Genomic DNA, 133,277 nt, shown 5'->3' with positions numbered 1-133,277 from the left:
AAGCAAAATAAAGATTGAGTGAGAATTTCTGCTTTCTCTTCACTTTCATTATCTCATCCAACCCAGCAATGATCCTAACTCTTATTTTCTTCTTGTCTCATCACAACCTTTAGAAAGGAATTTTTGTCTTCTTCTACACTTCTGTATCTGTCCTTAGTCAGCTGTTCTTGTTTTTATTTTTTGCAGATAGCCTTTAAATATCTAAATTGATCAATGAATTCCCTTTCTCCTGAGCATCATTCCTTTAGGCTAATGTATGGTCTCCTGTTAAAATGTAAATACTTTTGGGATAGTAAACATTTTAAGCTGTTTATTAACCTCTAAGTGTAAAATGAGATCATCAGATCCTTTTTAGTTTGATTTGTGTTGGGAAAGTTCTGGTAGAACAGGGGATAAGGAGAAAGGAGATAAAGAGAGATTCATATCCTAGGTCACTGGGCTTAGAAAAGGCCAGACTAGGTGAGAGCTTCTAGGCAATCAGAGGGTAAGCTCATAAAGAGATCCTGTTATCCTACTGGCTATCTGCTATCTATTTCTTCCCCTTCTCAGTAAAACTGGAGGCTGTTACCCTTGATGTCTATTTCTCTCATTTCTAAACCACTGTAATTTGGTTTCTCACTTTAATATTAACTAAATCATCCTCTCCAAAATTACCAACACTAATAAAGCTTTTTCTCAATCTTCATTCTTCTTGTCTTCTCTACAGTATGATACTGTTGTTGATTATGTCTTAGATACCATCTTCTTACAAGTGTTTGTGACATTCTTCTTTTCTGATTCTATTTGTCTTACTGCTTTTTTTCAGTCTCCTTTTCTGGTTCTTCACATCATACCCACTAACCCTGACTATCCCCTAAGGTTCTACTCTGAATCCCTCTTCTCTTTTTTGCTCTATAAATCATCTATTTTATTTGGTGATCTGTTCCCATGGGTTTAATTGTTTCTTTATAGATAATTTCCTAGCCATCGTTGCTCATCACTATCTGCCTCTTGATGTTTTCAGATTGGACACCCCATAAGTAACAAGTCCAAAACAACTCATTTCCCCAAAGCATCTCCTCTTCCCAATTTCCCTATTATAATTTTTGAGAAAGACAATTGGGAGCCTTTCCCAGACTCACATAGCTGGTAAGTGTCTGGGGTCAGATTTGCACTCAGGTGCCCCTGGCTCCAGAATCAGTGCCTTTCCCTGGTATTATTGGTAGCCTTGTCATTCTCCCAGTCATCCAAGTTCACAATGTCAGCATCATCCTGGACCCCTCCCTTACATTCACTTTACATATCTACTCTTTTCATTTTTATCTTCACTTCATCTCTTTGATATGTCCTTTTTCTACACTCAGTCATAATTCTAGTCCATTCCCTCTGGACCTTGACCCTTTACCTCCATTCAGCTCTTAATCATTTATCTTCATAACATCTCCTGACTATGTCTTTTCTATCTATCTAATGTCTCAAATCTCTCCTTACTCTAACCAGCCCAGTCAGCTGCCACTTTTCTAAAGTATTGGTCTGCCCATGTTAACCTTTCCCTGTCTTATCTCCCCCATTCATTGAGCCCCAGTGGCTCCTTTTTACCTCCAGGACAGTATAAACATCTCCAATTGGTATTTAAAGCAAATCATAACCTAGCTTTGTCCTACTTTTCCATTATTCTTACACTTTTCTTTTCTCTATGTAGTCACTTTATGATCCAGCTATACTGACCTCCTGAGAAACCAAAGTTTCTCAAAGGTGACATCATCTTTCTCAAGTTATTGAATTGAAATGAATTGAATTGAACAGTAAAGGAGATTGTTTCAGACTCTTACCCTGCCTCCCCAGTCTCATATTTCCTTCCATGTACTATATATAATTTGTACATGCCTAACTATTTACCTCTTATCTCCTCTAATTCTTGAAGGCAGGACATGTTTTTTGCCTTTGTATTTCCAGCACTTAGTATGGCAACTAATTGGCACCTTGGATGAAGCTTAGGACAAAGTCAGGAACACCTGAGTTTTCAAAGACTCTCAGACAATAACTTTCACACACTTCTTGTGTGATCCTTGCTGCTATGTCTATAGCACAAAGCAAATCACTTAACTTCTCTGTCTCAATTTTCCCATCTGTAAAATGGGAATAAAATAGCACCTATCTCACAAAGTTATTGCTGAAAACAAATGAGTTAAGATATAAAATTCTTTGTATACCTTCAAGCACTATATAAACGCTTGCTATTATTATCATAGGTGTTAATGAATATTTGCTGAATTGCTAACCAAATTTATGAAAATGGAGGGTCGACATTTCTCAAAGTGGGAGTGGGACTATGACCGTAAAATATTGCATATGATAACAGATGGGATTACTTCGTAAACCAATTTTGTTTGACTTTTTCTTAGGCAGATTCATTTGGAGATGGGGTATAACAGGAAATCATTGTAACATTTTTAGAAGAGCATCAATAAAATATATATTTTTAATGAATGAAAATCATTTATGTCCACTGCTTCACAATTGTTTCAACTTTCATATGTGTCTAAGCCACTTTCAGGAAATTCTTCTGTTTCCGGCTCCTTTGTTTTATAGTTGCTATCATTTATCACTTCCCACTCGTTCTGTCCTCTTGTTTTTAAAGTATATTTATTTTTTAATATTTTGTAAGTTTATTCTTTTTACCACTTTTGGTTCTTCCCATTTAAGCTTGCACACCTTCATATTGGAAACAAAGCTCTATTCTGGGTAACAGCAGCAGCTAAGATGTTCTTCAAATGATTCATTCTTTGAGCTATTCACGATTTCTCTTCAGTGAGTGGGATTAACTTGCAGTGACAGCGGTGTGGGCAACACTGAAAAGGCATTGAAAGGAAAGTGTAGGCATTCCTCTCCGTGGACTAAAGCCATAATTGAAAAAGCAGTTCTGGTATCCTTTTTTTTTTTTTTTTTTTTTTTTTTTTTTAATAGGTGTGGGAAGGAAGGACTAGCAAATGGTCCGATGGCTTGTGTTTAAGGCCTAGTTCTGCTGTTTACAAGCTATGTGACCTTGGCCAAGTGACTTAGCTACTTTGAGTTACTTCATAGGATCATTGTGAGCAATAAATGAGATAAAGTGAAAGTCATTTGCAAATCCTAAAGTGTTATATAAATCTAAGTTGTTGTTATTATCATAGGGCAAGGAAGACAGAGGAGAGTCCAAGGTCTTGAAATCTGAGGATTTTTAAAAAATTTCTACTTTTATAAGTTCTGGCAAAAATGTTACAACCTCAGGGAAAGAAAATTATTCTTTTTTTCTGGGAATAAAATCATGATGTTTAAAAGATTTTAATGGCTATTATGTGTCATCTTCACCTCCTCTCTCCTTCATATCTTAAATAGACAGAATTCTCCCTTGCTTATAACTGGTTTATCATTTGTTTCCCTTCAACTCATTCCATTAGCTCCTCATTCAATATAACCAAATTACCATATTTTTCTGTCTCTCTCAGACTGTGAAGAAAGATGAACAGATCAGTGTGGTTTAAAGTGAGAGGAGCTGGTAGTGATTGGAGGGATGGATTTGAAATTAGGAAACCACAGTTAATAGCTTTTTGAACACAGACAGATCACTTCCCTTCTCAGTCTCATTTTCTTCATCTGTACAATAAGTATAGTACTACCTGTAGTATTCACCTTACAGGATTACTGTGAGTGTTAAAAGAATGCTGAAGAGACTGCAGCTCAGTAGTACTGGTTGACTTCTTTGGGACTTGAGGGACTAATGATCACGGCCCATCCTGATTGATTCTGGGCTAGCCATTGTACTGCAAACTTTGTGAATAATCCTCTCCTCCATTCTTGCTTCATGACAAGCCTACCTGTTCTTCTAGCTATACATGTATTTGATGTCCTATTAGGCAGCCTCTTTAATGTAGATCATCTAAGTGACTCAATGGATAGAATGCTGAACCTGGAATCAGGAAGACCTGAATTCAAATCCAGCTTCATATACTTATTAAATATGTGATCCTGGTCAAGTCATTTTACCTCACCCTGCCTTAGTTTCCTCATCTGTAAATGGGGATAACAATAGCTCCCAAGATTGTTCCAAGGATAAAATGAGACAGTATCTATAACTATGTAAATGCTTCTTATTAGCAACATCTTTATCTTTGGCAATGTATGTGACCAAAACATAATTATAAATGCAGAATCTTTCACCTTCAAGCTGTTTTTCTTTTAAGAGTGACATATGAAATTGTTGGCTATGTTACAAAGAGATTCAAAAAGATTGATAATTTTTGATGGACTTTATTTTTTTTAATATTCAGAGCACCATTGTTTAGAAATCTCTATCAAATACAATTTTTTGGCAATGCATTTGTGCAACCATTGGTGTCAGCCAATGGGCCTGTTTCAGGTCAGTCAAATCCACTAGTAAAACATGATCTAAAAAATATATTATCCTAAGAAACAGTTATCTATAATGATATGAAAAAGTCCTCTCAATCACAATTGATTAGAAAAATGAAAATTAAAACAACTCTGAGGTACCACCTCACATCTATAATAAATGCTTATTCTTTTCCACTCCTCTAACCCTACTTATTCCCCATAATTCCATAACCCTTCCAACAGTGACTTCTCATTTTTACTAATTTGCATAGCATAAGAGGAAGGCTTAGAGATGTTTTGATTTTCATTTCTTTTATTATTAGTGATTTGAAGCATTGTTTTATATGGTTAATAGTTTTCAATTCTTTTAAGTACTATTTGTTCATCTATTTTAACTACTTATCTATTGGGGAATGGCTTTTGGTTCTACACCCATACCTTCTCTCCCTCCCTCTTTAGTGCCTCCCCTTCTTCCCATCCATAAAGTGGCCATTCTAAGTTTTAATAGCATATACAAATAAATATAAAATTATAAATAAATACTAGATAAGTACTAAAATGAAGGTGTTGAATTTCTAAAGTCTCTTCCAGTTCCAAAATTCCCCTTCTATATTCCTTTAGGTGGCACAATCTGTAAAACAAAGGTTTTGTACCAGATTATTTTTTTAAATTTTCATTTAAATTTAAATTTCCAGCAATAGATGCAATATAATATAATATATATTCAAGTAAAATAAGAAAAAAAAGAATACAAGCAAAATTATAAGAAACAAAAACCCATATAAAATAACCAACTCCCAAACATGCATAAAGCAAAACAAAAACAAAAATGACACCCCCCCCAAAAAAAATCCTTTAAAAATTAAGTATTTAAAATGTATTTGCCTAATGATGGCACATGCAAACTTCACAATTATCTCTTTATTAGTTGGTAAGAAAACAAAACAAAACAAAAAACTCCATACACTTAACTTTAAAAGGTAATATGAATTTTGTGCATTTTCTTTATCATTAATTTTGTTACTGTTTGATATTGTCCTTTCTGTAGTTGTAATCAGTGTGTATATTGTCCTTTTGGCTCTGCCTTTTTCATTCAGAATAAATTCCTAGTCTTTTCATATTTCTTTGAATTCTTCACATTTGTCATTCCTCATTGAACAAGCATTCCATTACATTAATGTCTCACTATTTAGTTAGCCTCTCTCCAGTTGCTGGCCGCTTTACTTCTATTCTTTTGCTTTTACAAATAGTGCTGCTTTGAATGTTTGTGAAAATATATCTAATTTTCCTGTCACTAACTTCCTTAGAGTATAATTATAAGTGGAGTTACTGTGTCAAAAAGTATAGACATTTTATATATTTGTTGGACAAATGTATTGTTTTTCAACAGTCAAAGCCACCCACAGCTTCACTTGCAGAAAATGAGTGCCTGTATTTTGTCACCTTTTACTTTTGTTGCCATTCTGATGGATGAAAGGTAATATGCTAGAATGTTGAATGTAATACAAATTAAATGTAATTAATTTAAATTTAATTAAATATAATTTAATTTGTTGTGGTGTAATATTACTGGTTTTAAGCATATTTTCAAATTGTTGCTGATAGTTTCTTCTTTTAACAGTTTTTTATGTCCTTTGAAGTCTTTCCTATCAGAGAAAATTTATTACAATTGTGACATTTCCCTATAGATCTTTATATCAGGTTTTTAATCAAGTTTTTTAAATAACAATCCCCTCCATAAAGAAAACAAAAACAAAACAAAACAAAAAAACCTTTCACAGTTGTGAAGACGGGATCTGTTCTCAACAAGCATAATGTCTGGCATATAATAAGCTCTTTGTTGTTGTTTATTTTTTTCCAGTTATGTCTGACTCTTTGTAACTCCATTTGGGTTCTTAGCAAAATCTGGAATAGTTTGCCATTTCAAATCATTTTACATCTGAAGAGACTGAGGCAAACAAGGTTAACTGGCTTTCCTAGAGTCATACAGCTAATAAGTGCCTGAGACCAGATTTGCTCTGGTGTTCCTGATTCCAGAACCAGTTCTCTATCTATCATACCACCTAACACTCATTCCCTTTCACCCCTCTAACCAAGCTTATTCCCCATAATTTCACAACCCTTCCAACAGTGACTTCTCATTTTTGTTAATTTACATAGTATAAAGTGAAATATTAGAGTTGTTTTGATTTTTATTCCTCTTATTAGTGATTTGGGGCATGCTTTTATAAGGGTGTTAATAGTTTTCAATTCTTCTTTTAAGTATTATTTTTTATATTTTTTAACTATTTACATATTGAAGAGGGACTTTTGATTCTATGTCCATACCCTCCTTTCCTCTTATCGATTGTATATGTATCTCAGATACAAAATCCTTGTCAGAGAAATTTGACTTCTCTATAATTTTAATTCATGGAATCCTATTTATCCTATTATTTCAACTTTTTAAAATCTAAGCTCTCAAAATTCATGATGCATATCACACTTCCCAATTATCACAACCTTTATAACAATATGAACCCTCTATAATTTCTGTCTGAAAATCAAGTTGAGAATAGAATTTCACAACCTTTCGAAATATAAAATCAATAAGTCAAAAAACTGGTACCCTGCATTTGATAGAGAGAAAACTCTAGCTGAAGCTCAAATAATTGACTTTACACTATGCTACCACACCTCTGTGTCAGGCTTGCAGTATTTCTTGAACTCCTCATCAATTTCCTTTTTCTATCTGGTGGTCTTTAATATATTACTGATAAACATGTTGTTTCTATTTCTGCCTCCATTGATCATTATTCAAATGCTCTCCATCATGCTCTCCCACCCTGTTTCTTGGATTTCCTCACATGAGTAAATATTCTTAATATTCTATATTCCTCTTTATCTGTGTTGTTTATTTTAAGTAGATCATACTTATCCATTGCTATATTCCAGTCATATGTCTCATCCCATCTAGTCACAGTGATACTTTGCAGGTCATATGAATCTCTAATTTATCCTTTTTGTTAACCATAATTTGTATTTCTTGATTGAGTTTGTACACATGGTTTATACTTTACTCACTAAACCCTATAGTTAACATATGGTAAATAGGAAAATGTCTTTCTGCTCCTTTGAAATTCCATCCTAACACAATTGGTATTATAGAGGTGGGACGGGGCCAGGTAATTAGGAACAGACTGCCTTAGTTAAGACATCAGTCTCAGGGAAAATGGGAGGCCAAGGAACATATTGAGTGTGCAGCACATGAATTCCAGATTGGAGAAACTCTTACAGCTGGTTTCATTTTATTTTGCAAAGTAGTTCAACACCTGTTTTCCTTGTGTGGGACAAGAAATGTTTCCTGTGAAGAAGGGAACAAACTGAAATGATGGAAGCCTGGTTAACTAAATAGGGAATAGAATTTAAATGGATGGAGTTGAATGGTTTTAATAGCTGGTGGTAAAGATCTCAATGTGGCTGAAGAAGAATTAGATGTAGAGTCCAATCTGGATTTGAGAAAATTGAGTAGAAGGCACAAACTCTGGCAAGATTGGTTGAACTTAAAAATATAACAACAAACACTTAAGGCATAGAGTAGGTAGAAGAATTTAGGGATGATCATCCTTTTCCTATTGCCTATCTCCCAAATGGATTGAAAGAAGAATAAAAAGCTGGTATGTCCAATTCTAAATCTACATATATGTGTCATAATCCATATATGAAATGTTTTGCCTCTAGGTATATATCTGCTTAAATGTATGCTCATGGGTAATATTTTGTAATATTTAATATCTCTTTCCCCCATAAGATTTAAGATACAAACCATTTTGATTAAAATTTGAATCAGATGCTCTTGCCTGACTGAATTTAATTCTATTAAACATTTATAAAATTTTAAATTAGATCTTTATTGAACTTTTCAAGCATAGGTGTTGGAGGATAGCACCATTAAAAAGATTGTGAAGTTGTTTCATAATATAGTTAATATGAAAATGTTTTGCATAACTTCACATATAATAGGTATTATATTGTTTGTCTTAGTAGATAGGAGAGGGGCTGGAAAGAGGGAGAGAATTTGGAACTCAAAAATTTTAAATGAATGATTTAAAAATATGGTAAGGAATTACATAGATTTCTGCAAATTAATAGATTAAAAACAACATCCCTCCTGTAGCCCTCCTTCTTTCTATTTATATAGCTGCAACCTTGGTAGCCTTTCATTTCCTTATGCCTGGATTATTGCAATATCCTGGTTGATGGTCACAATATCTCAAAGTCTCCTCCCACTCTAGTCCATTTTCCATTCACTTTTCAAAGTGATCTTCCAAAAAATAAAACTTGATCATGTTTCCCTGACCCCTTTCAGTAAACTTCAGTGACTTCCTCTTACCTGGGTTAATGCTGAGCACAGAGGACAAAAATCAGAGTTCTTATCTCAAAGAGGCTACATGCTATCACTAGAAACAATATGTTTTGCTGAAAATACAAAGCTATGTACAAAATATATAAAAATAACTGGGGCAGGATGGACCTACCAGTTGGAGAAAACAGGAAAGGCCTCATAGAGGAGGTAGCCCTTGTGTGGGGCTTTGAGGTGGGCTGGAGTCAGGAAGATCTAAGTTCAAATGCAGCTTCAGACCCTCACTGTGTGACTGGGCAGATCCCTTAACCTCCACTGGAGGAAGAAGTAGCCAACCATTATCTTTGCAGAGAAAACCCCAAGGACCATATTGATATGCTAAAAGTCACAAAGAGTCCGGACACAACTAAAAGACTAAACAAAGGACTCTCACAGGCAGAGGGGAGGAGGAAATGTATTCTAGTCCCAGGAAATATAGGGAGGCACAAAGAAGGGGGATAGGTTTTGCAGACAAAATAGAACAGCTTAGCTGTACTGTGGGTTTTATGAAGATGAGTAGCATGTAATTAAGTCAAAAAAGTAGGGTGAGCCAGATCATGAGTATTTAAATACTAAATGGAGGAAATTGTCTATTATACCAAACAACTAGAGAGTCACTGGAGATTTGTGAGCAGGAAAGTGCTCACAAAGTGGTCAGAACTGTGTTTTAGGAAAATCACTTGAGTCTGGGAGGCCAAATTGCATTAATATTAACTCCATCATTTTCTTAAATATATACAATCAACAAAATAATAAATCAAACCCCAATTGGTAGCATCTCCTCTATCCAAGTTAATGTTCACACTGAACATTTAACAATCAACTCTCATGAGCCAGTTCAAGCTAGCTACAAAATACTTTTGAAAACTACTCTTAAAAACAAAATACTCTTCTATAAAAAGATTGGAAAGCTAGCTACTGCTATAGTCTGTGTGAGTGGTAGTGAACTGGGCTGGTGCTGAGAGAGTGGACTTACACACAGATTTCCTAGGATTTGATCAAGTGTAATTTAAGATGGATTGATGAGGGGGGAAAAAAAAAACAACAACAACCAACAATCTACCTCCTAGAAAAAGTGAGATTTTATTTCAATATATTGAGGGTGTATGTAATATTTGTTTGTTTGTTTGTTTTACCATTTTAAACATATATTGGATTACTTGTTATCTTGGAGAGGGGGTGGGGGAAATTGGAACACAAGATTTTGCAAGGGTTAATGTTGAAAAATTATCCATGTATATCTTTTGAAAATTAAAAAAAAAATTCCTCAAAAGGAAAAAGAAAAAAAAAAAAGGAGTGTATGTACTATGGAGGGGGGAAGAGGGAAGATTCCCCTCTTATGTCTGAAAAGAACAAGGCAGTAAAATAAGAAATATCACAGATTTTCTTAGTATGCAAGGACATTCAATCTGATAAAGGAGAAGGATTTCTGAAGGTAATATAATTTTGCTGACCCATTGCTCTTGCTAGGAGAGAATTAAAGGTAAAATTATCATAGACAGATTTATGATTCCTCATTTCTGGCTTTCTCTTTTTTTTTTTTTTTTTTTTTTTCCTTCTCCCTTGTACAGCTTATCTGATAACCTAGATGAATTACTGCAATGTACTGTTTTGTGTAATAGCAATTTCTTCTGGACTGAACCTTGTGTGGAAGTTTATGATATAACCATAAATTGCTGGTCACTCAACTTCCCTTAGGGTTCTTTTTCCATATCTGTAAAATGAGATTGGGTTTGATGACCTTTGAAGTCCTTCCCAGTTCCAGATGGGTAAGTCTAAGATTCTGTTTAATAGGAAACTTAAGCAAGTAAGGCATGTCATTTAATCCTGTCTGCCTCAGTTTCCTCATCTGTCAAATGAGCTGGAGAAAGAATTGGCAAACCATTATCTTTGCCAAGAAAGCTCCAAATGGGATTCCAAGGAGTTGGAAGTGACTGAACAACAAGAACAAGTAAGCCTCAAAGTACAGGGAGAGAGGATCTGCCCTTAGCAAAAGTAGACCATCGAATTCTCTAGGCTGGATAATTAGGTTGGACTAGAATAGCTACCAAAGTGTCTTCCAGCTCTCAAATTCTGTATGATTCTGTATATGAAACATGAAAAAGCTTTGCTTTTCATTTTCTAGATAATAATATTCCTAAAGTACAGGAAAGGAAAGAAAAAAATTGGGGATAGCTGCCAGGTGAATTATTAATGGAAAGTCTACCAGAGATGAATGAAGTTTTGCTATACAAAGAGGAACCAGTTAAACTTGGATGCTAGGAAATAACGCTCATAATAACGCTTTCAACAAATAGACTGTGAGTCTGTAACGTGTCTGTCTCTGAGGTTATAGAAGGTTATGGCCGTCTTTAATTGGCATTCTCACCTAGTAGCCATGAAGCTTTCTTCAATTTTCTTAGTCACCTTTCCCCAGTGTCTAAAAAGTTCTTCCTTTCATCTAGATTTCATCAAAAGGCCTAGAAGGCCAGAATAATATCACATCTCTTTTCTGATTTTTGTCATTTGGTTGCCAATCATATCTGACTCTTTGTGTCTACATTTGTTTTTTGTTTTGTTTTTTTTTGGTTTATTTGATTTTGTTTGTTTTTTTTTGTTTTTTTTTTTGGGGGGGGGTTTGGGCAAAGATACTGGAGTGCTATATTATCAACTTTTCCAGCTCATTTTACAGATGACAAAACTGAGGCAAACAGGATTTAATAATTTGCCCAGCAACATGAACTGTTCTGTTAATTTCCTCCCTTATCCTCTGTCTCTTGGTTCCACTATTTGCTAACTTACAGTTAGAAATACATTTTAGTTTGGAGGTCTAATCACACACCTGGTTGAGGTAAATCTCATCTAATCTCTTCCTCCTACAGAAAAGGGACTGAAGAACACTGTTAAATAAATGATTTTATAACCTCACCCCAGCAGTCCTTCTGTTCTATGAAAAAATAGCCAACGTTGTGTTAGCTAAAGCACTCTGAGAGACAGTGCAACCTTTGTCCCCCCATTTCCTAGCAACATATCACAAATTAGTCTCTTGGTGGAGCTGGGCGGGGCATCTCTATAACTCACAGGTAGCCTATAGCAGACTATTATAGTAGATCATTCTTCTCTTTTGAGAACTATTGTGCTGTAAAATGCATCATCCTAATTGTGGCTTTTTCTGGCGTGGCATTCTTGATAAGAAATAAATTTTTTCCCATCATGAAGGGCCACCTCTGCTGAAGGTTCCCCTTTCAGATATTGTGTAACTGGATCCATAACTTGCACGTGAGATAAGTAATTTCACCTCCTCATTCTACAATTATACTTTGAACCTGCCTCCCCATACTCATCTTTAAGAGGAGAGCTCCTACATCTGCCATCCTTGCCACCCACCATTAACACTCAATGCCAGCCAACCTGACCTCTCTGAAGTAGCAAGGTGCCCTGAGGGAGAAACAAGAGTTTGTATGTGTCTGTCTGTTCACTTCTCCAAACTCCAGTGGAGACAGACCAGGATCATTTAACCCAGAGTCCCAGAAATATCAACACCTTCTGCCCCATCAGCTTTGCTTCCAGTCTGGCCCAAAGAGCCAAAATCCAGAAGGGCACCATTATGGAGGTTTGACCTGGCCACTCCCTCCAGAGATGCTTTACTCACTCTCCTTCCCCTTCCTCATTTCCTCAGCAATTACAACTGCTGGAGACCTAGGAAAGAAAGTTCTTGATGTGAAACTCCTTGGCCTCTCAAGTGAGTTTTTGGTGAGCATGTCAGTGAACATGGTAAAAGAGAAAAGGGGAGAATTCCCGAAGAGAAATTCACCAATTTTCAGGAATTGGTGAACAGCCGAAGGAATTTCTGAGGCATATTAATATAACGGAATATTTTTTACATATGAAAAGCTTCAAATTTCAGAGAAATATAAGATACATGTAGTTATGTAGCATGAAGAAAACAGAATAAAATGAAAAAATATGCATGTTAATTACAAAGACCAACTGAAATTGGAGTGAATGGTCTCAATCCCTACGGAAACTTCTTTACTTTTCCAACAAACTCTCCTGACTCCATTAATAGCCAATAGTATGATAATAAATAATAAAAGTGACACATCTATATTAAAGACATAGAAAAGAAAGATAAAAATGGACCATAAAACCAAGATAACCAAAGTGAATTAAAATAAAAAAGACTCCCTTTGTTAATTGGAGTAACAATAAGTATGTATATATAATTAAATGTATATATACACATATGTGTGTACATGTGTACAAACATATATGTACATATATAACATACAGCTAATTGCAATTTCTCTACTTTTTTTTTGTTGGAAATATGAATATAAATATATGTATGTATGTATACAAGCATGCTGCAAAAGATAAAAGAAAGGGTCTATTGACATTTTGGTTAAGAAGATGACATGAAAGGTATTAATAATTCCTCAAATAATACAGTAAATACCTAAAACATGACCCCAATAGAATAATGATCAAAAAGAACAATACAAACAATAGTAATTTCCTCTATTGAGTCCAGAACTGAAGAAGATTGCCAGCACCTTAAGACAATCAGAGTAGTGACATGGCAAAGAATGTAGAATTCATCTCCAGTTCCATAAATCAGGCCTGAAGCTATCATGATCCAGTCCTAACTTATCAGTCCAGCAGAGAAGAATAGTAAAGATAACTGTTTAAGGAGACAGTTTGGGACACTCCAAGAGGCCTGAAGCTAAAACTGCCATTGCAGCCATAGCAAGTGATCCTCTCAATCTTCCAGAAGACTGATGTCAAGAGGAATCTCCCATAGGGTATCAGGGGCCTGTGCCAGCCATACCAGGGGACAAAGGCAAGTGTATAGCGTCAGGCCCTGAGCTAAGTGCTGGGGATGCAATTTAAAAAAACAAACAAACAAACAAACAAACAAACAACAACAAAAAACAATGCCCTCATATTAGGACTTTAGATCTAGGAATATTCTTACTTCCTTGGACATCAAGGTGAAACAGTCCCTAGAGTGGAGAAAGATAAGCAGTTGGTCAAAGACCAGGTAGCTTAGATTTCACACAAATTCTAAGCCCACTATTGGTTACTGTAAGAAAAGAAAGGGCTCTGTTGTGGACAGTTTTAGGAGGAAGCCGTGGTCACTGAGACAGGCACATGGCTGGATGGGCATCAGAAATAATCCATTTTTATCTTCCTAGCAGACAAAGATAAAGACTCTGGAACAGAGAGTCTTAAAAAAAGGGGTTTTTTTTGTTGTTTTTTTTTTAATAATTGTCCTCTTTGGTAGCCTGATGAAGCCTATGTACCCTTTCTCAGACCCATTTTTTCCTCAAATGCACAAGACAAGCACTTATATTAAAACAGTTATCAAAACATCTTTTAAACAAACCAAATTCACACATCCCCGGTTAGAACTACTTAGACCTAGACAGTATTTTTAAAAATAAAAGATACTTAGATTTGAATTCAATTTCTTTTTTGTGTATATGTGTGATTTTTTTAAAAAAAAATTTTGTTTTTAGTTTTCAACATTTACTTTTTTTTTTTTTTTTTTTTTTTTTTTTTTCCCCTGAGGCTGGGGTTAAGTGACTCACCCAGGGTCACACAGCTAGGAAATGTTAAGTGTCTGAGACCAGATTTAAACTCTGGTCCTCCTGAATTCAAGGCTGGTGCTCTATCCACTGAAACACCTAGCTGCCCCCAACATTTACTTTTGAATTCCAATTTTTTTCTCCTTCTTTTCCTCCTTTTCCACATTTTCCAAGGTGGTAAGTAATTGGATATAGATTATAAATGTACAATATATTAAACATATTTATAGATTAGTCATTTTGTGAAAGAAGAATCCAAAAGGGAAAAACAATGAGAAAGGAAAAAAAAAGTGAAAATAGTATGCTTCAATCTATATTCATTCTCAAATGTAGATAGTATTTTCCAACTTGAGTCTTCTGGGAATTGTCTTGGATCATTGTTTTGCTGAGAAAAGCTAAGATTATCATAAATGATTATTGAACAATGTTGCTGTTTCTACTATAATGTCCTGGTTCTGCTCACTTCATCAGTTCATATAAGTCTTTCCAGGTTTTTCTGAAATCCACTTGCTCATCATTTCTTTTTACACAGTAGGATTCTACGACATTCATATGTTACAGCTTGTTTAGCCATTCATGGTGGGCATCTCAATTTCCAATTTTTTGTCATCACAAAAAGAGTTGCTAAAAACATTTTTGTACATTTGAATTCAATTTCTCGCTTAGAGCAAGCAATAAAATGAAAAGCAAATTACATTTCTAGAGAGATATTTCGTGCAAATTCAAGAAGGCACCCTGAATTGAATACTGCCTTTTTTTTTTCTTCATGTATAAATAAAACTGAGGGGAAGAATAATAAAATACTAATTTATATGCATATATCTTGTTTGTATGTAGTTGTTTACATTTTATATCCCCTCACTGGAATGTAAGCCCTTTGAGGACAGGGATTATTTTTGTCTTTCTTTGTATCCCTAGCACTTAGCAAAAATCCATAGTTGGTTAATAAATGCTTATTGATTGGAGTAGGAACCTAGATGGGTTGTTTTAAACCTGAATATCCATTGCACAAGATTCCCAAAGCGCCTTTGCCAAATATGTGTCTATTATAAAATCACACAAAGCCAAATTCAAATTTCTGAACCCTTGGCTTAATCTCTTTGAATGACTGATTAAATGGACCTGATATAGATTTTCTGCTTATAGCTCCTCCCATCCTGGACCTTTTCAATAATCATTCTTATATTGATGAGGGTTGGAGTCCCCAAATCTCAGGCTTTTCGGGCGAGATAAAGGGATTAGAATTTGTCTAGGCTCTAGAATTGGCCTCTAGAGACAGAGTGGGACAAAAAGAGAAGTAGTCTCCACGGGAGACTGGTCTGGGTGCTGGCTGTTTTTGAGATAGAGTGAGATGAGGGGAGGAACACAGGGAGGAACACAGATATTCTTCCCGGAAGCTGCTCGAAACTGCTAAGGATGAAAATTGGTTCTGAGAGACCTGAAAAGATTAAGGTTAGTTTTCGGGGTAACAATTTTCGGGGTCCCCGTGAGGGCCACCAACTAATGAGGGAAAGGAAAGGGGGAACCCCATTTGTCGGCGCATAGATCCCATGAGGCGCAGTGTCCCCTGTAAAATGAATTTACAGGCCCGAAAACCTAGGTTGACAAATAAAGGTTTATTGTAGGAATTTGGAAGTAAAGCTCAGTTAGAAAGACGCCAGGGCCAAAGGTGGCCGCCAGCGGGCAGGGACCCTTACATGGCTGGAAGGATACCAAGTGTTGGCTGAGGGCTCCTGCAATGAGGACTTTCCAGCTTGTTTCTTTTATACCCAAAAGATGATGGGCAGTTCCAAGTTCTGGCGGGCTTTTCAGTTAGCCCAGATTAGGTGAGGGCTGGGGGAAACTGAGCTGAGAGTGGGGGGCTGGGCCCGGATATTCAAAGGGTGCCTTTGACCAGGATTTGTGAATCAAGGTCAGTCATGGGTTGGGCAATTAGGAATCTTAAAGGGACCCCAACCCTCATCAATATCAAGAAATAAAATAAAAATCTAAAAATTCAAAACATCTTAACCAGATTTGTCCAATTCTATTCTATTCTCTTATTGCCATAAATCTGATCCAGGTAATATTGCAGGCTGTTTTCCCCAAATTTGATTTGAAAAGGATCTGGAGCATTGAATCAGGAATAAATGCTTTTGAATGCCAGTGTTTAAATCAGTTGAAATGTTAAATACAATACTAAAGAGAGAAAATGTCCAAAATTACTTACTTCAAATTATAAATTTAGTTATATTGATAGTATTATCAAAACCAAATCGGATCATCTCTTCAAGGATTTTCATATTAGCATCATATATCATGGCAAAAATACTTTCAATCAACCTAAAAGTCTAGGTAGATCATTGATTTAGAGCTGGACGACATCACAGAGTCCATCAATCAAACACTTTCATTTTACCAATGAAGAAACTAAAGTATAGAGACTGAAAGGACTAAAGCAGAATTTGAATCTAAGATCTTCTATGCTCCCTCTATTGTGCAACATGAATAGTTTGAAATCACTTCATATAAGTCTTCCCAGACTTCTCCAAAAACATCCTTTTTATGTCTTATGTCTCAATGTAATACATTATTGCACTGCAATCTGTTCAGCCATCCCTCATTTGACCACTTTTGTTTCCTGTTCTTTGCTACTGAAAAAAGACTTGCTTTAATGTTTTGTGAACCCTGGCCCTTTAACTCTTTCTTTGGGTTCTAGGTCTAGTAGTGATATTATTGGGTCAAAAGGTATGCACAGTTTTGTGACATTGAGGAACATAATTCAAATTGCTTTCCAGAATGGCTGCACCAATTCATAGTTCATCCACCAATAGTGGATCTCTATGCTTGTTGTTTTGTTTGTTTGTTTTTTTCCCCCCTGAGGCTGGGGTTAAGTGACTTGCCCAGGGTCACACAGCTAGGAAGTGTTAAGTGTCCGAGATCAGATTTGAACTCTGGTCCTCCTGAAGTCAAGGCTGGTGCTGTATCCACTGCGCCACCTAGCTGCCACCTAGCTGCCCCCCCCCTTTTTTTCTTAAACACTCCAACATTTGTTATTTTTTTTTTTTGTTATCTTTGTCAAATTTATGGGATTGAGGCAGAAATTGAATTGCTTTAATTTGTTTCTCTGTTTGTCATTTGGGGTATTTTCTTTCTGTTCATAGTTTAGATTTCTTCCTTTGGAAACTGCCTGTTCATTTCCTTTGATCATATATCTATTGGGAAATCAACTTCTTAATAAAACAGAAAATGTTTGCCATCTTTAGTATCCAATCCCAATTAAATCCATCCCAATTAAATGTCATAATCTACTGTGGGTATAAAAAGAGGAGAGGTTCCTTTATGTTGTATTTTGGAAGCTGTTACCTAATAGAGATTATTTTCTATTCTCTTTTGTGTCATAGTGCTTTGATTCATAGTAATTAGATTATGATTATGAAATTGCTTTGCATTGAACTGCAAGGAAAAATAAATTAATAGGTGAAAGGATAAAGAAAGGTTAGGCATGACTAATGTGGAAATATTTTCATGATTGAACATGTAAAATCTATATCAGATTGCTTGCCGTCTTGGGGATAAGAGGAAAGAGAGGGAAGGAGAAAATTTTGAACCTCAAAAAATCTTTAAAAGTGAATATTGAGACTATAACATATTTAACATGCATGGGACTGCCGGTCATCTAGGGGAGGGGTGGAGGGAAGGAGGGGAAAATTCGGAACAGAAGTGAGTGCAAGGGATAATGTTGTAAAAAATTACCCATGCATATGTACTGTCAAAAAAAATTATAATTATAAAATTATTTTTTAAAAAAAGTGAACATTGAGGGGCAGCTATTTGGTGTAATGGAGCACAAGCCTTGAAGTTAGGAGGATCTGAGTTCAAATGTGAACTCAGACACTTAAAACTTCCTAGGTGTGTGACCCTGGGCAAGTCACTTAACCCCAATGTCTTAGCAAAAAACAAATAAATAAATAAATATACATGTAAAGTGGATACATAATATCCTTAAAGGAGAAACACTAGCATCTTGTGGAGAATGAGAGGGAGGAAAAAATTGGACCTCAAAATTTTACAAAAATTAATGTGGAAAAATATTTTTAAATGTATGCAGAATAAATTTGAAGAAAGGTATTGGCCTGAGGAGGTAGAGGAGAGATGGCAAAAGAGGCCTCCTGCAGCCTCTAAATTGCCTCTAGGTTTGCAAATAAAAATTTATGTCATTCTCCTAGTCTTCACTTTTTTTTCCTTTGCCCTCCTCCATCTAGGTCTTTGCTCAGTTTCTATTGCCTCTATGTCAGTTTCTTTTTACACCAGACAATGAAATCAATCAGAAGAGGCCCCTGAGCAGGAACCCACAAAACAAGCTCCGGACGAGCACCTTCCTGCTGCTGGCTGATTTCTCTTCCTCACCCCGCGCTTTGGGAGCATCTCTTCCCTTAGCCCAGGTGGTTGGGAGGGATGGATGAGGCAGCAATTTTTCACACGTCTTGAGATGGTAAAGAAGGTTAATGAATGGAAGCCGTGCGCCCAGCTCCCGGGGACCAAACTTTGGCTGTTTCAGCCCCTTCCCCGCTTCCACCTCCTCTCATTCCCTCCCCACGCCAGCCTTTAGTCCCGGGAGAGGAAGGGTTACAATTTCCGAAAGTAGCAACCGCCCGGATTATCAGGGTTTCCTGGTTCCCCAGCAGTTCCTGCCTCACTCGCGGTGACGCGAGCCGGCGATGACCAAATATGTCCATTTCCCTTCCTCCCGCAGCTGCCTCCGCAAGCGTCCGGCTCCCGCACTGGCCCGGGGTCCGAGGTCGGCTCCCGTGCACTTGAGCTCCTGCAGGTCCAGCTGCCAGGACGCGCCGAAGGATTCGTCTCTGCACTGCAGGAACCTTCGTCATCCCTTGGAAGCCTTTGCCGTCTGCATCCCTCCCTCTGGCGAGATGCCCTTCAGTCAAGGTAGGCAGAGCGTCTCTTTCAAACTTGTTGCGGGGCTTGGTTTGCGCCCCGGCTCTCAGAGTGCCCCTCAGCGCTGGGGAGAGGGCGGAAGCAGCGCGGAGTGGGACCAGACTGACCCTCGGTTCTCCCCAGGGACCCTTCCCTCCTCTAGGATGGTGATGAGGAAGGAAGCGACAACGCCGCAGTGGCTTTGCCTGGGTTTGCCCGTGTCTCGCCGCGCTGAGGCGGCTGCTCGATTCCCCCTGGCCGAAATTCTTAGGTTAAGACCGGAGATGTCGAGCTGCTGGCTCTGGCCCACATTAGAGACTTTCACCTGCTTTCGCGGGCACTGTCTGCCCAGCTCGTCCACCTCCTTCCGTATCCAACTCCTGGAGACGGAAGAGGTCCTGATTCTCCGCTGCCAGCCCTGCCTCCCAGCTGGGACAAACACACGTCCTGTCAGTTGTCTTGGGAATCGGACGGCCGGCTCCGAGCGAATTGCGGAGACTTTTATTGAAATTTCCAGCTAGGCTGCAGCGAAGCCACAGAGATGCAGATGAAAGAAGGCATAAGGGATGTTTCAGGGCTTTGCACCGAGCTTTCTCTGTAACCCTGTAAAGAGTGGGATGGTATTGAGAGCTGCGCATTAATTGAGATCTGAGTGCTTCATTAAGGCACTCTTCATCTGAAAGAACTGTGTGATTGGTAGATCATGGGCTAGCCAGTCTGGGTGACCCTGGCTTAGCAAAGAAGCGTGCAGTAAATGCTGTTTTCAGTCTGGCCCGGCTACCTGCAGTAAGAGACCTTTCTGACCCAATTTGGTCCAGTCCCCTTTTTCCTTTCTTGTGTTGTGTCCGCCGGGGTCTCCTCCCCCAAACCATCCCTCCCTCCTTAGGATAAAGGTAGGCCATTTCCACGTGGAGCCCGTTTTGCAGGTGGGGAAGAGATTGAACGAAATCATTAGCAGAAACAAAACCGGGACTGGCGCACAGAAAGTCTCCTCTGCCTCAGCCAGCTCAGGGTGGACCTGAAATGCAGGCTGCTGCAGAAACTGGGGGGGGAGAGGGGGAGTGGCCATCAGCAAGCCCCGAGAGCTGTGGGGATACTTGACTTGGTTTTGGTTTTGATTTGGGGAGTTTGCAGTTGAAATAGAAAACTTGTGCTCTACCTGTCCAGTGACAGGAATCACTTGGGCTCTAGTGAATGATCATTACTCAAGAATTAATTCTGCTTCTCTGACTAAAATTCTCCCTGAATTATAAAAATTGTCTACGTCCTGGCTATTTGCTGAGCATGTCATGAAATTGGGAGGAATGAAGAGGTTCTAGTCTTACCTGTATTCCATGGATCATGTTCTCCCTTTTAATTCTCGTTCATTGCTAAGCTTTTGCAAGTTGCATTATGAAATCTATTGGCTTTTATTTCCACGGGGCCTTGATGAGCTCCACAACCCATCAGACAAGAATGGTTCCTGCTGCTTTTTCTCTGAAATCAAGCCTCCTCTGGAAGAAGATGAGACAGTTATTTACTATCTCATGTTTCAGAGTGAAAGGGAAGATGAGAGAGTTCATTAGTGAGTAGGAGTGGAAACCAAAAAGAGGTTTTTGCATGAGTTTGCTGGTGTCTTTCTGAAGGCTGCCCAATTCCTACCAGCCCAGAGGTCATAGGTTAAGTTCTTCTCTTAACGTCCAGATCTGTCAGCTAATCATTGCCCTTTGGGGTGCCTCAGTTATTGAAACCCATTGAACTTGGGTTCAATTATCCGTTCCAGCACATTGTCTCATTCTGAGTTGCTTCAAACGTCTGAAAGGATGAAAGCTTTTGACATCTGGCAGGATCAACGCAGTCTGATTGAAGTTGCAGACTCCAAAAAAGGGCAGGGACCATATCTGTTCAACTTTCTCTATTACAGTTTTCAGCTTAGTACATCATCCAAGGCGGTGGCAAATGTTCTTTTTGACAACCATTCTCATCTGCATTCCTTAAGTTACAGTATAGTGTCTCTATAGTTTCTTACATCATCACTAATAATAGTAATTATGTTTAAAAGGGTCAGGTAGAGTTTCAACATATTACCAACAAAGAATCACCAAAAGGAAAAGTATCATGAAATTAATCAGGGATGTAACTTTTTAGACTGGAAAAAAGAACTAGGCCATCATGTTGTATGAAAGATTAATAAGCATTCATGCAATGTCAAGAGATCAGAGCAGAGATTTTAAACCTTTTTTTGTTTGTTTTATGAACCTTTTGGAAGACCAAGCCTCTAGACCCTTTCTTGAAAAATGTTTTTGAATGCATAAAATAAAAGATATGGACAACAAAAGAGAATTGTATTACTGAAATATAGTTATTAAAAGGCAGCAAGGTTGCACAGTGGATAGAGCACAGAGCCTAGGATCAGGAAGGTCTGAATTAAAATCTGCCCTTAAATACTTATTAGCATGGAGCAGAATCTAGTATGCTTCAGGCAAAACCAAAAAAGCAGGAGTAGCCATCCTCATCTCAGATCAAGCAAAAACAAAAATTGATCTAATTAAAAGAGATAAGGAAGGGCATTATATCCTGCTAAAGGGCAGCATCAATAATGAAGCAGTATCAATATTAAACATATATGCACCAAGTGGTGCAGCATCTAAATTCTTAAAAGAGAAATTAAGAGAGCTGCAAAAGGAAATAGACAGCAAAACTATAATAGTGGGAGATCTCAACCTTGCCCTCTCAGAATTAGATAAATCAAACCACAAAATAAATAATAAAGAAGTCAAAGAGGTAAATAGAATACTAGAAAAGTTTGATATGATAGATCTTTGGCGAAAGCTAAATGGAGACAGAAAGGATTATACTTTCTTCTCAGCAGTTCATGGAACCTATACAAAAATTGATCATATACTAGGGCATAAAAGCCTCAAAATCAAATGCAGTAAGGCAGAAATAGTAAATGCATCCTTTTCAGACCATAATGCAATCAAAATTACATTTAATAAAAAGCCAGGGGAAAATAGACCAAAAAATAATTGGAAACTAAATAATTTTATACTAAAGAATGATTGGGTAAAACAGCAAATCATAGACATAATTAATAACTTCACCCAAGAAAATGACAATAATGAGACATCATACCAAAATGTGTGGGATACAGCCAAAGCAGTAATAAGGGGAAGTTTTATATCTCTACAGGCCTACTTGCATAAAATAGAGAAAGAGAAGGCCAACGAATTGGGCTTACAACTAAAATTGCTAGAAAAGGAACAAATTAAAAACCCCCAGACAAACACAAAACTTGAAATTCAAAAAATAAAAGGTGAGATTAATAAAATTGAAAGTAAAAAAACTATTGAATTAATTAATAAAACTAAGAGTTGGTTCTATGAAAAAACCAACAAAATAGACAAACCTTAGTAAACCTGATTAAAAAAAGGAAAGAGAAAAAGCAAATTGTTAGTCTTGAAAATGAAAAGGGTGAACTCACCATTAATGAAGAGGAAATTAGAACAATAGTTAGGAGCTACTTTGCTCAACTTTATGCCGATAAATTCGATAACTTAAATGAAATGGAAGAATACCTTCAAAAATATAGCTTGCCCAGATTAACAGAGGAAGAAGTAAGTAGTCTAAATAGTCCCATCTCAGAAAAAGAAATAGACCAAGCTATTAACCAACTTCCTAAGAAAAAGTCCCCAGGACCAGATGGATTTACAGGTGAATTCTACCAAACATGTAAAGAACAACTAACTCCAATGCTATGTAAACTATTTGAAAAAATAGGGATTGAAGGAGTCCTACCAAATTCCTTTTATGACACAGACATGGTACTGATACCTAAACCAGGTAGGCTGAATACTGAGAAAGAAAATTATAGACCAATTTCCTTAATGAATATTGATGCTAAAATCTTAAATAAGATATTAGCAAATAGACTTCAGAAAATCATCCCCAGGATAATACACATGGGATTTATACCAGGAATGCAGGGCTGGTTTAATATTAGGAAAACTATTAGTATAATTGACCATATTAATAATCAAATTAATAAAAACCATATGATCATCTCAATAGATGCTGAAAAAGCATTTGATAAAATCCAACATCCATTCCTACTAAAAATGCTTGAGAGGATAGGAATAAATGGACTATTCCTTAAAATAAGGAGCATATATTTAAAACCTTCAGTAAACATCATATGTAACGGCGATAGACTAGAACCTTTCCCTATAAGATCAGGAGTGAAACAAGGTTGCCCACTATCACCATTACTTTTCAATATAGTACTAGAAACTCTAGCCTCAGCAATAAGAGCCGAGAAAGAGATTCAAGGAATTAGAGTAGGAAATGAGGAAATCAAATTATCAATATTTACTTGCTGTGTGACCCTGGGAAAGTCATTTAAACACTTGTTTGCCTCAGTTTCCTCATCTGTAAAATGAGCTGAAAAAAGAAATGGCAAACCATTATAGTATCTTTGCACAAAGAACTTGTCACTGCTCAACAACAGTATTATAACACTAATGAAACAAGCTCATGAAACCAAAGCTAAATAACTCTTGGCAGAGCAAGTTTCCTAACATTGAATAGACACTTCCTGTGGAGGAATTATAGGATACTAATTAATGAAATGGGTCAGTGAATCAATGAAATAAAGGCCTACTGTGTGTAAGATATTGGTCTAAGGATTGGGAATACAGATGACAAAAAAAATAAGATAGTCCTTTGCTGGAACTCTGTCTTCCCAGAAATCAGCCGGAGTCAAGATAATCAAGTCTTTATTCTTGGTCAGGGGATTAAATCTAGTAATCTCCACACAATCCTCTTCTCTCCACCGCCATGAGAGCCAGTGCCTCAATTTCCTCCTCCTATTCCTCCCACACAGGTCACTTCCCCCTCTTTGTCCCACCAATCAAGTCAGCACAGAACAGCTGGGGAGGGTCAACCTTCAAACAAGTTAATAGGGAACTGTCTAATTGGTAATTAGTCTCACGTGCTCCTTTATCCAAGTGCATTTGCTCAATTCTAGCCCTTTACAGTCCTTGACCTCAAGAGATCTAAGCAAGAGATGCTCAGAATAAGGAGACATGGACTTTGTACCCCTAGAGATGTGATCTCTTGATGTGATTTCTGATATTCCAGAGTATCCAATGAAATAGCAAAGTTATGATAAATATAAATATATTTATGTGTGTGTATACACACACACATATATACACACATATCCAGTAATTCAGGGTCACTTGCATGATGATGAGATGTATGCATTTTTGGACCAGCTGAGGCATTGTCAGAGAGGTTTGTCACCAGATTAGCCTCATGAATATGAAATTTTCAGCCTCAGCCACTACTCCTGCTCTAGCAAGGACTCTTCCAGAGTCATCAAAGCTCAAAAGCAGGACAAAATTCAGGACAATTGTCAACATCCTGGGATGCAAGTACTAAAGATTTTTTTAGAGCTTTATAGTTTATAAAGCGCTTCTGGATACCTTATTTCATTGGATCCTCACAACTCCCCTATGAAATAGGTAGAATAGGTATTATTTATCCCCATTTCAGAAAAATTAAGGCTTAAGGATACTGGGGAAAGTCACACATCTAAAAAGTAATGGATCTGGGACTGAAACACAATTCTTTAGATTTCAAGTTCAATGAAATTAAAGCAGTTTCTTCCACCCACCGAATTGACAACAAGGAGCATCTTTTGCCTTTTTGTACACCCAGTTCTTGGCACACCGACTGGCACATAGTGTGGACATTTAACAAAGGTTTATTGACTGACTCTCTCTCTCTCTCTCTTTTTTAAAATTAGCTAATATTCTTTTTATTAATTTTATAATTATAACATTTTTTGACAGTACATATGCATAGGTAATTTTTTTTTTTTTACATTATCCCTTGTACTCCGTTCTGTTCCGAGTTTTTCCCCTCCTTCCCTCCACCCCCTCCTCTAGATGGCAGGCATTCCTATACATATTAAATATGTTATAGTATATCCTAGATACAATATATGTGTGCAGAACCGAATTTCTTGTTGCAAAGGAAGAATTGGATTCGGAAGGTAAAAATAACCTGGGGAGAAAAACAAAAAATGCTAACAGTTTACACTCATTTCCCAGTGTTCCTTCTCTGGGTGTAGCTGAGTCTGTCCATCATTGATCAATTGGAACTGAATTAGATCTTCTATTTGTTGAAGATATCAACTTCTATCAGAATACATCCTCATATAGTATTGTTGTTGAAGTGTATAATGATCTCCTAGTTCTGCTCATTTCACTCAGCATCAGTTCATGTAAGTCTCTCTAAGCCTCTCTGTATTCATCCTGCTGGTCATTTCTTACAGAACAATAATATTCCATAACATTCATATACCATAATTTACCCAACCATTCTCCAATTGATGGACATCCATTCATTTTCCAGTTTCTAGCCACTACAAAAAGGGCTGCTAGAAACATTTTGGCACATACAGTCAGATTGGCTAAGATGACAGGAAAAAATGATGAATGTGGAGGGGATGTGGGAAAACTGGGACACTGATACATTGTTGGTGGAGTTGTGAAACCATTCAGGAGAGCAATCTGGAATTATGCCCAAAAAGTTATCAAACTGTGCATATCCTTTGATCTAGCAGTGCTACTACTGGGCTTACATCCCAAAGAAATACTAAAGAAGGGAAAGGGACTGACTCTATCTCTGACTACACTTTGTGAATACCAGAAATAAAGGACATTCAGCAGGTTCTGCTTATTTCACTCCAAATCCAGTTCGTAAAGTCTTCCTAGATTTTTTGTCACCTAAGATGAAGCATTGTTTAGGCTGTGACTGCAGGTTGTTGAAATAATATGGGATGGATTTAATATGTTACTACTGTCCAACAGATCATGAGTTTTGGGGAAAGTTTTATCAAAAGAAACAGATCCTTTAGGCAGAAGACAATGGGGACTGGTGGATCAAGTGCCCCTCTTAGATTCTGGAGAGATGGTCTTCCCTTCCACCCTTATCACTTGTTGGCCTTACATGAAAAAATTCATTCACTTCTCTATGCCTCAGTTTTAACATGTCAAGTGGGGATGATTATAATTATATTACCTACCTTACAAGGATGTCCTGAAAACAATACCTTGGGAATTGTAAAGCCCTATATAAATTGAGGGTTAAGCTTGTTCATGTCATGGACCCCTGGTGAAACTTGTAGGCCTCTTCTCAGAATAAAGTTTTTAAATGCATAAAAATACAAAGTGAGACTACCTTTTTTTCACCACAATTCATAAGTCCCACGTTAGAAACCCCTGTTATAAATGAAGGCTATTATAAGTAACAATTAATGGAATCCTAAGTGCTATCCTCTTTTTTAGCATATGAGAATTGTTAAGATGGGTTTTCATGGGCAAAGGAAAAAAAATGTCTCCACTGAATCCAATCTTTAGTTATCATATAGAGTCTTAGCTTGATGGATGCTACATAGAGATAAAACTTAACTTCAAACAAAAAAGATTTAGGCTGGATATAAGGAAGACTGCTACCAAATGCAACTTGGTGACTTCCTATGGGTTTCCCTTAGGGTTCCCTTCCAATTCCTCTGTTCTCTAAAACCCTAATCCCCAAAATGAATTCTAAATCAAAACAAAATTATCATGACAGAAGTTTTCTCTATAGGCTTTTAATTCCACCTTATGAATTTCTATATCTGTCCATAAAGAAGTTAGCACTGGGTTCTGTCTCACCTTTATGAAATTCTACAGCTGGGCATTAATGCTAGGAATTAATCCATTAGCAACTATTTGTTTGCTAATGAATTTACACTGATGACAGTGATCACATTGTTCAATATAAATACATTTAATAATCTTTTTTTTTTATAATGACTTAATGAACTAGTTTATTCACTTATGAAGAAATTAGTTGCAATCATTGGGTTATGAATAACAAATTTTATTTCTAAATTATTTTAATTAATAAATAATATATGCATTTTATTTGTTAACTAAAATAACTTAGAAATAAAATGTAATATAGTAAATATATTTATTGATTTGATGTATTTTATTAAAGTTATTAATTTAATAATAACTTTTATTAATAAACAATTATTTAATAATAAACCACTCTTTTTTTTTTTTTTTTTTTTTTTTTAAGAAGATAGCCTGTAAAGCCGGAGAAACTGAGGAAGGATAGAGATTAGAAAACAATTTAATAATTTATTTGAAAGAGGGAATAAGTATAGCCTAAGGTCTAAGATATAAGACCTTTATCCTATCAAACATTTAGAGGGAATGGTTATAACCTGAGGCAGAGTAACTGAATAGGACAATTTGGGAAACTGGGTCAGGACATTAAAAGGGAACTTTGGCACAGCAAGCAAGCATACCATGGTAGATAGAATTGGACTCAGAAGGACTTGATAGCAAGTCCTGCTTTTGCCATATACTATTGATGGGACTCCATGTAAATCACTTAATCTCTCAGTAAACAAGGCCAGGACTTCTTAAAAATTTTTCCAAAAGTTACTGCTTTTTGCCTGAGAAATTTTTATGGGACTCCAGTTATACAGGCATACAAATCAAATGGTTACTGATAAATCCTAACATCAGGGAGGTAATGCCATGATATGTAAATAAACTGGATTTAAGTGAGGGAGGGCTGTACAAGGTCACCTGCCTCACTTTCCCCTATGGAACCACGTGGGTCCAGTAGGGTCCAGTAGCCAGATAGAGATCAGGGAGACCAAAGGTGACTTTAAATGAACTTTTTAAGCTAAGGTCTTCAACAGGTCTCAGTTTGAATGAGGTCGAACCCATTCAGTGATGAGGAGCAATTGGAGCAAAGAATCTCCTCTATGACCTAGTCCCAAAAAATCTAAATTAATGAATGAATCTGGGAGGGGAGGATCCTCTGAGTTTCTGGCCAAAGCTGAAATGATTACTATTTACATTCAATCTGAGATCATCAGGACCCAGACAATGACCAAATGGGGCTTGGCCTAGGACCTATTAGTGGCCAATTAGAACCAGATTAGTAGAAAAAAGTTCTCCTGGCACTGAGGGTCTTTAGATGGAGATTCCCGTTCCCTTATCAGGAATGTCAGTGAGAGAATTCATGCTTTAGGTATCAAACAGTTGGATGAGATGCCTTCTAGGGGCCTTGTTCACCTCTGAAATTCTATGTTATTGGTAGTGTGATCTGAGAAGCCAAACAAGGTCAGGGAGAAGCTGTTCATGAAAAATCTTTGGGGAAAACAACAACAATAGATTTTGACTAGGATTTGGCCAGATGCATATAACATGACCCAGATAGCTGCAGGTCTGTATAACATGACTCAAGTGATTTTTGTTCATTTAATTGGATCACTGATGACTGCCTTAAAGAGTGATGATTGGATAGAAAGAGGGACTTCAGGAAACCATACACAATAGTACATTGCTTGGAGAAGCTGTGAATTGGTTGAAAACAATATAGAATTATGTTCAGAAAAATTCATGGAACTTCATACCCTTCTAGCCTAGTGATTCTACTATTAAACCTGTACCCCCAAGGAAATCAAAGGCAGAAAAAGTGTGTTCATAATAGCACTTTTTGTGATAGCAAATAAATAAATAAATAAATGAAATCCTGACATATGTTGCATTGTAAGAAATGATATAGGAATTCAGAGAAACATGGGAAGACTTATTTGAACTGATTCCCAACAAAGAAGGTGGAAACAGTGACTATATACAAGTCACTCTGGCAGTGTGACCCAGAATCAAATGACTTTCTGCCTCAGTTTTCTCAACTGTGAATTGGGGATAATAAAGGCACCTACCTCCCAGTGTCTTAGTGAGGATCAAATGAGACATAAGTTGGAAAGCACTTAGCACATTATCTGGTACTTAGTAAACACTATATAAATGTTAATTATTATTATTATTATTTGTAAAGTGTTTAGCACAGTAAGCACTGTGTAAATGGCTATTTCCTTCCCTTGTCTTAAATATGTTGTTTTTGAGTCATTTTTCATTTGTTTCCCCATGTGGGGTTTTCTTAGCAAAGATACTGGAATGGTTTGCCATTTTGTTCTCCAACTCATTATACAGATGAGGAAACTGAGACCAATAGCATTAAGTAACTTGCTCAGGTTCACAAGCTAGGAAGTTACTGAGGCCAGATTTGAACTCAGAAAAATGAATCTTCCTGACTCTAGGTCAAGAAAAGCTCCACTAAGCTAACTTTTTTTTTTTTTTTTTTTTTTGCTATCACAGACCACCTAGGAATTTCTATAATATGTGTGTGTGTGTGTAAACTTTCTTAAAATGTAAAAAATGTTTTCAAATGCACAAAAATACATAAGAAACCAATTATGTTGAAATATAGTTATCCGAATGTATTTTAAAAAAATTATAGAACCCAGGTTATGAACTCCTAGTTACTACAATAATGTAAATGGAAAAGAACATTAAAATGAATACATACATTGAGTAGCTGTAATGATTAGCCATAGCCCCACAGAAAAAATGAGGTAGCCTTATCCTTCTTTGGTAGAGAAGTGGAGGACTACAGGTGTGGGATGGTTCATACACTATCAGATTTGGTCATTGCTCATATTTGGAATTGACTAATATGAAAACAAAAGGCACCAAAAAACATTTTAAATGAAAAAGGGATGGAGGAATAAGTTAGTGGGGATACAGATAAATAACCTCAGAGGAGGCGTTATAGAATTAAGGAGTAGGAATTTAGAGAGACATGAAAGAGTTGTATGGCCTGAAGAGCAAAGGAAATAGAACAAGAGAAATATTCACTATGACTATGATAATGTAAATAAAACAATAGAAAATCAAAGTCAAGCTCAGACTAAGTCAGTCAAAGTGACTACTATTGATTCCAAAGGACAGAGGAGAAAAACATACCTTCTTCTTTTCTGGAGGGAGGGAGGATCTATGATTGCTGAATGTTTTATATATACTGTCAGCTAGTTTGCTTGAATTTTTAAAGAGCTTTTTATTTTCAAAATATATGCATAGGTAGGGGCAGCTAGGTGGCGCAGTGGATAGAGCACCAGCCCTGAATTCAGGAGGATCAGAGTTCAAATCTGATCTTAGACACTTAACACTTCCTAGCTGTGTGACCCTGGGCAAGTCACTTAACCCCAGCCTCAGGGGGGGGGGGGATATATATATATATGTTTAGTTTTCAATATTTACTCTTACAAAACCTTCTGTTCCAAATTTTCCCTTCTCTCCACTCCCTTCCTTCCCTCCACTCCCTTCCTTAGATGGCAGGTAGTCCCTTACATGTTAACTATGTTAAAGTATATGTTAAATGCAATATATGTATACATATCCATACAGTTATTTTTCTGTACAAGAAAAATCAGACTTAGAAATAAGATAAAAAATAACTTGAGAAGGAAAAGCAAAAATGCAAGCAAACAATAACAGAAAGAATGTAAATGCTATGTAGTGGTTCACACTTATTTCCCATAGTTCGCTTTCTGGGTGTAGTTGGTTCTCTTCATCACTGAACAATTGGAACTGCTTTGGATCCTCTCATTGTTGGAGAGGGCCTCATCCATCAGAATTGATCATCATACAGTATTATTGTTGAAGTGTATAATGATCTCCTGGTCCTGCTCATTTCACTCAGCATCAGTTCATGTAAGTCTCTCCAGGCCTTTCTGAAATCACACTGCTGGTCATTTCTTACAGAACCATAATATTCCATAACATTCATTTACCACAGTTTATTCAGCCATTCTCCAATTGATGGGCATCCACATAGTTTCCCGTTTCTGGACACTACAAAGAGGGCTGCCACAAAGATTCTTGCACATACAGGTCCCTTTCCCTTCTTTAAGACCTTTTTGGGACATAGGCCCAGTAGTAGCACTGCTGGGTCAAAGGGTATGCACAGTTTGTCTATCCGTACTCTTGCTCTCAGACATAAAGATATTCCTTTTTAAACTCTGGTCTTTCCTTTCATCAACTCTCATGACCTATATTTTAGTAACATAAATCATCAATTAATCAATTAAAAAGTAGAAAATAAACAGTTCCAATCCAACTCCATGAGGGGGAAGGGAGAGAATATGAATCTAAATAAATGTATACAAGGTAAACATGGAAGGGCACCTATATCAGTTGCTATTTCCATGACCTTGAACTCTGAATTTGTCTTTCCTGATCTTAAATTACTTTTCTTAAATATACTGATTCATTGACTTCACTATCCCTAAAATGCATTTTTTGTTTTTCAGTTTCTCTGTGTCTCTCTATTCTCCCAATTTATCCAGCCATTCCATAAGAGGCTTTGGCGGACATTGAAACTGAAATATTATCATTAAAAAATCACTGATTCATCCTCCCCTCAGCTGCCAAAGTGATTTTCCTAAATTTCAGATTTGATCATGTCACTGCCCTCCTCAATAAACTCCACTGACTCAGTCTTGAAATCAGGATTGGACAACAAATCCTCTGACATTTGAAACCTTTAACCACCTTCTTCCTTCATTTTACTCCCCTCCACCTAATGCAGCAACTCCAGCCTTCTTGTTCCTTGCATCTCCCAGATCTGTCTCTCACGCCAACATGATCTTCCTCTCTTACCTTCAGGTTTCCCTGGCTTCCTTCAAGACTCAGCGCAAATCTTTCAATCCTTTAGGTCTTTCCCTTTCTGTTCTTCCCTATTCCCTTTGAGATAACTTCCTATCAACATATTTTGTTTCTACATAGTTGTGTGTTCTCTCCATCTGTGAGCTCCTTGAGGGCAGGGACCAAATTTTTTACCTTTCTTTGAATTCCTAGCTGTTAGCATGCCAGCTAGCATAGTACTAGGGTTCTTAACTAGAGATCTGTTAACTTTAGGGGGAAAAAAAAGATATTTGGCTCATTGTGACTTCTTAAACTCTTCTGGGGGGGGGTGCAGCTAAGGGACATTAGCATCATGCTATCTTTGATGTCACTTATTTTTTCTCTTAAGTTTAATTTATTGATTTTTTTTTAAAACACATCACTTTTGTCTTACATACTGATTTCCTAATAGATGTTTTTCTCCCTTTATAAGTTCTTGTTACATAATTTGAAATTGTAATGTCCCAAAATACTGAATATTAATTAGTATAAATACTACTATCAATAGCTATTGTTATGAATGAACCAATTGCAAAGGAATGCACTGCTAATTTCCTCTATCTAGGAATTTGTAAAGATTTTTCTACAGTCATAAAATTGATAGTATTTTCACCATATCCTTAGACTCTGTGATAAAGGATGTCAGATGGTTTTTTTTTTTTTTTTTTTTTTTTTTTTTGCATCTTAAATGTGCCCTAAAAATTAATAAATGTTCAGTTTAGTTTAGGTTTTCCCATTGTTACCTCTTAAAAACCTTCCAGAATGCATTTAGAATTCAGTAATTTGAGGGGAATGACTAATCTCTTAGCCTGACAGGAAGAAAAATCAACCAAAATACCAAAATATCTTCCTTCCATGACCTAGAAATATCAGAAAGTACCACTAGTCATTGGTTCAGTTCAAAATTAACATTTCCTGATAAGAATGAATCACAAGTTGTTAAAGCTAGAAACAAACCTAGAGACTTGCCCAGATTACATAAAAATATTTTTTTAACCTTAATGTCCCTTTCTGTTTAGCTCCTTTCTTTTTTTTTTCAAGGTGGAGCAAATTGGTTATATTTATATTGATAAGTCCTTAACCTTCAGGGGAAATTACACCTTTTATTTTTATCCTATGATCAAAGTATTTTGTTATTGTATAGATAGAATTCTGGAAGACTATTGGGGTCCTGAATGCTAAGCCATCGAAGAGATTTGGGCCATCTAAGGAGAGAATCCCAGACCTGTGGGACCTCTTGTAGGTCATTGTGTATCCCTTTTCATTGTTCTTTTGTAATCCTTCCTTCCTCCCTCCCTCCCTCCCTCCCTCCCTCCCTCCCTCCCTCCCTCCCTCCCTTCCTTCCTTCCTTCCTTCCTTCCTTCCTTCCTTCCTTCCTTCCTTCCTTCCTTCCTTCCTTCCTTCCTTCCTTCCTTCCTCCCTCCCTCCCTCCCTCCCTCCCTCCCTCCCTCCCTCCCTCCCTCCCTCCCTCCCTTCCTTCCTTCCTCCCTCCCTTCCTTCCTTCCTTCCTTCCTTCCTTCCTTCCTTCCTTCCTTCCTTCCTTCCTTCCTTCCTTCCTTCCTTCCTTCCTTCCTTCCTTCCTTCCTTCCTTCCTCCCTTCCTTCCTCCCTTCCTTCCTCCCTTCCTTCCTCCCTTCCTTCCTCCTTCCCTCCCTCTTTCCCTCCTTCCCTTCCTCTTTCCCTCTCTTCCTTCCTTCCTTCCTTCCTTCCTTCCTTCCTTCCTTCCTCTCCTCTCCTTTCTTCTTCTTTCCTCTCCTTTTCTTTTCTTTTCTTTTCTTTTCTTTTCTTTTCTTTTCTTTTCTTTTCTTTTCTTTTCTTTTCTTTTCTTTTCTTTTCTTTTCTTTTCTTTTCTTCTTTTCTTTCTTGGTAATTGGGATTAAGTGACTTGCTCAGGGCCATGCAACTAGTAAGTGCTGAGCATCTGAGACCACCTTTCAAATCAGGTCCTCCTGACTTCAGAGCCAGTGCTCCATCTGGGCTATCTAGCGAATCCTTTCCCTTTTCCTTCCCCCTTTTTCTGTTCTTGAAAGTGAGGTGAAAAAAGGGAACCATCTCTTAGGCAGGAAGCAGATGGTGAATGGATGGCCTGAAAGGATTGAGGTGACAGGATATCTGTTTTTGACCTTTGGAAAGAGCTGGTGGGCTGCAGGCAGATTGGGGGGAGAGGAGTAATAACTGTTTTATAGTTTCTAGTGGGAATAGATGTTAGGGTTCGTTTAATAGGACCAACATGTAAAATCAGTTTTAACCCACTATTGACCATGCAACAGCCAGTTATGAAGTATGTCAGAGCCCTCATTATAGTTCTTCCATTTATCAGCTGTGTGGATATCAGCCAATCAAGGGCCCTCTTTGAACCTCAGTTATTTTATCTTTAAAATGAGGATAATCATATTCACATATCTAACAGGAAGTTGTCAAGAAATTTCTTAGTAAGCTTCAAGATTCTTTATAAATGTGAACTACTTTCAATTGGTCAAAGAGATGTGGGTTCAGGGCTAAAGTGGAACTTCTTTGAGAGATCTGGAGAAAGGACTGAAGACCTTCCAAGATACCCAGGGGATAAACTAAACCTCCAGGAAGGATTAGATAGGGAACGTTTTTCTTGTAATGGAAATGGAAATGTAGTGCATTAAGGCTAGAAAGTTAAAGCCTTTTCTATAGTCTTCCTCCTTTTCTTCCTTCCCTAACTTGCATTGAGGGAAGTCTGGGGAGCAGCTTCTAAGAGAAGAGTTCTTAATTTAACACCAAGGACCCCTTTGTCAGTCAAATGAGAGTCCATTAAGGGAGTCTTATGAATGAGAAGGGAGAGGGTGATAAAGACCTTTTAGGAAGGACTTTTAGCCATTGGCTGGAGGCAATAGAAAGCTATTAAAGATTTCTGATAAAAGTTGTGGCTAGTCTGAAGAACAGTTCTTGCCCGATCGGTTTGGAAACTTTGTGGGGGTTTAGTCCCAGAGGGCAAAACTAAGACTAATAAGTGGAAGTTGTCAGATATCAAATTTAGACTTAATGTAAGGCAGAGTTAACTAGCAGTTGGTGTGGAATGAACGTGGAATGGACTGTCTCAGATTGAATGATCACTTGCCCTGTAGGAAAGGGGATTTTACACTTTCCCCCCCTCCCGCCCTTCCAGCTATTGGTTAGATTAGATGGGCTTTGAAGTTCTAACTCGGAAATTATGTAAACTATAGAATTCTATAATGGACTCATCAGTCATTCAGGCTGTTTCAGTTTACATCTTCTGCCAGCATCCCCTCTCCTCTATTTTAGGGACCTAAGTAGATAGAGCACTGGGCTTGGAAACACTTTGAAAAGGGCTCTATTATAGATTTCACTGAAATGCCTAAGTGGTTTAGGAAAAAAAGAAGGAAAAAAAAAAAAAAGGTTATTTAGTTCCCAGATTCTTAAATTGTGGGTTGCAACCACGTGGGGCTCATAATGAATGTGAAAATTGTGAAATTATGATTTATTATCAGTTAATGTTTGATTTGTATACCTATTTTTATATACCTGTAGACCTGTGGTCACGTAAAAATTTCTCGAGTGAAAAGTGGTCACTAGTAGAAGAAGCCCTGAGGGGGTGCTATGGATAGTGGATAGGGTACCCAGCCTGGAATAGGAAGATTCATCTTCCCGAGCTCAAATATGACACTAAGCTGTGTGATCCTAGGCAAGTCCCTTAACTCTGTTTGCCTCAGTTTCCTGATCCATAAAAAATGAAATGAAGGAAATGATAAATGATTTCAGTATCTTTGCCAAGAAAACCCCAAAAGAGATTGGACATAATTGAAAATGACAACCAGCTGACCATATTTTCTCAGACATTAAATTATTATTTATTATAGAGAATTTTATGAAAAATGTTAGTCAAATGAGATGTAAAACATTTTGTAAACCTTTAAATGCCATGTAAATGCAAGTTATTTTAAAATTATTTTTAAAGAAGTATTGATCTAAATGTATACAGCAACAAGATTATAAGATGATCAATTCTGATGGAAGTGGCTCTTTTCAACAATGAGATGATTTGGGCCAGTTCCAATGGTGTTGGGATGAAGAGAGCCATCTACACCCAGAGAAAGGACTGTGGGAACTGAGTGTGGATCACAACATGACATTTTCATTCTTTTTGTTGTTTGCTTGCATTTTATTTTCTTTCTCATTTTTTCCCTTTTTGATCCGATTTTTCTTGTGCAGCATTTTAGTTGTATCAATATGTATACAATATATTATACATATATCAATATGTATAAATTCATTTATTGGATTTAACATATATTTTAACATGTTTGACAAATTGTGAAGTACTTGCCATCTAGGAGAGGGAATGTGGGGAAAGGAGGGAAAAATTTGGAACACAAGGTTTTGCAAGAGTGAATGTGGAAAAATTATCCATGCATATGTTTTGAAAATAAAAAGCTGTAATAATATAAATAAATGACAACGAATTTGGGGGAAAAAAGAATTATTGATTTACTCTTAATTATAAGAGTATTAAATATAAGATGGGCCAAAGGTATTCTTTTTTATTTTCATTTAGTTTTCAATTAAAGATTTTATTTCCACATTTTTCTCCCTCCCCTCCCTCCTCTGTTAGAAGGCAAGCAATTTGACATATATTATATATGTACAATAACATTAAATATATTCACACGGTCATATTATGAAAGAAGAATCAGAACGAAAAGGACAAACCAGGAGAAAGAAAAAAAAGTGAAAATAGTATGCTTCCGTCTTCATTCAGACTCCATAGTTTATTCTCTAGGTGTGGATAACATTTTCCAAGGTGAATCAAAGGTACTCTTTTGGGAAAAGTGAGATGGAAGAAAGAGTGAAATACTTATCAGTCGAACTACCTACTGTTGTCCTAGAATGATCTGATATAATTGAAATTTATATAACATTTCTAGGGCACAAAGGACGAAACTGTTCTGACAGGTCAGTGTCGGACCTCTTTTTCATTTAAAAGTCACAGAACGGGGGTGGGGGTGGGGTGGGATAATTAAGAGCTACATGAAAGGATGTAGGAGTTAGACGGCACACCATCATGGAAAAAGAAGGACTTGAGTTCAAATATGATCTCAGATACTAGCTGGGTGACCTTGAGCAAATCACTTTTTGTTTGTCATCTGCCTCAGTTTCCTCATCTGCCAAATGAGCTGGAGAATAAAATGGCAAACCACTAAAGTATTGATAGGGTGAGTAGATGCCAGCAAAATACATGGCTCTGTCCTTATGTCCAAGGCTTCTCATCCTACTTAAGTCTTAGCCCCGTTCTACCATGAATTCTGCCTTAACTGATGTAGTGGAAGGCTTCCTTTGAATATTTTTCCCCTGAGGCAATTGGAGTTAAGTGACTTGCCCAGGGTCACACAGCCAGGAAGTAATGAGTGTCTGAGGCTAGATTTGCACTCAGATCCTCCTGACTTCAGGGCTGGTGTTCTATCCACTGAGCCACCTGGCTGTCCTTTCCTTTGAATATTTAGTGGCCCCTAGAGCAGCAAACTTTAAGATACTACATATGTTGGAAAGGACACTCCTATTCCATATTATACTTAGCTAAGTTTGTACTTAAGTACATAATACATAAGTACTATGGCTAAGGTTATGAAGAGGGAGTAGAAATAAGAGAAATAAGAATCATGGTAAGAAAAGACAGAGAGACAGAGACAGATTGGTTCTAGCCCTAAATATATGAATCTTAGTAAAAGTTAGCACCATGGTCTCCTGTCCTTCTCCAGATACCTGCCTGAGTCAGTGTATTCTTTTTCCTCTTCCATACATTGCTGCTTTTTATTCAGGGTGTTCCAAAAATCTTAGTGTAGTTTTGAGATATTAAATAAACTACTACAGTTTATTATTGTTGTTAAACCAGAGGATTAGTATTATAAGTAGTCTTTGAGTCCTCTCTTTTCTTCTCTAATCCACTCACAAATCTTAATCCCTCTTCTGTATCTTAAATCCCTCCCCTCTATTCCTCATGCCCGTATCCTACTTTGTACCATCATTTTCCCCCACCTGATGTGCTGCAGTATTCCTCTAACTGGCCTCCCTCTTCCTAGTTTTTACCCTCTGGCTGATCCATCGATCTGCTGTTGCCATGGAGAACAATGAGGTCTGTGGGGTTGTGAGCTCTCCAACTGAACAGACATCATGGAAAGGTGGAAGGCCAGCTGACTGGGCGGATGAGCACATAAATGCCCGCGGGCAGAATGACTGTGCCAAGGAGACTTTCCATGGAGAGCAGTTACCTGAATGCACTAAGTGAATGTGGAGAGGGTGGGTGTCTATTCCAAGAAGTTGTCTGCTTTACCATCAACAGAGCTTTAAACCTTGCCTGTCATTAGCTTCTCTCTACCTTTGTGAGTCCTAGTACATAATCTAGAAATAACAGAATTTGAGATTGACAGCTATCTGATCCAACCTATTTTTTTTTTCACTGAATAGGTTTTTTTTCCAGTTACATGGGAAGATAGTTTTCAGCATTCGTTTTGTAAGACTTTTTGTTCCAGATTTTTTCTTCCCTCTTTTCTCTCTCCCTTCCCCAAGACACCAAGAAATCTGATATAGGTTATACACGTACAATCACTTTAAACCTATTAAACATATTAATCATATCTAACCTATTTTATTGTTGTTGACTCTTTGTGACCTCATTTGTTGTTTTCTTGGCAAAATATTGGAGTAGTTTACCATTTCCCTCTCCAGCTCATTTTACAGATGAGGAAACTAAGGTAAACAAGGTTAAGTGACTTGCTCAGAGTCACACAGCTGTTAAGTTGTCTGATATTTGAACTCAGGAAGGAGTTTTCTCGACATTAGTCAGGACACTCTATTCACTGCCCATGGAGGGAATGATGCTTAATTGTGCCCTCTCATACCCATACCCTTCTAAAAGAGACCCCCCACCCCATGGAGGCTTCCAGACTACATCCTGACCCTGTCCCTGACTCCCTCCCTTTCTCTCTCCTGAGTAAGGATCCCCTGGCCAGGATGCTAAGGCCAGGATCCTACAACTAGGATTCAAGCACTTGACATAGGTCTCAATGGAAACGTCTGGCCCCAGATTCCCAGTGGCTGATCTGCCCCAGCCTTCTCCTCCTTTCCTTTCTTCTTATTTGTATACCTAGCACAGTGTGGTCTCAGGGGGTCTCTCCTTCTGGGACACACACACCCAGACACATACACAGAGTCTGGGAGTCTCCCTGTATCCTAGGCAGCAGAATGGGTGGTAGAGAAGTTGGGGATCATGTGGGCTGTGCCTAGGACCCTCAGCAGCAGCTCCCCAGTATTTGGGGTGAGGGATTCTTCCAGGGTCACATAGACAACTTGCAGCTGAGTAACTGGCTGTTCAGACTCCTCATCTCTGAGTTTCTAGTCTATTTCTGAGTCTCTAAAATTTCTTCTCCCCACTTTTGTTGTTTTCCTCCTTCTGCCCCTCACTTTTCCCAAGGACTTTACCTTCTCTTTCCAGATTATGCTCCTCATCCTCTTATAATTTCATTATTTTCTTTCCTGTTTTTGACTGTGAATGTCAGCATCCTTTCCTTATAGCTGTTCTTTTTTTTTAAATTTTTTTTTAATGAACAAAAGTTTATTTTTCACTGCCCTCCCAATTGGAAAAGAGATAAGGAAGAGAGGACTCTTTGTATCATTAAGGCATAAGCAAGCAAAACAAATTCTTCTTGCATTAGCCATGTTGAGAAAATGTGTCACTCTGTACCCAGAGCCACTAACCTTTCTATTAAGGAGTATGTAGCATGCTTTAACATCAGTCCTCTGGATTATTGATCAATCTCACAGCTGTTTTCATCTACCATATTTTTCTTTCCCTTTTATTTTCTTCTGTTGTGTTTTTTTTTCCTCCCTCTTTTCTTCCTTTTTTTCCTCCCAAATTCCTCTTTCCTACTCCTCCTCCACCTTTGTGGTTGATCCATGTTTTAAAACACAGACAAACAAAAGGGAAAAAAAAATTCCATTTACAAGGGTGAGCAGACATGTCATTCTTTGGTCTCCTCCTGCTGCTGCAAACTACTAAAGTTTATTTTGCTTTCAAGGACTAGTGAAGTTCTGAAAAGGATTAATTGCTGACTCTCTTTGACAGCTCCCGTGGAGCTGTTGTGGATCCTGAAGGAATGATAAAGACAGAGATGCAGTGGGAATGGCCTAAGAGGTCATCTAGACCTCCCCGTTGCCTTCTTGTGAGTTGGTCAGGACACAGTCAGACCTCTTTCATTTCTATGAGCAAGTTGGGTTTGGGTCAAGAAAAAAAACTGTTTCTGAACCATAGAGCAGATGGAAACTATGGCCAGCCCACTTACAAACCCTGCCTTGGTCACCTGGGGGACCAAGTGAGAGACTCTAAGTGAGATGCTGATGCCCTAAAACCACTTCTAAACACATATCTTCCAATGGCTATGTCAGAAAGCACTGTCAGGATCTATATTACAGTACAGTTCTACAGTACGTGCTTATTTTAAAAACATTTTACATATAATTGGAAAAAAATAAAATACTAATTAAAAAATAGTAAAAAATTTTAATATGAAAATAATCAAGAGACGAGCATTTTATTATTCAGGGAAGAATGAAAAGAAAACCACATGAAAACTTGAATTTGTATTTCATATGATGTTTTTTAAAGTATTATTTATATTGAATTTATCATAATCGAAAAAGGCTGCTTTGCTTAGTCATGCTTATTTTTTCCTTTGAACATAGGAAACTCCCTTTCTGGTCTGTTCGTGAATGTTTTCATTTTAACCTTCAGGATGGCCTTGAGGACCCTTGGTAGAAAATAATTTTTAATAAAATTACCCAAGGCTAGTTATTTATCTCTTTTAGTCTTTGACCTTCAGGTCAAATCTAGCCTTGCTCTAGCTTATTAAGAGTCCTCAAGGCCCTTTCTGAAGACAGAGAATGAACTTTAGGCTGATAAGAAATTATTTTTTGGTGTGTGAGAATAATTGTTTTATATCATTCAGAGCCATTCCTAAGGATTATTTCTCTTATTATAGTTGTTCCCCACCAGGCAGGTGGAATGTAAAACATTGATCCCTACTCAGGGGGAAGACACAAAACACAAGAGCTGAAAGGAATCTTAAGAGTTCTCTAGGCTGAACTTTTCTTCTTCAAAAGCAACCAAGAAGTGGTCCTCCTGCCTTAGCTTAAGGATCTCTAAGGAACTCATCTGATTCCCCTTTGGAATCATTAGAAAAGTATTTCTGGGTGGTTGTAGACCACTAAGAATTCTTCCTCACCAAAAAAATGCAGTCTTGTTGCACCTTCTGCATCTTATATTTGTAAAGTTGATTTTTTTTTTAATCGTAGAATTTTACATTTATCCTTATTAAATTCTTTCTTATTATATTTGGTCCATTATACCATTGATGGTATATAGAATTCACAAGATTCAATTTTTATTTCTCTTGAACTCTTAGCACTGTCTGGAACATAGTAGGTACTTCATAAATGTTTGTTGGTTCCTTGATTGCTTACTCTCTTTTTTAATCAAAATCATGTTCAAATTGCAGCCTAAAAATGCATAAAAATGTGAATTTTTTAACATGTTTAACATATATTGGATTACTTGCCATCTAGGGGAGGGAATGGGGGGAAGGGGGTGAAAAATTTGGAACACAAGGTTTTGCAAGGGTTAATGTTGATATATTGTATTTAGCTTATACTTATTTAACACGTATTACATATTTATATATATATATAACATATATAAATATATATAACATATATAAATATATATATAACATATTTAACACATATTTAACACATATTTAAATATATAAACATATTTAACACGTATTGGTCAATCTGCCATCTGGGAGAAAGGATGGGGGGAAGTACAGGAAAAGTTGAAACAAAAGGTTTTGCAATTGCCAATGCTGGAAAATTACCTATGCATAAAATTTTTGTAAAAATTAATTTAATTAATTAAAAAAGGTTAATGTTGAAAAATTATCCATGTATATCTTTTGAAAATAAAAAGCTTTAGGAGGAATACAGAGAGGCCTGGAGAGACTTAAATCAACTGTTGCTGAGTGAAATGAGCAGAACCAGAAGATCACTGTACCCTTCAACAACAATACTGTATGAGGATGTATTCTGATGGAAGTGGAAATCTTCAACATAAAGAAGATCCAACTCACTTCCAGTTGATCAATGATAGACAGAAATAACTATACCCAGAGAAGGAACACTGGGAAGCGAATGTAAATTGTTAGCACTACTGTCTATGTACCCAGGTTACTTATACCTTCGGAAGCTAATAATTAATGTGCAACAAGAAAAAGGTATTTACACACATATATTGTATCTAGGTTATATTGTAACACATGTAAAATGTATGGGATTACCTGCCATCGGGGGGGAGGGAGTGGAGGGAGGGAGGGGATAATTTGGAAAAATGAAGAAAAAAAAAAAAAAGAAAAGAAAAAGCTTTAAGAAAAAAATCTGAAAAAAAAGAAATATGATCTCATTTGATATGTGGCAGGGGGTAAGTTAAAACTCAGGACCTAGAATTTTAAGCCTAGTGGTCTTTTCAGTCAGTAGAGGAGAGGACTAGATGACTTTTAATATTCTTTCCAACTTTAAATCTATTAAATTATAATCTCAAATAATTTCCTTCTGTTTTTCCTACTGACCTACCCTAGCATCCTTTTATGTCCCAACTAAAATCCCACTTGCTGCTAAAAGCCTTCCCCAGCTCCTTTCATGGTGTGCCAATGGGCCTGGCTATCTCTGGTGATTCCATGATGGCTTTATCTATTCCTATGGCTCTATCCATGTCCATGGTCCAGTCTTTATTTATGACAACTTCTCTTTTTAGCTCTTGGTACCTTCCTCTCATTTCTCTATTTTTATCCTAAAAAGAAATGTGAATGACTATTCTGCTTTCATATGATCTTTGAAGTTAAATTCAAATCCCACCTTTTCCAATTAATAGCTCTATGTTCAGATTCATTACTTATTTTTTCTGGACCTTATTTATAATATGAGGATTATAATAACTATAATACCCCACAGGATTGAGGGTAAGATACATGTAAAGCAATTTGCACACTTTAAAAGTTCCATATAAAATGTCATTTGTTAATATATTGTGACTGCAGACAACAGATTATAACTTTAAAATATTAGCTGGCCTTTTGACAGTTGTGAATTATAGTAATAGGAAGGACCATATTCCCAAGATTATGCATTATCAGTTAAACTTAGATGTAGATAATACTCAAGGAATCACTGTGAGTTAAGAGCTAGAAACAGATCTCTTTACACTTTATCCAATCCAATACTCCCTCCCCTCATTTTGTAGATAAGGAAATTTAATGAGGCTTCTGTTCTGCAAATTCCTTCCCATACATGAAAACACATCACCCTGATTCAGACTCAGTATCCACAGTAATTACTGAATAACTGTAATTCATAAAGACAGACACCTAAAATGAGGGAGTAACCTCAAATCTCTCGACTTTAAAGAAAATGTGCAGTCAGTTTATGATTCTGGTAATAAGTCAAATAACCTCCATTCCTTTGGGACAATAAGGATGCTCCCTGAAGGAGACTAAGAGTCTGGGATCATTGCATTATTAATTTACCTCTGGAAGTTGGGGCCACAGCACTACCCATAAGGCAGGAAACTAAGAGCTGCACCCTACTTACAGGGTGCCAAGAGCAGGAAGAAGGGGAAGTTGGCTCTCTGTATGGATAGTTGTTCAGTTATTTTTAGTCATGTCTGCCTCCATGGCCCCCATTTGGGCTTTTTTTTTGTTTGTTTGTTTGTTTTTTTCTAATTAAAGCTGTTTATTTTCAAAACTTGTAGATAATTTTCAAAATTCACCTTTGCCAAACCTTGTGTTCCAAATTTTTTCCTTCCCTTCTCCTTACCCTCTCCCTCAGATGGCAAGTAATCCAATATGGTAAACATGCAATTTTTCTATACATATATATATTTTTAATTTACGAAGCATATGCAGGGGTAATTTTTCCAACATTGACCCTTGCATAACCTTTTGTTCAAAATTTCCCCTCCTTTCCCCCATCCCCTCCCCTAGATGGCAGGTAGTCCAATACATATTAAATATGTTGAAATACATGTTAAACCTAATATATGTATACATATTTATACAGTTATCTTGTTGCACAAAAAAAAAACAAAAAACAAAAATCAGATAAAGAAGGGAGAAAAAGAAAAACTGAGAAAGAAAACAAAATGAAAACAAATAACAGAGTGAGAATGCTATGTTGTGAACCACACTGTTTCCATGGTTTTCTCTCTGGTTGTAGATGGCTCTCTTCATCACAAGATCATTAGAACTGTTTTGAATCATCTCAATATTGAATATTGAAGAGGGCCACATCCATCAGAATTGATCATCATACAGTATTGTTGTTGAAGTGTATAATGATCCTGCTCATTTCACTCAGCATCAGTTCATATAAGTCTCTCCAGGCCTCGATGAAATCATCCTGCTGATCATTTCTTACAGAACAATAATGTTCTATAACATTCATATACTGCAAATTATTCAACCATTCTCCAATTGATGGACATCCAATCAGTTTCCAAAGAGGGCTGCCACAAACATTTTTGCACATGTGGATCCTTTTCCCTTCTTTAAGATCTCTTTGGGATATAAGCCCAGTAGTATAGCCCTTTAGGCATAGTTCCAAACTGCTCTCCAGAATGGTTGGATGCATTCACAACTCCACCAACAATGTATTATTATCCCAGTTTTCCCACATCCCCTCCAACATTCATCATTATTTGTTCCTGTCATCTTAGCCAATCTGACAGGTGTGTAGTGGTATCTCAGAGTTGTCTTAATTTACATTTCTCTGATCAGTAGTGATTTGGAGCACCTTTTCAGTGACTACAAATAGCTTCAATTTCTTCATCTGAAAATTATTCATATTTGTTCATATCCTTTGACCATTTATCAATTGGAGAATGGCTTGAACTATTATAAATTTGAGTCAATTCTCTATATATTTTAGAAATGAGGCCTTTTCAGATCCTTTGAATGTAAAAATGTTTTCCCAGTTTATTGCTTCCCTTTTAATCTTGTCTGCATTAGTTTTGTTTGTACAAAAACTTTTTAACTTGATATAATCAAAATCATCTATTTGGTGTTCTGTTGCGAGCTGTCGTCTCTAGAAGCTGCCGGATCACTCTCTGGGAAGAGATCTGCTGTGTCTTTTACTCAAATCTCTCCGACAGATTCTTCTTCCTGTAACGAACCGTTGTCTCCAGGCAGTTGCTGTTAACTCTTGTCCAAAGAAGTGACTTCCCTTCCTGCAGAGAGCCCCGTCAAGCCAGATGTAATGCAAAGTCTTCTTCTTGAATCTCCTCCAGCTCTTATCCTTCTCCAGGCCGATCTGCTCTCTGCGCCCAGTGCTGTCTCTTTTATCCTCCCAGAGAATGGGCGTGGGATAATGCAAGGGCTTCTGGGAAGAACCACCCCAGCCAATGAGCTTGCCCCCTCTATCAAGTCAACCTGAGTTCTCACCTTGTAATTGTCCAGAAAACCTGAATTCTCACCTTGTCACTATCCAGACAACCTCAGTTCTCACTTAGTAATCCTAACATCTCCCCCTTTCTTTTGATTTAGAACATAGGACAGTCATGACCTTGAAACATAAATCCATCAATATGGGAAGTATTACAGATAATTACATAAATGACCTTGAAACATAAATCCATCAATATGGGAAGTATTACAGATAATTACATAAATTACATAAGCACATAGTAACACAGTAACATAACACATGCTAGAAGTATATAACATAATCAAATAATCATAAATTGAAAATTTATAAATGTCCATAAGTCCATTGTCCACTAGTCTCATCTTGTGTGAGGAAGTCCAATGATTCCTGCTGGTTTTAAAGTTCTTTAACAGTCTTTTTATTAGCCATGCTCTTTCGGTGTAAGATGTTTCTTAGATCTTCTCCTTTATTTTGAGGTTTTTCTCTTTTTCTGTCTCTCTTTGATGGACAAGGCGAATACAACTCGTTGGCACCTATCTGATTCCTTCTCCATCTGAAGAAATACAAGCAAACCCTCTCCCCCAGGCAGTTAACCTATCTAATTTCCTTATATTTACCACTTTCTAAATCTCTTCTCATCATCTGACAATTACATTGGAGTTGTTTGCACTGGACACAGCCCTGTTGGTTTAAAAGGCCTGTATTCTCCCCAAGTGTAATCCCTTTTTGCAATCTGATTGCCTTTTGGCTGACTGATTGGGTAATCCCTTTCTGCCATGTGATTGCTTTTCTGCTGGTTGATCAAATCAGAGTCCTGACCTTCTAAAGGCTCTTTGGGTGTAACATCAGCTGCCATCATGCCCCAAGTCTTTTTTGCCTGGGGCCCTGGACCTGGGCCCCTCATCCCATTTCCCTGAATTATTCTACACTCTGATGCCCAATGGAGTCCTCTGTTGCATTTTGGACATGGGGTTTTAGGTCTTCTTTTACCCTGTCTTCTCACTGTATCTCCATACCTACACTGAGCTCTTAGATGCCCAATTTTTCCACATTGAAAACATCGCCGAGTTTCTCTAGAAGGCCCTTGCCAGGAGGGACCCTGTCTTTCCACATTCATCATTGTCCGGGTGTAAAAAGCATTTGTTTCCACTGTAGCACAGCATCTTATGATCTCCTCTAAAGGAGCATCTTTGTCTAATCCCCATATAATTCTTTTGCAAATCTCATTGGCATTTTCCTTAGCCAGATGTCTGGTCATTATTTCTGTAGCTGAATTTTCTCCAATAGTTCTTTTGACAGCAGTTTGCAAACGTCCCACAAAATCTGCAAAAGGTTCATTGGGACCTTGCTGTATTTTAGTGAAAGCCTCTCCACGATCTTTCTGTCCAGGAAGGACACCCCAAGCTTTTATTGCAGCCTTAGCAATTTGTTCATATATTGTCATGGTATAATTAATCTGTTCCGAATTCTCTCCATATCGACCTTCACCAGCTAAGTGCTCAAAAGTGAATTGTGTGTTAACTCCTATTTCCAAATTGCATCTGACTTGAATTTTACATAATTCATGAAATTCCGCAAGCCATAATAAATTTTCTCCAGGTTCCAGACATGTCCTTGCTATGGATTTCCAATCATTCGGGGTTAGGACTTCATAAGACAAACCATCTAGTAACATTTTGACATAAGCTGATGTAGCCCCATAAAGGGTACAACCTTTTTTCAAATCCTTAATTTTATTCAAATCTAAAGGTGCATATCTTCTCCTTTTTTTACCTACAGAGTCAGTATTTTCAATCACAGGATATGCATGTATAAAATCACTTATATCCTGTCCTTCTCTCTTAGCTTTAACCAATGCTTTTTCTAATCTTGTCATAGGCTTAGGCTTCTTCACAGGCAATTCTGTTTGTGTTTCTGCCTCTTCCTCTCCTCCTTCTTGCTCCACCCCTGAAGGGTTAATTGAGGGAGGAGATGGGAGGTGCTCCTGTTGCTGTTGCTCAGAATTGTACTTAACTTCATTGTTATCTGATTCATCCTTTTCACCTAGTTTAGTTGACACTTCCCCATTTTGCTCCTTCATCTCTTCCTTTAGAATAACATTTTTTAAAGCCATTTGGATTAAATTGTAGGTATGAATTGTATCTTTGGAAACTGAGTTTGGTCTGGAACCAAAGGGCAAAATGTCACAAAGGCAATTGTAGTGTTCACCTAATTGCTCTCCTACTAATTTCCACTCATCTGGATCCAATTCTTTTTCCAGAGAAAAAGAAGGACATATAACCTTCACAGTTCTTAAAAGTTCAGTAATCTCCTCTAAAATTATAATCAATCCTTGGCTTTTCATAACCTTGATGATGCTCTCCAAACATTTTCCTTGAACAGAAGGTGTTTGCCCCATTTCACTATAAGAGATTCCTGGTTTAGCCCTTAACAAGTTAAGTTCCTTATTTATCTATTAGCACGCTCACTTAATCTTTAACGAAGTTTCCTTGTTACTCACGGTTCTGGGTCAGAGAGACTGAGATCTGGATGGGAGGCTTTTCCACTGGAATCAAGACCGTGTCTGTCCGTGTTCGGGCGCCAAATTGCGAAGGTCTGGTCTAGCTCTTCTTGTCAGGATAAGCAAAAGTCCTTGCCCCACGTTGGGCGCCAATTGTAGCGAGCTGTCGTCTCTAGAAGCTGCCGGATCACTCTCTGGGAAGAGATCTGCTGTGTCTTTTACTCAAATCTCTCCGACAGATTCTTCTTCCTGTAACGAACCGTTGTCTCCAGGCAGTTGCTGTTAACTCTTGTCCAAAGAAGTGACTTCCCTTCCTGCAGAGAGCCCCGTCAAGCCAGATGTAATGCAAAGTCTTCTTCTTGAATCTCCTCCAGCTCTTATCCTTCTCCAGGCCGATCTGCTCTCTGCGCCCAGTGCTGTCTCTTTTATCCTCCCAGAGAATGGGCGTGGGATAATGCAAGGGCTTCTGGGAAGAACCACCCCAGCCAATGAGCTTGCCCCCTCTATCAAGTCAACCTGAGTTCTCACCTTGTAATTGTCCAGAAAACCTGAATTCTCACCTTGTCACTATCCAGACAACCTCAGTTCTCACTTAGTAATCCTAACAGTGTTCAATAATAATTTCTAGGTCTTCTTTGGTCACAAATTCCTTCTTCCACAGATCTGAGAGGTAAACTATCCTATCTTCTTTTAATTTGTTTATATCATTTTTTATGTCTAGATCATGAACCCATTTTGACCTTATCTTGATCTACGGTGTTAAGTGTGGGTCCATGCCTAGTTTTTGGCATAATGGTTTCCAATTTTCCTAGCAGTTTTTGTTAAATAGTGAATTCTTATCCAAAAACTGGGACCTTGGGGTTTGTCAAATACTAGATTGATATAGTCATTGACTATTTTGTTCTGTGAACCTAACCTATTTCACTGATCGACTTCTCTATTTCTTAGCCAGTAGCGAATGGTTTTGGTGACTGCTGCTTTATAATATAGTTTTAGATCTGGTAACAGCTAGGCCACCTTCATTTGCTTTTCTCTTCATTAATTCCTTTAAAATTCTTGACCTTTTGTCCTTCCAGATGAATTTTGTTATTTTTTCTAGGTCAGTAAAATAGTTTCTTGGGAGTTTGATTGGTATAGCCCTAAATAAATAGATTATTTTAGGGAGTATTGTCATCTTTATTATATTCACTTGACCTATCTAACAGCATTTGACATTTTCCCACCATTTGGGCTTTTCTTGGCAAAGGTACTGGCTTGCCATTTTCTTCTCCTGCTTATTTTACAGATGAGGAAACTGAGGTAAACAGGGTTAAGTAACTGGCCCAAGTGACACACTAATGAGTGTCAGAGTCCAGATTTGAACTGTTAAAGATGAGTTTTCCTGAACCCAGGTGAGTCCCTTAAATATTCCATGTACAGCATGATTATTGCCTTTTATTTCACCCACTACAGAAAACATGAACGCTGGAAACATAAAACATTCAGCCCTATAAGGAAGGAAAAGACTAAGGAAATATTTCCTGCTCACCTGAGAGTAGCATGTAGGCACTGCCCTGGTATAAAAAGTTGCTACTGTGAATACAGAACTGATAGTGGGGTCAAATTTGCCCACTTTAGATAGTTACTAGTTGTGGGATCCTGGTCCATTTGTTGAGGTTGGGAAAGGGGGCCCCAAAAGTCCCAGACTGGTGTCAAGAGGTGACTCAAAAGAATTTTCAAGTTTAACCCAAATTCTTTTTTTTTTGCATTTCATAATGTTTTTTAATTCTTCTTTGGCCATAAATTCCTTCCTTTTCCACAGATCTGAAAGATAGACTATCCCCTGTTTTTCTTTTTCTTTCTTTTTTTTTTCTGATGTTCTCTATGAATATTTCTTTTTTTTTAAATTTTATTTATAAAATTTTTTGACAGTATATATGCATGAGTCATTTTTTTTATAACATTATCCCTTGTATTCATTTTTCCAAAATTTCCCCTCCCTCCCTCTACTCCCTCCCCAGATGACAGGCAATCCCATACATAGTAAATGTGTTACAGTATAACCTAGATACAATATATGTGTGTAAATACCATTTTCTTGTTGCACTTTAAGTATTAGATTCCGAAGGTATAAGTAACCTGGGTAGATAGACAGTAGTGCTAACAATTTACATTCACTTCCCAGTGTTCCTTCTCTGGGTGTAGTTGTTTCTGTCCATCATTGATCAACTGGAAGTGAGTTGGATCTTCTTTATGTTGAAGATTTCCACTTCCATCAGAATACATCTTCATACAGCATTGAAGTGTACAGCGATCTTCTGTTAACCCTAATTCTAAGGAATTCTGTAAAACAAAAGCAAGAAGATACTTTTATACAGCTTTCAATCATAGATATGCTAATTCTATGCCTCCTAGTAGGAAGAAATGATCTCCGGAAGGAGTGGTTCCAGGTTGACCAGTTTATTACTGACAAGATTACCAGTCAGCCACGAACTGAGGAGTGGTCTTATTCACTCTTGCCTCAGGAGTGTGATCTGGGGAGTTTCCTGAGGCCCGAAGCTATCTGGCTAAGGAGTGGTCAGAATCCGACAGAAGATTCCGAAGCCGGGAGACCGGGGACCCATTAGAACAGAAGGCCCTCCCCTCCCCCACACACAAAGGACCACAAAATCACATTACATCACATTGACTTAACTTTTCCCAGCCTCAATTTCCTCATTTATGAAATGGGAATTATCATAATTATTCTATTTATAATACATATTATAATGGATTTATATACATTATAAATGCAAATAAATTTAAAATGTATACGTTTGTATAATTATACAAATCTAAATGTACATATTATGCATAACATATATTACATGTAATATATGCATGAGTATGTATGTGTACATGTCATATAATATATATATAATATTATAACGGGAGAAACAAGATGGCATAGGGATGAGTAAAGCCTTGTATTGAGCGCTTCCTCCGTACAAAAACACTTCCCATTAACTAGAAGGGCACGAGTCCGCAAGAAGCGGCATTCCAGGGAAGTAAGTTAGCGCCCTCGCCGCGGTGCGGATGCTCAGGTGACGCTCTGGGGGGATTCATTGCCTCCCCTGGGCTGGATGAAGATAAAGAGTTTTCTTAGCCTGCGGCGCTACCCCCACCCCCCGGTTCTCGTGACCGTGTTTATGTGGAAGAAAGAACTACTGGGTGTTTTCCCGGAGGGGTCGCGGAGGGAACAGGGCGGGAGGGGGAGGGCGCGGCGAGCCTCGTGGACGGGCAGCGGGCCGCCGCTCAGGGATTGGTCGCCGGCTGCGCTGCACGAGCTCGCCGGCCCGGTCCCCCAGCGCCGACCCCGGCCGGGCCACGCTCCGCTCACGTGGGCTGGGCGGAGCTGAGTGGGAGTGCCGCAGCGGCCCGGGAGTTCCCGGCCCCTCCGCCCGCCGCAGCCCCCGGCCCCTCCTCTGGGACGCTACGCGAGAGCCGGCAGCCGCAGCCTGAACCTCCGGCCGCCTCGGCGGAACCGGGGAGGCGGGGCGCTTTTGTTTTTATCGCCCCATTCCTTCCGAGAAGTCCCGGGAGTGGCCGCGCTTGTAAACAGAGCTGGGAAATAGTCCCGGCCGGGGTTTAGCGGGGGACAGGCCCGACGTGCTCCGCTGTGAGGGGCAGGCTGAGGGGAAGGTGGAGAAAGGGAGATAGAGACACACACAGAGTCTTCACTGTGGGTTTTAAGTTGGGGCTCCGAAGTTTGTGGAGTTGTGACGTCTTCAAAGAACTGCCGCGTGATCCCCGAGAAAAGTCGGACACAGACACTCCGTATAAAAAAGCCATTTCCCAGTCGTTCTGCGATCCAAGAGAAACGTGACAAAAGAAGCCACGAGAACGCCCAGAATTACTAATAGAGAAAATTAAGATAACCTCCCAGTCTGACTGATAACGGATTGGGGGAGGGCTCCCGGAAGATGTGCCCACTAATGAATAATTACTGGGGATTGGGCACGGCGCGTGAGAGCCGATTTGACATGTACATAGTGAAGGATTGTAAGTGAGGAAGGGCTGTCCAAGGTCATCTGCCTCGCTTTCCCCTCCAGAGCCACCTGGGTCTAGTCAGGACAAGTGGAGATGGCCCTGGATGAAATGGGAGGCCTTCATTTTTTTAAGTTAAGGTCTTCACTTTGACTGAGTCTGTGCCCATTTAGTGATTAAGACCAGGTAACAATGGAGGCAAAGAATGGCCTCTTTTACCTAGTCCAAAAAAAAAAAAAATCTAAATAAATGAATGAATGAATGAATGAATCTGGGAGGGGAAGACCCTCAGAGTTTCTGGCCAAAGCAGAAAAAACTATTTACCTCCAAGCTGGGTCCATCAGGACCCAAACAATGCTCCTTTTTTGTTCATAATTTGCAGTTAACCCAGTAATTCTTATTTATCTTACCTTGATATATATTTTCTGGGTCAGTTGTTTCCTATGAGATAGTTCAGAACTTCTATTTTCCAATCTTTTGAGTTTGTTTTATTGTTTCTTGATGTCTTGTGGAGTCATTGGTTTCTTTTTGGCCATTCTGATTTTTAAGCAGTTCTTTTTTCAGTGAGGGTTTGTACCTCTTTTATCAAACTGTTAATTCTTTTCATAATTTTCTTGCAAAATTCTCATTTCTTCTCTCATTTCCTTTTACCACTCTTATTTGAGGAGAAACTATACAGGGAGTCTTTCTGTGGAGACTGTAGGGATGGCAGTATTCAGCAGGGGGGAACCTGAGTTATAATTATAACTACATCACCTATAGTCTTATGTTACTGTACATGACTTCCCTTTCAACTCCAAATCCTATCATTACATTATTAGAATCGGGCTTGGACTAGGGGTCCCTTTCCACATGAAAATTTTAAAATTTCTTCCCTAGTGCCCTATTTTCTCCCTAGTCAGACTTTTGGCAGATGATTGTTGAGGGACTGTTTCAGTCATAAAAGTTGCTGAGATGGGCAAGACTGGCAGTGGGTAAAAGGAGAAAATCTTTAAAAAAAAAAAAAAAAAAAAGACAAAACCTAAATGGGCTTCTTCTTCTTCTTTTTTTTTTTTTTTTTTTTAAATTATTTATTTATTTTTTTATTCATTTTTCCAAATTATCCCCTCCCTTCCTCCACTCCCTCCCCCCATGACAGGCAATCCCATACATTTTACATGTGTTACAATATAACCTAGATACAATATATGTGTGTAAATACCATTTTCTTGTTGCACATTAATTATTAGCTTCCGAAGGTATAAGTAACCTGGGTAGATATACAGTAGTGCTAACAATTTACATTCGCTTCCCAGTGTTCCTTCTCTGGGTATAGTTATTTCTGTCCATCATTGATCAACTGGAAGTGAGTTGGATCTTCTTTATGTTGAAGATTTCCACTTCCATCAGAATACATCCTCATACAGTATTGTTGTTGAAGTGTATAGCGATCTTCTGGTTCTGCTCATTTCACTCAGTAATAGTTGATGTAAGTCTCTCCAAGCCTCTCTGTATTCCTCCTGCTGGTCATTTCTTACAGAACAATAATATCCCATAACCTTCATATACCATAATTTACCCAACCATTCTCCAATTGATGGACAACCATTCAACTTCCAGTTTCTAGCTACTACAAAAAGAGCTGCCACCAACATTTTGGCACATACAGGTCCCTTTCCCCTCCTCAGTATTTCTTTGGGATATAAGCCCAGTAGTAGTATGGCTGGGTCAAAGAGTATGCACAGTTTGATAACTTTTTGGGCATAGTTCCAGATTGCTCTCCAGAATGGTTGGATTCTTTCACAACTCCACCAACAATGTATCAGTGTCCCAGTTTTCCCACATCCCCTTCAACATTCATCATTATTTGTTCCTGTCATCTTAGCCAATCTGACAGGTGTGTAGTGGTATCTCAGAGTTGTCTTAATTTGCATTTCTCTGATCAGTAGTGATTTGGAACACTCATATGAATGGAAATAGTTTCAATTTCATCATCTGAGAATTGTCTGTTCATATCCCTTGACCATTTATCAATTGGAGAATGGTTCGGTTTCTTATAAATTAGGGTCAGTTCTCTATATATTTTGGAAATGAGACCTTTGTCAGAACCTTTACTTTTAAAAATATTTTCCCAATTTGTTACTTCCCTTCTAATCTTGTTTGCATTAGTATTGTTTGTACAGAAACTTTTTAATTTGATGTAATCAAAATCTTCTATTTTGTGATCAATAATGATCTCTAGTTCTCCTCTGGTCATAAATTCTTTCCTCCTCCAACAGGTCTGAGAGGTAGACTATTTTCTGTTTCTCTAATCTATTATCTCATTCTTTATGCCTAAATCATGGACCCACTAAATGGGCTTCTAATGGAATTCTGTAATTTATCTGTGTTTACAGCCTTACGCGATTTATTTAAATGTATAAATCCTGCTTATTAAGTTATAGAACTACAGGATAGTAGGCCTATACAATTGTTAGTATCTAATAGATACCCATGACAGTATCTTATGTTTCTTTTTATTTTAATAACACTTAGGCTTAGGTCAGTAAAATAAAAATCTTGAGCAATATTATGCAATTAATGTTGCAAATGGGGAAATGGAGACAGAGGAGCAACCAGGGTCTCCAGAAAAATGTAATCTCTATTTTAGAGACAGAAGTGAGCAAATGTGAGGGAACTCATAGAAATTGAATATTCTTCTTTTTCCTCTCCCCCATTGCACTTCATGTTAGGAATTTAGGAAGTCCATTATATTCTTCTGGAGGAAATGAGAGGAATATTGGGAGAGTCCAAACTTAATCACACTGTGTGTCTTTGTGTTCTTAGGATTACTTAGCAGAAAAGTAAAATGATCTTGATTGAAGTTTGTTATGGAATATACAAGAATGATTTTTATGTTCTACACATTGGCAAATGTATCTCCATTTTCTATATGGAAAAAGTGAGGCCAGCAGAGAAATTCAGGAACATATAGCAGCAACTATTGAGCCTAGATTCTTCTGATTAGATCTGATTATGAATATATAATTGATTGATCTTGGCCAAACATTTTCAAAAAAAAATTTTACTAGAAAATACACTTCTTGAAACTAACAAAAGTAAATTCTTTTAACTTAAACTTTTCTTTAAGAGTGACTAACCTCTCAACATTGTTGTTCTTGCTGGAACTCTGTCTTCCCAGAAACTTATTTATTCTTGATCTTTACTGTCCCCTCCAAAGCCAGGTCACGAGTTCAAGAGAGCTTGAGTTCCACCACCCAAGTTTCTCTTACTCCTCCTACACAAGACACTTCCCCCTCTTTGTCCCACCAATCAAGTCAGCACAGAACAGCTGGGGAGGGTCAACCTTCAAACAAGTTAATAGGGAACCCATCCAATTGGCAATTAGTCTCACGTGCTTCATTATCCAAGTGCATTGCTCAGTTCTAGCCCTTTACATCTCCTGCTTTCTTTTGTTTTAGATCACAGGTGGTCGCGCCATCCCTGACTTTTCAGGGAGGTGAGAACCTCAAAAAGGAGGTGATCAAGCTCCCCCTGACTTATCAGGAGGGGAGATGAAAGCACTAAAAAGGAGATAATCATGCCCTCCCTGACATCTCAGGGAGATGAAAAGCACCAAAGGGAAGTGGGGATTGCTAGAGGGTTTCTGGGTTGAAGGGCCTTATTAGAGACAAGTATGCACAAACCCATCAGTATGGGAGTTATTACACAAGCACATAGCAATAACACAGAGGCTATTAGTGATGATTCTCCCCACAGTCAGTGCAGACTCGATGTGGTGTAACAAACAGGAATTATACATGCAAGTAGTGATATAACAAACAATATAAATCAACATGGTATTGTAAGAGATTTCCAGAAGTCCTAGAAGGAGGGTATGTAAACACCAGACACACATACCCCTTCTTCAGCAACCAAGAGATAGTCCAAAACCAATCTATTGTCCATTGCTTCACTGTTAGGGAATCCAATGATCCCCACAAGTATTTGAAGTCCCACATCAGTCTTTTTATATGTTAGGGAATCCAATGATCCCAACAGATTTTGAAGTCCAGCAACAGTCTTATGATGTCTCAGAGAATCCAATGACTCCTGAGGATTTTCAAGTCCTACAATAGTCTTATGATGTCTCAGAGAATCCAATGATTCCTGAGGATTTTCAAGTCCAACAGTTTTTGATGACCATGGGTCAAACGCCATAACTGTCAGGTTCTTTCAGTGGCGGGCACAGTCAGCAACGGAACCACCCAATGTTTCTTGGGTCTTCATTTCAAGGGTCTGCTCTGTCTCTCTCCCGATGGACAAGGTGAATACAGCTCGTTGGCACCCATCTGATTCCTTCTCCATCTGTGTCAGTACCAATATGGACCCAAGTAACTCCGGGATCAGGCTCTTGTCAGGTCTTGTCCCAGATAATTGTACTTCTAGTTTAATGGCCTTTAATAAAATTCTAGCCACAAGCGCTGGGTAAGGAATAAGGCTTTGTTCTGGTTGTGTCTCCTTGATGAAGGACCGCTGTGGGTGTGACTGACAAGATATACACCTTTTATACTAATGCACAAGTTAATGTGTGCTGTGAAACCATCCCAGAGTGGCAAATTTTATTAACCATGGCTCCAAATTTTGCACACGGGTCTCCATTAAAGATAACCAGACTGTTACATAATTGGCGATGGATTCTTGAAGAAAAGGTTTCTAAAGTTCCTCTTAAAGGACCTCCTTTACAGATGCATCCAAACAGAATATTTGTGCTGTGTATTCTCGTGACTTAACTATAAAGAGAGTAATCAGAACTCCTTTTCAGTCCACTCAGCAGAATGAATTGTGTGCAATCATTCTAGCTCTTACTTATTATCCGGGAGGCATAAATATAATATCTGATTCAGCCTATTCAGTAGGTGTGGTACAAAGAATTGCCACAGCCCAAATAAAATTTGTAGCCTCCAATATATATCAGCTCTTTAAGGAACTTCAAGAGCAAGTGAGAAAGCATCCAGGCAAGATTTTTATCTTGCATGTCCACTCACATAGTGGACTTCCAGGTCCTATTTTTGATGGTAATTCAAAGGCAGATACCCTTCTAACCATGTTGACCTGCACTCCTTTATTTCAAGAAGCACAATAATCTCATTCTAAATATCATCAGGCTGCCCGAGCTTTACATTTACAATTTGGAATAACAAGAGAAGAAGCTAGGAGCATAGTAAAAGCCTGTACAGCTTGCCTTCCTTTCCATGCTCCTACACTCCCTCCAGGGAAGAACCCTTGTGGTTTGAGACCTAATGAAATTTGGCAAATGGATGTGACCCATTATAAATCTTTTGGTCGTCTATCTTTTATCCATGCCGTGGTAGACACCTTTTCAGGATTCACATTTTCAATGCCAGCAGCAAAAGAGACAGCCCAAGTGGTTACTGAATTCCTTATACAAGCATTTGTAATTATGGGTGTGCCACAAGCAATAAAAGCAGACAATGGACCTGCATATACTTCTAAATATTTTGCACACTTTTGTGCATAGTATAAGATTTCACATACCACGGGCATACCCTTTAATCCTCAAGGGCAGGCAATAGTAGAGAGAAGAAACAGAGATATTAAGACATTCCTCCAAAAACAAAAGAAAGGGGGAGCCACGGGTAACCCTAGAGAACTTCTAAATTTAGTTCTCCATACCATTAATTTTTAAATTTTTGACAAAGATGCACTGGCTCCGGCAGACAGTGGGTTTTATAACCCACTGGAAGGGCAGTGTCCAGTGCAAGCAGCTCTACTGTCTTTAGATAATCGCCAGGTGATGTGGAGAGACCCAGAAAGTGGTGAATGGAAGGGACCAGATAGGTTAACTGCTTGGAGGAGAGGGTTTGCTTATATCTCCACAGATGGAGAAGGAATTAGATGGGTGCCAACGAGCTGTATTCACCTTGTCCATCGGGAGAGAGACGGAACAGACCCTTGAAATGAAGACCCAAGAAACATCAGGTGGTTCCATTGCTGACTGTGCATACCACTGAAATAATCTGGCAGTTATGGCGTTTGACTCATGGACATCAAAAATTGTTGGACTTGAAAACCCTCAGGAATCATTGGATTCTCTGAGACATCATAAGACTATTGGAGGACTTGAAAGTCCTTGGGAATCATTGAATTCTCTGAGGCATCATAAGACTATTGTAAGACTTGAAAGTCCTCAGGAATCATTGGATTCTCTGAGACATCATAAGACTATTGTAGGACTTGAAAGTCCTTGGGAATCATTAGCTTCTCTGAGGCATCATAAGACTGTTGCAGGACTTCAAAACCTGTAGGAATCATTGGATTCCCTAACATAAAAAAAAACTGATGCGGTGTAAGGGTCCAAGGTCAGGCAAGCTCAATTGAGATGTAAGTGGACCAATGGTCATTATCCCCGGTTGTGCTTAAGACTTGAGTACTTAGGGACTTCCTTCATGGGTGGAGTCTCCACCCATGGCAGGAACCTAGATCTCGCTCTGAAGTCTTGGTCAAGTTAAGGATGTAAACTTCATTGTTGATTGGCTTGTGTCTGTGACCTCATTGTCTCTATTTAAGCCTGAGACAAGGAGCACCTCTCTCTCTTTTCCTTTTTCGCCTTCCTCTTTCCACCTGGAGCCTGGACTGGGAAGTCGATACTAAGGTATGTGCAGGAGGTCGTAGGGTAGATGTGATTTATGGGAATAAAGTTTAAGATTGCTGCTCATTTAAACTCTCGAGTGCTCTGTTATGCTTCAACTACTTTCTATGAGATAGTAGCCAGAGGATTCTGAAGACCTCAAAATAGAGGTGAGATTGATATTATATTATATTTACCAGATTTTCTCTGATGGGCCTAGGAATAAGGACAGATTAGCATTAGTTAGGGAGAGGAAAATATAACCCTAACAATGTGGGACTTCAAAAACTTGTGGGGATCATTGGATTCCTTAACACGTGAAGCAATGGACAGTAGATTGGTTTTGGACTATCTCTTGGTTGCTGAAGAAGGTGTATGTGTGACTGATGTTTACATACCCTCCTTCTCTAAGACTTCTGGAAATCTTTTATAAAACCGTGTTGATTTATTGTTTGTTATATCACTGCTTACATATACAATTCCTGTTTGTTACACCACATCAAGTCTGCACTGACTGTGGGGAGAGTCATCACTAATAGCCTCTGTGTTATTGCTATGTGCTTGTGTAATAACTCCCAGGCTGATGGGTTTGTGCATACTTGTCTCTAATAAGGCCCTTCAACCCAGAAACCCTCTAGCAATCCCCACTTCCCTTTGGTGCTTTTCATCTCCCTGAGATGTCAGGGAGGGCATGATTATCTCCTTTTTAGTGCTTTCATCTCCCCTCCTGATAAGTCAGGGGGAGCCTGATCACCTCCTTTTTGGGGTTCTCACCTCCCTGAAAAGTCAGGGATGGCGCGACCACCTGTGTTCTAAAACAAAAGAAAGCAGGAGATGTAAAGGGCTAGAACTGAGCAATGCACTTGGATAATGAAGCACGTGAGACTAATTGCCAATTGGATGGGTTCCCTATTAACTTGTTTGAAGGTTGACCCTCCCCAGCTGTTCTGTGCTGACTTGATTGGTGGGACAAAGAGGGGGAAGTGACGTGTGTGGGAGGAGTAGGAGGAGGAAGAGGAACTGAGACACTAATGCTGAATTAGTCTCTCCTGGTGTTTGAGGGAGGAAGGTGTGTGTGAGGTTGCTAGACCTAATCCCCTGACCTTGACTGTAAAAGATCAAGAATAAAGACATTTACTGATCCTGATTCCGGCTGATTCCTGGGAAGACAGAGTTCCAGAATTACTTTTTTTTTTTTAAACAGTTGAAGAAACTGAGGCAAATAGCGTTTAAGTGCCTTGCCCAAAATCAGAGAACTAGGAAGTGTCTGAAATAGGATTTGAATTTGTACCTTCCTGACGCCACATCTAGAGCTCTAGTCCAATAGCCTCTTGGATGGGATTCTTTAATAACTTCTTTAAAAATTTTTTTTTATTCAAAATTTCTTTTTTTATATCACTTTCATTTCTGAATATATCCTTTATATGACCTCAGTGGACCATCTTTTATAACGAATAAATTTTAAAGGAGAAAAAACAATTTCAGCAAAACCCACCAACACATAACTTAGGTTTAAGACCATTCCATTTCTGTTGACTGGATGGCTTCTAAGAATCCTTTTGATTCTTAATTCTCTGATTCTAAGATTTTCTTCTTTGAATTTTTCATCTATCTGGAAAGTCAAAATAACAGGCCTTCGCCTGTTCTAAGTTTCAGAGAAGCTGAAGCCCTAAGCTCATCCAGAGAAGGTACCTTTTATTAAAAATTATCTTAAAGATCATTTAATATATAGATTTTACAGATGTTACATATTGTAAATAGCAGATCTAAGATACTTGAGATTTAATTGCTAGAAGTGAATGCCCTTGAATTAGGTCATCTCCTTTACTTCCTTGTAGAAATGGAGGACCATGGGTGAGGAACATTACATATAATGTTAGATTTTATTTATATAAATTTTTGTTAAACTTTTTCTTTCTGTTTTTAAATTCTTTTTTTCCACAAGAACAGTCATATGAGTAGGAGGAGTGAGGGATATATTGGGAAATTTAGATAATATAAAAATAAAACAGATTAGTAAAATGTATTTTAATTAAAGATTCTGTGATCTCCTGGGTGCACTGCCTTCTCCCTATATGGGATTTTAGTACATCATCACTGAGTGAGTCTGGAAATTTTAACCAGAAAAGGAAGGTAATGAACAGAGAGGGAATTCTCTGACTCCAGATCAGTCATTCTTTCCTTCCGCACCATGGCTGATCTTAAGATAAGGCAAGTGATTATGATTTTCCTCCTTTTTTTGTCTCTGGATTACGTTCAGAGGCTTAGTCATAAGAGAGAAAAATAGAAGACCAGCAGCGTGATAAGAAAAGATGTGGGATTCTCCCTGGGAATACCCCCGCATTATCCTGGAGCTAGCAGGGAAGTTCTTGTTATGGGCTCATCCTAGAGAAATGCCAGGGTTTTTTCCTACTCAGTCAAGTTATATGCATCTTACACACGGTTTTTAGTCCAAATGCTTCCACAGCTTTCTTCTGAGAGGTTGTTAGAGCTTGGTGGAGCCAGCAAGGAGAAGCAAAATGCTCGGATGTCGTCAGAGAAGCTTAGAGAAAAAGCATTTCCCTTGTCATTGTTTATTGACATCCCAGAAGGAAGCTTAGTGCCAGAGGGAATTAGTTTGGGAAAGACAGAAGACCTAGGTCTAGTTCCTACTATTGCCATGGTGACCTGGACATGTTGCTTCTACCTTTTATGTGTAAAATAAATCATCTGAGAATCCTTAGCTTTCTTCAAAACAGCCGAAGTGCCACCTGTTGTTACTTGAGGCCTTCCCTGATGCCTCTGGTTCCTAGTGACTTTTCCTTAATATTAGTGGCCTAGGATGTACGAACTTAAAGCCTGGAAGATCTGAATTCAAATTTCACTTCTCACACATTAGTGACAATGGACAAATATATCACACCTGCTCAGAGGTCTCTAGGATGGTGGATTACAGAAAAGTTGCCCATTGTGATCTGTAATCTGCAGTGTGGGATCTGGGAATTCCCACAAGAATGAAATCATAGTTTCTTTCTTATTTACATACTGCATTAAGTCCTTATAATAAGCTTGGATTGTCGAATTAAATATATATATATATATATATATATATATATATATATATATATATATATATATATATATATATATATATATATATATATAATATTAATAACTTTTAATATAATTGGTCTCATTTGTAGTTCTATTTATTTTATTTTATACATTTAAAAACATTAATCTAAGAAGGGTTATGTTGACTTTAGTAGATTGCCTAAGGGGCAATGACAAAAAAAAGGCTAAGAATTCCTCTATAATAATTATCACCTACCTGTTTTGAAGAAAATGATTTGTAAAGTGATGCAAAAAAAATTATTTTAAATTACAGTTTGTTTGGGGTTCCTTGTTTGTTAATAATCCTCAGATGCACAAGGACCTGAGAATCCTTTCTCACTTCAGGTTCACACCTCCTCCTTCACTGAAGAACAAAAGGTTCTACTTCCAGACTGCTTTCTAGATGGACTAGTGCTGAGTGCTTTCACCCAGAAGACCATGGAAACTCCCATGACAGACTGAACTTTGTGGCATTAATATTTCTAGGGATTGTTGCTTAGTCCATCAGAACATGTGTAGCATGTGGGGACCCCAGCCTCCCAGAGAACCTTCACCAAGGTTCAAAGTAGTCTCTGGAATGGCATGGTAGCCAGCTGTTGAGTCTACTAAATTTGTAGTGTGCCATTCCATAGGGAAGATTAAATGTGAGGAAAGGCTAGAGCTGTGCTCTTGGTTCCTGCTCGATACTCCAGAAAAGGAGGTGTCTCTAGTAGTTGGATATGTATTTACTTTCTGGTAGAATTTAGTTTTGTTGGTGTGCCCCATCATATGGCAGATCTTTCATTTTTTCAGCCAGACTGGGATTTCTTACACATTTTCCACTCAAGATTCCTTTTTGCCCAATAAATTTTTACGTGACTCCAAGCATATAGATCTATAAAATAGATATGTGCAAATCAAATATCTACTGATAATAAACCATTATTTTGCAAGCTCCACATTCAGTTACATAATCTGATATGGGCTCTCAACTCAGTTTAAAGAAGTTTGAACTAGACTACTACAACTTTAATGAGACTCATATGATTCATCCAGAGGAAAACTTGGCCTTATAAAATGGATAGCAAAAATGTAAACCATCTAAATAAGGATGTGTTCCCAAAAGTGAAGATTCCCTTGAGTCTGTCTCATATCGATATCTTATTGTAATATTGGCAACACTTGGATTTATGGACAACAAAATAATACTAAAGTACTTGAAACATTTACCTGTTTCCTCTACTATAAAATGGAGCTATTTGTAGCCTTGTGGGATTATTGTGAGGATTAAATAAGATAACTAAAGAAAGCATTTAGCAGAGGACCTAGTATGTGGTAGTCATGTTTACTAGAAAAACTTGGATCAATTCCTTCTCTCTCCCTCAAATAGCCAAATAAGTCATCTAGCGTCTAGGTTTTTTATGTTGTTTACTGGTTCTTAGAAAAAAATATTAATAATAAACCCAGTTCTAGTTCTCTGGTCCATGACCCTCCCAACAACAGATCATAAAAGCAGAGAACATTCAGCCCTAGATCAAGTTGTAGGGGTTAGGATTACCATTCCTAAGTGATTTACTGGGAGCTGCTGGCTTAGGGCCACCCCAAGTCATGTAGCCAAGAAAGCATGAGTGTTTGGAAATAGGAAACTGTGTCCTGGATGTTCCTCTTAGCTGGCTTTCTTTGGACAAGTGCTTAGTGATATGGGACTGGGGACCTGGCATTATTACAGGAAACTGGTGGTTGAGTATAGGTAACTTGGGCTAGGGAAGACTCTTAAATTAAGGGAATTTTTTTTCTTTCTAATTTTCCTACTTTCTCTGAAATCTGAGCTTTAACTTAGTAGGAAGAAAAGTAGTTCTGGACATTGGGATTTATGTTTACATTCTGGAATCCTTCAGAACAAATTTTATAAAAAGACGCTATCTTTTGATTTCTATAAAATAATTTATAGTAAATCACATGTAATATATTATGATATGATTTATATGATAATTTATAAGGCTAATGGAAAGGGGCCTTTTATTTCATTACCAAGCAGGAACTGCTTTGATGGTATTTATATCTATCTGTAATTGCAAAAAACTTGGGCACTAAAAGTAGGTATTTTAAGTTGTTTTTGTGGTTGCTGCCATTGCTGTTGTTTTGACACATTTGTTTTTAATTGGGTTAGACTAAAAGTTTTTTTACTAGCCCTTTCCAAATAAACTGGCATCTTGACATGTTCATCATTTCCTTCCAGGAGGTAGAGTGAATAATCACTTATTCCCTGATGCTTTCTCTGTCCCCAAATCTCTCCGAAGAAAAATGTTTCACTGCATTCATTATATCACTTAAAATGGCAGCAGCAGAAATTATGCTCAAAGGCTATAAAAATGTGCATAGCTTCTGATCCAACTGTCTCACTCCTGGGTCTGCATCCCAAACATAATAAAAAAGTGAAAAGGACCCACATGTATAAAAATGTTTGTGGCAGCCCTTTTAGTAGTGGCTAGAAAGTGGAAATTGAATGGATGCCCATCAGTTGGAAAATGGCTGAATAAATTATGGTATATGAATGTTGTGGAATATTATTGTTCTATAAAGGAGTTTAGAGAGGGGCACTAGTAACTTGAGAATGCAAGATAAGCTTTCTGTGGAAGATGCTCCTTGACTTGAACTTTGAATCTAGAAGGATGAGACAAAGGTGAGGAAGGAATCCGTCCAAGGTATGGGAGTTGGGGGGAAAACAGTCTTTAAAGGCAAGGCTATGGGAGACTGAATGTCATGTACAGAGAACAGCAAAAAGAATAGTCTGGCTGCAAGTTGTAGGAAGCAAACCTAGGAAGGTGGTGAAGAGATTAAGGTGGTAATAAGCTGTATTCCCTAGAGTAAGAGGGAGCTAAGGAGAGAGATGGGCCAACCAATGTGTGGCAGGTGTGAGGAGGATGGGTTAAAGAGAGGATGGGACCAGAAGCAGGGAGAATGATTGCTAGTCCAGGGAAGGTAGCCAGAATGGACTAGGGTGGTCTTTGGCTGGATAGTGAAAAGGGATGGATTCAGATTAGGTTACTGACTGGCTGGGAACAGAGAGGGAGCGACAGGCAGATACTGGCCCAGGGGCCAGGACTACTAAGGCCTCATGTTAAATATCAGGGAACAATAAGGAAGCACGAAGGGGGGACTGGGGATGGATGTGGGCCTCCAAAGTGTGCTGCTTTGCTCTGCATGGAGAGCTTTCCACATAGGAAGCACTTCCAATGGAAACCACTTCCATCAAGGAAGACGTCTTGTTTGTAACTTTGCCTAGGAAATGGAGAAATTAAAAATGATTTACCTCATGTTCTACAGCCCTTCTGAGGAAAGTCTGAGGAAGAACTTGTTCTTGTTCTTGTTTGGATGTCAGCTTTTTTCTAGCATACCATACTACTCCATTCATATTTAGCTGAAATGCCATAACTTATGAACTATTATAGAGCAATACATAGATTAATAAATGCTCCCTGAAGAAGAGTTTATAGGATTTCAAACTCAAAGGGACTCGATATCTAATCTAACTCTTTTTCTTTTACAAATGAAGACAACTAAGAATTACAGAGAAGTGAGTTGTACACAATCTCACAGATAGTAAGTGACCAGCTGGGGGGTATTATCCCAGATCATTTTATTCCGAGTAATAACTGACATCTAAATCCTTTACACATCACTTTATATGCATGATCTCTCTCTTGATCCTCATGACAAATCTCAGGAATTCTTATTTCTTTTTTTATTAAACTTTTTATTTTCAAAACATATACATGGATAATTTTTCATCATTAGCTATTGCAAAACCTTGTGCTCCAAATTTTCCTTTCTTCTCCCTACTCCCTCCCTTAGATGGCAAGTAATCTAATATATATTAAACATGTCTAAAAATATGGTAAACCCAATATATATATATATACAATTATGTTGCACAAGAAAAATCAGATCAAAAATGGAAAAAATGATAAAACAAAATGCAAGCAAACAACAACAAAAGAGCAAAAATGTTATGTTGTGATGCATAATCATTTCTCACAGTCCTCTCTATGGGTGTAGATGGCTCTCTCCAACACAAGACCATTGGAACTGACTGGTTTGAATCATCTTGTTGAAGAGAGCCATGTCCATCAGACTTGTCATATAATCTTGTTGTTGTGTACAAGGATCTCCTGGTTCTGCTCACTCAGCATCAATTCATATAAGTTTCTCCAAGACTCTCTGAAATCATCCTGCTGATGGTTTCTTATAGAACAGTAATAATGAAGCATTATTCCTAAATAATGTGAGGACATTGAGCCTTCAGATAGTTTGGGAATTGTTCATATTTCTACAGTTGTATCAGAAGTGGAATTCAAAATCACATCTCTCAAAATCTTATAAAAATTTATGTTGAAAATTATCTTTATATGTAATTGGAAAAAACAAAGAAGTATTAAGTGAAAAAACATTAATATTATGGAAATTTGTTTAAAGTGATTGTACCTGTAAAACCTATATGAGATTGTTTGCTATCTTGGGGGAAGGGAGAAGTAACTGAGAGAGAGAAAATATTTAGAACACAAAATCTTATACAAAAATGAATATTGAAAATTATCTTTACATGTAATTGGAAAAAATAAAAATATTATTAAGTGAAAAAAACCTTAATACATCTCTCCTGACTAGACCACATTGATTATCAAATGAAATAATATTTGTAAAAACACTTAGCACAACATTTAATAAATATTTATTCCTTCTTCCCATCACTTTTGTCAGAGTGTTTATTCCTTCTCATCTTGGGTAATTCTTGTTTATCTTTCTGGAAGTTCTCCACAGAGAATCCACCAATATGCTGGAAAAATTTCCTGAGTCAATATGAACTGTAGTGATGACGATGTAAAATATTTTGTAAACTATAAAATTGTACATATGTTCTATTGTCAATTTAAAACACCTTCCACATATTATTTCATTTGATCCTCATGAGGAGGGAGATGAGGAGGGGAAAGTGCTATTATAATCCTATTTTGCAGATGAGGAAACTGAGGTAGATGGTGATTGACATATTCAGCGTCACCCAGCCTCTGTCTGAGACAGGATTTGAACACAGGTCTTCACGACTCATATTTTCAATGTTTTGCAGCTATTGAGGCATTGTGGCTACCCTTACTGTTTGACTCTAGGCAAATCAGTTGTCTTCTGTCTGTTGTAAATACATTTCCCTGATCTAGGATTTCGTTTAAGGGGGAAATTAATAGAATCTTTCCTTTAGTGAATATTTTGTGGATATCAGTGCAATAGCACAAAGAAAATCAGTCATTTACTATGAGCTTCACTATGACAATGAGCTTATTAACATTTCTAAACTGTTTTCCCCTTTTCATTTTTTTCTTAGCATCAATGCCTCCTCCTCCTTCCTCTCACCTCCTCCCCTTTTTTTAGGGACTGTTGATCCTTGTTCTTAAGTCTTTCCCCCCCGCCCCCAAACAGTATCCTTCCCCTATCAGAAACAGGAAAGGGAGGGATAACTATCTTTGCATTTGATGACTAAGTAATTATATTTTAGAGGAGATCACTTAAAGTTTGTTTTCTTCTAGCTTTTGTTTTCTAAGTCTTTTTGTTTCTAATGTGGAATTAAAGATTTTATTTTTGTTAAAGGAATGTTAGGGTGGAGTAGGCAGGTGACCGGAGCTGAAACCCTAAGGGCAAATCTGATGAACTCCTTGGAAAAGTCTGTGTTTGGTGAGGGGGCAGGGGACCTCTGGAAATTTTCTTCCTCTTGGAAGAACTTCTGCACAGATAGACTTTTAGCTTCTGCCTGAATAATTCAGTGATGTAACTTACTACTACTGCAATGGATAGAGTTTTAGACTAGGACAGGGGTTTTAATTCCTGAACTGTCCTTAATTAGCTTGTTGGACCATTGATATCATCATAAGATTCTAGGCTTGAAAGGAGCTTAAAAACAACTTATTTTAATCCCTTTGTTTTATCGGTGAAGAAATTGATATCACAAAAAATTTTATAAGGATTTATTGATAGGTACTATCAATCATACTTATTAAAATTAACAATTGGTTCATTATATGCTAAAAGTAAGCACCCATGATACATAAAAACCCATGGGCTCACAGCAGCAAGTAGTTTCAGAAATCTGATGGGCACAAGTGGAATTTGACAGTGTGGAAAGGGAGGGTAAAGATTTTCACATCAAAAAACAGAGGAAAGGGAAGATCTTCATCAAGTGAAATTATTTAATAAACTGACCAGCAAATACTATGCATATAACTGGAATTTACACTAACCTTTAACACCACAGTTATACCTAATTACTTGACATGCTTATTTTAAATAGAGGCAATAAAGATGAACCAGAAGTTCTTTTATCACTAATCAATTAATCACTAGTACTAAAATTTGATGGCTCAGATAAATTAAGCATGCTTTAGCTAGGAATATGATGCTGCCTCAAACAAATAGTGGCAATAGAGCCAAACCAGAAAAATTATCTTGGACCTTAAGAGATAAAATAATTTACCCCCAAACCAAGATTTAAAGTGAAGCATTTTGATTTCCACTTTAATACTCTTTTCCACTAATCCACTTTGCCCTCTTTCAACCTCAGAGTTCTCATCTATAAAATAAGGGGGTTGGCCAGATCTTTAAGGTCCCCTGCAGTTCTAGCTTTCCTGTCAATTACTGAACAGCCCCAAGATCACATCCTCAGTTTGCTGCTTTGCAACATCCATCCATTTGTCCCATATCTGTCCTCTGAAATAATTAAACATTTATTGTGCTCCTGTCTAGGCACTTCTAGGGGCACAAAGATGAATAGATATAGCCTCTATCTTCAGGGTGATGACATCCTAGTAAGAGGAATAAGACAAGTGTACAAATAATTATAATACATCTATTATGTTGGGTTATATGGTATATTCATGCCATAACAAAAACTGACGCAGTAGTTAGGAGGTTCAGAGAAGGGATCAGCAAAGTCTTTAGTGAGGAAGTAGGACTTAAGATGAATTTTGAAGTCACAGGCAGTACTGGGAGCACTGTTGGGAGGAAGGCCAGGCAAGGGATCTTAACTAAATTTAGGAAACAGCATGAAAAAAGGCATCGAGGATGTACATTTTCAGGAGACAAAACTTCTACGCTTTTCTACTCAGCATCCAGCTTTGTAAAATTCCTCTTTTGATGTATTTTCCATAGTGTCCACCATCCTGATCCCCTCTCCCGGAAGAAAGTACTCTTAATTTATTAGAATTTTAACTTTAATTTTAAAGATTAAAATATGTTCCAAATAGGATCTGAACTAGCAAAGAGAATGAGATCTTTCATTTCCTATCATTTGGACACTAATACTTACTTTAATGCAGAACCTGAGACTGCATCAGCTTTTTTTTTTTTTTTTTTTTTTTTTTTTTTTTTTTTTTTAAGTAGCCACGTTAGACCTTTCAAAGACTTTTTCTTTTAATGAAAGGATAACACTGTTTTCTGTTAGAGCCTCTCTTTAGGAATATATGCGAATGTTCTAGGTTGGTTTTTTGGGGTTTTTTTGGTTATTTTTGCCCTACTTACACACATACACACAGAGGACATTTGTCAATTCTTGTAGTTCATCAGAAAATTACACCACAGAATGTCAGTCACATTTATCTCATAATCACGTCTTGCAACATAGGGCCTATTCCCCACTTTCTCAATAGATAGGCCTTTTCCTATATTTAGCAGGCAGTAACATTTTGAACTCAAAAAACCCAGAACTGGTTAACACTTCCCTGTCCTCACCATAACCTTGACCCATTAATTTCCAGTATTTCCTAGGTCTTCTTTGTCCCTGAGTCCTGGGAGATGGCATTCTTATGGGAATGGTATTCTTATTAGGTAAGAAAACTGAGATACAGAATGGCCTGAATTATAGGAAAGCAACAACAACAACAACAACGTGTCTCAATTGGAACTTTCTGTACCAGACCTTTCTGTCACTTAAGAAGCTTCTATATAAACACAATGTGAATAGGATATGAAAAAAGTGGTGGACTGGGAAGTAATCATTAAATTATATATCTCTATTAATAGTCTGATATACAAGATATATAGAAAACTAACAGAAATATATAAGAGCAAAAGCCATTCCTCAGTGGTTAAGGGGTCAAAGGAAAGGAACACATAATTCTCAAAAAATTGCCAATTATTTATAATAAAGAATGTTTTAAATTACCAGTAATAAGAGAAATGCAAATTTAGACAACCTTAAGGTTGTATCACATCCCACAAACTAACAAAAATGACAAAAAATGGTAATAATGCTACTGAGGTTGTAGAAAGGCAAACACAACTAATGCATTATTAGTGGAATAGTGAACTGATGTAACTACTCTAGGAGGCATTTTGAAGTTGAATAAAAAAGTGACCTGTGTAGCTAGGTGGCAGAGTGGATAGTGCCAGACCTGGAGTCAAGAAGATTCATCTTCCTGAGTTCTAATCTGGTTTCAGATACTAACTGATTTTGTGACCCATGGCAACTCACTTAGCTCTGTTTGCCCCAGTTCCCTCATCTATAAAATGAGCTAAAGAAGGAAATGGAAAGCCATTCCAATATCTTTGCCAAGAAAATCCTAAATGGAGCCACAAAGAGTTGGATACAACTGAAAAAGACACAACAAAAAAATGAAAAACTGAAGTGACAACATATTCATTCCCTTTGATTCAAATTTGACTATGAAGTATACCCAACAAGATCAAGGACAGAAAGATTTTCATATAAAGCAAAATGTTTTTAGTAGCACTTTCTGGGTAATGAATAAACAAATGATAGTACATAAATGTAATGAAATATTACTATTCCATAGTAAATATAAATAGGATTAAGAGAAAGAAGCATGAGGAAGATATATATGAACTGTTGTAAAGTAAACATGCAGAACTAGGAAAACAATGCATAAAATGATTACAGTGATGGAAATGGAAAGAACATCATTGAAATGAATGCTGAAAAATTGTAATGACCAAGTTTGGGTCCAAAGACCAGATTTGAGAGAAGATGCCTTCTTTTGTATCACTGCAGCAATAGAAGACATTACATAACATGTCAGACTTTTTAAACATTTTGACTAGTTTTATTGCACTTTCCTCATCTTTCCCCCTTGCCTCTTCCCTGTCCCCCTCTTTTAAATTTTTTGTCATATGAGTTGACTCCCTGAAGGAGGAGGAAAAGATTGTGAAATGCAGGTGATATAAAAATACAATATGTCAGTAAAACTTTTTAAAAAACACTATTCTTGACAGACACAGGTTCTTGTCAGTGTTATGGAGTACCCTTTGGGAGGCTGTATACCTGTGAATGCAATTGATCTAAGTCCTTTTCATATTCATGTGGGGTCATTCAAAATTTTCAGATTATAATGAAATAATATCAATATGACTACTATTCCTAGCAATGCTACTAAATGACATTTAAAGTGTTTTTGTTTTGTTTTGGTTTTTTTTGCTGAAGCAATTGGGATTAAGTCACAGAGCCAGGAAGTGTTAAGTGTCTGAGACTAGATTTGAACTCAGATCCTCCCGACTTCAGGGCTGGTGCTCTACCCACTTCGCCACCTAGCTGCCCCAACAACTAAGGTTTTTAAGAGTGTTAATGATTGATCAAATCATAAGCCCTTACTAAGGACCTTACTAAGTATAAGCAGGCCCACTGTTAATCCTTAGAGACAGATACAAAGATGAAGGGGATATTGTTCCTACCTTCAAAGAACTTACAAGGCACATTCATTTGAGCCTATGAAATAAATACCTCACAACAATTCTGTGAATGTGGCAGAGGTATTATTTACATTGTATTACAGATGAGGAAACTGAGGCTCGAGGAATTTCTTACATCAGATTATTCAGCTCACTCCAGAGGCAGGGTTTGAATCTGATTAAATCCAGGAGGCTCTCCTGGACTCTACTGCTTCAGAGATCATCTGTCTTTGTTTTATAGATAAGACAGTTTAGTTCAGAGAGGTTATTCACCTAGGGTCATAGTTAAGTGCTAGACTGGAATGACTACAATTCCACTTTTTTTTCCTTTTGAAAGCATGAAGTCAGGCAGATTTTGGTATCGTTAATCAATAAGGCTTTACAGTTTGTACTTTAGATTATAAATTGCACTCTAAGCCTGGGTAGTCCATATCCTCCCTATAATCGCCTTGCCCATACATAGTCTAAGGCACTCATGATTTTGGAGAGATGACACATGTCCAAGTGGATTACTGGCCTGCTTTCTGCTCCTCCAGCCCTTTGCTCATGGTGACTGGTGGCCAAGTTGGAAGTGTTATATCCAGCGGCCTGAGCTGTCCCAGGGATTCTAGCCAGCAAATGCCTAACTTCTCAGTATTGCACCGACCGCCGTCAGCTTAGCTGCTCTCTGACCCAGTGCTGATGTCCCTAGAGTGGACCCGAGGTAATGGTCTGGGCTTGAAAAATCTCTTTTCTGCTTCTGATTCCTTGTGCCAGTGAGTGTGGGCACCTTTGCACTTCATATTGAGAGGACATTGGGAGCCCCCAAAGCCTGAAGGAGTCCCTGCTTAGTTTATACCAGCTGATGCCTGATTTCTTGGTACTTCTAAGTCTCTCTTCCATTGGTAGTTCTTTCTACTCCTTTTGTATCTGTGTCTATGAAAAATTACAGCAGTTACACTTTTTCTGTCAGGGGGTAGCAATGGCATCTCAACCTGACTTCCCCAACCTGCAAAAAAAAATCTTTATTAATTTTTCAAAACCTTACGGTTTTTGAGACTAAAACTTACAGTTTGCTATCAAGGAATCTAGTTTCCAGCCTGTCCTATTTTTATATAAGCAAATACTATACCACAGGAGCTCTAATCACTTCAATTTGTGTATTTACTCCACTCCTTCCGATTGCTACTGTATTCGGTGGATTATTTACACACCCAACACACTGGAAGCCTTCTTCTGTTATATATATACCTGTACACACACACACACACACACACACATATACACACATACGCACACATAGATATATATATATATATATTAATACACACATATGAATGTGTGATTTTCATATTTTATATGTTGTAGATATATATTTTACATATAAGCATCTTATTTTATAAATATACATTTATTTGTTGTTGTTTAGTCTAATTTTTTTTCAGTCATGTCTGACTCTTTGTAACCCCATTTGGATTTTTTGGGGGGGCAAGGATACTGGAGTGTTTTGTCATTTTTTTCTCTAGGTCCTTTTTTTTTTTTTTTTTTTTTTTTGAGGCTGGGGTTAAGTGACTTGCCCAGGATCACACAGATAGGAAGTGTGAAGTGTCTGAGACCAGATTTGAACTCAAGTTCTCCTGACTTCAGGGCTGTTACAATTTCCCTCCCCTTCTCCTACTCCCTTCCCCAGATGGCAAGTAGTCCAATATATGTTAAATATGGTAGAAATATGTTAAATCTAATATAGTAAGCATATCTCAATGCTTTCCTTGATTATAATTCTTAGCTTATTGTTGAACAGAGTTAACACTATTGCCTCTTGTCTATCTTATAATGAATATATTCATGTAGGATCTTGTATGAGGAAAAGCTTCGTTAAATGGACAGATAACAGCAACAGATTATATTATTTTTTTTTTTTTGGGCTGCCATCTAATACTACTGACACATTAAGTTTGCATTCAACTAAAACCTCCAGATATTTTTCAGAACTACTATCTACTTATACATTCTTCATCTTGTAGTACTGAAGTTGATTTTTTTGTAGCCAAGTATAAGAATTTACATTTATCTCTCTACTGAATTTTGTCATATTGGATTTAGCCCAATGTTCTCATCTTTCAAGATCTTTTTGGATCCTGATTCTATGATTCTTTGTGTTAGACATTCTTCTTAGCTTTGCTTCTGAAATTTTGATCAGCATGACATATCTGAGTTGAATCATTTAATTTTTTAAAAAAAGTGAATATGCATAGGTCCAGTTGTAGATCTCTGGAGTACACTGTTAGGATTACCACGTGAGAACTCAGGTTGTCTGGACAGTGACAAGGTGAGAATTCAGGTTGTCTGGACAATTACAAGGTGAGAACTCAGGTTGACTTGACAATTCTCTGGCTCAGACCTTTGGTTTGGGCCTTTTAAGGGAGTTTACACCTTAGGAATTCTAAGAGGAGCAAGCTCATTGGTTGAAGTGGTTCTTCCCAGAAGCCCTTACATTATCCCATGCCCATTCTCTGGGAAGATGAAAAGAGGCAACATTGAGCCTGGAGAGCAGTCTGGATTGGGGAAGGACAAAAGTTGGAGGAGATTCAGAGCCAGGATTCAGGAAGAAGAAGAGGCTGGCTGGAGGCTCCAGAAGCCTCCCAAGAAACCTGCTCATAGAGGAAAAGATTATACAGAAAAGAAACCTCCTCCCAGAGAAGGATTACAACTGAGAGACCACCAGACCCTCACAATTCAAGAACATTACAGTTCACCACTGGGAATTTTCTGCCATACATGTAGTTAGTGACTACTGTTTTGAACCTGCATGGCATTTCTGAATCCACTCAAATGTATCACTCTTTCATTTATATTTCTACATATCTTCCACAAGAATGCTATGAAACACCTTGTTAAAAAACAAACAAAAAATCTGGCTAAAATCTAGGCAAATTATATCAGTGACATTCCCCTGATTTACTAGCTAAGTAGTCATGTGAAAAAGGAAATAAAGTTAATCTGACATCACCTGTTTTTTGATACTATCTTTATAGAGTCTTTGTTAAGGTGGATGTTATTCTAATTCTGTTATCCTCCCTTTGCATCATCTAGTACGCCTTTTCCACATTTTCCTTTTTTTCTTACACAACAGTATTCTATTATATTGAGACATCATTGTATATCCAGCCATTCCCTGATTTTTACTGATAGAGAGTTGATTGCTGTTACAAATAAAACAGCTATGAATATTTTTGTACATGTTGTTCAGAGGAACCTTTAATGAGTCAGCCTTTGTTATATTTTCCTTCCGAGGGTGTGTGCCCAGGCACCTCAGAAGATTGATACCATCTTCTTAAGCCTCATCTACTTGGGGACCAGCCAATGAATCTTCTTTATTCTATGATACCAAATAAGACAACTAAATTGGTGTCAATAGGCATGTCCTTATGTTCCAGAGGAAAATACAATAGAAATTCCATAATCCTATTCTCCCTATATACTCAACAAGTGGATTATATTCCTTTACACTGGTGTTTTTTTTTCTCTTTTTAAGTATCATCCTTTAGGAATGAGATTCTTAACCTGAATCCATGAATTAGTTTGTTTTTTTTTAAGATTTAAAATATTTTGTTAACTGTTTCAATATAATTGGGTTCTTTTGTTGTCCTCTGTATTTTATTTTGTTTTATACATTTAAAATCTTTCTTCTGGGAACAGGTCTATTGCCTTTACCAGACTGCCAAAGGGGTCCATTACACAAAAAAGCTAAACACACACACACACACACACACACACACATACATACATACATACATACACATATATATTCCTAATAATATCACTGAGTCAGATTGGAATATATTGTAACTTATTATATGTTGCCATATTGCTCTCTTAGTAACATACAGTTTAAAGTCCTACCAACAATATAATAATCCTTTCCCCTGGATTTTAACCAATGTTAAATTTTAACCATTTCCTCCAACTTGTGTTGTACTCTGAATTTGTTTTAATTTCCCTATTTTCTCGGATGATTAGGGTACAAATCCTTTACTGCTCTGCAACAGTTATTAACAGTTTGTGTTTCTTTTTTTTGCAAATTGCTTGCTGATTTCCTTGGATCATTTTCCCAAGGAAAATAACTAGCCCCTGTATCTTATACCAGTACCAAAGAAATGGTTGACCAGATACGTGAAATAATCCATTTAAGGTCACATAATTAGCTAGGAGTCAGTCCTTGGTCCCAGGTCACACCACCTTATTGATAGTTGATTTTCTCTTTAGACTACATGAACACAAAAATCAGAGGACCATTAGCTACTCTGGGAGTTCTCTGGAACCTGTGGTACTTCTCAGGAGAGCATGGTTTGCAGGTAGCAAAGGTATTGGGAACATAAAAGTTATCCCTTAGTTGTAGGCAGACTTCCTTGTTCTTCATTCTCTTCTCTTTGGTCCTAAATCAATTTTGGGAGAGCAGAATCCTGACTACTTCATCAGAAAAACAGCAAAAATGTGCCACGGAAGTAAAAAAGTGGTATTTCTGGTGGCTAATAAGATAAGAGCAGGGTGGGGAGATGGTAACAATCAATTCAGATGATTAGCCTCTTTTGAGGTTAGATCAGGAATGTAAAACTGAGCACTTTATGAGAACATAAAGATGTCCTTTTAAAACAAGAAGCTCAACAGGATAGTTGCTGACTCGGATGAAAGAACAGAACTGGGGCATAGGACATTAGACGTGTCTTCTAAAAGAATTTGATTGTCTGTGATTTTGACTTTCTAAACAATTGGATTTTTAAGCTTTTGTCATTAAAAAAAAAGATTTGTACAAAAATAATTCAATCAATTTTCCTTTTTTTTTTTTTCCCCCAAACAGTTGGGTCCAAGAGAATAGTGGTTGGTCTCCTCTGAGATCATTATTTCTTTACACACACACACACACACACACATATTTAAATCATTATATTTTATTTGGGAGCTGATAGAGGAATAGAGGAATTAATTTTTGTCTGGAGGAAGGGCTGAATCATTTTATTCAGGTAACTTTGGTTAATAATAATTTGGGCTTAATGAAAATATATCTCTTTAATCCACTAATGGAAGGTTTGTTTACATCCTGATGAGCTGGAAGCAGATGAAGTATTAGCAGAGCTTAAATTAAGTCAGCTATCATAGGGTTAACTTGGGGTTGTTTTGTTGTGACAGCATGTAAAGATGAACAATAGAAGCATCTGATATAGCTGGAAGTAGGAAAAAAAATTAAAGTCTCTGCCATCCACCTTTCTAGTTTATTTTCCCTGAAACTGGACCGATACACTACAAGTAATTAAAGAACTATCTGCAGCCTTGTACTCCACTCCTGGGTCCTCCAGTTCTAAAAGGGAAGCTTTCATCTTATCTTGCTCAGAACCAGCCTCCTAGGACACTTTCTAGTTTGCTAATTGGTTTGCCCTTACTTTCTAGAATCCTTTTTTGGTTATATTTTTTTACTTTAAAAAAAAAATTAGAATATAAACTTCTTGAGGGTAGGAAATGTCTGGTATTTGTGTGTGTGTGTACTGTGCTTGTAATTGCATCCCTAACACCGTTCAACATGTAGTTGACCACATAGTAAGGGCTTAATAAATTCTCTCTGCCTTTCCCTTCTCCCCTTCCCCTCCTCCATTCCCCCTCTCCATCTAACTCGTTCTATATCTATCTCCCTTTTCCCCTCCCTCTCCTTTTCTCCTTTGTCCTGCTTTCCTCCCCACACCTCCCTGTGGAGCCCAGTAGAATCTTTACCCTTCCTGGCTCATAACTGAGACATCTGAAAATTTTTTCCTCAGAATGACTAGAATGAAGAATCTATACTACCAAGTGACTTTCCTACCATCCCTGAAAGGAAGATCCTGACCTGCATCCCAGGATGTGACAGTTTGAAAAAAAAAAAACTCAAAAGTTTGGCTCAAATTATGAAGATTTTCTTTGTTTTTTGTTTTTTTGTTTTTCCACAGAAGATTCAAGCTTTATTTATTTGATTTGGGGCTGAATCATAAAGGAGTCCCACAAAACTAAATTAAAATGTAATTGAGAAATGCTGTTCAAAATAAGTAAAAATACAATATAATACAATAATGTTGATTTGTAGGTTTCTAAATCAGTTATGGATCCATTTCTATTTGAGTTGGACACCTTTTCTTTAAGCATCTAGAAGGTACCAGTAAGTGGGATTCTTTATGGTACTAGTATCAAACTCAGAAACTGAGGGTTAATAAAATATGCATAAAGATCTCTCCAGGCTGCATATTGACTTTTAAAAACATATGTTAACATTAGTTATGTTCTATTGTGTTTTTATTTATTTTGTTAAATATTTTCCAATTACATTTTAATTTAGTTCTGGCTCTACTGGGAAGCCAAGTGTTTGTCACCTGTACGCTATACCAAAGAAATCACAGTTCCTAATTTTGTCCTTGTCCTATTGTGAAGTTAAGCATCAACAAATATTAATGACTATTTTCACATTTTTTTTTTGAGGTTAATATTCAAAAAATGAAGAAAGAGGCTTAGATAAGAAATTTAATTTAGATACATAGATTCATTTTCAGTTGATAGTTGATACTAATGAAAATCTTGACAAAAAGATTCAAGTGTAAGGAGGGTTTAAGGTAGTTGGTTTGAGGGTCATCAGGACTTTAGCATACACTACTTTATTTACAAACCTCACAATTACCTAACATCTTCAGGTTTATTATATGAAGGGTTTGAATTGAAACACTCAAAGGAAACAATAGATTACTAAGCTCCTTCCTTCCACCCTTTCCTCCCCTTCCTCCCTTCCTTCCTTCCCTTTCTTCCTTCCTTCCTCCCTTTCTTTGTCCTTCCATTTTTTCTTTCCCGCTTAGGATCTCAAGCTAGATTTCTGTGGTATATGAGTTTAAAAGTTTAAAAGTTTCTCAATCTTACTATTAAAAAATTCTTTCCTCTGTTCTGTCTGAAACTTTTGAGACATCCTACGAGGGTTAAATATTGACTTAAAAGCACAGGGCATCTTCTAAACTGATTTGTTTTTCAGACACTGCTCATGCACACTTTGAAATCACATCCACAGATTGTTGATATGACCATAACATTTAAAAGTTTAAGGGATCTTAGAGATCATTTAGTATGCCTTAAACTTAAATCATTTTTGCTCTCATTGATTAGCAAATAAAAGGTCCCAGGCAAAGTCCATTTGGTTTTTGTCTTGCCCCAGATTGCCTCAGAATTTTTGACCAGAATCCCTGAGGATCTTCCCCTCCCAGATTGATTTTTTTTTTTTTTTTTTGACTTGGTCAAAAAGGCTGTTCTTTGCCTCTTTTCTTTTCTTTTTACCTTGACTCATCTGCTTTACTTCTACTCACTCCCTTGCCTTGCCATTACTTAACCTATCCTCCTCCTTCTAGGATTCTTCCCTTATCTTCTTTCCCCATCCTTTTCTCCTACCCTTTTCTTCCTTCTTTATAAATATATAAATTATATTTCCATTAATTTATATATATCTCCACCCATATCCTATTCCCTCCCCATTTCTTTTTTTTTATTTTTTTGACAGTATATATGCATGAGTAATTTTTTTATAACATTATCCCTTGTATTCATTTTTCCAAATTATCCCCTCGCTCCCTCTACTCCCATTTATTTCTTAATAAATATAGAACAGGCTTCTATTAATTGGATTCTAATTTCTTTTGTAATTCTTTCATGTAAACAAAGTGCCTACATTTTCTTCCCCCAAAATATAGTTTTTCAACTTATCAATAGAACTGTTTGCTGATCCCTTGTCATCATTTCTGTCCATAAACATCTGACCCATGAGTCTGCCCCCTGCCTTTTCCAAATTTCCCTTTTATCTTAGCCACTCTTGTGTGGTCCTTTTTTTGTACAATCTGTGAAGCCTGTTGATTTTTCTTTTGGGACTTAATGTTGACAGTCTTCCAAACCTCTAAACTATTTGCAGGAATGGCATTTATAGGTTGCTTATGGTTTGTCTATACTAGGAAGGATTGTAAATACTTAAATGATCTTTAAATACATATATAGAACATATGTTGTGAGCTATAAATGATACCTTGTCCTTGTTTTTAAGTTAGGGATTAATTGCACAACTACTACCTTTAACTTATTTGTGGAAAAAGTGGTATATGAGTTTAAAAGTTTCTCAATCTTACTATTAAAAAATTCTTTCCTCTGGTCTGTCTGAAACTTTTGAGACATCCTACGAGGATTAAATATTGACTTAAAAGCACAGGGCATCTCCTAAACTGATTTGTTTTTCAGACACTGCCCATGTATACTTTGAAATCACATCCAGACTGTTGATATGGCCATACATTTAAAAGTATAACGGATCTTAGAGACCATTTAGTATAACCCTCTAATTTTACAGATGAGGAGGATTCTGAGAAGTGAAAGATTTGCGAAGTCCATGCTGATAATAGGCATCAGAAATGGACTTTGTATCCTGGCCTTCCTGATTCAAGTCCAAGACCATATCTCCTATGCCATGCTGCCGAAAAAAAAAAAAAATTACAGCTGTCTAATCCAACCATTTATTTTACAGATGGATAACAGAAATTAAATTCACTGTCCAAAGTCACATAGATAGTAAATAGCAGAATTAGAATTTCAAACCCTGTTGATTGGATTCCAAATCCAATGTTTCTTCATGTTTTTGTTTTTACATAAAATTAAATTTCCATTCTAATGGGAAATATAATCCATCAGATGTACCTGCCAAGGAATATTTATATCTTAAATGATCATTTTGTTCCTCTAGAATAGTGGTCTCCAAAGGATATGTTTGAAGAGGAATGGGGGGAGAGTACCACAAGATGATCCATTGGACTGAAGGAAGAAAATAATAGAATTTCTACATGTATCTATTTTTAAAAATCAAAATAATAAAAAATAAATTACTCATATTTAATATATAAATCAATTTTTAAATATTTTAATAGTTTTATTTATCAGATATATGCATGGGGTAATTTTACAACATTGACAATTGCCAAACCTTTTGTTCTAATTTTCCCCTCCTCTCCCCCCAGATGGCAGGTTGATCAATACAAGTTAAATATGTTAAAGTATAAATTAAATACAATATATGTATACATGTCCAAACAGTTGTTTTGCTGTACAAAAGAATCGGACTTTGAAATAGTGTACAATTAACCTGTGAAGGAAATAAAAAATGCAGGCGAACAAAAAATAGAGAGATTGGGAGTTCTTTGTAGTGGTTCATAGTCATCTCCCAGAGTTCTTTCACTGGGTGTAACTGGTTCAATTCTTTACTGCTCTATTGAAACTGATTTGGTTCATCTTAAATCAGTTCTAATACCTCAGGCGATCTCTGTGTCAAATACCTGGTCACATGTCACTGAAAGAAAAAATGCAAAAGCTTTGATAATGTCTCACCACTCATTATTTACTTTGCATGTGTCTGTTTAAGTAGGGGTTACAAGTTTTAACCAAACTAACCTTTACAAAATGGACTAATGTTTTAAACATGCTCTGCAAATTAACCAGGGATTGAAGGATTATAACATGAATATAATCCAAGAAGAAAATGGCAGAGTAAGCATTTCTGAAATAAGCCCTTTGTCATCTCTTTTAGGAGATAAAAAGCCACAATGACCTAATTAGATCTGTGAAACTATTAAGATTATTTGAAATATGAAGGTTTTAAAATTTGTTCCAATCATGTCTGACCTGTTTGAGGTTTTCTTGGCAAAGATACTGGAGTGATTTGTTATTAACTTCTCCAACTCATTTGACAGATGAGGAAACTGATCAAACATGGTTAAGTAGCTTGTCCAAGGGCCTGATTCCAAGCCCAATGCTCTATTTACTTTACCACCTACCTGCCCTCATTAATAAGAAGCCTCACTCTAAGTATATACTTTTACTAAATATGACAGACTGTCAGCTAATGATAATATGAAGCTATCATATCATGAGTAAACAAGACATTTAAAAAGTAACATTCTGCAATCTTTTGTCAATTTCCTTAAACAAGCAAGGGACCATGCAGGATGCTGAAAGGAATAATAATATGAAAAAAGAATAATATCCAGTAAAATAGCACTTTATGGTTTGCAGGGTGCCTTATATATGCTATTTCTTTTGTTCTTCACAAGTACTCTCCGAGACCAGTACTCTTCTTAATTCCATGTTACAGAGAAAACTGAGGCACAGAAGGTTGATTTGCCTGGTATAAGAAAGATATTGAGTCTGTCTGACTCCTGGTATAGTACTCTAGCTGCTGTGTCACTTAGCTGATCACTCTCTAAAAGCCAACAACCTCATAAGGTGGATAAGACCCACCAAAAACTGTCAACTGATCTAGAATATGATAAAAACCATAAGACAGGTACAAAAATATTGATTATTGTTAATTGGCTGCAGAATTCTTCCCAGAGGAATTGAAAATTGACCTGGACTTTAAATAATGGACAGGATTTCAACAGGGAGAGACAGAAAGAGGAAGGGCACTCCAAGAATCTAGAATCCAGACGTTGTAGGCAAATTCAGAGATAGAAAAAGGCATTTAGCGAATCCTTCTAACTAGAACATAGACTCTGTGAAAGTGAATAATATGAAATAAGGCTGACTACAAAGAGGTTAAGAGCTAAGCTGTGGAATGATGTGTATGCCCAACTGAGTGTGGACTTTTTAGTAAAAAGCTGTAAAGGGACCTTAGAGATTGTTTAGATCACTGATTTTTGGTCTCAGGATTCCTTTTTACTCTTAAAGATTATAGAGGACCCCAAAGAATTTTTAACAAAATTAAATTAAGATAGATTTAATTATCTATTAAAATAGATAATAGTATTAAAATTATAACTGACAAGAATTTCGGCATCATTAAACTAATAAAAAACCAAACCTATTACATGCTAATAATAACATATTTTATGAAATATACATGTTAATAATAAATAACATTTAAGAAAAAATAACTTTCCCCAAATAAAAGAGGAGTGTGGAATGTCATTGGTTTACATATTTTTGTAAATACTTTTATTGTCTAACGATAGAAGACAATTGATTGGATCCCCTTATCTTCTATATTTAATCTGTTACAATATAGTGTTTTGATCAAAATTTATGGAGAAGTTTCAGCCTCATACAGATATATTGTTGGAAAAGAAAAAGTATTTTAATTAGCAAATAGTGTCTTGATATTATGTTAGTGTTATTATGAAAATATTTTTTACTGAAAGGATAATCTGCAAAGGTTGTCAGGAACCCCAAAGGTACTCAGACCATATTTTGAGAACTAATGGTCTGTCTAAAATAATACCTTTATTTTATGAATAAAGAAACTGAGGCCTAGAGAGAAAAATGACTTGCCCAAGAAAATATAATTGTAAATTGTAGAGTTGATGAGGGTTGTGCTCCCTTTAAGAAACTAATCCTTTCATTTAGATTCTGTATATGAAATCCTATGATTCTATGACCTTTGAAGATTATGCAACTTCCTCAATTTCTACCCAAAGCTCCTCATCTTTGTTATACATCCTTAATTTTTTTTTTCCAGTTGTCTTTGGATGTTTTCTTTTCCTTTTTTCCCTTTCTTTCTTTCAAATGAAAATTGGGTAAAAATCACTTAGGTGTTGAAAGTGGGAAGGTATTTGTAATGGGGTCGGAGTTCATTTCATTCCTGTATTGCTAGATTTGCCCAAGCATAATGTTCTGAAAAGAGAACTAGTTTGGGAATTAGAAGGCCTGAACTTTTATATGATTTTGGGCAAATCAAAGTGAGCTAGTGAGGTTTAGTGAAAAAAAAAATCCTAGACTTGGAAATACAGGGCACTTGGGTTTTAGCCTTAGCACTTAGCTATTGCTCTTGGCCTCTAAGGCATCTAGTCAATTTGAGTTTGTTTCCTCATCTACAATTTTAGGAGGTTCCTCTAAGTTTGCTTCCAATTCTACAAATATGACTCCTCTTCCCCATCATAAAATGAGAAATTAAATGATCTCAAAGATTCTCTCAAGATATAAAAATTATAATATTAGAATGTTATCTATGCTAATTATGAAATTTATGAAAAATACATGACAATAATAATAATTCTAGACAGGGAGTTTTACAGGTAGGGAACCAACTGGAGAATCTAGATAAATTGTCTCTCAGCCTAGTACCATTGCTTACATCCCCTTCTATTGCCATTGTCAATACTAGTTCAGGCCTTCATTACCATCTTTCTGGACTGTTGCAAAAAGTCTCCTTATACATTTTTCCAACTGTATTCTCACCTTTCTCTATTTTCATATTTCAGATAATGGTCAAAATATTTTTTATTAATAGTGTTCTGCCACAATTCTTGCATTTTGACATTCAGGGCTGGATGCTTCCAGACGAGATACTAATCCAGCCAATTGATTTACTCTCCAATAAATTAATAATCAAATTGTTCTCTAATCTCTATCTTGCTATCTTGCCTCAGTTTCTCCGGCATTACAATAGACTTGGTTGCAATCCTTAATAATTCCCAGAAGCTACTCCCTTCTATCCCCCTTGCCTTGTAATGTCATCTCCTAAGTAAAATTCACATTGCCTCTGTATGTCTTCAAGCTGGACATAAGGTCATAGATTAAGAGCTGGGAGAGACCCTGTCTTTATTTTCCCCATTCTCCCTCCACCTAACCTTTTTTTACATAAAGATCCTTTTATCTCCACCCTAGACACATTTTATTTTGCCAATTTCTAATGCATTTACTTATAGCTAGTTCTGTTGATGTATCTCCTATTGTAGTACTGTTCAAATTTGTAGGAAAGACACTTAAATTTTATCTTTCATCTTTATGTTTAAGAAATTCATATGGAAGAGGTAATTTTCCCTGAGACACTGGAAAATTACATAAATAATAATTTCAGTATGGTGGATTTCACCCAGAATTAATTTTTAACACAGTTATATAGTAACAGCAGGGGCTAGGCCATATAGTGGAAAGAGCATTATTTTTCTGAATCAAGTTTTTCTCTGCATGATCTAGAAGGGAAGGAAACACAAATTTAGTGCCTACTGTGAGACTTACAAACATCATCTGACTCGACACAGCAACTGCTTTGTGATGGTCTGGTCTAGTTCCTCTGAAGGGTTTTGAGGTCTTTCTCTTTTTCTGTCTCTCTCCAGGCGCTTGTTGCCACCTATCTGTTTCCTTCTGTCTGTTAAAATACAAGCAAACCCTTTCTTCCAGGCAGTTAATATATCTAATTTCCTTCTATTTACCACTTTCTAAATCTCTTCTCATCATCTGGCAATTACATTGGAGTTGTTTGCACTGGACACAGCCCTGTTGGTTTAAAAGGCCTGTACTCTCCCCAAGTGTAATTCATTTTTGCAATCTGATTGCCTTTTGGCTGATTTATCAAGTAATCCCTTTCTGCCATGTGATTGCTTTTCTGCTGGTTGATCAAATCAGAGTCCTGACCTTCTAAAGGTTCTTTGGGTGTAACCTCAGCTGCCATCATGCCCCAAGTCTTTTTTGCCTGGGGCCCTGGACCTGGGCCCTTCATCCCATTTCCCTGAATTAGTCTACATTCTGATGCCCAATGGAGTCCTCCGTTGCATTTTGGACATGGGGTTTTAGGTCTTCTTTCACCCTGTCTTCTCACTCTGTCTCCATACCTGCACTGAGCTCTTAGATGCCCAATTTTTCCACATTGAAAACATCGCCGAGTTTCTCTAGAAGGCCCTTGCCAGGAGGGACCCTGTCTTTCCACGTTCATCATCGTCCAGGTGTAAAAAACATTTGTTCCCACTGTAGCACAGCATCTTATGATCTCCTCTAAAGGAGCATCTTTGTCTAATCCCCATATAATTCTTTTGCAAATCTCATTGGCATTTTCCTTAGCCAGATGTCTGGTCATTATTTCTGTAGCTGCATTTTCTCCAATAGTTCTTTTGACAGCAGTTTGCAAACTTCCCACAAAATTCGCAAAAGGTTCATTGGGACCTTGCTCTATTTTAGTGAAAGCCTCTCCCCGATCTTTCTGTCCAGGGAGGACACCCCAAGCTTTTATTGCAGCCTTAGCAATTTGCTCATATATTGTCATGGTATAATTAATCTGTTCTAAATTCTCTCCATACCGACCTTCACCAGCTAAGTGCTCAAAAGTGAATTGTGTGTTAACTCCTATTTCCAAATTGCATCTGACTTGGATTTTACATAATTCATGAAACTCCGCAAGCCATAACAAATTTTGTCCAGGTTCTAGGCATGTCCTTGCTATGGATTTCCAATCATTCAGGGTTAGGACTTCATAAGACAAACCATCTAGTAACATTTTAACATAAGCTGATGTAGCCCCATAAAGGGTACAACCTTTTTTCAAATCCTTAATTTTATTCAAATCTAAAGGTGCATATCTTCTCCTTTTTTGACCTACAGAGTCAATATTTTCAATCACAGGATATGCATGTATAAAATCACTTATATCCTGTCCTTCTCTCTTAGAAAAAGCATTGGATTGGAAAGACATTCAGTGTTCTTGGATAGGCCGAGCGAATATAATAAAGATGACAATACTCCCCAAACTAATCTATTTATTTAGTGCTATACCAATCAGACTCCCAAGAAACTATTTTAATGACCTAGAAAAAATAACAACAAAATTCATATGGAAGAATAAAAGGTCGAGAATTGCAAGGGAACTAATGAAAAAAAAGTCAGAGGAAGGTGGTCTAAGTGTACCTGATTTAAAGCTATATTATAAAGCAACAATCACCAAAACCATTTGGTATTGGCTAAGAAATAGACTAGTTGATCAGTGGCATAGGTTAGGTTTACAGGGCAAGATAGTGAATAAAAATAGCAATCTAATCTTTGACAAACCCAAAGATCCCAAATTTTGGGATAAGAATTCATTATTTGACAAAAACTGCTGGGAAAACTGGAAATTAGTATGGCAGAAACTAGGCATGGACCCACATTTAACACCACATACTAAGATTAGATCAAAATGGGTCCAAGATTTAGGCATAAAGAACGAAATCATAAATAAATTGGAGGAACATGGGATGGTTTACCTCTCAGACTTGTGGAGGAGGAAGGAGTTTGTGTCCAAGGGAGAACTAGAGACCATTATTGATCACAAAATAGAACATTTTGATTACACCAAATTAAAAAGTTTCTGCACAAACAAAACTAATGCAAACAAGATTAGAAGGGAAGTAACAAATTGGGAAAAAATTTTTACAGTTAAAGGTTCTGATAAAGGCCTCATCTCCAAAATATACAGAGAATTGACTTTAATTTATAAGAAATCAAGCCATTCTCCAATTGATAAATGGTCAAAGGATATGAACAGACAATTTTCAGATGATGAAATTAAAACTATTTCCACTCATATGAAAGAGTGTTCCAAATCACTATTGATCAGAGAAATGCAAATTAAGACAACTCTGAGGTATCATTACACACCTGTCAGATTGGCTAAGATGACAGGAACAAATAACGATGAATGTTGGAGGGGCTGTGGGAAAACTGGGACACTGATGCATTGTTGGTGGAGTTGTGAAAGAATCCAACCATTCTGGAGAGCAATCTGGAATTATGTCCAAAAAGTTATCAAAATGTGCATACCCTTTGACCCAGCCATACTACTACTGGGCTTATACCCCAAGGAACTACTAGAGAAGGGAAAGGGTCCTGTATGTGCCAAAATGTTTGTGGCAGCCCTTTTCATAGTGGCTAGAAGCTGGAAGATGAATGGATGTCCATCAATTGGAGAATGGTTGGGTAAACTATGGTATATGAATGTTATGGAATATTATTGTTCTATAAGAAATGACCAACAGGAGAAATACAGAGAGGCTTGGAGAGACTTACATCAACTGATGCTGAGTGAAACAAGCAGAACCAGAAGATCATTATACATTTCAGCAATGATACTGTACGAGGATGTATGCTGATGGAAGTGGATTTCTTCAACATAGAGAAGAGCTAAACCAATTCCAATTGATTAATGATGGACAGAACCAGCTACATCCAGAAAAAGAACACTGGGAAATTAATGTAAACTGTTATTTTTACCTTCTGAATCCAATTCTTCCTGTGCAACAAAAAAATTCGGTTCTACACACATATATTGTATCTAGAATATACTGTAATATATTTAACATGTATAAGACTGCTTGCCATCTGGGGGAGGGGGTTGGGGGAGGAAGGGAAAAAATCTGAATAGAAGTAAGTGCAAGGGATAATGTTGTAAAAAATTACCCATGCATATGTACTGTCAAAAAATGTTATAATTATAAAATAAAATAAAAAATTAAAAAAAAAAAAAAAAAAAGCATTGGTAAAGCTAATCTTGTCACAGGCTTAGGCTGCTTCACAGGCTATTCTGTTTGTGTTTCAGCCTCTTCCCTTCCTCCTTCTTGCTCCACCCCAGAAGAGTTAATTGAGGGAGGAGATGGGAAATGCTCCTGTTGCTCAGAATTGTACTTAACTTCATTGTTATCTGATTCATCCTTTTCACCTAGTTTAGTTGACACCTGCCCATTTTGCTCCTTTTTCTCTTCCTTTAGAATAACATTTTTAAAAGCCATTTGGATTAAATTGTGGGTATGAAGTGTATCTTTGGAAATTGAGTTTTGTCTGCACAAGACTTGAGGCGGCTCTCTACAGGAAGAAGAATCTGTCCGAGACATTTGAGTTGACACAACAGATCTCCTCCCAGAGAGCAATCGGCAGCTTCTAGAGAAAACAGCACGGTACACTGCTGTATCCTTATTTTACAGTTAGGGAAGTGAGGCCGACAAGTTATGTAACTTGCTTAGGGTCACCATAGTCAAGGGAGGTTTGGATTTCAATTCTCCTGACTTCAGGCCAACTAACCACTGCACCACCTAGCGGCTTCTTCGGGCAAATCACTTTCCACTAAGTTTCTTAGATAAAAAAATGAGATTATACTTAGATGACCTTTGAGGTCCCTTCTAACGTTAATGCTAGGAACTTGCTTTGAACCTCGTTCTGCCATGAACCTAATGAGGTAATGTTAGGAAAGTCATTTTACTTCTGTCCGTCTGTTAACTTCTGCAATTATGGAGATCATAGCATAATGGAGTTACAGATAAGGAAACTGAGGTAGAGAGTTTAAGTGACTTAGCCAGGAACCCACAACCAGTAAGTGCGATTTGAACTTAGATCTTATTTACTCCAAGTTATCTAGTTTTAGCTACTCTGAGTCTACTCAGATACAGTAGCTCTGTAGCTAGCTACTCTACATCTAATTTGAACTATACAGAGGCAATTAAATCCCTCTTCCTATCAATCAATAATCCCCACCCCATCCCACTCTCGGCAAATTATCTAATTCAATAAAATATACAAGCTTCCTTTGTGTTTTACTTTGCACCCTTCCCCCAATCAGTCTCCTTTGAAGTAGGACTTTCCGCTAATGTCCTGGGATTCAGCAGTATTATTTGAAATGCATTAAAAACAAGCCCAATTTTGGATACAGATTTCTGTACAGCTGCTGCTATTAAAAAAAAAACCAAACAAACAAACCCCCAAAACCAACCAAACAACCTAGTCTGCGGTCAGCAAAGCATGTAGAGGAGAAACCTGGGGAGACGTGAGAATGTTAGATAGGTGTGTAGTTGGCAGAACGGGGTAGAGCGATTGGAGAAGAGGTTGGGTGGCTAGCGACCCCGGTGGCTTCTCCTTTCTGAGATGAAGGTGGGGAGCCCGGGGAGGAGGGATAAAAAGAAGTACAGCCGGGCGGAGCGGGCGCTAGGAAAGCATCTGGTCCGGCTGATGCCTCCAGCAGCAGATGGGGCGCTGGAGAGAAACTGGCAAGCCTAGGGAGGCATGCGGGACGTGTCAGACGTGTGGAAGCAGCAGCGGATACCTCTGTCTGAAATTTCAGTTTCGTAAAGCAGTTTCTATGATTCTTTACACTCCCTGTTTGATTGATCTAAGCAGTTTTGTTGGATATCAGGTTGTTTCACTTTCTATCTACATCGATCTATTTTGAGATGTATTCATTTTTTGAAATTTGATATAAAATTATGAAAATTATTGATAATATTGAGATAGTCCTCATATTGATAGACTATTGTCAACATTGCTTTGCATTGCCGTAACAAAGACGTGTGTGGTGCATATATTTTAATAAAGCCAGTAATTTGAAAATTAAGTTTATCAATATAATGGTAACGAACTAATTCCATATGACACGAAATGCCAACGCTGCGTTCCTAATTCTCGTTTCATTAATACATCTTAACGAGTGTCCTGGTCACTTTATCTGCTCAGTAACCGCCCCCCTATCTACTTCGTGAGTTCTTGGCCAAGATTCCAGTGTCATTGTGACAGGTCCCGGAGGGTAGGTTCCCAGGGACTAGAATCCAGGGAATGAATGGTATAAGGAATAGGAAGATAGAATTGGGGCTCTTGGTGGTTGCTTCAGTGTGGTACCTTCACTAACAGGATTTCTGGTGCGGGGCATAGGCAACACGTGGGATGAAAAACTCAAAGTAGAGCCCCAGAGTTTGGCAGGAAAGTAATTAAATGGTTTCTTGGGGGGGGGGGCGGAGTGATTTCTTTTCGTGTTCCCCTTAAATTATCACATTTTGGCGTAATATATAAAAAACAAACCCTCCAACCTTCCACAAGGAGATGATCTATTTCATTCTATATTCTCCCATCCATGACTCACATTATTGAAATCAATGTATTTAAATTGCTAAAGCGTCTTCCTACTTCTCTTAGTAACCGATAGCTAGGAAAATAAGAGACGTCAGTTGCTATTTGGGGAGTAAATGAGAATTGACAAAAGGAGACAGGTAGATTGTGTACCTTTCTGATAGCAGTTGGGGGAGGGATGCTCTTATGGGGCACTTTATTTTATTTTCCATTTAATAAAACTGTGAGTGGATGTGAAACAGGCCGGGAGAGTAACTGGGCAGCCGGGAGGGGGCAGCAGCTGAACACACTCCTCCCTCCTTCATTATCCTTTTTTTTCTCTCCTCCCTAGCCAGGACTAAAAGAATGTTCTCTCCGCCCAGGGGCGGTCGGTGGGCGTGGATGCCGGCCGGCGTCGTCAAGTCTTAGAAATAGCCTCAGCGGCGAGGCTTCCGTGCAATACCAGAGAGAGAAACGAAAAGGAGGGATCTGAAAGCCGACAGCCTTTGGCACTGAGAGCTCGCTTGCAAGCGGGCGTTTTCAGGCAGAAAGGTCGGGTGGGGACAGCTGGTTCGCTCGCAGGCGTCTGGGAGCCTCGCGAAGCCTTTGTAGCATCCGTCACCGGAGCCACAGGGCAGCCCCGTAACTCATCGTTGCTCGTGCAGCCGCTCCGAGGGTGGGGACGTTTTAAGCCGAGAACTGGGAAGAAAGCTCAGCGTCAGAGCCTTTGCTACGCGCTGCAAGCTTGTTTTTTTTTTTTTTTTTTGCAAGACTTATTTTTTGATTGCTTTTTAAAGAACGTACTGTTATCTGCCGTACGCATCGTTACTCCTCCTTCCTCTCCTCTCGCTTTGTCTCGTGAGGTCTTTTGATTGCAAATTTCATTTGCAAATTTAGTGACTCTGGGCTGGGGAAGGGCGGTACAGCCCCGAAACCTCGCAGTGAAGATGCCCTTGGAGCTGACTCAGAGTCGGATGCAAAAGATATGGATTCCCATCGATCACCGTCCCTCCCTGCCAAGACGTAGGTACCGAGGTGCGGGAATAGCCCCCGGGGGATGGGAGGGACTTACGCGTGCACTCTCGCCTTTCCTCGAGCCTTTGTGTCTCGCTCGGTTTGAACGTGAATTCTTTCGAGACAGCTATTGTGTAACTGCGAAGGAGAAGCGCGCTTTTGTGTGGAAGGCGGGCTGCTCGGCTGCTCCCGGGATCTGTTGCGGGTGGGGAGTGGGAACGTGGAGGCACTGGAGGAGGCTTTGGGGGGAGAGTCTCCCCTAGTTCCGGAGCGGCAGGTGGTTACGTTCCTTTCTGACTCCCGAGCCAGGGAGCTCTGGTTCTAGGTGCGCGGCCAGGGCGGAGGAGGCACGCTTGGCTAGCTGGACTGGGAGTGGGGAGGCAGGGGCCTCGCTTGCGGGAAGCGGCCGGAGTTTGGTTCGCAGCATCGGGGCAGAGCTGCTCCTCCCCTTTTCCATAGGGGGTTATGGAGGGGGCGGGGAGGATTGGCGCAACCTGACACCGCCCGGGCCCTCTTTCCTCGGCGAGAGCAGGGCGTCTCTACTGTGCCTGAGCGAGTGTAGGTTGAGAGGGCGGGGGAAATTCCTGTGGGAGGAGGGGAGGTAGCCGGGGGACGGAGGGGGTGGGGGTTAAAGCTGCTCCTCCACGTGCTTTAAGATCTAGGAAGGGGGCGTCACGGGCGTGCCCAGTCCTCCGGCTCATTCAAGGAAGCCGGGGCGAGGGGAAAACCCGGAGAGCTAGATCTCTCGGAAGTTGTAGAGACGGGCCCTGCCTCTGCTCGGGGCTAGTGGTCGGGTGCCGGTGGCCGGAGCGCGCGGTCCTTGCCGCTTCCTCGCACTTTCCCCACCCCCGGGCCTGATTTAGACCGGCCCGGCCGAGAACTTGATTGTACAGCTGGGGCCCCGGGAGCGTCTCGTGACTTGTGGGGCTCCCGCTCCCGCTCCCGCCCGCCTTCCCACTGCTCGGTGGCTCAGCTGGCAGCTGATGCAAGGAGCGTCACGCGAGCGCTGCGGGCCACTGGAGGCGCGGGGCAGCCGTGCCGAGCGCTGGGGGCGGGCCTGCGGAACTGGGAGAGGAAACCGGAGTCCTGCACCCAGGCGCTGGGGAGCGCGCTCCGCTGCGTAGTGACGGCCCCCCACGGGGCAGGGCGCGCGCTCTGGCGGCTCTGTAAACCCTTTTCCCGCTTGTTTACAGTACCCTCTTTACCTCCTCCTTTCCCAGGGTAGTTTAAAAAGAGACACCTCATTTTCCCTTTAGTCACGGCCAGGAACTGCTAGTGAGTTCTGTGGAGATAGCCTTGGTCCCCCAGTGAAAGCTTCCTCATCTCACGTAGTAGTAAAGCGATACGGCGGCCTCTGTGCTCCCATGGGGCACAGAGTTTGGGAGGAGGACTCTTGTCATCTTTAAGATGTCCTGGCAAGTCCGGGAGGGCCTGCGGGAAAGGGCATCGGAAAAGTAGGTGACAGCGAGTCTTGTCCCGCCTCGTGCCACCCACTTCCCAGCATTGCTTTTTTTCTCTTACCGAGATTTAGTCATGTGTGACACTGGCCCGGTTCTTGCCTGCATGTTTACTTACGCCTCGCACTTAATAACGGACTGACCGACTTGGAGAGGAAACTTGGCCTTGCCTTTGTACCCGCCCCGAGGGATTGGAGCCTCTTGGCTGTGGCTCTCTGGCAGCACTGAGGCACACTTCTTGCATGCAACGCCGGCCTGGCGGGAGACATGGGTGAGGTCCCCGCAGCAGGTGATGATGCATCTGCTACCCGCTAGGCCGGCTGCAAGTGGCGTTTGTTCTGCAGTCAGACGGAGGGGAGGCTCAGCTTGTACAATTTGCCTCTGCTCTTTTTTTGCTTAGAAAAGAACCTGGTTTTAGTGCTTGGTGTAATTGGGTGTCTGTGGAAACTTTCCAGTGTCATTTGGAATGCATTTTCTCTTCCAAATAAAGCCAAATCTTAAAGCGCTGAGCTGGGAAGGGAGTTCAGGAGTAAAACTCTGCTTTTTCATTGACAATGGGGCATTTGGAATTTTTCTGGAGAGGGCCCCCAAATAACTTGAATTGCTTGACTATTGGAGAGTTTAGGGGATCTTTTTTAAATGTGGGTCACCATTACACTTCCATGCTCCTGCACGTCGCACACGGAAGAGAAAATGTCTCTTAAAGCTCTATTGCATTCTTAGCCATTCAGAGCATTGAGGGAAGGGAGGGGCTTTGAGAAAAGCAGAGGGATTTCCTTTGAAACCTCCGGGAGGGAGCAGCTTCATACATTTAGATTGAGAATTATCTTGTTGGAACTAGACAAAAGGGTAAAATAACCTTATTTTGTTAGATACAGAAGCTTCACAACTACCCTGGCTCTCACCTGTTTTTCCCACCCTACAATTCAGCTAAACTGTTCTTTCTCTCAGATGTCACGCCTCCCTGTCTAGCCTGGAACCCTTCCCTCCCTCCCGCAGACTCCCTGGCTTCCTTAGATGCAATTTTCACCTTGAAGGAGCCTGTCCCAAGCCTGTGCCTTCCTTCAATTACCCCTACTTTATCTTGTTTATAGTTTGCTATGTACACATTTGTTTGCTTCTTGTCTCCCATTTTAGATAGTCATTTACAATCTTTTTTCCTCCTAACACTTAGCTTGGTGGCTGACACCTTAATAAATACTGATTAGTTCCCCTCCCCTTATCTCATGTATTGAATGTCTAAAGGAACCAACATTATTGCCAGATTCCGAGTTTAGAGAGATGGCATGATAAATAAAATTGATTTCAAAAATTGATCTGAATTGGGGAAAATGTATAGACAGTAGTAATCAGCTCACAATTACAGAGAAGCATAGATTGTCTTGGAAATGTTTGAGAACTAGGTGGCCCAGTAGGAGTCAGGAAGACTCAAGTTCAAATTCTTCCTGTTTGCTTTGCCTCAGTTTCTTCATCTGTCAAATGAGCTGGAAAAGCACTTGCAAACCATTCCACTACCTTTGCCAAGAAGACTAGGAAATAAGGTCATAAAAGTCAGGCATGACTAAACAAGTAGGAATTTATAATCAGTATATTGGAAATTGAACTAGGTTTCCTCCAGAGCTGGATATGACAGGACAAAAAAGGGGGGAAGACACTTAGCAAATTGGAACAAATTTATTTTTTTTATTTTTGGTTCCCAAATTGAGTTTGATCCAAGGCGCTCCAATCATCGATAAGCAAGAATCCCTTCGCAACATTCCCAACCGTTAGCCAACCAGAGTTGCTTCTCACCCCAACCTGGAACCTAATAGGAACTTTTGCTGAAATCTTCATAATGGGAGATCAACCTGCCCATTACTTACAATTAAGATCTAAGTGATGGGAATGTACCGGCTTTTTGTGTAACTCTAATTGTTTTTGTTTTATTTTTTGGAAAAAGTCTGTCTTGCTGACTCTGCAAGTATCGGGGCTATTTGGGCCAATCCTGTTCTGTTCACTTGCTCACCATATTAATGTCAGGCTTGGGGCTGATGCTTAATGAATGTTAGTAATTTTTTGTGACTTCAGGCTTGACTACTTTTGGGTTTAGCTTGTCATAAGAGAATCTTAAATGATGTTAGGCTTGACTTCTGGCTGGTTTTCAAATTGCTGCCTTATTGAAACGTGGATACACTATGTCTGAATGGAGGCATTTGAAAATTTGGTCGGGACTTGAAATTAGTTTCACTGTTTGTAAATTTACTCTTAGACTAAAAGTTGGTATTTTCCTGTGGTACCTCGTCTGTGCCCTTCAGAGGTCCCTGACTCCAATTCTTTCAGGATCTAAAATATTTCATTGGTTCTAGGTGACTAGGAACTTGGAGGACAAATACCTTATCTTGAGTATCAACTTTTTATTAGCTATTTCTTATGCTGTTTACAGTACAAAGTACAGTACTTTAGGTAGGTAGGAAAAAAAACAAGTAAAATAAGGGTTGAATGCTTTTTCTATGGAAATTGACATCAAATTGTTTGTATAATTTAAGAATCTTGGGAGTTTCTTGGAGATTTGACAGATTAAGTAACTTGCAATTTACAAGACAACTAGGTGGCCCAGTGATTAGAGCACTGGGTCTGGAGCCAAGACCTAAATTTCCTTCAATTCAAATCTGACCTCAGACACTAGCTTTGTGATTCTAAGTCACTTTTATTTTTTGCCTCAGTTTCCTCACTTGTAAAATGAACTGGAGAAGAAAATAGCAAACTTTTCCAGCGTCTTTGCCAAGAAAATTAGTAAATAAGATCAATGAAGAGACAAGACATGACTAAACAAGTAATTCACAAACAGTACACATTGGGAATTTAACTGGGTCTTGTTTCCTTGCCAGCCTTATCTTTTATATAAAAAGGATCAGGTCTTTTTGTGTTCATCTTCTGTTACCATCCCTTGCTTCCACATTAAAAAAATCTCAAATTTGTTAGTGATTTCCACTTTGGGTTTTTGATATGCATACTTACCATATTCTTTTTCCTCTTTTTTTCCCCTCTTCAGAATTTCATTGTTGACAGCTTTCTTATTCCTCTTGGGACAACAACTTTGGAATGTGATCCTACTTAACCTTCCTCTGAACTCTTTGCTTTCCCAAAATCAAGGGTGCATGTAAACTGCTCTCAGCTTTTCTCTTCTCTGTCACAAATTCCATGATGGGGAGTGTTCACAAGCTTCCAAAATTCCAGTTATTTCTAACTCTACAGTTTCTCTTTGGGGGTGTCAATCAGATCCAGAATAAGTTCCCCATTATAACTGAGGTTATAATTATTGTCTTTCAGCTTTTGGGGAAATTGCAGAATCTGGCAGATAGGTGATTGAAATCCCTTGTGACTAATTGATTTGTTAGGCTTGTGGTCTGTTTACTGGATCCTTTTTGAGGATCTGTAATAGTCACTGACAATCATCTTCTGTTCTTGCTCTCCCCTTGTGGTTTTTCACCTAAATGTATACTTATCATCACCTCTTGCATGTTTATGCCTTTATGATATACAGTTTAACTTTATCCCCATCTCCTCATTGCTGTACTTTGCTTATTTCTTTTGAATAAGGGGCTATGGTATAGTCTTGAGTCTCCTCCCAAGTCTGAGTGGTATAACTAATTTTGAGTTGAATTATATAGTAAAGTGAGTAATATTCAAGTCTTCCCCACCCCCCAGAGTAGCAAATGCCTCATTATATTCCATTCTGGCTTCAGCCCTATTAAGCTTAAGATCTGAGATCACAGGAGGTAGTGATGGGTACCTTGTTGATCCAAGGCACCTTCATAGCTGTATGATCATAAGTAAGTCACTTAATTTCTGTTTTCCTCATTTATAAAGTGAAGGATACTTACTGATAGTACTCATCCAGTAGGAGAGTAAATTTATTATAACACCTGCTTTTTTGAGAATATAATCTTATTATAATAGGAGGACTGGAATCAGGTTGTCTCATTTTGCTGAGTTCAGATGTTGGCAGTATACCAGTTTCCTTATGTGTAAAATAAGTTGAAGGATATGATCCATCCAGTGTCTCTGCCAAGGAAACGCCAAATGGATCCCAATGAGTGGACATGACTGACCAACTATTATAAAAAAAAGGACTGTTTGAAGCTGTAGTTTTAGGGGAGCATTCCCATTCTTTGTGGTGTCTTGAAGGATAGCTGCCATAATATCACTCCCTCAAAAAGAAAGGTTTTTAGAAAACCTTGGGCCAACCAAATGGCACCCGGGATTAGAGCACCTGCTCTGGAGTCAGGAGGACCCAAGAATGCCTTGATGTACTGTATCCTATCAGTATTCTGCAAGCAAAGTACATATTGACAAAGGAGGAAATTTGGGATCAAGAGGAAAAGTGACTCAACAGGTTTTGATCTGGGTAATCTTCAGGTTCTCTCCAAGTCTAGAGGTTCTCCCCATGCCTAGCTTATGAAGAATAGAACTAGGGGTAAAATGGAAACCAAGCCTTCTGACTTACTACACCATAATTTGTGCTCTTACTACATCCCCTGCTGCTGTCAGACTCAATTCTGGGGTTGGATGATCTGCTCTAGGATATTTTGCTGCTTATGCATTTGATACCATGAAATCCAGCTGCTCAGCAATAACCTCTTCCATCACCTGCTTATTGCTACTTGGCTGTTCTTGCCTGGTGTTTGCTGCATTCCATTCTGATGAGGGCCAAGGCAGGAGACTTATCTGTTTCACATTTTCGATGGAGGTGATTACATAACTGTAAGGTGAAAGCTGGTAGGTTCTTCACTTAGCTTTCATTCTTGCCACTCCCTAGTGTTGAACTGTTTCTCCTGGTTTACCGTGGTCATGGTAAGAGAAAAGAGGTTGATCTGCATTGAGAAATCTGCTGCCTTTCCTGCTTGCTGTAGCATGGGGCCCTGTGTAAGCCCCAGATATCTCAGCCATTTACCTGGAAGGAAAGGTGACTAAATAGTCACCAGACCTAAATTCCCAGTGGGAGAAGGAAGAGGAATTGGGTGAGGGTGTAGAAAGAAGAGAGATTTCTTTGATACAACCTGTCATCAGTTCTGAGGTCACAGAAAATTAAAGGAGAAAGAGGGGTGGTAAAGAGGTCCATTTATTAAAGAATGATAAAGGGAAAATTTGAAGCAAGGGGGAGTTTTTGTTGATGTTAGCACTGGAGAGGGATATGGAAGATCCAGGAAATAACAGATCCCAGTTCCCCCCGTCTTGCTAGAAGGCAATACATGCTACAGATCAAATGAGTAAAGCGTTTAGCACAGTTCCTGGCACATAATTTGCATTACCATATCTGTATAGCTTAAAACTTTCCTCCAAAGAAGGAACAAGCCTATTCCTCTCAGATGGAAAACATATTTGTGGTCATGGAAAATTGCCTTGAGCATTAGCACTGATAAGGTGTCTAGGTCTGAAATCCAGTATTCTTTCCTTCTCCTGGAAGGTTTGAGTATCTGAGTATCTTATTTCAGGGATTAGTGAATAGTAGTAGAATCTGTCTCTGTTTTGATAATTCTCATGTGTGCTTATGTCTCTGTGCATGTCTTTAAATACCAGTTAAAGCCTTGCTGTTGTGTTTAGAACCAGGGCATGGGATTTCCAAGTCACTTCATTTTACTATATGCAGTTCTCCAGTTAACTAGTTACCAGTTATTCTTTGCCTATGTTTCAGGTGGGGAATTAGATTGAATGACTTGACCATAGCGGTACAATTAATCAATGACAGAAGTGGGACTCAACCCAAAGTTTAGTAGACCATCTTTTAACTCTACATCAGTGTTCCCTATGACTCCAGGATAAGAGGTCTGTGCTATGTAATTGCAACAGATGCTTGCTAATCAGCTCTTTCTCCAGTGACTCAGCTCCTGTGCTGCCCATTTGGCTAACCCTCTAAGTTCCTTAAACTAGGAAGTCCAAGAATAGCTAAGTGGGTGTTTGATCTTGATCTCAGCCTAGTAAAACAGAGGACAAGCACTGTTTGGATGCTCAGCTTAAATGAAAGGTTGCTCCTTTCCTTGACCCCGGAACAAAGTACCTGTTAGGTCTTAGTACAATCTTCCCCTCTCCCCTCCAATCCCTCAATTCTGGCACTTGGATGCTCTAGAACTGCATATTAAAGTCCCTGTCTAAATACATGACCGTCTGGATGAGTAGTAAAACGGAATAGTAAAGATCTTGGAAGAAGGAAGCTAAGCAGCCTGTGCTTCTTGGCAGCTGTGCCTTTTAACATGAATACATTTTTCATGTTACTAAGGCATAGCAGATAAGGTGAAATCTGCTCTTTTTGAGGATCGAGTTTCTCTGCCTTGGTTTGGGATCATTCTGGCTGCTTGCCTTTGCTTCCATAGAAAGCTAGCTGTGGAGAGAATTGGCCAGATGACAGGCTGATTTGTGGATCAGTTATTGGTGTGCATCTTTGCAAATTGTAACAGCTGTCATTTAGGTAATGCTGCAAAGTAAAGTAATTTAAAGTCTGCATAATTGATCTCATTTTGATTGACTTGAAAGATACTCGCTGCTTTGGATTGGTGGGATTCAGGTACCCAAACCTTGCAGTCTCTTGACTTCATTTGTTCACTTGCTAGCAAGAACCCTCAGTAGATCCAAGTGGGAAGAGTAGTAGGGCATGATGGGACTGAGAATAGAGATGGGAAGATTGGCGGTCTATCTTCTGATGGGATTAATGTTAGAATTTTGTAAACTCCCACCTAGGTGGTGAGAAAAATTATAAAAGATAATTAATTAAGCCATCTAGTTGGGATTGTAAAATGCATTTATTTGGCTGAATGCAGGGTTTCTGGTTTCTCTAGTTTTCCATTAGTTCTGAAGCTCCTTGAGGGCAGAAATGGTCCCTTGACTCCATGTATCCTTATTGCTTAGTAATGTATCTGGCACATGAGGTGCTTGATATTTGCTTGGCATAAAATTGGAGGAAAAAAAGCATTTCTTGTTGGTTTACTTAACCTTCCTCATTGTCCCTCTACCTCATTGAGGTCCTAATCTTCAGTTATCAATCACCAAGCATTAAACACCTATGGGGGGAAGTTTACCCCAATGGCCTGATTTGGTGCACTGAACATGAGAAGTTTTAAGGGATATAAGTTAGTCCTAAAATTTCTGCCTTTTCACCCCTTTATCTAATTCCATTAGATAATAAACTTCATTGACTCCAGAGACTTAAACTAATCCTTTGGAGTCAATGAAGTTTATTAAGTCTGGTCCTATCCTATATATTCACAATTGCCTTGGGATGGAGCAGTAAGGGGGGAAGATTGCTTTCAGGCAGGGAATTTTTTTTTTACCTCTAACCATGGAACATGAATGAATGAATATTGAATTGAATGAATGTTTATCTTCTGGAGCTGAGATTAGTCAGGAAGCTGAGATTAAATCTGTTTTTTGGGGCTGTCCTATATTTGACAAGAAGCTTTGGGTGTTATCTTGTTAGATTGTTATAGATCTCATTACTTGGGTTATTTGCCTGTTATATGCCAGACACTGGAAAGCTCAGGACACACACACACACACACACACACACAGTAAAGACAGTTGCTTTTTTTCAAGTTCATGGTCTTAATGGGCTAGTAGCTTTCCCACTGTCTAGTCTTTTCTCTTGGAGAGACAATGATTATCAGAGTAAATATAAATGATAGCTGGATAAGTCAAGCTGAGCACAGGTGTAGAACTGCAACTGTGCTGATTTGATGAGATACAGGTGTGGATTTATGGTCTTCTTCCTTTTTCCAGCCTGTGGACCTCAGCTGACCAATTCACCTACAGTGATTGTCATGGTTGGACTCCCAGCTAGGGGAAAGACGTACATGTCCAAGAAGTTGACACGCTACCTCAATTGGATTGGTGTGCCCACAAAAGGTAAGGCTTCTGCTGGTATGTTTTAACTTGGGGGGGTGGAGAGGTCCAAGCTGTTGGGCTTTATTGTTCAGTAGAGCCAACTGTGAGTTGGGATAGAGTCCTAGGTCCTTATTATCCCACCACTTAACTTTTTGGAAGTTTCCTCCATAAAGGGTGCATCATGTTGCTTTTTGTTTACCTCTTTTTATCTACCTCTCAGACTTAAGTGAGAATACATTCAAAACACTTTATATATATTCTCATTTAAGCTATATGGAAGTGTTTTGGAAATTTTCATTCATTTATTACCTGCTTTGTGCTGGGGAGGCCTTGCCCTCAAGGGAGCTCATTCTTGGGGGATCCAACCTTTCCACAGATAAGTATGTCTAAATTGAAGTAGGAGAGTATGCTCATAGCTAGGGGTGAGGGCCTGGGGCATGTTTATCTTAGAGATACCTGTTCTGTGACATCAAAGAATTTCCTGGAAGAGAGGCATTTGATCACACAACCAATACATGGCACAGATGTGCATTCAATGTACATCTCCTATTTCTTAGGCTCTTCCATGTCTATTCCAGATTTTTTTTTCCCTCTGGGGTTCTACCTCTCTTTATGGGTCCCTGGCTATGTGGCCATAGCTTTGCCATTTCCCATTTATTTACTCTGGGAAGTCTTTGAGGATAATTGGGCAATTAATCAACAAAGATTCTTTTAGACTCTTTGTACAGAGAAAAAAATGCTCTCTGAGTGCTTCTGTTCTGTCCGAAGAGACAATATGTACATAAGTAGGAATCTGCAAAATAAATATAAAATAATTTGGGGTATTAGTCTGGAAGGCTGGTATAGTGGCTGGAAGGATCAGGAAAGATTTCATGTGACTCTTAGGTGGGGTTTTGACAGAAAAATGTAAAAGAAATTCTAAGATAAGGAGAGTACATTCTTGGCCTGTGGGACAGCTGTCCTGAAGGCATGGACTAACCTTTTTTACTCTAATATACAATCTGGGCTGACTAGATAAAATGGTTGTAGGCATCTGGTTTGGAGGCCATCCTTCCACAGGAATGGATGGAGATTTAGGGGGAGTCTTTCAATTCAGTGTCTTTATCAAAAGCTCTTTCTTAGATCATTTGTAAAAAGTGGTACCCAGTCTCCTGTTGCATTGGAGCTCTCTCTGCCTTTTTATAGTTTTCAATGTTGGTGAGTACCGCAGGGAAGCAGTGAAGGAATTCAGTTCTTATAATTTCTTCCATCCTGACAATGAAGAGGCCATGAGAGTTCGGAAGTAAGTTTTGAAAAATATTTTTTTGACTTCTCCCACTTTCCCTTAGGGCAGTTCCTCCAACCATCCTCCTGGGCTGGGTCTTAGTATTTAATTTTAATCCTCCTTTGTTTAAGGGGATGGAGAGAATAAGGAATCCAGTAGGGAGGGGGAGGAGCAGGGCCCACAAAATTGAGATTACTCTCTTTGCATGTGAGTAATGTGGTGTTCCTTAAATCATGTAGAAACTCAACTTAGAGGTTATGTTTTATATTTGGAAAAATGAAGTTCCCCAGGCCAAGAGGCCTGCATTGTTTTTTTAATATTTATAATACTTTTATAATACTTTATATATTTTATAATTTTATAAATATCTTATACAAAATATTATTTGTGTATTTTTCTGCATTGCAGACAATGTGCCTTAGCTGCTTTGAGAGATGTCCAGTTGTATCTGAAAGAAGAAGGTGGTCAGATTGCAGTAAGTTAAGATTATTTACTTAAGTAATGTGATTTTAAGATCACATGCTTGGATGGGATCTCTCCAGGGTTTGAGGCCCAGACAGGTTTTGGGATGGAGCAGCAGGCAAGTAGTAGTTATGTACTACTTGTTGCTCAGCAAACAAGAGAAAATACTTATTTCCTTCCCCTTGATGTTGGCATTTGTACTTGCCATTTAAAGATGAGCAAAAGTTTGAAAGAATCCCCAATGAAGCTAATTCATCATTTCACCTGCTTCTATATTAGCCTTTTGTTTCCCAAGCATATTTGCTTTCAGAACTGTCTTTGTGCAGAAGAAATAAGTAGGTATTCTTTGTTGGATTCTTTCTCAGCTCAAATTCAGATTGGCTTTTGAATGAAAATATTTGAATTGTCTTGGGACATGAAGCTGCCAGCCAAAAGTTATTAGATTTTTGTCTAGTAAAGTTAGTATATATATTTAGTGAAATAACAAAGATAAAAAATTCAAATATACACACAGGTTTTTGATGCTACCAATACCACAAAAGAGAGAAGAGATATGATCCTTGAATTTGCAAAAGAAAATGACTTTAAGGTAAACCCCATACCTGGAAAGGGTTTTGGTATAGATCATGGAGTGAAAGCTGGGAGGCTCAATTAATTGTTGGGTTAGAGTAAATGGGAGTTTAATTTAATCTACCCATACCTACCATTTCTTCTGTGGAAATCTCCATCTTGTATGGGAGTTGGATGGAGAGAAGGGAAGGAATGAGTCTTTTAGAATCCTTAAACTTCCAGGTCCAACTGAAATACCACTTTCTATGGAATATTTTTCCTGATCAGTATGTTCAGGGACAGTTTTGTTCCTGTTTTGTATCTTTACCACACAATAAGTGCTTAATAATTGCTGATAACATCTGGATTGTTAGATTACATTCAGGTTTTTCCCCCCTTTTTCCCAGGTGTTTTTCATCGAGTCTGTTTGTGATGATCCTTCTGTAGTTGCCTCCAACATTATGGTAAGTGCTGAGAGGCAGGATTCTTTGGCTTGTTTCAGCCCGGCATACTTTGTCTGTATGTGTGTAGTCAATGTCTTAAAGGAGCCCTGGGGGAGAGGAGTGGTGCAAATAAGCAAGTCTCTGGGGCAGAATTCTGTAAGCTAGATGAAGTGGATTGAACCCTGGGGTTTGAGCCAGATGTTTTTGATCAGTTTTGATCTGATGATCGGAGACAGGAAGATAAGATTTCAAATCTGGCCTCACTTATCAGCTGGGCAAGTCACTTGACCCTGTCTGCCTCAGTTTCTTCATCTGTAAAATGAGCTGGAGAAGGAAATGGGCAAAACCATTCCAGTATCTTTATTGCCAAGAGTCCCCTACAGGACAACAGCAACAAATTAATACAATAGCCTTGAAAGAGCAAAAATGATATTTGCAATCAAAAACCCAGGTAACAGAAATATAAAAGTATATCCACGTTTTGTGAGACCGTCAAATTCAAGATCTACCTTTCAAGTAAAATCCATATGCTCTTCAAGTAGATCATATATAGTAAAACTCACACTTTCTACTTGGGTGTAATGTTACTCATCACTTTTGTTTTACAAAAGATAGGGGCCAGACATAATTCTTGATTGAATAGCTGGCTCTACCATTGCTGGGCACACCTTTTTCTACAACTTAAAAATTTTTTTCATTAAAGCTTTTTATTTTCAACATGCATTTGTAATTTTTCTACATTAACCTTTGCAAAACCTTGTGTTCCAAAAGTGTCCCTTTCTTTCTCCCACTTCCTCCCCTAAATGGCAAGTAATCCAATAATATGTTAAATCCAATAAATGTATACATATTTATACAGTTATCTTGCTGTACAAGAAAAATCAGATCAAAAAGGAAAAAAGAGAAAAAAGCAAATAACAAAAAGAGTGAAAATGATATTTTATGATTCCCCACTCAGTTCCCGCAATCCCCTCTCTGGGTGTAGATGGCTCTCTTCATCACAAGACCATTGGAACTGGCCTCAATCATCTCATTGTTAGAGTCTGAATCTTGTTGTGCAATTTCTTAAGGAGTTTCCTGGAGAATGTTGAATGACTTGTCTAGGGTCACGTAAGCCAAAATGTGTTGGAGGCAAAATCTAAACTGATCTACAATGCCTGGTACATTTTAGAGGATGAGTGGATGCTTTTTTATTGGCTAGACTGGTACATTTAGTATTAACAGCCATATATGGATATAGATAACATATATCCATAGTGCCCTTTGGCATCTGGGTGGTGCAATGCATATTGCCAGGCCTGTAATTCAGGAACTTGTCTCCCAAGTTCGAATCTGGCCCCAGACACTTAGCTGTGATCTTGGACAAGTCAACCTCTTTTGGCTTTAATTTCTTCATCTGTCAATGAGCTGGAGAAAGAAATGCAAAAAAAAGCCCCCTCCCCAAAAAGGGGGGACTGACTTAAACTTGAAGACAAAATGTCTGGAAAAACTGGTTCTCTTAATAGAAGTACCAAGAATTTGGAAAATGGGGAAATTTCTTTTACCTTCTTTTGCTTTCCTCTGAAGGCAGAATTTAAATAAACATCCTGGTCTTATTTTAGCTATTTAAATATTTTCATTTTTAAGTTTTTATCAGTAGTGTAGCTGAAAAATAGTGGGTGAGCTTTTTTTCTCCTTTGTTGCCCTTGTGAAAAACAGGAGGTAGGGAGATGAGCATGGGGGCTTAATGACCCGCAAACTAGGTATTCGTTGTCAGAATAATTGACAGTGAACACTAGGCTTTGATTCTGGGATGGAAGGAGGAAATAGGACTCAGGCCAGGGTCCCTGAATTGTCCCTTTTAGTAGCCCACATGTTAGTGCTGGGCACATAGTAGGCATTCATTCAATACATACTTGTTAAGTTAACTCAAGGGCCAAACTGGTGACTTAGTCATGGAGTTGGTAATGAAACATTAAATCTTCAGAGACCATCCGTACATGGTCATTACTGAATCTCTCTGGATGTTTTTTCCTTTAGTAAGGGCTGTGTGGAAGATGTGCTTTCCAGCCATCTGTCCCTCCTACCCTCACCCTTTTTATATTCAGCTTCTCACTCTACCCAAATTTTTTTCAACACTGGGTATTAGGATAATCTTTTTTATCTGAGGCCTTCTGCGCTTTCCCCTATTGAGAGCCCCAAATCCTGATTAATCTGAACAGAAAGCCTTTCTGTGTGACTCATCAGCTGCCTTTTTGTGTTGTTGCAGGAAGTTAAACTCTCGAGCCCTGATTATAAAGATTGCAGCTCAGCAGAAGCCGTGGAGGACTTCATGAAAAGAATTAATTGCTATCAAGCCACCTACCAACCTCTTGACCCAGATAACTATGATAGGTAACCCAAGCAAATTGCCATTCTCCCTGAAATGGCTTTATTTTGATATTTACTTCTGTGTGCCAAGTAAAGATTCTTAAAAAAAAGTCCTGTTATGGAATTATGGGATTATGCTATTTCTAATATCTTAAGAGTATATCCTATAATTTCCTTAATTTTACTTGTTTTACACCGTTTTCTTGAAAGTCAAATATAAGTAAATGAGCATCCCAGATAAAGCAGAATCAGTCCCAGGTGATACTATTTCCTGGTCCCTTGTTCTTGAAGTTTTATTTTCCCAAAAATCTATTTGGCATAAATGACTTTTGTCTAGCTTATTTCAGTGCTGCCTCTATATGACATGAAATTTGATCTCTATTTGGTATTATCCTGGTAACAAAGTGGCTCCATTCTGCTTTCCCATATTTAATATATTTTATTATATATGAATATAATTTCTGTATCCCCAGCACCTAATACAGGGCTTGGCCTATTTTTGTTGCTCAGTAGTCTGGCAAACCCAAATGGGATTTTCTTGGCAAAGATGTAATTTGCCATTTCCTTCTCCGGCTCATTTGACAGATGGGATTTGAAGTAACTTGACCTACAGTCTCACAACTGTCTGAGGCCAGATTTAAACTGAGTCTTCCTGACACCCCTCCCCCCCCGCCCCTGTCTCTGTATCCACTGTGACACCTAAACATTTAAGAAATGTTATTGATTCTCTTTTAATTGTAACCACCCTGGTTTTGGGTCTCACACATAGGATGTTGTCTTCTGCCTTTTCTTTGGCCCTGCCCCAGGCCTGGAGGGCACTCCTTTTTCACTTCTACCAGGAGTCCAGTTTCCTCCAAGCTCAGCTCAGGAGCCACCTTCCACACTGGCCTTTCCTGATTTCCCCCAACAGCTACATTTGTCTTGCCATTAAAATGACCTCTATAGTCCACCTTCTACAGATTCTGAATGCTTTATTGTTCATAGCTTTGGATGTTTATTGTTCAAAGCTTTGTTTTCCTTACATTTTAAATTTGATATATTAGTGTTAATGCTAACATTGCATAGTTGTATTTTGCCATATGACCTTTTTTTAAAAAAAAATGATACATTTAGCTCCTAGTTGTTTCCCTGCCTTTGGGGGAAAAACCCTACCTCACATAACAGGTATAGACCCACCAAACATTCACACATTTAAAGGACTTTTTACAGGAGATATTGATGCATAAAATCTGTTTTGGGGTTTCTGTACAGGAATCTGTCACTGATCAAGGTGCTTGATGTTGGCCGCCGATTCCTGGTAAACAGAGTCCAAGATTATATCCAGAGCAGAATAGTTTATTACCTGATGAACATCCATGTCCAGCCCCGGACCATCTATTTATGTCGCCATGGGGAGAGCGAGTACAACATCTTAGGGAGGATTGGTGGAGACTCTGGCTTGTCTATCCGGGGGAAGAAGGTAGGAGCAAAGATCAGAGTGGTCTTACATTTCCATTAAGGGAGCTAATCATAGTTTAAGGGGGTAGGTGGAATGCTGAGTTTTCTTATACTGTTATATGAGATATGGGGAAGAAATGGATAAAGTATGCTAGGGCACTGGTCATATGTTTAACCATATGATGAGGGCAGCTGTGGGATAGTAGACTATGAAAGGAAAATGTGATTCCCAAGAGTCTGCAAAGGAATGCTTTACTACAGCATCCAAACTCTGTCTTTGATAAAATTTCAGTTCTCCGTTACCTTGTGCAAGTTTCTTGAGGAGCAGAATTTGAAAGACCTTAAAGTGTGGACCAGTCAACTTAAAAGGACCATCCAGACAGCAGAAGCCCTCAAACTACCTTATGAACAGTGGAAGGCCCTCAATGAAATTGATGCTGTAAGTATATGTATTTAGTGTAAAAGAGCATTTTCTTTAGGTAGGTTAGAAAGAGTAAGGAAGGAATGCATGTATCTATGCAAGTCATCTCGAAGTTCTAACAAGTATTCTCAGCTTTGGCCCTGATAGTTTCATAGTAGTTTCTTCCTGTGTATATGTATGTGATAACTGGTGGTTCTTCTCCAGGGAGTCTGTGAAGAGATGACCTATGATGAGATCAAGGAGACTTATCCTGAGGAATATGCTCTTCGTGATCAGGACAAATATTATTATCGCTACCCTACTGGAGAGGTATTATTTGGGGTGTGGCTAAAACACCTTTTTGGCAAACTTTTCTCTATCTGCATGTTCCCCCTCATACACCAAACATTTATTCAGTGCTATGGTATGCAGTAGTTCTATGTAATTGGAAGGGTGCAGTGGGCCTTAGATCAGTCTCAGAGCTATGTAATAATATAAAGTGTATGTATATAAGTCAGATAGACTTATAGGAACTTGGTACAAGGGAAGGCAGATGAAGCTTATTCTTAACCTGGTGATACTCAATTGATATACAAAAATTTGGTTGATAGAAAAAGATCAAGTGTAATCATACAGCTTTACAATCTCAAGACTTTGATCTATATTTTTAGAAATCTTCCATGTAGCAACTAAACACAGATCTGTATCTTGGAAGGGAGCTTCCACTAGTGTTTCTTTGTAAATGAAATCCAAGTCCCATTCCCCTCCCTCTTCCAACAGAAGGAGTTGGTCTAGATTCCTTGGAGGTGAGTTATATCTCAGATGACTTTTGGGGAAAATTTCAACAGTAGAGCAAACAAGTGACAGTATCTGGGAGAAAATGATTGACTAAAACATGACTAGAAGGCCTAGACTAGAACATTGCTGTGACCTTACATCACATTTCACCTATATTCTCCATAGAGAGAACTTCCATTTTCCTTTTAAATTTCCTATCTTGCTGACTAGAAATGAAATATTGATCCATTAGAGGTAGATAACCAATTTAAGATAAGAACAGAGTGACTACTCCCACCTGCCTCATTTACTGATGTTGAATTGGACATTAGCCCAGCCCCGGGTCTTGTCCTGGATGTGACAGCTTCTTAACAAACAGGCTAAACAAACATGATGGATAGTCTTGGTCCTCTTGACTTCAGGACTGGTACTCTATCCACTGTGCCACCAGCTGCCCTTAAAAAGCCATTTTTTAGACAGGGATTAGTTTTTTCCCCCTTCACCCTACCCCTCTCTGGGAAGCACAGAGACTGAATATAGACCAGGAGAATTGGAACCTTGAGATACTATCCTTTCACATCCTCCTGTCATTCATATTTTATCCTCAGTGGGTATTATTTAGTCCTACATTTATAGATGCAGATGGATAATGCTTCTGGAAATATCCATCTTGTCTTGTAGTCTTATCAAGACCTAGTTCAGCGCTTGGAGCCAGTGATCATGGAATTGGAGAGACAGGAAAATGTATTGGTGATCTGCCATCAAGCTGTCATGCGCTGCCTTTTGGCCTATTTTCTAGACAAGAGTGCAGGTATTTCCTATTGTGTGTCTGGGGGGAGAGGATGGGAGGTTTTTTTTACATGGCATTCAGCAGCTTTTAAGACAGTGACATGTTTTATGTAAGTCAGAATTCCCCGTCCTAACTCCCAACCCTGTGACTTCATGATACCTCTCCTCTCCTGGTAGAAACGCTGTGCTTTGTATAAACCTTTTTTTGTCGCTTTCTTTCTGTCTTTGGTCAAATATTAATCAAACTGACTTAGAAAAAGAAATTGAATTGAATTAGCTTATAACTTATTAAGACATCTGAATAGGTATTACTGCACTTGGGCTAAATCTTCAGCATAGTCCTTTCTGTGACTTTTCTGCTGTGGGGACATTGTTCCTTGAAATGTCTTGTTCTGAAGCACTTGTGGATGGCTCCTGATGGAGAGCATGCCTGTTTTCCTTTCCTTAGATGAAATGCCCTATTTGAAATGTCCCCTCCACACAGTGTTGAAATTGACACCTGTGGCCTATGGTAAGTAGCTTTGCAATGGTCCCCCAGTATCTTAGATTTGGGGGGAGGTGTGGGAGTTGCATCCCCAGGGAATGCATTTAAAAAAAAACCTTTTTATTGGCTTACTCCTTAGGTTGCCGGGTAGAGTCCATTTATTTGAATGTGGAAGCAGTAAACACACACCGGGAAAGGTCTGAGGTGAGTATCCATCCTGATGATGCCTCTGGCTCCAACCCAAGAAAGTTGGTTTAGGAAGCAAAGGACTCTTGGTTTAGGAAGCTGTGGAGCTGTGGAGTGAAAAGGGGCTAGTCAATATTAAATAAATTTATTTTATTTAAATAAAATTATTAAATTAATTTTTATAAAATTAATTATTAAATAAATTTATTTTATTAAATTTTTTTTATAAAATTAAATTATTTTATTAAATAAAATAAGTCAATATTAAATGCCTCCAAATAAAGTTTTGTGTATTCAATGCTAATATGTACTTGAGTTGGTTCTTATCATTTTTTGCTTGAGATAGCCTCAGGTGCCTCAATCTCCCACCCCCAATCTGCATCATGATCTGTCTTCTCACAATTGTATTTTCACCTCCCAGTTGATTTCACCTGTTCTGAAAATTCAGTGGAAAGTGAAAATCAAGTCATTGCCTTCCTTCAGGAGCAATACCAGTTTTTTTTTTTTTTTTTTTTTTTTTAATACACATTAGTCAGGGGGCAGCTAGATGACACAGTGGATAGAGTGCTGGCCCTGAAGTCAGGAGGACCCGAGTTCAAATTCGGCCTCAGACACTTCACACCTCCAGCTGTGTGATCCTGGGCAAGTCACTTAACCCCAATTGCCTCAGCAAAAAAAACCCAAAACAAAACAACACATTAGTTAAACAACATTGGTAATTACAATTTCTAGTTAGGTGTAGAATGACCAGAAATAGAAAAAAAGAAACTTTTCCAAAATTATTAGCGCCCAAGACTTTGTACTCTGGACCTAGCTGTTTTCTCTTGCATTGAGATTTGAAACAGATTAGCTGGTTCTGACAGGAGAAATCATTGGTACTGACCTGAAAGTAAGTCTGGCCTTAGGACTCTTTCAGGTACAGTCTGTTGCCCTTCTGGGAAAGGGCACATCCCTGGGAAAAGGTCTGGAGGACTCTAGGTGACAGGACAACTTCTACCAGTGAAGGGCATCATATTGTAACTTACTGAATCGAGAGAGCTGCTTTCAGAAGTCTAGAGATTAAAGTTGACCCTACAGACACTATTTGTTAACCCGGGGTTAACTGCCTCTAAATGGATAAGAGTTACTTAAAACTTTCAGGTCAGTGCTCAGAGCACTTCCTGGTCTACAATGGGGAATTAAACCTAGCTGGGTCTGAATAAAGATGCATTGAAGGTTGGAAAAGTCATCCTACCAGATTCTTAAATGAAGATGTTTGCCTGTGCCATAATTGAATGGGAAGGAAAACCCCCCCAACACATCTGTAGTGGCTTCCAGAGCCATGAATTCACCAAGCAGGTTCCTATTGTATTTTCTAAATAGTTAGGTTGTAGGGCAAGTTCCTGGTTTCTGGACTCTCCCCAGCTAGAACCTAAAACATTCCAAATAGAATCTCACTTTTAAAATTTTTTTTCTCTTAGGAAGCTTAGTCTGACTTCTGTGACCTTTGATTGGTCCTCTCTGGACCATTTTTGTCCTAATCCTTCTGGAGGCTGTGAAGTTTCATTAAGATATGTTCCAGTGAGGAAGGTTTCTTGATGCTAATTGCCAAGATTTTAGTTGGTTTAAGAGACATTTCCTCACTCACCCCCCCAAAAAATTATTTTTTGTTAGCCAATGTATATCTGGCTTCCCCTCTGCTCTCCATTTCCACTTCTATCTCCTTTCCTCAGTTTTTGGAAACTAGAGGGAAGATGAGGATGTTAGATTTGGAACAGCTTGCCTCTGAAACAAAAGGGAAAATTGATTCCTTCTGTTACCTGCTGCCCTTATCCCTACTTTTCTGCATGTTTATTTCTCTGGGGATAATCTGGGGATAAAAGAGAAAAAAAATGCATGGGAAGGTATTTCTTTTTACTTGGGAATTGTTGACCCTCACCTGAGATAATTTCTTGGTTACTTGCTCTGTAATTACCCCTAGGTAATAATAGGGATTCTGCCATCAGGAAGACCTGAATTCAAATCTGGCCTTACTTACTATGGTGTATCAAATCTGATACTTACTATGACTGACTGTGCATCACTCAACTTCCTCAGGGTTGGAGGATCAAATGAAATTATAAAGCACTTAGCCCAATTCCTGGCATGTAGTAAGCACTATATAAATAATGGCTGTCATCAGAAGAAACCTTTGGCTATTGTTTCCTTCCTCATCCCTGCCCTTTTCTCCCTTTGATTTTTTTTTTTTCCCCTTCATAACTATCCCTTATTTCTTTGTCTTTGTCTTTGTCTCAATTAGGAAGCAAAGAGGGGACCTAACCCGCTCATGAGACGCAATAGTGTTACCCCACTAGCCAGCCCTGAGCCCACCAAAAAGCCTCGAATCAACAGCTTTGAGGAACATATGGCTTCCACTTCTGCTGCTCTGCCCAGCTGCCTGCCCCGGGAGGTGCCCACGCAAGTTAGTTGACTATTTTCTCCTGTCACTTCTAAGCCTATTACATAGAGAAGATAATCCTTTTAAAGTTCAGTGGTTTCTGCCTTTCTGTAATCCCTTTTAAGGGGAGAACACAAAATCCTTTGTGTGTGATCCTCTGGAATGGTAGCATCTTCTCACCTGAAGCCTGATAGAACTGTATAGATAGAACCTACCTGGAAAGCAGGCATCTTGGCAGAATCGGGCAGAGCAGGAAAAAAACAAGAGTATACTCTATATACTGGAGGGTCAGGCTCACTTGGTGGCCAGTGAGTGGAGTCTTGGCTGAAATGTGGAATGCCTCCAGTAGGGCCTTCGGCCGAAAGGTAACTGTGCTGTCCTGGCCAAAGCTGATTTAGTCTTTCATTCCCTGTCCTGGATGCGCCTGTCTGTTGGAGGAAAGCATTTGGAATCAGTGACCCAGGGCACTATGGACTGCATTATGGTAACAGAAGCCTCTGTTGCTGGTGAATCAGGCTTCTCATGGTTGGTTATTGGGAGTTCAGGAGTGATTGAAATGAAGGATGATTTTTTTTAATGCAGGATGCTGAAAAGATTTTCTTTCCTTGATATCCCCCCTTTTTTTCCTTGTAAGCATTTCTGTTGATCCCTTGGCCCCCAGGTTAAGTTGACAAAATATTAACATTTAATATTAATATTTATTTAAATTTTAATATTGACAGTCTTCAAAAGATTTAATGCTAAAGATTATCTAAATCTGTAATTGAGAACAAGGTTTATATTTGAATATTTTGGATTTTGAATTGAATTTTCTGCTTTGTTAGAGTGATTATCACTCTCAGCAAGCTCCCTTATTCTGTCCCCTGTTATAATTTGTACTTTTATGAAACTTTAAAAAAAAATCCTGTACTATTATTTGGAATTAAGAAAATGGTGGTCATTTATAGGACTTAGGGAATGAGTGCTATCTCTATTCCATCCATGGTGTCATGCTTGGTATTTATTTGGTTTTTGTTCCCTGTAGAGGGGAGCTATAGGCTGTGTCAGGTGTTATAAAGTACTGGTGACCTTTTCTAATTTTCTTCCCAATTTAGTTATGGTACTATGGATTTTTTTTTTTTTTTTTGCGGGGAAAAGTTTCCCCATCTTGCCCCATTCCAGTACCAGTCAGTATTGGAAAAGCCTTTATGGCACTACATTGACTTGGCTGCTGGTTCATGCCTCTTTAGGCAGCCCGGTGGCCCTCTGTTCAGTGACTCTCTCAGATTGCGTGCAGCTTTCTCCCTATTGCAACTTTGTAATCCCAAACTCATAGCCTGGCCATCAGGGTGTTTTTTTTTTTTTTTTTTTAAATGACTTTTAATATTGTAAGCATTTGGAATTGCTAGCAGGGTAGACTTGAAGTCATAGGCTAACATGGGATTAATAGGGTTTGCCTTGATAAATTCCTGATTTCAAATGCTGTTTTTGTCTTTCCCTTTTCCTACTGACCCCCGTCTCTCCACTTTTTTTCTTCTCTCTGCAGCCTTTACTAGGGAAAGCCTGTTTGTAAGTATTTTTCTCAGAACTATTTATAACCCTTTACCCCATTCCCCTTCCTTTTATTCTCTCCCCCTCCTTTTATTCTTTATTTTTTAATTTTTTTTGGTGCTACAGTTTGGAGTATTGACTTGTGAGGTCTATAGGCCTATGGGTGGGAGCGTATTTAGAGAGGAGAAAGTTTTTGGAAATTTTGGAGCAACTTATGATTTGTTATGTTTGTGTTTTTGTTTTTATCAATTTATGATTTTCTTTTATCAAAGCTGCCTCTTGTTAGTGCCGTTGCTTTTCTATTACTGTTCTTGATCTCTCTTTTCCTACTTAAGGCTCAGGTTTTTGTTTTTTTTTTTTTTTCTCAATTGGTGATAAAGTTGAATGCTACCTGGGTCTCAGATGTTAGGGAATGACTCCTAATCTAGGTATCTTGTCCTCCTGTAAGGTCATATTGACTATCAGAACCAGATAAGTCTTTTTTGACTTTTTCCCATAAGTGGTTTTTATATTAAGTGCATTGTGATTCTTTGAAGTAAGCTAAGTAACCACTTCCATGGTTTTTGTATTTTGTATTTGCCTCTTTCTTGGCTTTCTGTCAGGGAAGTTCTAGTCCTGGGAATTTGAAATATTTGAATATTGGCTGTCTAATCACTCTTCCCTGTCCAGTCATATTGTTTAGTACACAAAATTAGAATGGGATTAAGATTTCTGCCTGACAAATGGTAATTCATTTATTTTAAAAATATCTTCCTTTTCCTAAAGAAACCTTCCTTTTAAAAGGAACATGGCCACTATAGTTATCTAGCTTTAGTTTATTTGTACTTTGGCTACAATATTACTGTTTACCTTCCTTTAAACAATAAACTTCATAAGGGTAGGGATTATTTTAACTAAACTTGGTGTTTAAGCCTAGTTACAACTAGGACTATTGTCTTATTTTTTCAAACCATTTAATTAATTGAGCAGAAGTAGAGTATCTCATCTGACACTTGTTTATAATTCTACTGGTATTTTAAAATTTCAAATACTTATTACAATAAGAAAAAAAAGTAAAAGATCATAGTCTTCCCATATCCCTGCTGTTACATAGTCTCAGTTTTCTTACTAACAGTTGAACAGGGAAATAAGATTCAGTGCATACCCTTTCCTCCTTCCCCTTAAGTGGCAGTATCTTGGCTTCTGTCTTGGCTAGCTGTCCCAAGGGAATGGGATACTTTTGGGGGTAGTATTATATTGGGGGTATAGTATTATATGGAGAGCTTCTTCATCATTTCTTTCCTGTCCTTCTGTCCCTTCTTTCTCTCTTTCTGTGTTCTCTCTGTTCTGCAAGGGTAAATCATGAGTGCTGTGTATGTGTATGTGTATCCTATTTATAGACCACTATAAATTTGTATCTTAGATGCAGAGCTCCAAGCTCATATAGGAGGTATCCAGACCATTCCCCTTGTCACTTTGGGTTGACATTTACATGACCTTGGGAAAGTTAGTTTTATCTTTCTGAATATTGAAGTGCTATGACCCAACCCCAAGACAGACAGCATCTCACCCCCCACTCCAGAAGATAGGGGCAGACGTGGGTTACAATGTGAAATTGGGAGTTTTGTCTAAATCCTAAATCTTGGGAAAGGCTCTTGGATTGAGACACAAGAGATCTTGTATTCTCTCATTCTCTCAAGTTGGCCCCAGAACTGACCTTGCCTTCCAAGGCTTCTCTTGCCTGGCTCACCTTGCCAAGAGGACCTCTGGGTACCATCCAGTCCAGGTTTGTGTCTTAGGATTGAAGATAGTCAGTGAAATACCAGGACGGTAAAGTACAAAGTGGGACTACTAGATTAGAAGGTGACCTATATGTGAAACTGCCTTAACCTTTATGTTCCGCCTCATCACCTTCCTCTGCCCACACATACACCTTAAAAAAAAAAAAACAAACTCAAACCTTAGGGGAAAGGAGACTGAACATCTTAGAGCAACCTTGTTTGTCACTTCATTTGTTTTTTTGAGACCCCTTTTCCAGGGTTACACTGACTAGATTGAAGTGACTCATGCTAAACAATGGGACAAGAATCTGTAGTAAGCATATAGATGATAGGTTTTTAACATTCTGTTAAGTATAAGTGTAATCTATTTCCTTTGTAATCTTATTTGATTTGGGATCCTACCTGCAATGCCTCTGGCCAAGTCCACCTCTGTCCATCTCGTGGCGCTAGCTTTCTGGACATTTCCTCCCTCTTCCCCAATCCAGGACAGATGGCTTCCATTCTGGGCATTCACCCTCAAGTTTATAGAATTTTGCCCTGTATTTTTAAGTTGTTACATGCAGATTCTTATGGATATTTTAGTACTCCTCCTAACCAAGTTGTCCGGATAGCTTTGGGAAGGGAAAACTTAACCAAATGCACCCACTGAACCACTAAATGACACTAGGGGAGAAGCCTTTAGATGAGCACACTCCCTCCAGCTTGTTTTATTTTTAACTGTTTGGTTTTTTTCTCCCCCTTAAACTTCCATAACTTCTTAGGAGGTTGCTTTTAAATCATGTACCCATGGATAACTGGTACTTTTGACTTGATAGTAAATTGACATTGGTTCCCTAGAATGTTGTGGTCTTTTGGGGCCAGTGTTGCCAACCATGCGGTCGATGCTCCTTAGTTTTGGAGGGCTGGGAAGAGGAGGGTCTCACTGGCATAATGAGTCTTTTGTTTTGGGGGCTTGAGTAGAAATAAACTAATTATTATTATTTTTTTCTCTTCCCCTTCCAAACAGAACCTGAATAATTAATCCACCGAACCCATTTTGACTCTTCCTGGAACTCTGAAACAAATGAAACCAGTTGCATTCCATTGCCATTTCTGAAGCTTGGCTTATGCTCCTCCATTTAATCTGGGGCCCTGATAATCCCAGCTGCTGCTTCCATAAAACTGACCAAACTGTTGGGATGAGGGGGTGGGCTTATCCTCTCTTGACCCCCATCATTCAACCATCTTGTGACTTCAAGGCAGTGTATAGCCCTTCTGATGAATCCGTCATTTTTCATTTTATTTTTTTCTCATCATTCCATTCTTCAGTCTCAATGGATGTCTCTGGCACCCTCTCTGGAAAGGCTTTGGAGTGTGAGGAGGGGAGAATTATCTGAGAAGAGAATGTCTCTGCTTCTTTTCTACCTTTCTACCTTAGCAGATGTCTCAGGATGTCTCAAGATGGCTGGCCTCCACTTGTTTGTTTTGCCCTCTGAAGATAGTACTTCATTAGGAATAGAACCAGCTTATAATGGCTTGGAAGTGGTTATGTGCAAACAATTTGGATTTGGAGAAGTAGACCTCTTCAGGAATTCCCAAGTCAGAAATCTTGCCAGAATTATTCTCCTTTGTTTTTATTCAGAGTCTGTTTTTTCTCTAAGCAGAATGTGAGAACGGGCACTCATCACCAATGGAAAGACACCATTCTCTTTGAACTGCTTGTATTTTGCACCTTCTGTGGAAGAACTAGGATGAAAAATCCATACCTTTGTTTGACAGAACTTGAATGTTGGGGCATGGATCGCAGGAGCTGGGTCAGGTTGTGAGCTGGAAATATTGGCAAGGCAGGAAACATCTGCAGGGCAAAGCTTGCTACCCAAAGAGTTGTGCAGACTGGCTTGTGCAAAGCCTCCATAGTGTCAGCCTGACCCTGGAGGGCTGAGGAAGGAGATCCTCTCAGGAGTCTCTTCTCAGACTGTACAGAATAGCCAGTACCAAAAGACTGCCTGCTTTCAGTTTAGTATTGAGCATCTGCCGTCTCCCTAGTATTGGTCCAGGTGCTCATGCCTGTACTGTCTGGAGTGCAGGGGTAGGAAAGACTTCCATAACACACAGGTGGCCTTCAGGTGCCATTCCTTGGCTCCACAAGTGGGAACACAGAAGCCCTTTGGGGAAATGCAAATGTTTTGCTTCAGGGAGGTGGGGGGAGGAAGAGACAGACCACAGTGCCTCATAGGTTAATCAATAAGTAGGCTCTTAAGTGCCTACTCTGTCCCATGCGCTGGGCTAAGTGCTGGGGAATAACAAGAGGCCTGCTTTCCAGAGTTCCTGTGTGTTCAGACTTGTTCTCATTCTAGAGCTCACATTTATTGGCAGCCCAGTGACAAATCACACATTGTCATAAACATAAGCCTAAGATCCTCCCTCCTTTTTTTTTTTAACCATCTTGAGTCATGTCTATCACCCATCTTGTGGATGTGCACGCAGGCACAAGTGCATGTTTATATGTGAACTGTACAGTTTTGAACTCACTTTGTTCTTTGATAGATGTGCTGTAATCTGCTTTCTTGTACTCATTTCTGTTTTTAATTGACAGAAGGTGGCCAAGAATAGACTTATTTAATTAGTTCATTGTGAGGATCTCTAGTATATTTGCTGTTTTTAAAAATTTAAAACAACAAGCTAGCATTTGGGAAGAGGAGGAGGAATATATCCAGAGATCCTAGAGATGCTTCTTAGCTTAGAAGCAAGTAGTAGTAGTAGTATTAGCCTGAACTACACTGAAGCATTTCATTAAGGAAGTATGCTTCATGCACAGTGGGAGTCTTTGCTGGGACTACTGATTTTTATTTTTACCATGTTCTTCTGGAACCAGTTTTCTGAACTTTGTATATTTGTTTGGGGGACAACTGTTTCCCCCCATTCTATATCCTGAGAGTAGCAGAACTCTTTTTAAGAATTGAGAAAGGGGAGAAACTGAACCACATCCATGATACTGTTTTTATTTGTAATACTTGAAATTTATTTTTTTAATATTATTTTGATAGCAAATGCTATTTATTTATTTAATGTGTATGATGGTGCCAGGTGTGTGAGAGAGTGAAAGAGATGTGTTTGGGGGTTGGAAGCGTTTTTCCTAAATTTGTGATTTATTAGGTGTGCTTTATGTTTGTCTTTAATAATCACCTGGGATAAAACTCTGCTAGCTTGTAAACAGGGTATGCCTTTCAGAAATTTGTATATTTTGCAGTTGCTAGACAAATAAAATATCTTGTTAAAGTATATTGTGGAATATATCTTCATTTGAAAGAACTTGTTTTATTATTATTTTAAGTAGCACTAATTATGCCATACCATATACCAGATTTGACTCTGGTTCTCTTGGAGCTAAAATTCTTCAAGCCCCTCTGGATTTTACAAAAATATTAGTTACATTAGTCACTAATTAGAAATTAATTAATTAGTAATGCTACAGATACTCATTTTTATGCAGCTGGAATTTAAGTCAATTTCATATAGATGGAGAGTTCTAAATGTAAGAATTAGGAAGCAGAAACACACTGGGCCTAATAGAAAATAGAAACAAGATATAAATGGGATGATTCCACTGCCCTGAGGTTAAATGAACCATCTCTTCCATCTTCCTAGATTTTATGATCCAAAATTATTTTGTTATTTTTTTTGCCTCCCTCCCTCTCTACCTTCAAATTCGCTCAAAGATTAGGCACTAGAAAGCTGGAAATCAGTTGCTGGAAGACAGAGGTAATGAAAGTTAATTTAGGATAGAATCTCTGATCTTGAAACAAGGTTGAAGTGTGGACTTCCCCGTATGGGAATTAGTCTCTAGGCTATTTTGCTAATTTAGAACAATTTAAACATGTCTAGAGTGAGATAACTCTTGAAGAAAAACTAAGGAGAAAGGAAATATGTGAAGCTGATCATGGTGCTTGATACAGAAGACTTCAGGATTGTATTAGGGAAAGGTGATAAAAATCTCAAGTTAGTAGGAGATTCCCTTAACTAGATTCACCCCCAACCTTCACCTGAAATGACATTACCTCTTCATGAATCACCCTCAACTGATGTTTCCAGGGGCCCAATTAGAGATAAGATGGAGAAGTTAGGTTATCTCCTGTTGTAGAATGACAAATATCTCAAGGGCATAGCAACCAGGACTAAAGGTCTCATTGGTTAGAATCTCCTTAACTATCCAACAGGTGAAATGGGGCCAAGTGTCTAAAATACAGAACCTAAATCTAGTCTCTGGAGAGGAAACACTTCTTGGTTTTGTACACAAGTCATTTTCCAATATAGCTCTTCTCTCCCCATTTTTTAACAGTAAAACAGACCTGAGTTTGAATCTCTTCTTTACCTGTTTGCCTCAGTTTCCTCATCTGTAAAATGCAGATAACTTCCAATGTTGTTATGAAGATCAAATAAGATTTGTAAAGTACTATTGTGTATGTATATATAGTAGTCTTTATGTGTACATTTTTAATTCAAATGTTTCCACATTTCTGATTTCCTCATTTATAATTGCTTATGATACAGTAATCCATTTTGTTTATGTCACATGAATAATGAGTAATTATTTTACATCCAGACTCTCACTTTATAGTTTTTGCTACCATTAGAGCAGCATTGTATTTTCATTTATTTCCCAGTACTCTAGGTGAAATAGTGAATACAGGGTTAGTCAGTGAACTTACGTGACACACACTGCTAAGCATTCAAGGAATGCTTTCAAAGAACTCAATCTAGACCTGGACCCAGGAAGATGCATATTCAAACATCACTTTTTGATATTTACTAGCTGTGTGACCCTAGGTATCATTTTTTTTTTTTTTTACTGAAGCTTTTTATTTTCAAAATATATGCAAGAACACTTGCACCATTGACCCTGGCAAAACCTTGTGTTCCAATTTCCCCAACTTCCCCCTACCTTCTCTCCCAGATGGCTAGTAATCCAATATGTTAAACATGGTAAAAATGTATGTAAAGCCAATACAGGCATACCTATTTGTGCAATTAGGCTGCATAAGAAGAATCAGATCAAAAGGAAAAAAGTGAGGAAAAAAAATAAAATGCAAGCAAACAAAAGAAATGAAAATTGTGAATCACACTCATTTCTCACAGTCTTCTCTCTGGGTAATACCCTGGATATCACTTAACCTATGGGCAAGTCTTTTATATTTTAAATTAATTTTAATTTTTAATTCCAAAGAAGGTGGCAGTTTTTATTAGTAGAGGAAGTTCTTCAGGTCCAGTTCCTTACTAGGCTCCAGGCAGTGTGCTATGTAGTAGATACTCAAAGACAAAAAAGGCTCTGCTTTTAAAAAGCTTACATATTAAGGGAAACAACATATAGATAAGATTTTAAAATGCAAGGTAATTTGATGAGGAGGCTGCCTGAGCAGCTAGGGAATGGGGGCACAAGTTGGAAGAGATTCAAGTAGCCGAATTTGTACTTGACAGAACCAAAATAAGTTTCATATCCTTTTCTCCTCAGGACACTTTTAAATGGTGTTTTACAAAAACAATTTAAAAATTTAAGCCTTCTAGCTGCTAGAAGTGGCCACTCGGCCAATATCAGTTTCATGCCTCACTTTTATGTGTTATCTGTTAGAATGTAAGCTCCCTAAAGCCATGGACTAACTTGTAGTTGTATTCCCAGGCCTTAGCCCAATGCCTGACATATAGTAAGGGCTTAATAAATGCTTGCTGACATTTTTATGGACTAGTAATTGAATAGTCTAGCATCCCCTCTGAATGCTAAGACCTAATGACATGTCACAGAGCCTCAGACTATCTAATTCAAACTTCATTTTTTTGGCCCCAAAGTCACATTGTTGACTTCCTGGGTTTGCAAAGTGTATTAATCTAAAAATTAATATTCATATCAGAGACAACTTACTGGTATAGATGGAGCACTGGGAAGCTAGGTGGTATAGTGGATAGAGCTCTGGGCCTGGAGTCAGGAAAAAACAGGATTTCAAATTAGGCTTAAGACATTAGCTGTGTGATCCTGGACAAGTCATTAGCTCTATTTGCCTCAGTTTTCTCATTTGTAGAATAAACTGGAGAAGGGAATTCCGGTATTGTTGCCCCAAAAAAACCCAAATGAGGTCATGAATTGGATGACTGAATAGCTTTTTTTTTTTTTTTTTTTTTTTAAATTTAGATCTCTGATTTGGCAGGGAGCCCAGAGGCCAATTAGTCTAATCCATACCTGAACAAAGATGTGTTCTACACTATTGCCCCAAATCATATTGAAGACTTTTGACAAGTGAGAACCCACTCTTTCTTGAGGGAGCTCTAATAGTTTGGAAATTTCTACTTATAAAAAGCCTATTATCTAGCTTATCTAAATTTTCTATCCACTATCCTTGTTTCTCTTCCTGAGGAAGAATATGTAATAAGTTCCTTCCACAAGATAAGCCCTTAATATATGTATAAAATATATGTATATTTACGTGAACCATTAACCTGTGTGTAAGACATTGTTCTGGACACTGTGGGAAGAACATGCTACAGGCCATGGGGCCTGCCCTACCTACTCATTGAAGCATTTCTCTTGACACTACCTCTTTAGGCAGTATTTCAATTCTAAATCTGTCCATTCACAGTTTTCCCTAGAATGTTTTAAGTTTCTTAAATTAAAAAAAAAAATAAAATTATATTTAACTCCCAATTATATGTAAAAAAAATTTTAACTTTAAAAAATTTGAGTTCTAAATTCTCTTTTTCCTTTCTCTTCGAATCTTTGAAAAGACAATCAATTTTTTTACATTATGGAACAACTCTCTACCCCCAATTAAAAATAAAGTTTAAAAAAATGTGCTTTCATCTGCTTTCAGACTTCATCAGTTCTTTCTCAGGAGATGTATAGCTTATAAGTGATTAATACAGTGCTGAAAAAAATAAATTAATTTTGGTAGAATTTACATTTTTATTATATTGGCTTGGTCTACCCAGGAGCAAATAATTTCTCAATTGTTTAAAGATATTTGTGTTAAAAGTGTTTTGTAATCATGTTCATATAATTTATGGGCCTGTCTTGGCAGGTAGATTCCCAAGTATTTTATATTGTAGAGTTATTTTAAGTGAAATTTATTTTCTTATCTCTTGTTCCTGGACTTTGTCAATAATATATAGAAATACTCATGTTTATTTTATATCCTGCAACTTTGCTGAAGTTCTTAATTATTTCAACTTGTTTTTTAGTTGATATTCTAGGATTCTCTATACCATCATGTCATCTGCAGAATGATAGTTTTGTTTCCTCATTATCTATTCTAATTCCTTCAATTTCTTTTTCTTTTCTTATTGCTATAGCTAGTATTTCTAGTGCCATATTGGGTAATGGCAGTGATAAATGGGCATCCTTGTTTTGCCTCTGATCTTATTGGGAGGGCTTCTAGTTTATCCCTTTTACTACTCTTTGAGTTTTTCTCACTAGCTATTCCCCATGCCTATATGCCTCCTTATCTCTACCTCTTGGATTCTGGCTTCCTTCTTGGCTAAAATCCCATTTTCTGCAAGATATTTGGTCCCACTTCTTGCAAATGCCTGCCTTCTGAGATTATTTCCAATTTAACTGCCATATAGCTTGCTTATATATAGATGTCTCATGTTGTCTCCCTCTTACCCACATGAAATTATAACTTCTTGGAGGAGGGACTATTTTTCCCTCCCCTTCTCCTCTTTGTGTCTTTGGCGTTTTAACACAGTGCCTGGTTTTTATTAAATACTTGGTGACTTGATGACTTTTTCAGCTTACATTTTATATAAATTACACTTTAAACTTTGCCAACAGCTTTATATACATTATGTCATTTACAGCAACAATCTATAAAGAACATATTTTTACAGAAAATACCTGTGAAGTATTATTATTATTATTCCCATTTCACATATGGAGAAACTGAGGCAGAAAGCCTAAATGACTTCCTTGTGGTCACACAGCTAGTGTCACAGGGAGAATTTGAACCCAGTTCTTGTTTGCTGAGACTATAGCTCTATCTGCTTGCTTTATGATGTTGCCTTTCATGGGACATCCTGTTAACCGCAGAAGAACTTAATGATGGCTCCCTTTTCTGTCCCTAATCTCATCACAAGGAGGTGAAGTAAACCCATTTGAAAGTCTCAGGAAGACTCTCCCTCCTACCACAGAGAAAGTAGAGGCACTTTCAGACCATATTCACCATTGAGACTTTCCATTCCATGAAAATAAGCCGTCATCCCATAGATCTGTTTAAATAACAATTAGTTTACAAATTTTGCATAATTAGGTCATTTGAGGGTGGCCACAATCCTGAGTTTTCTTAGGAGATATTATATTTGGTTTTTTTCCACTTTTAAGTTCTCCCTTCAGATTCATATCTTTTCATCTTTCAAGTCCTATCCCATGAATATGGGGCACTAAAAATGACAAAATTTATGAGGAAGAAGTAGTCTTTTTGACAAGAATTTTGTGGAAAGTTAGAAAACTGTTTGGAAGAAATAAGGTCTAGATCAATATCTTAAATCATATGCTACAAAAAATAGTAGGTACATGACTTGTTTATAAAAGGTCATATCTTTTAAAGAAATAGAATAGTATTGCAACAATGTTGAAAAAAAGAGTTCTTAGCCAAATAGAGGATAGAGGAGATCATAAAAATCACTAAGACTATCTTGATTGCATAAAATTAAACCCTTTTTTGCCCTGAGGAAATTAATAAAGATAGATGATACTCCTTGAGAAACCTATTTGCATCTAATATTTCTGATAAACATTCACTCTGCAAGACTGACAATGAATTGATTTAAATTTATATAACATTCTATAGGTAAATGGTCAAGGGATATGAACAAACACTTTACTAAAGAACAATTGTAAACTACATATTACCATTTGAAAGCATAGGCAAATCTAAACTACTTTGAGATAGCTAAGTGGTATAGTAGAATATTAGTAGGGTATTAGGTTTAGAGTCAAAAAGAATTGTGTCCCACAAATAATCAGATCTAACCAATTGGAAAAATATTAAATGCTCTTGGATAGGGTGAGCAAAAATAATAAAGATGACAATACTACCTAAACTAATTTATTTATTTAGCACTATATCAATCAGACTCCCAAAAAATTATTTTAATGACCTAGAAAAAAAAAAAAACAACAACAACAAAGTTCATATGGAAAAACAAAAAGTCAAGAATTTCAAGGGAATTAATGAAAAAAAAAATCAAATGAAGGTGGCTTAGCTGTACCAGATCTAAAATTATATTATAAAGCAGCGGTTACTAAAACCATTTGGTATTGGCTAAGAAATAGACTAGTTGATCAGTAGAATAGGTTAGGTTCAAAGGACAAAATAGTCAATAACTTTAATAATGTAGTGTTCGACAAACCCAAAGACCCCAGCTTTTTGGATAAGAACTCACTGTTTGACAAAAATTGCTGGGAAAATTGGAAATTAGTATGGCAGAACTAGGCATTGACCCATACTTAACACAGTACACTAAGATAAGGTCAAAATGGGTTCATGACCTAGGCATAAGGAATGAGATTATAAATAAATTAGAGGAACATAGGATAGTTTACCTCTCAGACCTATGGAAGAGGAAGGAATTTATGTCCAAAGAAGAACTAGAGATCATTATTGATCACAAAATAGAAAATTTTGATTATATCAAATTGAAAAGTTTTCGTACAAACAAAACTAATGCAGATAAGATTAGAAGGGAAGCAATAAACTGGGAAAACATTTTTACAATCAAAGGTTCTGATAAAGGCCTCATTTCCAAAATATATAGAGAATTGACTCTAATTTATAAGAAATCAAGCCATTCTCCAATTGATAAATGGTCAAAGGATATGAACAGACAATTCTCAGATGAAGAAATTGAAACTATTTCTAGCCATATAAAAAGATGCTCCAAGTCATTATTAATCAGAGAAATGCAAATTAAGACAACTCTGAGATACCACTACATACCTGTTAGATTGGCTAGAATGATAGGGAAAGATAATGCAGAAGGTTTGAAGGGATGTGGTAAACAGGGACACTGATGCATTATTGGTGGAATTGTGAATACATCCAGTCAATCTGGAGAGCGATGTGGAACTATTCTCAAAAAGTTATCAAACTGTGCATAACCTTTGATCTAGCAGGGTTACTACTGGGCTTATATCCCAAAGAGATCTTAAAGAAGGGAAAGGGATCTGTATGTGCAAGAAAGTTTGTGGCAGCTCTCTTTGTAGTGGCCAGAAATTGGAAACTGAGTGGATGCCCATCAATTGGAGAATGGCTGAATAAATTGTGGTACATGAATATTATGGAATATTATTGTTCTATAAGAAATGACCAACAGGATGAATTCAGAAAGGCCTGGAGAGATTTACATGAACTGATGCTGAGTGAAATGAGGAGGACCAAGAGATCATTATATACTTCAACAACAATACTATATGATGATCAATTTTGATGGACGTGGCCCTCTTCAACAATGAGATGAACCAGATCAGTTCCAATAGAGCAGTAATGAATTGAACCAGCTATACCCAGTGAAAGAATTCTGGGAGATGACTATGAACTACTATATAGAATTCCCAATCCCTCTACTTTTATCCGCCTGCATTTTTGATTTCCTTCACAGGCTAATTGTACACTATTTCAAAGTCATATTCTTTTTGTACAGCAAAACAGCTGTTTGGAGATGTATACATATATTATATTTAATTTATACTTTAACATATGTAACACGTATTGGTCAACCTGCCATCTGGGGGAGAGGGTGGGGGGGAAGGAGGGGAAAAGTTGGAACAAAAGGTTTTGCAATTGTCAATGCTGAAAAATTACCCATGCATGTATCTTGCAAATAAAAAGCGATTAAAAAAAAAGAAAAATAAAGAATTGTGTTCAAATTCAGCTGCAGAACTTACTTAGCTATGTGATTTTAAACAAGTCGATTAATCTGCTTCTGTTTACTCACCTATAAAGGAGTTAACAATACCTGTCTTGCAGGGTTATTTTAATGATCAAATGAGATAATTGTAAAGTGTAGAAGGCTGAAACTCTTATTGATTTAGTCCTATAACAAGTTGTTAACTCAGTGGAATTGATAAGACAATGGTTATCTAGTTTAACTTGGTGATTAATAATAGTTCTCCACTTCAGTATAACAACAAATAATGGATCCCTAGTGATATAATGATTGGCTTATACTCAGTATGATGAGTGGATTTAATTGTAATAGACTATTTAAGGGGGCCTTGAACAGACTCAGAGAGATATTCCATCTTCATTAGCCTCATGGTGGCTGTCCTGTCCTCCTGCTTCCCCCACTGAGACCAAGGCCTGTCTTAAGGGCCTCCAGAAAGCTAGCTGAGCCCCAGGCAAGGAGGCAGACTGTGAAGGAGATTACAAAGAATTTGGACTTTATTCCTGGCTAGTCTTGTGGTGATTACTCTGCTGAAACAAAGGCTGGTCCAAAAACCTCCAGAAAGCTAAACCAGAACGTTACATTTTGGTGCCTGAATGTGGGACTAAGGATTTACACTCAGCAGTCCAGACTGATCCTGAATAATTCAGTGGAAAAGTCTCCGTGAGTCAGAAATTAGGGTGAATACAAAAATAGACAAGAAGGAAACTTTGTTAAAGCTAAATTAGTGTTTCAGCTGAAATGGGACAAATATTTAGAAAACAGCCTTCTCCACTGCAAGGAAAGTGTGTAGAAAGCTTAGTTAGACTAATAAAAACTTGGAAGCAGGTCGTTGAACTCTTTGAAACATTAAAATACACATCTCTTTGGTTCTCTAAGGAAGAAGAATTAGAGCCAGACAAGTGGAAACTAATAGGAGAACAATTAATTGAATATTACAATGATAATGGTCCTAATTCAATTCCTAAAGAAACATTTTATACATATAACTTAATACAATTGGCTTTAAGGAATTACATAAGTATTAGAATAAGGAAAAAGAAGAAAGAGCAGGAGGAAGAGAGTACTGATAAAACAGTTGAAAAGCATGAAGAATTAGACTAGAAAGGAGTTTAAGTACAATACTGATAAAATTAAGGAATGTGGTGCTTCACAGCACAAGCTATTAGGGCATTCCCCATCCCCTGACCTATCCCCCTCAATTAACCTCCATGAGTGGAGGAAGAATGAGGAGGAGGAGGGGCAGTGACACAATCAGCATCACCTATGAAGCAGCTTTGTCCACCCCCTATGACATGATTACAAAAGGCATTAGTTAAAACTAAAAAAGAAGGACAAAATATATCTGATTTAAAAATAAAAGCATACCCTTATTAAAATGATAGTTTTTTATTTTCAAGATATATGCATGGGTAATTTTTCAGCATTGACCCTTGCAAAACCTTCTGTTCCAATTTTTCCCTGCCTTTCTCCCATCCCTCCTCTAGATGGCAGGTAAACCAATACATGTTAAATATGTTAAAGGATAAAACATACTCTGTTATTCAAGAGTTTGACTCTTCAGGTCAACAAAGGAGAAGATACACTCCTTTTGATCTGGAAATTATCAAAGATCTGAAAAAGGCTTGCACTCTTTATGGGGCTACATTGTCTTATGTTAAGATGGTAGTAGAGAATTTGGCTTATCAAATTTTAACCCCTAGTGATTGGAAATCTATAGCAAGGACATGTTTAGAACCTGGACAAAGCTTGTGGCTTTCGGAATATAATGAACTATGTACAATACAAGCCCAACTAAATAGACAAACTGGAGTTAATATATCAATCCCCTTTGATCAACCAACAGGTATAAGTCCTTATGCAGACACTTTAGCACAGATTAATTACCCTTTGGTAGCATATGATCAAATTGCTGCTGCTGCTATAAAAGCATGGGGCACCCTCCCAGGAAGACAAGATGGAGGGGAAGCCTTCATGAAAATAGAGCAACGTTCAAATAAACCCTTTGCTGATTTTGTGGGCCATCTGCAAAAAGCTATCATAGGAACTCTTGGTGAAAATGCAGCAACAGGAATAATGATCAAAAAACTTGCTAGAAAATACTAATGAGGTTTCTAGAAGAATTATTCAGGGACTACACAGGATACTCCTTTAAAGGAGATCATAAGATGCTGTGCCACAGTGGGCCCAAATGCCTTTTATACCCAGGCTATGATGCAGAACATGGGAAGACAAGATCCCTTGTGGCAAGGGACTTCCAGAGAGACTCGCAGATGCTTTCAGTGTGGAAAAATAGGGCATCTGAAAGCTCAATGTTGGCATAGAGACAGAATGAGAAGACAGGGTGAGAGAACAAGACTCAAACTCCATGCGATAAGGGCTTCCACTGGGCCTCAGAATGTAGATTGACCCAGAGAAATGAGAGGTGGGGCCCAGCTCCAATATCCCAGGCAAAAAACACATGGAGCATGATGGCAGTCAAGGTTACACTCAGAGAGTCTTTAGAAGTTCAGGACTCCGATATGATCAATCAGCTAAAAACCAATCAGATGGGGAGAGGGATTGCAAGTGAGGAGAATACAGGCTTTTTAACCTGACAGAAGGACAGTGTGCATTGTGAGCAGCTCCAATGTAATCTCCAAATGATGAGGAAGGATCCAGAAAGTGGTGAATGGAAGGGACCAGATAGGTTAACTGAGTGGGGAAGAAGGTTTGCTTGTATCTCTACAGATGGAGAAGGAATCAGATGGGTGCCAACAAGCTGTATTTGCCTTGACCATCAGAGAGAGACAGAAAAAGAGAAAAACCTCAAAACAAAGGAGAAGACCTAAAAAACATCTGACACTGAAAGGGCATGGCTGATAATGAGACTATTACAGAACTTCAAAACCCACAGGAATCTTTGGATTCCCTGAGATAAGAAATTGTTGATAAGACTGATACAGGACTTCAAAACCCGCAGGAATCTTTGGATTCCTTGAGATAAAAAATTGTTGATAAGACTGTTGCAGAACTTCAAAACCAGCAGAAATCTTTGGATTCCCTGATACATGAAGTAATGGACAATAGATTGATTTTGGGCTATTTCTAGGACTTATAGACATGTATAATTCCTCATGTTGATTCATGTTGTTTGTTACATCACTACTAGACTGTGTTATTGTGTGCTTGTATAATAGCTCTCATGTTGATGGATTTATGTATACTTGTTTCAAGTGAGAACCTTCAGAAATCCACTAATCTAATTTGATTCCCCAATTTCCTTTGGTATTTTCATCTCCCTTCCTGAGAAATCAGGGAGCATGTGATCACCTCCTTTTTTGGTGTTTTCACCCCCTTCCTGTGAAGTCAAAGAGGGTGGCCACCTATGTTCTAAAACAAAAGAAAGTGGGAGATGTAGAGGGCTGAAACTCTGTATGATTGTTTTAGTCCTACAACAAGGTGTTAACTTTGTGGAATTGATAATACATGGTTATCTAGTTTAGCATGGCGATTAATAGTTCTCTAGTTCAGTATGATTGATTTAACCTTATAATAAATAATGGATCCCTAGTGATATAATGATTGGCTTATACTCAGTATGATGAATGGATTTAATTGTAATGGAGTATTTAAGGGGGACTTGAACAGACTGAGAGAGACATTCCATCTTCATCAGCCTTGTAGTGGCTGGCTTGTCCTCTTGCTTTCCCCACCGAGACCAAACACCTATCTGAAGAGCTTCCAGAAAGCTAGCCAAGCCCCAGCCGAGAAGACAAAACTGTGAAGGAGACAATAAAGAATTTGGACTTTATCCTAGGTTATTCTCATGGTGATTACTCTGCTGAAACGAAGGCTGGTCCAGAAAGTTAAATCAGAGCATTACAGTAAAGTGCCTAGCACATGGTAGGTGCTTTATAAATGCTTATTTCCTTCTCTTTTGCCTCATGTTATGCACATTGGTAGAATTGACAAAACATGTGAATAGTCAATGCTGGAGGAGCCATGTGAAGTTAAGCACAATAACACATTGTTGCCAGACTCATAAATTCATCCAATCTTTCTTAATATCCGTGTGAAATTATGCAAGAAAAATATCTAAATTGTTCGTACTCCTTCACCCAGAGATCCTATTTATTACTAGGCATATTCCCCCTGGAAGTAAAAAATAAACTAAGGTCCAAAATGCTCATTTGTCATTGTTTAATTGTTCAGTTGTGTTTTATTCTTCATGATCCCATGGACCAAAGTACCCCAGGCCTTTCTTTTAGTATTTTAATACTGGCCATAGGATTTTTTTTTTTTTTTTGCTAAACACTAGAGTTGCTTACCAGCTTTTTCTCCAGCCTCTGTCAATCTATTTTGTGTAAGCCTATACAGCATAGCTCATGGTTTCATTGAGTTATGCAAGCCCCTCTGGTATGACGAGACCAGTGATTGTAGCAGAGCTCTTTGTGATAGTAAAAAACTGGAAACTAAATTTGGGTACCTAAAAGAATTATAGAAAAGCTTGTAATTTACAAATGTCACACAATATCAATAAAAAGAAATAAAACATTGAGTAATCCCCCCCAAAACCAAAGATGGAGGAGAAAACCTTCAAAGAATCCCTAGAGACAGATAAGTGAACAAGTACATATTGAGCTTATGTGATAGGCACAATATTGAGAACAGAAAGGCAAAAAACAAAAATAGTACCTATTCTTAAAGAGCTTACTTTTTTTTAATAGCATTTTATTTTTCCAGATACATACAAAGATAGTTTTCAAGACTCACCTTTGTAAAACATTTTTTTTTTTTTTGCCTTCCTCCCCACATCTTTGCTCCCCAAGACATCAAGCAATCTAATATAGGTTAAACATGTGCAAGTCTTCCAAACATATTTTCAAATTCATCATAAGGAGCTTACTTTCAGTCAAGAAAGACTATATATTCATGTTTGAGCTAGGTAGCATAGTGAATAGGGTTTTGCACTGAGAGGAAATGAGACAGTATTCTGCCTTGGACTTTTTCTTGATCTGTGACTCTTGGGTGAGTAACTTGACCTTTCATCCTCAATTTTCTCATCTGTTAAATGGGGATAATAATAGTACCTTCTTTCCAGGTTTTTATTGAGGTTAATGAGTGTATAATGAGATAGCAAAGTGCTTTCTAAGCCTTAAAACACTATATAAATGATAATAATAATAATAATTATTATTATTATTATGTAAAACAAAGGAAATATGAGGAAATAAACATTGAATTATTGGAGCAGGATGCTTTATACATGCATGCAGTCACTACATTGACTGTTTTTACTTAATTGAGGGTTTGATTGGAGAAAGAAAGTCTTTCCACTACTTCTAGAAATGATCATGAAGTATAGACAAAACTCATCCATAAAACACAAAAAAATCTAGAAAATAAATAAAGTGAAGGAGAAGGCACACAAAAAAATTATTATTTAAGTATTTTATAATTTCTAAAGGAGTTAGAATAAAATCTGTTAATTTTTTTTTTTTTTTTTTTTTTTTTTTTTGTCCCCAGGAGATAGAATAGAATTGCGTGGCACACATTGTAGTGATGAGCACACTGTACTTCCAAGAATAGCAGCTGGTTTAATCATAGATAGGTCAGGAAAAACGGCTGTGCCATAAAAGAATCAATGAAGCATGAACCATAGGCTAAGAAAAACTATACCAATTAACTCTTCATCCTCATCCCTAGAGCTCTGTAGGATATATTTATTTCATTCATTTGATGCAAGTTATTTCCAGATTTTGTGTCATTGTTGCATAGATTCTATATCTGGTAAGTATCTATGTGATTTAATTCTGTAAATGGTATTTGTGTATGGCTTCTGTAGGTGGTATCCTTGTAACTCTTTATATGACTAGCTGAAAAACTGGGAAGAAAAAAGAACAAGAATTTTTAAAAGTTTTGTGTTTTTTTTTTTATACTTTAAATGCTAAATTATTGACAGTGAAAGTAATGGAGATTATCAATAAGTAAGAAACCAAAAAATTTTATAAAAATGGTAAACAAAACTAAAAGCTGGTTCTTTATAAAGACTAACAAAAGTGGTAAACTGTAATGTGCCCTCCTGGCAGTTACAATTACTATCCTGTCCTAGGCCCAACAGAGTACCTTTGACCACTGACCTTTGCAGTGTCAACTCTACCCAGCTTACCTCCTCTGAGGCCTTCAAAGGTCTCTGGCCACAATCTCTTGAATCTATAGCTTAATAACTGGTAGCGCACTCAAGAACAGCCACCTGTAATCTTAAAAGCCTTAATTATACCTACTTACATAATGCCCTGACTTGATGCCCTGACTTGTTGGTTCCCTAATGAACACCTGGTCAGAAAACCCACGTGTTCACTACCAAAATCCTTACCTCTCTGGGCTAGCCATCCCCTTGGCTCAGGGAGCCGGGTTAAAGAGAGCGACTGCTGCCTGCAGTGGGCTTATGAGGTCACACACACAGCCAATCAGCAAGAGAGTCACCCATTACGAAGCTATCTCAATATGGCCAAGATCTCACCTACAGGGCAGACCTAATATCCACAGAGATTACTTCCTGGGGAACTCAATCTCCCAATGCATTGTGTCTGCCCATTTAAAAGGCCCTTACAATTCCCTTCTTTTGTTTTTGGGAACCGCACATCTCATCAAGCTAAACTTTTAGCACCAGCTATAGTTCACTTGATCCATGAGATGACAGAGTGTTATGCCCAAGGAGGTACAAAGCAGCAGATCAATAAACAGAAGTATGACAATGAGAACCAGGCTCAACAGTGACCCAAGTGTTCAACCCATTCATCAAAGTCATACTCAAGGAGATAATAAGCCAAAGAGGTTGGATGCCAATGAGGCAGGATATCAACACTGAGGTGGGAAGTCAACAAGGTAAAACATCACAATTCTAGTTAACAATTAAATATCAGTGAGGTAGGTTGTCACAATTCTAGTCACATTTATCATAATTCTAGACTAATTCTAGTTTCTCACAATTCTCTATTGCACTTTTCACAATCCTAGAACAATTATAGCTTATCACAATTCTCTATTGTACTTTTCACAATCCTAGAACAATTCTAGTTTCACAGGTGCACATAAGCAAAGTCATGTCCAGTAACATTGTCTCAGTAACGACAGGTGAGTGTGTTGGTTTTTCACCCACTAATTTAAAAGCATAGTCCTTCAATAGAAAGCATAGGGCAAAGCCTCTCCCCAGGCCACCATATGGCAAGTAGCCACGGGAGGACCAAGCAGGCCCACCGTCCATTCACAGTCTTTATATTGCATATCACCCAAGACAGTTAATTTCATCTGCAACACTGGAACTGTGTCTGCTGTCTCTGGTGTCACGGTCAGGAGTCACATTGCTGCCATC

The 133,277-nt window shown here is 38.1% G+C and overlaps 1 protein-coding gene across 6 annotated transcripts; it reads left to right on the top strand.

Moving 5' to 3' along the window:
* Positions 1-18,989: 18,989 nt before the first annotated feature.
* On the top strand, positions 18,990-118,276 carry PFKFB3 (6-phosphofructo-2-kinase/fructose-2,6-biphosphatase 3). Of its 6 annotated transcripts, none has more exons than XM_074268753.1 (16): positions 18,990-19,230; positions 100,065-100,190; positions 101,355-101,451; positions 101,842-101,908; positions 102,410-102,484; positions 102,852-102,908; positions 105,136-105,260; positions 106,488-106,695; positions 106,966-107,112; positions 107,299-107,403; positions 108,532-108,661; positions 109,088-109,150; positions 109,263-109,327; positions 111,588-111,749; positions 113,251-113,273; positions 116,022-116,163. In XM_074268753.1, the coding sequence occupies exons 1-16, from the start codon at positions 19,005-19,007 to the stop codon at positions 116,026-116,028; spliced, it is 1,683 nt and encodes a 560-aa protein (XP_074124854.1). In that variant the 5' UTR covers positions 18,990-19,004; the 3' UTR covers positions 116,029-116,163. The 6 variants fall into 6 exon arrangements, with proteins under 6 accessions (XP_074124854.1, XP_074124855.1, XP_074124859.1 ...); XM_074268756.1 differs by lacking the exon at positions 18,990-19,230 and adding an exon at positions 90,299-90,867; XM_074268755.1 differs by lacking the exon at positions 18,990-19,230 and adding an exon at positions 90,599-90,879.
* The last annotated feature ends 15,001 nt before the right edge of the window (positions 118,277-133,277 follow it).

The sequence above is a fragment of the Sminthopsis crassicaudata genome, chromosome 5, assembly GCF_048593235.1.
Source record: "Sminthopsis crassicaudata isolate SCR6 chromosome 5, ASM4859323v1, whole genome shotgun sequence".
NCBI lineage: Eukaryota > Metazoa > Chordata > Mammalia > Dasyuromorphia > Dasyuridae > Sminthopsis > Sminthopsis crassicaudata.
The sequence above is the reverse complement of the archived record's forward strand: the minus strand, read 5'-3'. Positions and strand labels throughout refer to the sequence as shown.

Bases quoted from the DNA above. Each gene is read 5' to 3' on its own strand.
- PFKFB3 (XM_074268753.1), top strand. From the start codon at position 19,005: ATGACCAAATATGTCCATTTCCCTTCCTCCCGCAGCTGCCTCCGCAAG. The intron at 101,909-102,409 runs GTAAGTTAAGAT...ATATACACACAG, and splicing joins AAGAAGGTGGTCAGATTGCA to GTTTTTGATGCTACCAATAC. The intron at 105,261-106,487 runs GTAACCCAAGCA...GTTTCTGTACAG, and splicing joins GACCCAGATAACTATGATAG to GAATCTGTCACTGATCAAGG.